Source organism: Seriola aureovittata, chromosome 14 (assembly GCF_021018895.1).
Source record: "Seriola aureovittata isolate HTS-2021-v1 ecotype China chromosome 14, ASM2101889v1, whole genome shotgun sequence".
Lineage (NCBI taxonomy): Eukaryota > Metazoa > Chordata > Actinopteri > Carangiformes > Carangidae > Seriola > Seriola aureovittata.
Window position 1 is genome coordinate 666,454 of NC_079377.1, and position 144,179 is coordinate 810,632.

The 144,179-nt window shown below is 41.4% G+C and overlaps 3 protein-coding genes and 1 long non-coding RNA gene across 14 annotated transcripts in view; 2 read left to right on the forward strand and 2 right to left on the reverse strand.

The window, feature by feature from the left end:
* Positions 1 to 4,417: 4,417 nt before the first annotated feature.
* Positions 4,418 to 55,756, reverse strand: hspa12a (heat shock protein 12A). Of its 3 annotated transcripts, none has more exons than XM_056395475.1 (12): positions 55,139 to 55,756; positions 41,913 to 41,989; positions 40,813 to 40,937; positions 36,030 to 36,216; positions 34,698 to 34,802; positions 34,274 to 34,390; positions 22,213 to 22,384; positions 12,171 to 12,257; positions 10,964 to 11,068; positions 10,627 to 10,885; positions 7,179 to 7,282; positions 4,418 to 6,779 (listed from the first exon to the last, which is right to left on the reverse strand). In XM_056395475.1, exons 1-12 carry the CDS (start codon positions 55,179 to 55,181, stop codon positions 6,148 to 6,150), a joined length of 2,013 nt encoding a protein of 670 aa, XP_056251450.1. In that variant the 5' UTR covers positions 55,182 to 55,756; the 3' UTR covers positions 4,418 to 6,147. The 3 variants fall into 3 exon arrangements, with proteins under 3 accessions (XP_056251450.1, XP_056251449.1, XP_056251451.1); XM_056395474.1 differs by having other exon boundaries at positions 40,813 to 40,940; positions 55,139 to 55,751; XM_056395476.1 differs by lacking the exon at positions 12,171 to 12,257 and having other exon boundaries at positions 40,813 to 40,940; positions 55,139 to 55,755.
* Positions 55,757 to 56,609: 853 nt separating this feature from the next.
* LOC130181624 (uncharacterized) lies at positions 56,610 to 64,009 on the forward strand. 3 transcript variants are annotated; one of them, XR_008829611.1, is made up of 4 exons: positions 56,610 to 56,814; positions 62,336 to 62,470; positions 63,174 to 63,296; positions 63,666 to 64,009. It is a non-coding gene; the product is annotated as an uncharacterized LOC130181624 (long non-coding RNA). The 3 variants fall into 3 exon arrangements; XR_008829612.1 differs by lacking the exon at positions 56,610 to 56,814 and adding an exon at positions 61,072 to 62,239; XR_008829610.1 differs by lacking the exon at positions 56,610 to 56,814 and having other exon boundaries at positions 62,215 to 62,470.
* A 21,100-nt stretch (positions 64,010 to 85,109) lies between these two features.
* On the forward strand, positions 85,110 to 122,054 carry eno4 (enolase 4). 6 transcript variants are annotated; one of them, XR_008829622.1, is made up of 13 exons: positions 85,112 to 85,402; positions 87,892 to 88,020; positions 90,411 to 90,595; positions 94,906 to 95,051; positions 103,866 to 104,035; positions 104,116 to 104,244; positions 104,489 to 104,557; positions 105,138 to 105,302; positions 105,471 to 105,596; positions 106,491 to 106,665; positions 110,343 to 110,404; positions 116,499 to 116,635; positions 117,145 to 117,284. XR_008829622.1 is itself a non-coding variant. In XM_056396091.1 (13 exons), the coding sequence occupies exons 1-13, from the start codon at positions 85,238 to 85,240 to the stop codon at positions 117,234 to 117,236; spliced, it is 1,722 nt and encodes a 573-aa protein (XP_056252066.1). In that variant the 5' UTR covers positions 85,119 to 85,237; the 3' UTR covers positions 117,237 to 122,054. The 6 variants fall into 6 exon arrangements, 4 of the variants coding, with proteins under 4 accessions (XP_056252068.1, XP_056252067.1, XP_056252066.1 ...); XM_056396091.1 differs by having other exon boundaries at positions 85,119 to 85,402; positions 105,147 to 105,302; positions 116,518 to 116,635; positions 117,145 to 122,054; XM_056396090.1 differs by having other exon boundaries at positions 85,121 to 85,402; positions 116,518 to 116,635; positions 117,145 to 122,054.
* A 139-nt stretch (positions 122,055 to 122,193) lies between these two features.
* The window catches only part of shtn1 (shootin 1), a 30,499-nt gene continuing 8,513 nt past the window's right edge, over positions 122,194 to 144,179 (reverse strand). The window contains exons 5-16 of one of the 2 annotated variants that reach the window (XM_056396095.1): positions 139,464 to 139,635; positions 134,996 to 135,093; positions 134,022 to 134,103; positions 133,778 to 133,872; positions 133,562 to 133,708; positions 130,247 to 130,400; positions 129,922 to 130,042; positions 129,351 to 129,433; positions 126,781 to 126,884; positions 125,040 to 125,090; positions 124,607 to 124,728; positions 122,194 to 122,912 (exon numbers count right to left, since the gene is read on the reverse strand). In XM_056396095.1, the coding sequence (XP_056252070.1) occupies positions 124,618 to 124,728; positions 125,040 to 125,090; positions 126,781 to 126,884; positions 129,351 to 129,433; positions 129,922 to 130,042; positions 130,247 to 130,400; positions 133,562 to 133,708; positions 133,778 to 133,872; positions 134,022 to 134,103; positions 134,996 to 135,093; positions 139,464 to 139,635 (1,218 nt within the window). In that variant the 3' untranslated portion in view covers positions 122,194 to 122,912; positions 124,607 to 124,617. Of the gene's footprint in view, positions 122,934 to 124,606; positions 124,729 to 125,039; positions 125,091 to 126,780; positions 126,885 to 129,350; positions 129,434 to 129,921; positions 130,043 to 130,246; positions 130,401 to 133,561; positions 133,709 to 133,777; positions 133,873 to 134,021; positions 134,104 to 134,995; positions 135,094 to 139,463; positions 139,636 to 144,179 lie in introns of both variants that reach the window. The other variant, XM_056396094.1, reaches the window with a different exon arrangement.

The following is a 144,179-nucleotide window of genomic DNA, read 5'->3' on the forward strand; positions in this document are numbered from 1 at the left end:
TTTGCCGGGGCTAGTACAGTCCAACAACAATACCATCCACAGCTCCACCAGTTATGCACCTGCCTTCCTGATGTTTGGCCGCCACCTTAGGACCCCCATGGACATTTTGAATGGAGTTTTACGGGCCTATAGAAGTTACCTCTACAACCACTGAGTGGGTTGGTAAACACCATAGGCAGCTAAGCTATTTTTACAGTAAGGCCACAGCTCACCTGAACAAAGCTGCAGAGAAAAACAAGAGAATATATGACAGGACAGCTCAGGATGTCCCACTTCTTCCAGGAGAGTGCTGGTTTTAGACCAGAGAAGGGCCTTATACAGACCGCCGCTCTGTGTATAAAATTAGACCTCAAGGTAAAGATGGCCCAGACCGTGTCCTGCACCGCAACAGTTTATGCCCCTGCCTCCCCTGTTTGGGCCCAAGAGCAGCTGAGACCACTGAACCTCAGGCCAGTGGGACCAATGAAGGTTTAACAGTGTGGAGTTTTGGGCTCCCTTTCCACCCAGGGGGAGCTGTTAAGCAAGCTCAGGCCCCTGAATTAAGACGTTTCCAAAGGGTAAACAGGTGTAGACCCCTGAGATATCAGGAGTAGCTCTAGGGACTAGAACATTTTGAGTTGGGGGGAGTGTCACAGGGTGACTGTGTGTGTGCTCATCTGATCCTGGCGGCGGTGCTGTTTTTTTGGTGGAGACTTCCTGTGCTTTTGCGGGGTTCATTTAACCCAAGATGACACCTGGGTGCGGGAAGCACTGATTGGTGCATTAGGCTCCACAGCGGTGCCTTCTACCTGCCTCCACAGCTAATGCAGCACAGGTGTGCAGGACGTGCGTGCTAAGAGTGGCAGAGGAACGGAGAAGACCTTGATGGCAGAGAAGAGACGAGAAACGGCACAGTTTGGAGACAGCCTGCAGGAGCCACGAGTGAGGGACAGAGAGGGACACGCTTCATGGGATAGGTCCTCCAGTTAATTCCCGATTCTTTCCCTTTTCACGAAATTGAATGTGCCCTGGCAGTAATTTGTGTTTTGCCTGTGTTTGCCTTGGAATATTGATCTAATTGCATGATTATTTGATTATTAAGGTCACAAGGTCCATGTGGGTGCTACAAAGAACACTGCTGAACACTGCTGGACCCTGGACTCTTTAACACGGGGACTCATGCTGGTGGTCGGGCATTTGGGACTCTTTTTTATTATCTTTAAAAAATGTTCTTAACTTACTTATTAATTAATTTAATTAATTAATTAACTTTTAATCTGTAATACATTTTTTTTTTTATAACCACACGCTTGCTGTTTTTTGGTCAATATGCTCCCCAGTAGATTTAAAAATGTTTTACCTCTAAGTCACACCCGTGACATTAACCTTATGTTTGATCATTTTATAAACATTTATCGAAGCCCATGGTTTTTGTTAGTTCCGCTGGTTTTATTGTGCAAGCCATGCTTTTATTTTGTAGTAGTGCTATAATGGTAGCGAGAAAAACGAAAGTAATGAAAGAATGTGACGAGGTAGACCTGGTAACATGGTGCTTCTTAAAAGCACTTTCGTTCGGTTAGCACCTGGTTGAGAGAAGCACAAGGTTGGTGTTTGTTTCATTTCATGTTTATATGACATTTCAGTGTGTTTTTATGGTTTTACAGTGACATTGTAAAGTAGGCTGTGTAAGCTAGCTAAATTGCTGTTGTTTGGCTGGATACACATGTATGCTTTATTTATATTGACGGCAGGGAACGGGAAAACGTTAACACAACGAACTGAGCAGAAAACACAGCACAAAGGAATGTTCTTTGAAATACACATACATTTTATTGGTGACAGTCTGACAGTGATATCATAGATAAAAAAAAAAATACACCCATTACTGTGTGAAAATTGCAAGAGGACAAGACATTTAATTAACTCAAAATAAAAAAAAAAACAAGAAAGACAAAACTTGTTTGAATCATCAGTTAAGGACTAAAAGAACAAAGTGTACATTGTGTTGCGTTCCAGAGTGGCTGAGAGGATCCTAACTATAAGCTCAGTCCTTTTAGCAGTAATTTTTTTCTATTGTCTATTATTTTTTCTAAATAGTGTTAAGCAGATAGTTGTACATAATGCAAGCTGGCTAGACTGCTACCTCAAATCACTTCCACTGAATGACTGGACCTCAGACTGATTGACCAGGAGTTTGACATCGCAGCCAAAATGTCAACGTGCCTCACGTGCTGAGAAGAGAAAGCTAATGTCAGGTAAACATATCTTCATGTAATTTTATCATCGCTTTAAGTATAAAGCTGCTACATAACATTGTCCTGTGCATCATATAATACTCAAGGTCATTATGTAATTATGTAACCAAGGAAAAAGACTGCGGTGTTATTAAATCATTCCTCTGGATATCCATCATTAGTGAGCACAGAGATATGTAGAAGGAATAAAAGGTTACTAGGTTATTTATCAGTAAAGTATGTAAGTGCTGCCTTGCTATGGTTATGAGCTGCCATCAGTTATGAGCATTAACATTAACTACATCAGCTCAGAAAGCAGCAGAGTATTAACACACACACAGCCAAACCAGTCTCCAACACTGTGAGGTTCCTCCAGAAAACACCATCATCATCATCATCATCATCGTGAGTCGTAAACCTTGTGAACTAGTAATAGCAGTCTCGTTCAGTCATTTCTATGTAACATGCAAAACGTGCATTGCAGAAAGAGTGCCGAAAACAGCAGAGGACACTGAAGCTTGTGCAACATTGTACATGGACGCTGAGTGAGACGAGCTTCAATTCACAGTTCAAAAAAAGAGTCTAAGGAAATGGATTTTAAAGTGGTTATAATTAAGATCTTACTAGTTACTTATATATCTGTGGGGGCTGTGTCAGTATCAATGGCTCAATGATGACTTGGCCTCTTTCTTCAGACAAACAAGCTAATGACAATAAAAAGGCTCATAGTTCTTCCAGGATTTATCATGGGGATATGTTGCCTCTTTATGTGATGTTTCATGGTCTGCTTTACTTAGCTAGCTTAGAGACCTGTGTAAAATGTAAACATCATATGTTTCCTTGAGTTGTGTTAGGATATGGTGACACATGTGGTCAGGATGTACAGTCTCCATCTGTAACTGCCAGACAGGAAGGAAGTGCATCGTTCCATATGACAGAAATGAAAGTTTCAGTGCAAGCTAACATGCTGAAGCAGGTGTAAGGGCCCTGGTCACACCAGCATTTATACATGACATTGATTTATTTCAAACAGTGGATTCACTTATGGAGGCAAAGGGCATTTGGGCAGTGCCCTAAGAGCAACTTTAGTTACTTTCCAAAACAGATAATCTGACAATCATGCTCTGGTGTGTATCATCTACTTTGGTGACACCATGAAGAACTTCAGGGACAGACCGTCAGCCAGGACTGTCTCTGGAAGTACACATTATTGCCTTGTATTGAGACTACAGACAGACAGAGTGTGTGGGATGCAATGACCTACTTAAGTTACTTTGAGGCAGACTCACAAACTTGTGACAACAGCAAATCATTTTGACAGTGTTGACCTTTGAAGGAAGCTGTCATATTATCACACCTTCTATAATGTTATGTAATCCTGCTCTGTTGAGTGAGAATCAACACAAACATTTTGCCATGGACCAAACTGCACAACGATAATCATATTCAGTGACCCAATGACAGAGCTTGAATGAGGATGTATTGTTGCTGCCAGCAGAGATTGATCAGGGTAAGAGATGACTCACAGTAAGGCCCCTGTAACTCAACCTGTTCACTTCACCATGATGTCAGATGAACATGCGTTGAGATGTGTGATTCTCAGTGATTATGTCTGAGGTCACACATGTATAAAGCTAAATACGTCATTAGGAGGGTGAAGGGATGCTCTGATGGGATGAGTGAATCTTGACATCACATTTTATTCGTACTAGGCACTCTGTTAATGAAGAACTAAAACTTAAATGTGGCTGTTTAGTTGTATGATTATTGCTGACTTTGCCTGGGTTTTAACACAGAAACAAGCATTTCTAATAAACTCAGTGGCTCAAGTTCTTTGCAGTGGGGTGGAAACGTCTTCATATTTCTTATTAAATATGTCATTAATCATTATAAACTTGTACTGCAGGGTGGATGGAGAAGGGGACTGGACACATTCAGACACTGCTGTCATTTCAAAACTAAGTAACAGCAGACTTATTGATTGAAATGCTTTTTAAAGGATGGAGGTATTCAAGTGTCTTTTGTGTTTGCAAAATAAACAAAACAAAACAAAAAAAACAGGCGACACAGCCAGTCTCTCATTTTGAATGAACAAGGCAATCAAAGCTGCCTTGGCCTCTCATGCTATGGCTAGTGAGAAAAAACAAATGTTGAAAGATGTTCATGCACACACACAAACACACTGCCCCCCCCCCCCCCCCCCCCCCCCCCCCCCAACACACACACACACACACACACTCATACTCTTGGCTCTAAAGCTGCGGAAACGATGCTAAAATCTGTACAAATCTGTAATCTGTACAAAATTTAAATACTGTATTTACAGAAATAAACATACTTCATTGTTTGTCTCACACCTAGCTTCAAAATATTCAAGTGATAATCAGAAGCATAAACAAATAAAGGCAACAATTAAGCACATTTGATGGCTGTACTCGTCAGATTGGACTCGCAGCACGTTCCACATTCTTGGAATGTGTGGATAATCTTAAAGGACCATACTGGCAGCTTTGCATGATTTGGCCCATTGATTAAAAAATAAGATACTTGAGATCATCAGGAGATATTCTCCAAGGCATGACATCAGGGTTTAGATTGCTTTCCTGTCCTCCAGGTATGGGTGGATTTAAAAATTCTGTACCTTTATGGTACCAACCGCTATGCTTAAGCATGTGTCAATATTTACGTAGGTTATCTTATCAGTGTCAAGTATGAAGGCCCATTATCGCCTGTTCTGAATGGAGACTGTCTCTAAATCAGGTCTGTTCTATTGTCTGCAGTGTTCATTGCCATGAGGGCAACAAAAAAACAGAACAAGGGCATTTATCTGTTGAACATGGATAATTTGTAGAAAAGCAGTGTCTTCAAATCCCAGGCCCATCTCTATCTCCAGCTGTTTAGGCAGCCATGATGGGGCTCAAACATCTGTATGTAACTGATTACTAATTATCAGGTACCTTAATACTCAATTTCATTTGTATTAAGAACACAGAGAGGTGTCACTCAAATCTACAGTGGACTTAAGCATCTGGCTCATAGTTTTACAGTCTGGTTCAGCCTCACTGTCCTCGTCAGCCTGCAGCCTCTGGTGAACCACTGTACACCTCCTGTCCAGGTGTAGGTGGGGACCACTTGGTAAAGGGCTGGTGGAGACCAAGAGTGAATCAAGAGGAAGATTCAAGACAACTTCAAATGAATACTGATTTTAACCATATCAAGGTGATAATATGTCAGTGTTGTTTACTACTTGTTTCACAGAGTACTAGGTTGCGATACCATAAGTTGTTCCCTGAAGAGGATCACTATTACTAAAGGCTTTGTGGAACCTGTGGATCAATCCTAAATAAACTGGCAGTGTGTTTTAATGTATTAACACTTTACACTGATTAAAGGGCTCAATCATGCAAAACCACTGGAATGGCCCTTAGAACTGTGGTGAGGTGGAGCTGAGCTTCCATCAGAACTGATGGCATGTTATTATTATGACCTTTATAGACTTTTGTCACACAACATGTATTATGGTGCACATTTACAATGTGGAGCAACCACAAGCATCATGATTGAAATACAATGATCTGCTGCAACATTAAAACAAACTGAAGCATGTAGAGATGTACTCTCAATGTGTATCCACTGTGGTTATGTAGGAACAATTTACTGTACGACTGGAGTGCACAGAGAAGGTTTGAAAAGCTGGCCTGTAATACATTATGGCTTGGAAGTGATCAAGCTCTTAAACCTGACTCAACAAAGCTACAGCCTCAGCGGGGGTGTCTGGGTTGGTTATGAGAGAGTGAACACTACGGAGCTTGTCAGTAAATAAACTACTGGGATGAGGTGAAGTGATGATCCTAACACACACCTTTTCTTTCCCTGGTCTTTCCATTTTGATTCCCTCCAACCTTTCTGTTACATTAGCTCTCTCATGGCCTACTTAATGGCTCAGGAAGTCAATGCTAGCTTTGACGGTGCGTCCAGTGGACACATCCACCGCCATGGCTCGAATCTCTGTGTCACCAAACTGCATGAGTGTCTGGATCTCGCGACGTGGAGCTGTGCTTTCTGTTCCGCTCACATCCAGACGAAGTGTCCCACACTTCCTGACACCAGACTCACTGATGAACCCCACGCTCTCTTTCTCGGAACAGTAGACGTGGATGACAATAACCTGCTGGGACGGCTTGGCCGGCGTGTAGCTCCGTTTTACCATCTCACCCAGCGCCACAGACTGGTCGGCAGTGATGAAGGTGTCGAAAACGTCAGTGCACCATCGAGTGCCGTCCTTCACCAGCAGCTTCTCCGGCGGGTGTTTGCCCTCCACGAAGCGATTGAGCACGCCTACGCCATATGTGAGGGGTGAGCGGCGGACTTTGATGACACTGGGGTCCAGGCCGAACAGCACGGCGCCTTTAAGGATGGTGAGGCCAACATCATGGGGGATGATGATGCGGCTGCGGCCCTGCAGCATATTCTGGACAGCGTGCTGCAGCAGGGGCGACTCAGCAAAACCTCCCACCAAGAACAGGAACTTAATGTCGCTCACCTCCGGCTTGTCAAAGAGCTCAGCTGGAGGAGAAAACAGAATCTCAGTGAATAAAACCAGTGACTGTAACTGTGTCACAGGAAGGGGAACATACACTGAGGATGAATTATCTACTTAGTGATGTGTTTAAGTTTCTATTGTTGTTCAGAGAAATTTTTACTTTTATTACTGTGAGTACCCACAGCCACTTGTCACAGTGGTGGAATTGTATCTTCCTAAAACCAGGTACATTGTATGGTACACAGTGTATGATGTGTAGTTTGCATTAGTTACTATCACAAGTTAAGTCTGCAGTTTTACCATTAGACATTTTGTTCACATCACTCTGCAGCTACACAAAGCTGAGAGATGTGTGTGAGTGTGTGTGTGTGCGTGTGTGTGTGTGTGTGTGTGGAGGTGCTGCAGTTATCAGTGTAGCTTACTGAGGTGTTGGATGATGTGATCTATGGTGGGCTTGAAGAGGGAGTTCATAGCATCTGGATTCATCCTCAGCATGCCCTGAGATGACCATTTAACAAAATCCACACTGGAGAGGAGAGAGGATCAGTTAGAGGTGATATGATCAAACTGACATCGCGACAGTAATGAGAACAAATACCCTGAGCCCGGTTCTGTTGAGGTTTGTTCACCTTAAGAGGGAGTTTTTCCTCCCCTCTGTCACCAAGTGCTTGCTCTTTGTGAGAACTGTTGGGTTTCTCTCTATAATAAAGTAAGGTATTAACCTGTAAACCTGTAAAGTGCCATGATATAATGCATATTATGATTTGGCACTGTACAAATAAAATGAATTGAACTGAACTGAAGATAGTCTTCTTATTTAATGTGCTGATGATGGCACAGCTGAAAGACATTTGTTCATCAGCCCACATTAAACTATTCCTCTGTGAGTGCCACCATTCTGTTTGAAGTAGTTGGAGTTGTGCAGGCTGCTGTTGTCTACTATATCAACATTAATGAGAACAAATTTCAAATATATGATACAATATCCAAGGCTTTGCCAAATTTCATGTAAAACAAAAACAGACATTGAGTGAAATGAACTGTTCGTGTGTTTCTACACTTGCATCAAACTCAACCCTTCACACATCAGTTACAAATGACTCACAATCTTTTACGTTAGTTTGTAAAATGATAACACAATATTCAGTGACCATGATACTGTTCCAGTGAAAAATATGAAAATTTAAAAATATTAGCAACTTATAGCTCTACAATTCAAGTTTCCCGCTTGGGATAATAAAATGAATCTGAATCATGCTTGAAACATTCTATTGGAATATTTTCTCATCAGCCACTGAACTGTTTGTCCCAGCTTGAATTGCAGAGGCAGTGAGCAGAGGCAGCCCAGGCTCTGGGTGGACAAGGTCATTAATCTTTTCCTGCTCTGTCTCAGTCCTGTCTTTGGAGGCCAACAAACACACCTCTCTCTGTCTGACGCTCTCTGCTAAATCATCCATAGAATCCATAGTCTCCATCTGTGGCCCCACCCAAGGCTCTCCAACACATGGAGACAGACTGAGTACTTCAGTCAGGCGTCAGAGCCACTGAGGCTCCAGTGTCAGCCATATAAATGTATTTAATGTCACTCACAGTGGGATTATGAACATCCGCACAGACAATGAGACAGGGCCATTAAAATCTAGACTGCATGCTGGTCCGAGACCTCAGTCCTTTTACTACCCTAATGGCTGAAAGTGAAAAGTGATGTCATCATTAATGTCTACTCTGTCTGTCACTGGAATCTAATGTTGTGTTTCATAGTTAGTGGTTCTGCTCTTCCCTCAGTTAAAGGTTCACCTTGTGAGCTATATGCTAAAATCAAGCTCACGTCATACAATGTGAAAGATGCATGGATGTAGAAATAAACTGTATATGTGTTATATGTCTGGTCTGAGGTGGATTATAGGATCCATGTCTCTCCAGTGGAAGAGCGCACCAACCTCATTCACTATATGAGATCCAGTAAAAATTGTTAGATCCCTGTGGAGGAAACGTTTTCATCAGGAAACAGTTCAATTCATGAAGAACAAGGTTGTATTGAAAAAAAAAGCTGTAATATGTCACATTACAATAATATGGAACCAGCTGGAGACTGTTGTGCACTGCAGCTACTGAGCTTAGATGGAGAAATATATTTGATTCAAAGTTTCTATTTATTCACCTCTGTGAGATTAAGAATTAAAAACTAGTGAGTTATATGAGTATAAAAGTACTAACAGTTCAACATGTTGGTAAACACGCTCAGTCTGTTAGTCTCATGTATGTGTGTTCAGTATGATGCTGGAGTCAGGACATGATTAACTTACTATAGTGAGTCATAGTGCCAATGCAGATGACTGTGCTACACACTGAACAAACAACACACAGAATGTTAATTAACGATCTTTAGATATGTTGAATGGTGTATTTTTGGACTTGGACAGACTGGACAGCTGTTTCCCCTTACTTCCAGTCTTTATGCTAAGCTAGGCTAACCAGGTCTGGACCCCACTTCTACTTCATGCACAGATGTGATACAGATTTACATTTTCTCATCTCACTCTCAGAAAAAAGGTTTTGTTTCCTAAACACCTATATCCATACTGATCATCTATGAGTGAGATCGGCAGATCCATGGCTGATACCGATCAATTTCAGCAGACATTGCAGCGCATCAAACTGTGACGCATATGCGACTATTTTTTGTGAGTTAAAATGACACACGGTCGTGTCATGATCATTATTCATTAGGCTGTTTTGGTAGTGCAGTCGGTCAGACCACCTGACCTTTCATCAGAATGTAGGTGCAGACAGGGATAGACAGGTACACCGAACTAACTCAGTACCCGTGGCTGCAGTATGATAGCCATGTTGTGTGCATAGTGTAAGCAATGTGGTATCGTTCATTTCAAACAACTCTAAACTTGTTATCAAGTCAACGCAGCTTAAGTTTAAACTCCTGCAATTTAAGCACAAAACCTGCCAGGACTGAGCCCCTCCCCTCTTCTTTTCAGGAGGAGAACGAAATGGTCATCTGATTAAACTACGACAGAGCCAGGGGTTAATTTAGGCTGGGGCCTGGCAGAGCTGAGCTTCATCCTCTTCAATATCATATTGTTATATCAAACTGGTATTTTTTAAATCTTCCAGTAAACCTAATTGCATGTGAGTAGCATACACAGTCTCTAACAGCATGAATAGCTCAATTAGACACTCGGGAAAATCATATTACTCTGTGGTAAGTTTAAGGTTGTTGCATGATAAGACGCTGGCGACAGGAATAGACAAGACATAGAAACAGAGTTCTTCGGATCATCAGGACGAAGAAATATCCATAAATCTGTTATTCTCATTTATTCGCTGTGCACACGCAGGCAGGTGTGTGGGTGAGTAACTATGGTTACTGCCACGCTCTGTGTCTCTGTTGCTCTGAAACTTTGTCATGATTCAGTAACAGGTTTGTAGGTAGTATGCCTTTACAAAAATCATGAATGTTATTGTACCTCATTACCAAAGTCGAGTGATATAATTTTACATTTTTGTTAAACATAATTAAAGAAGAGGAAGCCTCAGAGCCTCCTTCATGAAGAAATAGGCAGTGAACAAGGTGGGGCGGGTGACTACACTACACAGCACACTGTGCCTCTGTCAGCCACAGACACCGGAGTATTAACCTCAGGTGATCGGTTTGAAGGTGACTAGGAGCATTAATCCATATCTACCGGTCAGGTATTTTTAATGAAATTTGGCCGATCATGATTAATCTGGGCATCCCTAGTTCAGGGTGTGGTCCCTGGTTCAGGGTGTGGTCCCTGGTTCAGGGTGTGGTCCCTGCTTCAGGGTGTAGTCCCTGGTTCAGGGTGTGCTCCCTGGTTTTCTGAATGTACTCACTTGCTCTTGCGCAGGGCGTGTTCCACACTGTGGCCCCTGAACTTCTTGTAGTAGTCGATGAAGGAGAACGGCAGGTTGATGTTGAGGGGGTTGGTTCTATCTGGAGCTGCTGCTCTTTTCCGAGACTCAAATGCTATCATCAGATCCACCCAGGCGGCCGGCCTCTTGATCTTAAATTGGTCGATGAAATCCTGGCCAAAGATCTTACACAGCAGCTTCTCAAACTCATAGTCAATCCCGATAGAGCCATAGGGGCCACCTGGGTAAAAAAGGTACTGTGACTTAGACGATGAGTGGACAGCAGGATGAAAAAATATCATGTTTTGCCTATTTATACCTGAGGCTTTGTAGAGCTCCTTCAGATGTCCCTCTGGAAGCCGGATCTGGTGAACAGTCAGGTCTACTGTTCCTCCACCACAGTCAACCACCACATAACGGTCACCTGCACAGAGAACACACAGAGATGGAGCAGTGTGTGTGCAGTGAGTTATCTAACAGCTTCCTTCCTGACAGGACTCACTGCTCTGACCTGCATCCACTCTTATCTACCACAGCCCTGTTGTTTTACACTCCCACAGGAGGTCGGACGTGACTCTTCAGTGTACTGAACCACACAGAGAGATCAGCTGTCTGTGGCTGGAGAGTCAGAAGCTCATTGGTGTGATGACAGAGGAAAACTGGATGAGGTAAATGGTTGGATTCAGGGCAAAGACGGGCTTGTGGACAGATGATTCACACACTGAAACACATTCAAGATGACATCTGAAGACTTTCTACACAAATATAAAACAGTAATTTCTTCCTTTCTGGGGAAAATGAGATGAGCACTGGACCTATGATTTACAGAGCAGTTACTTTCAACTGGACTCCAAGACTGATTGGGCTCCAGCCATTACACATAATTCATACACATGATCCAACAGGTTACAAACCAAGTGGTTGAGACATCCTGGTTATTTGTACAATTCACTGGATGCTAATTTGAGGTCAAACTGAAAGTAAGAACAGCTGAAGTGTTACCTGTAATTCCTCACTGCACAGGAAAACTGTGTGTGCACCACTACAGTGAGTCAGGACATCAGTGTGTAAACTGTTCACCTTCATTTTCTGACTGAGCAGTTGGTCACCTGCCTGTTGCTACCTGACCCAGGTCCTACCAATTAGTGAAGTCAGTCATGTCATCAAAGCTGACAGAGGCAGTGACAAACCCAAACAAAACCCACATTGTTATAATATTTTTCCTCAAGGACCTTAGAAGTAAACCCCAGAGCAGGAGGTAAAACAGACACATGCAGGCATCTGTACATTGAATTAAGTGGAACTACTTTTGGTCACACAGTGAGATAAAATATGAAAAAATAAAAGATTATATGAAAATATACACATTATTTCTGTAAATGTTAGATTTTCTATTATCTCTGGGTTACAACATGCTCTGTGTTCTAATATCTAAAGATTTGCAGCACAGGAAAAGCAAGAGCAGTTACCCTCTGAAGAGGACAAGGAAATCATTAGAGATGAGTAAAAGAAGATAAAGACTCTACCTTCTTCCAGCTCCGACCAAAGCTCCCCTATGACATTTTCCACCAAAAAGGTGCGGCTCTGCCGGTTGCGCCGAACATGCTCCTTGGCTGGTTGTTAACAGAGAAAGAATGTTCTTGTGAGTGTGATGAAGGCGTGAAGCTCTGCTGTGTGAAGCTGTGTGCCATATGTACAGTGGTGTGCGAGGCAAGCAGCAGGCTGAGATGTATCACCACACTGAGAGCTAGTCTGATTCTGATCACAGTCAAGAAAAGCTACATTTAAATAATAAACATAATTTGTCCATCAACACATACACATATTCTGCAGAGTATTTACCACTATAAAAAGGCCTTGAGGAGAATATGTCACAGTGCAGTATATAACTGCAATAATCTTTCAAATGTGGATACAAGCATCCTAATTGGTATGTTTATCCCCCTGGGATCATTCAATTGAAAAATCCCATTAGCCACTTGAAATGTTCTAAATTTCAAGATATTCGTCATTTCTGTCATAGGAAACATACAGTATACTTTACCACAGAATTTTACAGGACAGATTTCAATGATTATGTAATGTAATCTTATGTTTTAGACTATGAGGATGTCAAATGATCTCTTACATTTCCTCAGAGCTTTATTTGTGAAATATCTAATATTTAATGTGAAAAACTCTGCATAAAACACAATCTATTTGCAAACCATTTATTATGAGTGATGAACCAAAAGTTCTGTAAGAGTTGACAGTCTGCTTGTTTACTTGTCTTAATATTAGCTCGCTAGGCTAACTCGCTAGCGCTAGGCTAGTGAGTAAGCTTTTTTGTGAGTAAGAGTTTTGCTGAAAACTTATACTATATTCATTTCATTTTTTACAGTGTACTAAGTTTCTCCTTCTATATTGTTAAAATGTTTGATCTGAAACCTGGATTATATCATATGAAAAAATAGTGGATGTACTTATTCCTTGCCAGAAATGTCAGCCATCTTGAATTTTCATTTATTATTCATTCATTCATATTATATTTAAATTATCAAAAGAGTAATACCCAAGGGAGATTTATTCCAGGTTTAGCATTTGTATCCACATTTGGAAGATTTTTAAAAAAGCTACCAACACCCTGGCAGGTTCAAGAATATCATTGTGTTTTATCAAACTTTTATTTAACCTTGTAAGACTCACTGAAATAAAACATCTGACTTTCTTAAGAGGCAGCATAACAAGAACCAAATCAAACACATTCAGTTAAAGATAAACAAATAACTACCCTGACTATAAGTGAAAGTCCAGACCAACTCATCCAACATCAACACAGGAGATTCATAATTCTTCATTTGCAGAAGAGTTAGTTAGTTTTCATCTTAAATGACACAAGAATAAACAAACAATCTATTTAACAGGTGAATATTTTCTGTTTTAATAAAAAGAAAAGTCTTAAACGTAAAATGTACCTCTATTTAACCTGTAGGATCGTAAGGTCATGAGACCCGAAGTTGACTGGATGATAACAGGAAGACCTGTCAGAGGGACATTTCCTCTGACACAAAGGAAACAATAAAGACGGAAATAAAACTCTCCAACTCGCATGCGGAGGGCATGAGAGAGGTCTCCAGTTAAGTTGACACCACACTGATCATCCAACAACATCACTTAAACTATCACCTCAAGAGATGAGTCTTAGTGGAGACGTTTTCTTCCAACATGTTGGGTTGAATCTGTTTTTGTAATATTGTAATAAAAACCTCAAACCACTGCAAATCTATCACAATGAAATGAATTAGAGTAACTAGAATCCAGTCCAGCTGCACTTCATCAGTGTGTACATTCTCGACATGTTTTGTGCAGTCACAGTGACCTTTGACCTTTGACCACCGAATTCTCATCAGTTCATCCTTGAGTTCAAGTGAACGTTTATACCAAATTCCCTGAAACCTGATCTCTGTCTTTTCATCAGTGAACACAGCAGAAAGATGCTGTAGATTTTACCCCAGCTCTGCTGTGTAGAAAGTGTTAGATCAGATGAACATATTGATGAAGTACAGTGAAGCTGCTGAGTGAGATACTGTGGACAACAGAAAACAAAACAACAGTTACACATCCACACTAAACCAACAGCAGATGAATCCAAGCAAAAAGATGTGAAGATGTTCGGTATAGAAGTGACGCCCTAAGCCCTGAGCCTTTGGTCTGATGATCTCAGAGACGAGGAGAAAATGTGGCGGTGCAGGAGGTCAGAGACGAAACAGACAGTAAAACCTACATGTCCGTTCTCTGACATGACTGGAACCAGTGGAGAGACAGTAGAGGGGAAAACACTCTGTATTAGCTCAGGGGCGCAGGAACTATGTTAGGAACCATAATAGATATTATATATTTATATATATAAAGTGTATATTTCATTTTTATAAATTGTCTATCTTGTTTTTATTTGCATACATGCACATGCATACACACAAACATACACATGTGCGTACTCATAAACACAAATAAAAAAGGAACAATTCAACAATCGCAAAGAATACATCTCACAGGGCACCAGAAAAAGGTCAGTCTAAATAAATGCATTTTTAATTGAGACTTAAAAGAAGAAACAGCTTTGCATTGGCATAGACTCTGGGAGTGAGCATTCCAAAGGTTAGGGCCAGCTATACTAAAGGCCCTGTTGCCCATGGTGCACAGTCTGGAGGGGGGAGTGTGGACTAATTGGGCATCAGAGGAACGTAGGGACCTTGAGGGTTTGTAGGGGTGGAGAAGATTGGTTAGGTATTGACGTGCCGGATCATGGAGAAACTTATAGACAAGTAGGAGTTTTTTTAAGTGAATGCGGTATTTAACTGGGAGCCAGTGTAGTTGCTGAAGTGTGGAGGTGATGTGCTCCCAGGACCGTGTGTGACTGAGTATTCTTGCAGCTGAATTATGAACAATCTGGAGTCTATTTAAAGCCTGTGAGGGTACACTGAGGAGAAGAGCGTTACAGTAGTTGAGTCAGGTTGTAATGAAAGCATGGATGGGGGTCTCTGCTACAGAATTGTAAAGAGAAGGGCGTAATTTGGAAAAGTTCTTGAGATGGAAAAAGGCTGTTTTGGTGATATTTTTAATATGTGGTTCAAAAAAGAGGGTGGAATCCAGAGGTAAACCAAGATTTATGACTTCAGCTACGGATGATGTAATGGACCTAGGGATGTTGAGATTTAACTTGGGAACTTTGCAAAGTGTGGCTGGTGAAGCATTGAGGATGGCTTCAGATTTATCTTGGTTGAGTTTGAGATAACTGCAGGTCATCCGATCACTGATATCATTTAAGCAGTCTGTCAGGTTAGATGGCGGCAAAGTGTCTGGGGTCTTGGTGTGGATGTAGATTTGTGTGTCGTCAGCATAGCAGTGTGGAAATTGAGGCCGTGTCGACAAATTATGTGTCCAAGAAGTAAAAGTAGAGGCCATAGAACTGAGCTCTGGGGAACACCATGGGAAAGGGGGGATGTGGGAGACCTGAGGTTGCTGATGGACACATTGTTTTCTTGCTGTGAGGTAGGGCCTGAACCAGGATAATGGGTGCCGGTGACACCAAGTAAATGTTCTAATCGATCCAGAAGAAGTTTGTGGCTGACTGTATCAAAAGCGGCAGACAGATCTAACAGAATGAGTATGTTGAGATAACCAGAATCCAAAGCTATGAGTAGGTCATTTGTCACTTTGGTGAGGACAGTTCCTGTACTATGTTTTGTCCTAAACCCAGATTGGAACTCTTCCCACAGGTTGTTGTCAGACATATGAGCCAGGGGCTGGCTGGCCAGAGTGCGCTCAAGGAGTTTTTCTAGCAATGGGAGGTTGGAGATGGGTCTGTAGTTGTTGAGGTCATCCAGGTCAGTTCCAGGTTTTTTTTTTAGGACTGCAGGTGATTTTTAGACATGGAGGAACAAAGCCAGACAGAAGAGATGTATTAATGATTTGTGTCAGCAGGGGGCAGAGGACAGGCAGGTATGATTTTATCAGAGGAGTGGGCATGGGGTCAAGAAGGCACGTGGTAGAAAAGGTTGGTTACATATTGCTCATCAACAGGGGAGAAAACCGAAAAACAGCTGACAGGGAGGGAGGGAGGGGGATGACAACACTTGATTTCATGGACATACTATGTAGCTGCTGATAGATGGAAATGATTTTGTTCTGGAAAAAGTCCATGAAATCACAGCAGTTTTGTAGAGGTGGCTAGAGGAAATTGTTTTGCTGATTGAAGTAGCTTGTTGACAGTGAGAAAATGAGCTCTGGGGTTGCCTTGTCCTTTTGAAATAATGGTTGACTAGTAAGTGTTTTTTGCCTTGCTTAGTGCCTCCTTATAATCTCTGACATGCTCTGTGTATGCTAGTGTATGTACATTTAAACCAATTTTCTTGCTGAGACGCTCTAGTTGGCAACCAGCTACCTTCAATTTTTGCAGCTCTGGTGTAAACCATGGGGCAGTATGATGGGAGGATACAGTGCGTGATTTTAGAGGAGCAAGATGACTTAAGGTATCTGAGAGGAGTTTGTGTAATTTTGGATGAGCTCAGCCTCTAACATGTCCATAAGAACAGGTGTGCTAATGCGTGTGATGTTCCTGTAATAGTGTGAGAGGAATGAAGTCGATGTGAGGGGACAGGGATACCAACATTGAAAAGGACAGCCATCCCAGAGGAACGACAAGGTCCAGTGTATGACTTTTAGTATGTGCGGGGAAGTTGACGTGTAAGAAAAATTCGAGGGAATGAAGTAGGATTATGAATTCTGCAGCAAATGAGAATTCTTTAGAGTCCTAGGTGAATGTTCAGGTCACCAACTAACAAAATGGAATGATACATAGAACAGACAGATGTGAGTAGCTCAGACAGTTCACTAATGAACACAGAGGATGTTCTGGGAGGATGGTAAACAAGCAAGAGTAACAGAGGCTGCAAGCCAGTATAGGGCAAGACATTCAAATGACGTAGTCTGCTGTACAGGCACAGTTGAAACCTTGTGTTGAGCGGTAGAGCACTGCAAGACACCACCTCGCCCAGATGTGCATGGTTTGTCGACGTACACAAACTCATGGGAGGTGGCTAGGTTTAGTGTTAAATAGTCATTAGGGTGCTGCTAGGTTTCAGACACATCACATCATTTATGAAAGTTGCTTTGATATATTTTATGCAGTATCAAACAATTTTGCCTCCACTCTTCGCTCTTCAGGTGCATTTGAAATGAGCACAGAAATAAATAAAAGGGAATTTTAGTTCCAGATTTGGTTCCTAGGTCGTCATGGTGACTGAGGTATTTGGTCAAAAATGGGGCAGCCTGCTGTTCCAGATACAAACATGAGGAGAGTGTGATACAGAATGTTGTTCAGTTCATAATAAAACACTAACGAATGGTGAGGTAATGAAGTAATGAGACAGGATGTGATGTCTCAGTGTTCAGTGATGCTGATTAGTTCCTGTTACGACTCATGTCTGTTCTCTAAACAAACTACATATGTCTTTTGTACCATGTAGTGAAACATTATCATACACTGTTTTATATATGAAGAAATTGTGAATCCAGTTCACTGCAAAACCACAACTGTTAGTTCTCTTCCCTCAAAGTTTCTCCATTTAATATACAAGACTGTTCCTCACACCTGCTCTTCATCAGACAATGTCAATGTTTCACACTCAGTGTAGCTTAGTCTTGTGTTTCTTCTTCTCTTTCTGATCTGTTTCCTTTAGATGATGAAGGACAACAGTCTTATGGGACACTGAGGCAGTTAAAGAGTTTTTAAACCTTGAAACAGCTAAAATAAAATGTGCAGCGTATTATAGGGAGAGAAAGAAGAAGATGTTAATGAATCAGATACAAGATGAATGCTTCTTACTAAACTCTAAAATGATTAGACACAGCTACAGAGTTTGTGAGGGCACATGATGTTCACAGGGAGATGATGTTCACTTGTCTTTACAGAGGAGAATCTTCATTTATTGACCCTACTGTTCAAATAGAGGTCTAAAAAAAAGGAGGGGGAGGTGGGGAGTTTACTGTTTCTGCTTGACATGCTGGTAAATAATAGCTGTCAGTTTGGTTTCAGCTTCTGTCTTTATCTACTGTATATCTGTGTATCGGTTTATCAGTAACCAGGTCATAAGCTGGACTTTGTTAAAGTAATGCATGTCAGTAACCTACAGTAACTTTCTCCAGATCCTGTATCCCGTATAATTATTGTATAATTAGGTTTCAGTGTGGGTAAGTTTTTGAAACAAAGCAAACAGTGAAATTGTTGATTTTCATTATGAAGGCGTGATCGTGGTCCAGGGAGGATGAGGAGCTGCATGTGGACATGATGGTGGCAACACAAAGAAAGCTCCTCTGTTATTTTCTATTTGGCTGAACAACATGAAAACAGTGTGTGAAACTCAAGGACGGAAATTACAGTAAAGATGAGCCTCCAGTTCACTTCAGTAGAGCATGTGCAGTTTGTGCATCTGCTGCGTGGACAGTCGAGGGTCATGTGCAGCAGAAATTACCCACACAGACCCACAGTTTAATTAAAGCTGCAAGCAGCGTTGATTGGGCCCTCGCACTCCTGCGCACCAAGGGGGGACTTGCAGCACGCCATTTGAAGCAGTTGTACATCATAACGACTGCTGGACACTGCGCTCACTGGTTAAGATTTATTGCACAGACCGTGTGGCAGCAAAAAAGATTTAAAGCATTTTTATATGCATTCTTAATTGTGACAACTAGGTGGAGCCACAGACCACACAATAGGCACGCATGAGGCTCTGTATCAGACCTTACAACGAAAATGTCATGTAAATTAAATAATTGTTGCACAGGAGATAATTCCTGTTTCCAGTAGGTAGCACTGTGAATATCAATATTACTATGCAGATGTTTACAGTGTGAGACTGTCATCAAACATGTGAAATTTGGGTAAGATTTGACAATATACAATAGAGTTAAAGCCACTGAAGATATTGAGTGTTTGCTGTCGTTCTTAATTGGGTCCACCAGGTGGAGCCGGAGACCATACAATAAGCACACATGTGTGTCAGATCAGATCCGGATCAGAGCACATCATACATCAAAATTGAATGTGCTCTACAAACTCACAATATTCACAGGGAAGCATCATCTAGGTGTAAAGCATGCTCTGACCACGTTTGGAAAAGATTGGACAAAGTATCTTACAGTTATAACCACTTCCTCTTTCATAATTCACCGCCACCACTAAAGCCACACCCTTAAGTGAAAACTCACCATGTTTACACTGTAGGATCACCAGGGTGAGAAGGATTGGTTGGACATGTTTGCCGCACAATAGAAAATGCATAATGGATTTAGAACCACTTCTTGTTGTGAATTTGCCGTTCTTTTTTGACCACCTTTGATGAGGGTGTGGTCCACCTCCTGGTACATGAAATTGTAAAATATTACATGTCATATTAGGTGGCGCTATGAGTATTGCTAAATATGAGCATGTAGATCTCTCCAGGGCGGGAATCTTATCAGAGCTATAAGGTTTGGGCTAGTTTGGAAAATGTTTGCTTGGGTTATAGCAAGTTGATGTTTTCACGGCAAAGTATCGAAATTCGCCATGGCACCATGGGCAGGTTGTTCCACGAAAGTTTTCACTACAAGACATCATCAAGTTCTTAAGCATTTCCTGACCAACTGTGAGGTGGGTGTGGTTAAACTTTTAGGAGCAGTATATCAGAGTGAAGAAAATTAAATTTCCTATTGCCACAAGGGGGCGCTATGGGTATCACTGAATATGAGCACATGAATGTATTCAGGGCGGGACTATTATCAGAACTACAAAGTTTGGGGCAGTTTGGACAATTTGTGTTGGAATAAGAGCAAGTTGAATTTTTATGGCAAATCATCAAAATTCACTGCGCTGCCACAGGCGGGTCCTCCAATGAAAACTCAAAAGCTTCACAATTTACGTTGCAAAGGTCTTAAGATAAGTGTGACAAAATATGGTATGTATCGGATAAATTCCCTAGGAGGAGTTTATTAAAGTACATGACCCTTAAATCGCAAAAAACGGCACCAAAATTGCAAATTCAAAATGGCGGACTTCCTGTTGGGTTGACTATGGATGCAAGAGGTTTTTTTGTGCATCATGGCATGATGCATGTGCCTACCGATTTTCGTACATGTAGGTTAAACCAAGGGTATAGGAAGGGCCTTGTTGAAATATTCTAGGTGGTGCTGTCGAGCCATTTTGTCAGACCCATATCAAATGTAAGTTTTCACGAGGCCTGACGCATGTGCATTGTTTCATGAGTTTTTGAGCATGGGAACGCCCTCAAAAAGGCAATTTTGCTTTTATGAATCAAGACAAATAATAAACAGCGAGGTTTCAATTTGGACAATATGTCATAGACATAAAGCCACTTCCTGGTTCATATTCACCTCACTGCCAGAGCCCCAACCTTTATTGTATTTTCTGACCCTGTTAAAGAGGGCCAGTTCAACCTGCTAGTAAATTAAACAGTAAAACATAATGTCACATGTTGCCATGGGGTGGCACTATGAGTATTACTAGATATGGGCATGTAGATGTCTTCAGGGCGGGACACTTATCAAACATATAAAGTTTGGGGCAGTTTGGACAATGCATGCTGGAGTTATAGTGAGTAATTTATTCAGGACACGCCGTTCATCAAAAACTCACAGTTTTCACAATGAAGCATCAGGAAGGTCTTAAGCATTTGGTCACCAAATTTGAGATGGTTATGATCAACCCTGTAGGAGACACAAATTAAATGGTAAAACATGGCATTTCCTGTTGCCTGTTGTCACAAGGAGGCCCTATGACTATCAATGAATATGGGCATATAGGTGTATTCAGGGCAGGACTCTTATCAAACACAGAAAGCTTGAGGCAGTTTGGACAATTTGTGTTGGAATGAGAACGAGTTGATTTTTCATGGTGAAGGATAAAACTTTGCTGCGCCACCATGGGTGGGTCCTCCAACGAAAAGTCAAAAGCTTCACAATTTAACATGGCAAAGGTCTTTAGATGAGACTGACCAAATATTATGTAGATCTCATCAAATCTGTAGGAGGAGTTTGTTAAAACCCTTAATTTGCAAAAATGTGCCAGGAAATTCAAAATGGCTGACTTCTTGTTGCATATAGAGTATAAGTGCCATGGACTTTTTTGTAGGTCCTGGCATGTTTTATATATCTACCGAATTTCATACTTGTAGGTGAAACAGGCGGTGCTAGTGAGCCATTTTGCCACGCCCATGTATAAAACCCATAAAATATTAAAATTCTCACCAGGCCTGATGAATGTGCAAAGTTTCATGAGTTTTTGGACATGGGAAGGCCCTCAAAAAGGTGATTTATCTTTTCCTTCTAACATTCCACCCTTTATTTCTGCTTTTATTCACTACAATATATCTCCTCTGTTTTATTTTATCTTTATCTTTGATTTCCAGTCTTCATGTTATTATTGTTTTATTTTTATTGTTTTTATTTATAACATTCTCAATTATTGCTCTGTGTGTAGGTGGGGGTATTTTATTCCTTTTATTATGTAAAGAACAATATTGTTTGTGTGAAAAGTTTGGTTGATTGATTGTGTTTTTTAGGATAGGTAGTTACTGCATTCATAGGTGTGATATAAAAGTCCCAGAGCTTTGCTCTGCTCTGATGTCATGAAACTCAACACAGTTGAAAACATTAGTGGTGAGCTGGGAGGAAGTCTCTAATAAAACCACTGATGTGAATAATGTTAATTGTTAATGTGCAGGACAGAATCTCAGAAACGAAGCAGGGGCAAAATAAACTGTGATGGTTGGAAAAAAATGAAAAGTCAATGAGTTTGACTTGAAAAAGAAAACATGTTTTCTACAACCTGAAGAAACAACATTCATAGTTTGTTACAGTGTGAGCACTGCTGTAGGAAATATTGGAAGACAAAGTTGAAACACTCAGAAACCTCTCCTCAGTGTAGTGGTGTGATGGTGTGCATAATTAGTAGTGGACACAGTGTGGGGTCAGAGGTGATAAATACTGTGAGAGCATCGTCATGATAAAAACAATCAGCACTACTTGACTTACCTTGGGTCATTCCACTCCCCACATTGTCAGTAGCATTGAAGCCATTCTGGGAGGTCTGGGTCCCCAGGTCCACCATCTGGTGGAGGCGGAGCTTGCGGCAGTAGATTGATGCTGCTTCGGGTTCTAAGGCGATGATCAGCTGCTCTGGGTTTTCCCGGGACACCAGGCCAGACTACACAGGGGCAGAAAAGTTGTTTTCAGCTTCTCTCAAACATAAGTGTCATAATGATGACATGCTCAAAATGTCCATAATGCTACAGCAGGCTGTGTCTGAAACTGTGTACGGCAACCACACGCTAGTTGTTCTTCGTGTCCAGGTCTAAACTTTAAACAGCCGTAGAAGAGCTCATGACTTCTGAACACAGTGATATTGTTTGGGTCACAACATGCTCAGAGTTGTGTATATGAAAAGTGATGCTGACTCTTGCTGTTGAGGTCCTGCAGTCACAGTCACTACACTAGCTGCTATAAATACAGTAATACTAACGTCTGAGATCACAAATTAATTATGACACACACAAAAACCTGCACAAACCAAAGAAGAAGAACCAAACCAATATTAATGTTTATCTGCAGTTAAAGTTATAATCTGTAATTTTTAAACTACATCTATGTTCTATATGTTGATGAGTTGTGTTTTTGCACTATCCCAAATGTTTCCATCAACTCTCAAACAAGAAAAATCTATGATTTTAATCATTGTAACTTTTGATTGGTCACCTGTCAGTGACATCATATCCTCTATGATCATGTGTCATTGTTGTGTTTGTCTGACTGAAGCTCAACATTGACATTTATCTACTTTTAAGCTACATACACTTTTTACACCTTGGTGGTTTTCAGCTCTACATTTGAACCAGATGAAGGATTTTAGTCATCAGTCGTCCCTGGAGAACGGACGGATGATGTGATCAGAGGAGTGGTAACAGTGCTGCACTGCTGGACGCTAAATCACTGTAGATACCCAGCTTCCACTCTGCTCCCCCTTTCTCTCTACCTCTGTGTTTTAATCACATCCCCTCCCTCTCTCTGTCAGCTCATCCCTCCATTCCTAGTTCCAGCCCCACTGCAAATAAACATCCCCACCCTCCCCCACACCATTCTTCCTCCTTTAGCATGCACACGAGGGATATGATCGGGACAAAAGAATGACATCATTGGAGAGGAGAGGAATCTGGATCAGTCTAGAACCACTGTTCAAAAGACTGAAAGTGTGAATTTGGTTTCAGGTTCAGGTGATTTTTACTGTTACTTTGACATCATTTCTACAACTGGAATCTTTGAGGGAAAAGATTTTCTTACTGTCCAGCTACATGAGAGGATAGGTATTCATTTAATGTCTATAGTCCATAGTTTTTACGAAATCAATAGATCATATATCTATGTGTAATGTGCAGGGTGTCACAGAGAACTAACAGTAACTCTGCAGCTCCACAACCTGCCCAGAACCGCTGTATTTATATACAGACAAGATAGTTTGACAGCTTCATGATATCTTGTCACAGGGAGGTTGCCAGGTTTGGTCCCATAGGCAAAAACAAAAACTTGCACCCACCGACAGCCAAAGACTTTGGCAGGTAAACTGTTTTTCAGCAAAATAGCCACATCATGACATGACACATCATGAATCACAATTTGTCATTTTTACATTTCTGTACAGTTGTTGGTATGTAGGTGTACTTTTTAACTTTGCAGAGAGAAGGCGGATTATCACAATTTAGTATCAAGGCAAAAGGAAATCATGACATTATTTGATAAGTGACAAGGGAAAACATGATGAGTCATTGTTTGTTGCCTGAATTTAAATGCACAGTCTGCACCTTCTGTCTCTAGGGCTCTCTCAATCAAAACAATAACAAAACACAGCATTGGTTGATGTCATGAAATAGCGTGGGATCATGGGAGTTGTTGTCTTCATCACCATTACAGTAAGCTCCTCCCGGTTTGGATTCCTTCAGTATCAGTGGTTCAGGAAATCAAACAGACCCGGTGATTTCAACCATTAAAAACACTGAATGAAGCAGTTTGACATTTACAGTCAGTGTTTGAGCGACGCTGTACGGAGGACAGAGACTCAGGGAAGAGTTGGAGCTGAGATTGATGCTAAACTTTATTGTGATTGTTTCTCTAATAACTTATGAACCAGACGTTCAGCAGGTTTTTACCAGCAGCTGAATTATCCACAGAGGTGTCCTCTCCATAACAAACACACCAGAGGATTAAAACCAGTAGAAACACCTATGAAGCAATTTACCTTTAAAACTCAGAGATTCATCGACGCTCTTGAGTGAGTTTTTTTTAGGTCTTTTAATTTTAATTTTTCAATGTTTTTCCAGATCAGCTGACATTTGCATTCCTGTCTTTTAGTCTCCTAGGCAGATGTGGATGATGTCTGGCAACAGTTTTAATTTTGCAGGACCATCTAAGTACATTTTAGTGTGCTAGGCTTTCCCTAAAGCTTTTTGTAGCGGAGTTAATAATTGATGCACTCACATCTCAGACCACACACAGGTCTGGTTGGTTAAATGAGGGAGACTCAAATCTACAGTGAGTGTGAGCTGTGGATGTGAATCACATTCTACCTGGAAAAACCAAAATGCTACAACAGAGCCAATGTAAAGCCATCTTGTTGCAGTTATATATGGTTCAGCTTTTGTTTATACAGTTTATCACTGATAGCACTGTTTCAATCTCCAGACTGGTAAAGTTCTGAAGTCTTTGTTCTGGATGATTTTCGTGACAGACATGAGGTACAATACATGTTGGGGCTTCAGAAATGATCATTGTCAGCACATCTGCTTGAACAGGGGGTATTCATAATGTCTGTGAAGAGGTTTGAGCAGTTTTCTTTTTTATTGGAATCTAATATTATTATCAATCTCAGTGTTCAAAAGAAAAATACAACTAGAGCAGCACACAGCAGCCAGATTTTTTACATCAAGATCCAAACATTATTTCCTGAGAAATTGACTAAATACATAAGTATAAATAAGTATGTATATATACAGTATATATATATATATATATATATAAATGCAGTGCCACCCTTGATGCTATAATTATGTTTGTGGCCACAATAAAAAATAAACAGTCAATAAACAGACTCTGTCACATCGTTCTTCACATAAACCATTTAAGAAAAGTGGCTCGTTGGTCTAGGGGTATGTCAGTTAGCATGCGAGAGGTCTTGGGTTCAAATCCCAGAGGAGCCAATTGTTTGGAAAGATACAGTCATTCGCAAACCCAAATGTTTCTCTGATTCGTCAAGTATGAGTCTCTGTCTAACTGCTCAGCGATTTGTTCACTGAGGCCTAATTGTGTGTCTCACATATTTAAAGGAAACAGTCTGAGGTATTTGGAGTGGAAATGTGAAACTGCTTACAACTGATGAGAAGGTTGGTTGTGTTATTTCAATGCTAGTATATACTATCATATACCAGCTTGTGATCAACAAGTATTGCAAGTATTGAAGACTGCACTATTATAATAGTGATCTGCCAAGGTACAAGCATACCTGGCCTTTTAAAGGGAAAGTTGGCACTCTGATTGGTTTATTGCATATTATGCCGAAAACACAAAAAGTGGATTTGGACACGCTCTAAATGCACTTGCACTGTGCACTTTAGTCCAAAAAGAGCCCACAATCACACACACATTCACATGCAGAGCCCTGGACCCCCTCACCCATCAAAGCTGTCCTCTGACTATATACACCGCATAAGTATAGTAGTATATATTAGATATATTTATAATGGTGAGAAAAAAGGCAATTAACAAAGGAAATCAGAATAGTTGGTCAGCGTCAAAGCAGACCTACCAGACAAGCTATTTGGTTGTGTTATTTTGATGCTATGACATCATAAACCAGTGGGTGACAATTAAAGGAAGAACCAACAGAAACCTTCTCAGTAAGGACCAGAACAGCTTCAATGTGCCGTGGTGTCTGGACTCTACAGGAAGGATGGAGCCATTCTTTATTATCTAATCTTTATTTTTTTATGTTTTTTTGTGAAGTACTGAAGAGTTTTATCTCTTTGGTAAAACTGTCATTTTCAAGTTAAGCAAGCAGAGCAGCTAGCAGGCGGGAGACAACCGTGGTCACGTGTTGTGATCATCATTTCCAGTGAGTGCAATACAGTGTTTGATATGGGACAACACTACACTGCGCCAGTGAGTATACAGTGCACTACATGTGAGTGTACTATGTACACAGTGTACTACATGAGTACCTGATTTGGTTTTTGTAAGCCATTTGTGTTGTATTTGAAAAGCTCAGCTGAGATTTCTCTTGAGATAAATCTAATGCAAGAGGCTCATTGGTCTACGGGTATGATTCTCGCTTAGGTCTGTAAAATCCCGGACAAGCCCTTTGTTACAAATTAGATGAAAAATGTTCTGTATGAGCTGTCTGGTCAGATATCCTAACACAACAGGATCTAATGCGGAGACACTAAAACACACTAGAGTGATGACACTCATACTACATATGCTCACTGCTTTGTTATTTTGGAGCAATGAAAGTAATATGTTTCATCAGCTGTATTTTTGTCAAACTATCCCAAGCTTTTGTTTGAATTCATCAAAACGTACTTAGTTTGAATCATGGATGATAGGGTGGGGATGGTTGCAAGACAACACAACAGTATTTCTCAACATATTTAGTTCAAAATAGGTTAGATTTCTCCATTTCATTCTCCACCAAAATAACTTATGTATTTTCTTATATGTTAAAATTTGTAATTATTGCTGCATCTGCTGTGCTATGGGAAAAAATTAGCTGCATATATTTTCCTATGAAAACAGGAGAAAAGTCTTTTTATTTGTTGACATACAGTGAATAAATCATCTAAAAGTAGAAAATGTATTCTGTTTGTTTTTACTATTTTGAAACGAGCTGCAGATATAATCAGGGATGAGAGCCACATATTCATGTACTGGAAAGACTGGCTCAAAACTCCCCCTCTCCAACTCATCTATCATGACTGTAGGCTTCTCTGAGAAAATTCAAGTGACACCCCTAACTCAGCCGGTCCCAATGTTAATAGCAGGAAAAACTATAGCTGCAGCTCTGCTATATTCAGACAATAACCTGTCAACTTCCTAGGGAGAGACATTTTGTGCCCTCTTAAAGCTAACATCATGTTCACACAAGATGGCCTCTATATAGATTTCCCTGAGGCTCCACCAGCTGGAATAATGCCATTACTGACACAACAGGAAGCCATCAACCTGGTCCAACCCACAATGTACTAGCCCAGACTGATGCCACAATCTCAACTGCTCCAGGAGTGGAAAACATGGAAACCATGGGCACAAGCTCAGTTAGGAAATGCTGATGAACCACAACTGCCACCTCATTGCACTCTTCTGTACGATGAAGCAAAAGCATAAAGATTATGAGGAATGCTGGGAAGAACTAAAAAATAAAAAAACATATTATGTGGTCAGCCAAGATGTGTATATAGGACATCTTGTACTGGTAGTCTTGAATTACAAGACCAGTTCCAGGATTGCAACTCCACCCCAAATGTCTCACTGCTAGTGACATAAGACATGAACCCCATGAATTGGCCCAATGGTGAACACAGCATTACGAATACAAGGGTGGAAACCTACAGAGAATAAGTACATTCACATCTCACCAGGACAACCATACATCAGAATATCATTAAGAGCATGTGATGAAGGGACAGCAGAAAAGGTCTTAGTAAACGAAAGAACACCTACACTTATGCCATTAACACCAGAACATAAAATCCTGTTAGAACAGTTGACACAAGAAGTGTGGTCAAAACACAAAACTGATGTAGGTAGGATTAAAGTAGCGCAACCTATACATATTAGCTTAAACCAGGAGCTAAGTTGCCATATAGAAAACAATATCCACTGAAGCAGCATGATACAGAAGGAATCAAGCCCAACTGAAGGCCTGACAGAGGCAGGGGTTTTGGTAAAAACAAAAAGCCCCTGCAATACTCCCATTTTCCCAATCAAGAAGCCACACTCTAATGATTATCGATCAGTGCATGACCTTAGAGCTATCAATTCCATTGTTGTTGTTGAGACACCTGTTGTTCCAGACCCCCATACGCTGCTCTCAAACATTTCAATTGATGCACACTGGTATAGTTATTGATTTACGTTCAGCCTTTTTCAGTGTGCCACTGCATCTAGATTCACAACACCTGTTTGCATTCACTTATCAAGGATAGCACCTAGCACAGGGCTATGTAGAAAGCCCATCAATTTTTAACAGAGTGCTGGCTCAAGATCTGCAACACTTAGACGTTCCAAGTGCTGTAATCCAGTATGTGGATGGTTTGTTAATTTGTAGTGAAAAAGACTTGATTGCAGTGCTAACAGCGCTGATGACATAAAGTCATCAAAGAGAAACTTCAATTTTGTCAAAAAGAAGTTGAATATTTGGACAGAACAATGTGTGGAGATAACGGGTTAATTGATCCCTCACAGTTAGAAGCTATTGCTAAAGCTCCAAAACCACAAAAAGTGGGACAAATGCTCTCTTTTCAGGGGATGGTGGGGTTCAGTCGTCCGTGGCTTTGTGACTATGCTATCAAAACAGCGCCACTGCGAGCCCTAATACGGGCAGCAGGACAAACAAACAACTCCTCCTCTGTCCACTCGACAGTGGAGGCAAAAGGTACCTTCCATGCACTAAAAGGAGACCTGCAATCTGCCCCAGTACTGGAAAACCCTGACTATTCCAAGCTGTTTCATTTGTATGTTGCAGAAATAAATTTGGATATGCAAGTGCAGTATTGTTGCAAGACACACCAACATGTAAACAGCCATTAGCCTACTACAGCACCAAATTGGATAACATTGAATCAGGCTGGCCACCCTGTTATCAGGGATTTGCAGCAGCAGCCAAGAGGCCTCAGCGTTAACCATGGGACACAAGGTTGTCTTATGCCCATCTCACCAATTACATGCCTTGATCACAGGCCTACGGTTCATTCTAACTCAAGCTAGAAAAACAGGTTATGAAGTTATACTTTCAGCACCTGAACTCACCATCCAAAGATGCAACACAGTGAATCTTGCAACCGGGATAGTGTTGCCTGAAGCTGGCACGCCGCACGACTGTGTCCAAACAACAGACACCTTCATACGAGCATTTGATGATCTGTATAAACAACCAATCACAGCGGATCTCACATTGTTTGTAGATGGCTCCTGTTTCAGGGATGCTACAGGAAACCATGCTGGTAATGCCATCGTACAATTAGATAAGGATAATATCTTTACAGAAATTCAAGCATCCAAGGCTGCACAACCATGTTCCGCACAACTTGCAGAGATCAAAGTTTAACAGCTGCATTTAAGTTAGCACAAAGAAAGCGTCTTAATGTATACACAGATTCAACTTATGCATATGGTGTGTGTCACATACATGGAAACATTCGGAAACAGAGAAATTTTCTTAGAGCTAATGACACCCCAGCAACACACGGGTAAGCTGTCTCTGCTCTGTTAGACGCAATGCACCTCCCTACAGCTGTCGCTATCATTAAGTGTCCAGCACATCAAAGGACAGACTCTTTAATTGCAGAGGGCAATAATTTAGCAGATGAAGCTGCAAAATGTGCAGCAGTTGGCACAACTACAGGCCCATTGTTGGTAGCTGAAGAAGTTGGTGTGGTTGAAAAAGGGGGCTATCAAGGTCACAAGAGATGGTCCTCAAAAGAGTTTGTGGAGAAGTTCTCATGGCCATTTTGCGTTGCCTGTTTCGTTGTTGTGTTTTGCGATAAGAAATGCGAATGGCACAGACCATTGCGCAAGGGTGAAGGTTATCAAACGCATCCAAGCAGTTTGGTGGTCACCATTTCTGGCAGCCACAGTTGATAGAATATTGCATGAATGTGAAGTGTGTAAATAATATAACACAAGGAAAGCTTTTTTGACGCCAATTGCACATATTCCTCCACCAGATGGTCCATTTAGGCACCTAATGATAGGTATGTGGACATGCTTACAAGAATAGGAAGAATGAGATACATTTTGGTTGTGGTTGATAGATTTTGTAGATGGATTGAAGCAATACCAACGATGCAACAGGACTATAACTCAGTTGCCAAGTTGTTGTGCAGAGAGTTTTTGCCAGATACTATCAGCTCAGACAACGGACCACATTTTGTAGCACAAGCAATTAAGATAACATTAAAATTGCTAGGGATAAAGCAGACATTTGGGTGTGTATACCATCCTCAGTAACTGGGAGCAGTAAAACGAGCTAATGGCACTTTAAAAGCAAAGTTGGTTAAAACAATGGCAGACAGCAATAGTAACTTAATTGGATGGAGGCTTTACCACTGGCACTAATGTGTATGAGATCACAGACTAACAGACTAACACACCTAACACCTCATGAAATCTACACAGGGCGACCAATGCCTGTGCCATATCTTAGAGGCCCGTATGAGAGTCCTCCGCTTGGACAGTTAGAAAAAGAGTTAACCAGTTATGTACAGCATCTAACATATACATAAAGTTATCTTCTAATAGATGAAAGGTGCCACAAAGGAGAGGGAAGCTGCCATTCCAGACCAATTGCAGAAGATACACCCAGGAGAGTGGATATACGTTAAGGTATTCAAAAGAAAGTGGGACCAACCCAGGTGTGAAAGACCCCTTTAAGGTCATCTTAGCAACACCAACATCCCTAAAGGATTAAGGTAAGAAGGTTTGGTTCCTTCTTAACCACTGCTGCAGACGACCCAGAAAGAACACTTGAAGCCGACAGAATGAGGGCATATCCTGGACTTGAAAGGGACGGTGACACCGCCCAGGAGGGAGCTAGACAGTCTCATGAAGGGGACTGTCGAACTGCCCCATAAACAACAAGATGATATCAGAGACTGGCTGCCAGACGGGCTGGTGACAAAACACCAAGGGGTGGATCATTAGCAGCGAGGCAGAGGAGTGGATCAGACACAGAGGATGAACTCACGAGCCCCGCAGAATCAGACTCTGCAGGACCAGCAGGAACAGAGACAGAGTAACAGGAGGAAATACATTATGGAGATTAGGAACACAGATTATAGTTTTGCTAATATACGGGGTCTTAATACAAAATTATGGAGACTTAAAATCAATCATAAAACAAGGACAGTTGAATAACTATGCATTAGCAGGGAAAGTCATGCAATTTCATATTACATGGACTATACTGAAGGTTGTTTAACAAAGTGTACTAATGACATGGTCAGAAGCCCCAGGACTCAGTACGGGAAGCAACCAACTGCCTCAGGATATGCAGTTCCAGTCCAAGGAGGACCCACTACACTCCCATTGACATCACCTCCACCAAAGCCTTCAGTACTGTACCAGTTGCTCCGAGGCAAGATGCCAGTCCAACAGCCAGAACCACCACTTCCAACAATAGATTAGTGAGCACATAAAGAGTGTTATGTTTGAAAATTACATAGAGTAGTATGTTTGAAAAGCACATAAAGAGCACAATGTTTAATGAACACTATGTTTGAACTGAGAGTATACACACTAAGTATTATGCATGTTTTTGAATTTGCACTGACTGTTAAATTTATATTCCTTCTGGATCTAAAATAACCATTTGCTGTGATGTGTACCGAATCAGATCCGGGAGTGTAGACAATTTAAATGACAATTTCAATTATCCAAGTTTGCCAAATGTGTTTGGCAAGCCTCCTGCATAACCCTTAACTATGTCACAATGTGTGAGGTTTTGTAACAAGTAAGAATGATAATACAGGACCCATTTGCAATCCTTTATATGTTTATGTTTGAACCTGTCATTATGTATGGACCATTGTCTTGATAATGTGTGAATGTGTGACTAGTTAGTCCCAAAGGGGGGAAATGTTGTAGTTAATGTTCAATAAAATATACTATGCATTATTAATATACTGAATGTTAAACTTATATAATCCAATGAAATAGCTATATTCACAACTGAGGTCAGATATGTAAGTGAACCAGCCTTTACTGAAGTAGGATTGTTATAGAATGGAACCTGGAGGAAATAAAGTAAAAAAAAAATGGTCTGAAGGCCCTGGGAGTAATGGTGTAGCAAGGCCCAGGTTGAGGATATCTATCCTCAGGTTCCCAGGTTGATAGGTTGGCTTTAGAAAATAGGTGGAGAATCCACATAGAAGGAACTACATATGATGTTGCACAGGCACTCTGTCTTCAGTTTGGATCTGGATCTCATCTCGCTTTTGTTCTTTTGAAAGAATCATTTCTATTGCATTGGATCTGACCATCTCCAGTGACTTATTTTTAGAATCTTTTTTGACTCCAGTAAAAGAGCATTTTTGGAGAAAGTTAAGTGTTGGTAAAGATTTCTAGACTCAGACTCTGGCCCGGACCTGGACCTTTTTTCCTCTAACAAGGGCAGGACAGTCAGGGCAGTGGCCATTTGTCACACCACCTGATTCTGATTCCTTAAAAAAAGAGAGACACCTGCAGATAAGGGATTGGAAGAGTTACTGCATGCAGGGTACTGGACCACCAGAAAACTGTTGCCACCAAGATAGGAGCCTCAGAGTATTTAAAAATGGCAGCTATTGAGTCCTAAACAGGTAATATAAGTATAAGAAGAATAAAACTAGAGAGAGAGAGAAACAGAGAGAGAGAGAGAGAGAGAGAGACCTCTTTGACAATGATGAGCACCTCACTCTGAGCAGTCACTGAGGCTATGTCCATGAGCTTCTAATCATAAACTCGGATGTAGAAAAGAGGCATGTTTTTCAAAATAGCCCTCAAAGTATCTCAGACAGGAGGACAGTGTGCTCTGTGCTCAGTTGGCCAAAGTACAAAAAAATGCTGAGAACAGAGAAAGATTCACCAGGCAAGTCCAACACCTGACACACCTGCTCTCCTAAGTCCCCACAATGAAAGTGTCCCAAACCCAACTCTCTCTGCTCTGCACACAGAATGACAAAATCCTGGCACCTCCTGATCCATTCATACAGCCAGCTGCCAACAGCTCTGCCCATCACAGCTTCCCTCCACACAGCCTGAAAGCAGGGCCCACGGGTGGTCCTGTTGACTGGCTGCAATTAGAGATTCTCAGACACAAACAAGCTTCTCTCCTTTGAAGAAACTCTCCATTCAGAAATCACCTGCTTCCAGGCCCAGGGAAATGTTCTTCTAACAGGAGAGCTGAATTGAAGAACAGGCACTCAACCTGATGTCATTGACCCACAAGGCAACAATCACGTGTTTGGTCAGTCCCCCCTGTTTACCACACCAACCATTACCATCACAGTTGCAGGGAGTTGGTGCGTCTCTGTGGTCTCTACCTTAGGCCTGTACATAGTTAATGGTAGGCTCAGAGAGGGCTCTTTATGAAGATTTACTCCTCAGCTCTTGCATATACTGTGGTAGACTATACATTCACTGACATGGACCCCTCCACAACCAATGTGTTCTTTACTGTAATCTGCAATGAGTGACATAGAGGAGCCCCAGTGGAGACAAATTCATCTTAGCCTTAAACTAGGGTGACAGATCTGTCATCAACGTCTGAGCGCTGAAGACGTTACAGCAGAAAAGGGGATGAGAATCAGCGAGTTCAACCGGTTGTTGAGTTTACATCAATGTCGATTGGAGCCAGAACCGATAAGTACCTGCTTGTACTGCCGAGTCATTTGACCCGGGTGTGAATGCTGATTGAACCCTTTTACACTGCAGATAAAAGCCTTATCAGTGAGTTTTTTGACCAGTGGAAAAGGGGCTAAAGAGCATGGGGCAAGGGTTTAAGTGAATTATTGCTTTGCTCACAGCTCTACAGTGAAATAAAAATTTATCCATTTGAAATAGTAAAATATTCTGTATGAACAGGTCTGAACAGTGTCTATATGTTGATCTCTGTCTGACTCCCTCAGTGTCCTCCTACACAGTCTGGAGGTCACTGACTTTATATGTGTGAGTGGCACTCACCATCCATCTCTCTCTCCTCCTTCAAGACTTAGAAATCAGCGGTTTGCAAACTACAGATGCTGGAAACAGGAAATGAGTGTGAGAGTGTAGATGTGACTGAAGCGTCTCAGCCTACCTTATAGGCAGCTTCCCTCATGAACTGCTTTGCAGGCATTTTCCAGATGGCAGGAACCGTGATCACCCATCTCACATCATTGTTGTCAAACTCCCCACCTGTCTGATCACTCAGCTCCTGTAGAGTGAACATTCAGACTGGTTTTTACACTCATTGGCAGGTAAGTGTCACACTTGGGGCTCAGACTATCATGGTAAAGTGGTTTTAGAGTCAGAACAAGTAATTACTGGGTCAGTGCTACCAGTCGCCTTTTTATGGATTAAATGTTTGTTGAGCAATTCATATGCTTTATTAAAATGATGTAAGTAGATAGACTGGCTTCAGATTGGGCCAAAAAAACACAGTTATAGAATATAAACCAAATATGAAAATATACTGCATATGTAATACAACAGAAAATGTAGCGCTGACACAGGTATGTTACCTTGAGAGCTTGCTCCTTAAAGAAGGCCAATGCATATGCAAAGATATCCAGAGCTTTCACTCGCTTCCCATTGGCTGCGTGGAGGTCAGTGTCAATGGACAAATTCTGATGGCACAGATAAAAGACACTGAGTTGAATAAAACCACTGGTGAAGAAGAAAAGTACACAAGATTCATTCATTACAGTGGGGGTATCTGACAAACTGTAGATATGTGATACTCTAAGTAAGTATAAGTATATTATTATTTGTATTTTTTAATGGCATGGTCATTCATGGTCAAAGCCATTCCTAATGGCTTTTGTGGCCCCCTGACCTTTGCTCTACCCCCATCACCCCGCTAAAGAGCGAACGAGTCAAAATAAACTACGGTGTGTGTTCATGTGACTCATTGCAGATGGCGTATGTTCTATTAGTCTCACACATTTCCACACTTTCCACACGGCCGACATGTGGTTTTGTTTTGGTCACCTGTCGCGAACAAGGTTGGAGGCGGGACTACACAACACAGCACACAGTGCTTCTCTCAGCCGCAGACACCGGAGTATTAACCACAGGTGATCGGTATTAAGATGATCAGTGACATTCACATTAATTCAGATCTATCTACAGATCACGCATTTTTAACGAAAATCATCCAATCATGATCGGCGGCCGATCAATCAGGGCATCCCTAATCTAAATATAAGATTTTTTAAATGTTTAGTATTTGATATTAATATAGAATATAAAATATAGATTGTTGTCAGCCTTAACCTTTCAGTGTCAACTTCGCTCACAAAACATTTCATAATGCAACTGTTATGAAATTAGTTCCCACATAGACAGTGACCAGATAAGCCCCTCACCTGCCCAACCCTCAAGAAAAACATACATTTTGTTCCTTTTTTCCAACATGTTCATATTATTGGTTGTAAAAACCATGGGGGAATCTAGGGGTCAACAAGAGGCTTCAGATTATTAATTTGGCAATTTTAAACTTAGGACACTCAGTGAGTCATGAAATGAACAGCATTTACAACATTATCTTCAGCTTTATGCAAAAATATGTTGCTATAATTACTACTACTATAACATGTTTATTGTGGTTGGATGAAAACTGGTAACTGGACGAGCTCTGAGTTTTCCAGGCTAACATAGTGTTATCATACTGAGGCCATGTGTCTAATTAAACACCAGAGCAGACACAGAAGAAGTGCTGATGGAGACAGTAAAGCCACAGCCACTGGCAGAGATGCCTCCACCAAGGCAAAGAATAGAGAGAGTCAGCATATGTGCAAGAGGAAGAAGAAGTGTTGTGCATGTATTCACTGTGTGTGTGTCTGTGTCCTTACTGCAGTGGTGTGGAGTTTCATTTTGAATTTTTCTAGGTAGAGCCAGTGTTTGGACTCGCTGGGGTCTAAGTCGTGGTAGAAGTCACGAGCTGCGTAGCCAAAACTGTGGAACTTCCTGTCTGGAGTCAGCAGAATTGTGGTTGGAGTCTTCTGATTGGACACACCAGGGTCTCCACCTTCCCAACGCCTAGGAGGAGGCAAGTCAGTCAATATCAATACATGAACAATGCTTTTGTGTTAATCAAGCTGGGGCAGTGGGTCCAGAGTGTGTCTAATACACAAACTAACTTTAAGACAACACAACAAAAGATCAGATACATAAAGTGACTGACAGTAAGTAACAGAATGACTGACACAACAACAACAACACAAATCCAGAGTTACAGGGGAAATATGCAACAGGTGAGTGAACCAAACTGATGCGACCAGCTGGTAACAGTGGTGGTCAATTTAGAATCAGGTTTCCACCTGGTTAGCAGAAAGGGAGGGACTTGTGTGACGGCTGATTCAGCATGGCAGAAGATGATGATGATGATGTAGATGAAGATTCTGTAACTAACTGTAACCGTATTTTGTTATTGATCAGTTGAAAGGAATAAAGATGTCGTGCTGATGATCAGGTGATTCCAAGGAGATCAAACATAACATATTCATCTCTAATGGTCATGGAAACATTAACACATGTTCAGACATTCAACTATAAATGATAGAAAATATCTAATACAAGTAAGAAAACAAGTGTACACATAAAAACAATAAGAACAATGATAAAGTCATGGCATTAGATCACACATGTTCTCTGTTTGGAGGAGGTGAGGAGGGGGAGTCACGGGGAGGGGGAGCTTCACTGTCAAGAGTGAACATATGTCCAGTCACAGACAGATCCTTCATTTTGTCCATCCAGCAGTGATATGGGACTGGTTTGCTGAAAACCTTTGCTAAAATACTCTTCTATAAAAGTCCATGTGAACTGAAGGGGGGTTCTGGTCAAGGCAGGGCAGCAGCCCCCTGCTGTTGGAGGGCCCTGTGGAATCTCCAGTGCGACCCTCCAGGGCCATTAGCAGTTATTTGTTAATTTGATCTTTTCTTCTGCCTTTTCCAAGAAGCTTTGATCTATCTTTAAATAAACAGGGGGCCAGGTCTGGTGTCCTGCTCAGAGCAACAAATGTCCTCACAGCTAACTTACAGCTGTGAGAGAGGAACTGGTCCTTCAGAGGGGGTGGGGGATGGTTGCCTGGAATTCCTCAGGCACATCTGTCTCCTGTGTGCTGCTCAGAGATATATGCAGAGTCAGAACTCATTTCAGTTCATTCTAATTCGTGATATTCTCATATAAGCTGACAACACATTTACATTGACTCATCTGTCAGATGCTTTTATCTAAAGTGACTGACAGTGAGGGACATCACTGCAGCTTCAGAGCAGTAGGAGACCTTGGTGTAAGCACTAAGTACTGCATCTGTTTAACACTTTGATTGGGTTCAACCGAGTCCCTCAGTTCTCTGAGGAGAGCCGTGTGAACTCAGCTTCTAGGCTAATTGTGCTACCACAGTATTTCTGGACAAATGGAGGTCAGCTATTCTTAGGGCTCTAAGCTCAAAGGGGGAGTAAATGTGTGACTCCTTCTTTAAAGAAAATTCAACCAGCTGCAGTGACTTTGCCTGAAACCCGCTTGTCGCTGCTGTTGAACGCAACAAGGTTAGAAACCCCTCGTTGCCACTTGCAGCTGTATTTGGTGTTATCTGTTCCTTGGGAGAAATGCATGATGGGATTATGGAGGTCATCTCACTGAGAGCACCTGATGTGTAAAGGACTAATTCTGGAGATCTGGTAGAAACTTGATGTGACAGCTTTTAGCTAATGAACATTATGGACTTCGTGGCTACATTTCCATCTAAAATCCTGTCCTGTGTACGATTTCACAACAAACTTTATGTCGTTGTTGTAGTGGTAAGGGTTAGACAATCCCGAAACTCCATGTTTTATTGATCTTGGCGCTGACGCTGCTAGATTCTTATAACTGTTCTGATTCTGCTATCGGTTTTCTCTCGGTTCAGTGTGTGTTTCTGTGTGATCCAGTGTTTTTAGTCTGTAGTAGCAGTACACTGTGCAGAACACCACTCTATGTAGTAGCTATAGATTCCTGAAGAGTTTTACGTGAGGTGAAGGTGTACGCCACAGTCTTGGCCCCCAGGATCTAGACGCATTAAAACCAGTTTTATAAAGTCCTGTTTGGCGAGGGAAAACACTGATTACAGATTACTTCCTGTGTTACACCCTGTGCTGTCACTGGATGCAGAATAATTACAGTGTTTATGGAAGGTGCTTGAGAAGTATGGCTTTGACCTGTCCTGTTAGTGACTATTTGTTTGGACTGTGTTTATTATTTCCTGTTTTATTTTGATATTGCTTACCTTGTGTGTCTGTTGAAGATTTACTTCCTGTCTTTGTTTAGCTTTCTCGCTTTGTGCTTCTCTGCCCGGCTCTGATGTGCTTCACCTGTGTCCTACTACGCCTGTCATGACTGCACTGACCTGCCTCTGTCATACTAAAGCCATAATACTAAGGCATATTGGGTCACTGCAGGGGTAGGGGTCATGTTCAAGGTGAAATAGAGAGTGACGTTGATCTTAAACACACTGATTGTAAAAAAAAACTAAAAAAAAAACTATGCATTTTGTTGCCCTGGTAATCTGGCGCAAAAGTGCCATACAGTATGTAGTGATGACCAGAGAGAGAAACCCTCACCTACCTGGTGGGTTGGAAGTAAAGTACAGGAGTTGTGTGCGTATGTTAAAGGTCTACTGGTGGTTTCACATCATCAGTGTGTGTTCACTGAATGTGTTTGACAATACAGCTTTGCTTTATTTGTGGGACATGCATGCTATAGGTTAGCCCCCAGAGGATTGAAATACAATCGAAATCGCAATATGGTCAAGTGCAATATCCAAATCACAGGAGCTGCAAAAACTCACAGGAGGGGCAATTTCTATCATAAAGGTAAAATGTGTCACATTGTTGTGCATTGTTAGCACCATCAGTGTTGTGGTGCTACAAAGACGCCTCAGCCTACATATCATATTCTCCAGACATAAAGGAACATGTTTGTTTGGTACAAGACCCAATAAAATTTACATCATCATTTTTTAAAAATGAAAATGAAATGAAAAAACAACCATTCTAACTGAAATCTGCCAAAATAATCCCAATATGATTTTTCTTTTTTGCATATCGTGCAGTTCTAGACAAATGGATTGTAACATGAAGTCATGATGGTAACATGATGGTGCAGCTTTAACAGCAATTCCAGGAATGTTAAGCATCACACACAAGCAGGTCAACTTAAACACCTGTCAGCCTGTGGTGGGATGGAAGTTGTGAACCCCTGTGGAGCCTGGTACTGAGGGCAACAGAGTCAACCTGAGGGGTTACACCACTCTCAGGCTTCTAGCCCTGAATTACAACAAACTCAGCAATATCAGCACCAGACAGACGAAAGCTCAATACTTTCAATTAATTATAATGTCATATATTAGCATATATTATTATTATGCCAAAGAGTAAAGACTAAAACACCCTCACCACATTTATCACTTCAGACACAATGTATCCATATCTTCCATACTAAATCAAAATGTAGTGTTTTTATATCGGCCTGTCTCACTACAGGGGTTTCTGTGCTCAATAGGACACCTGATACTAAAACAGTACCAAAACAATACTTTTTTCCATAACTTATTTCCAAGCAATATTAACATAATTTCCCACAAATCTTTTTTATTTAACACAAAAAGCCAACGTCTTCAAATGTTAGTTAAGTCTACACACAAGCAACTGTAGAACAACTTAGCTAGTCTGTGCTGACTGAGTATATCTGGAGACACTTCAGCCAGGGATGGTACAACAGAAAAAATAAGGGAACCCTCTGGAATTATCTGCATTTATGTATAAATTTCTCGAAACATGATCTGATCCTTGTCCAACTTAAAATAATGAACAAACACAATCTGTTCATTCACAATCAATTCAGATCATTGTGTTGTTCTTGTTCACACATTAACAGTGGAGCTGAAACAGTGTGTGAAGACTTCTTCTAATGACATGAACTAATATATACTGATCACAGTGTTAGAGCCTGTGGAGCCTCATTAAGACTCTTTAGTTCCAATAAATGAAGCAAACTCAGTCTAATACTTTTACTCAGAGTAAAACAGGACTTTACATTAGAGTGATTGTACTAAAGTAAACTGATGCAGGTTTTTACCCCAGTTTCACAATCAGTGAGATTGTTCTTCTTCCTCGTCGTTCTTCTCTGTGTCTGATCACCTTTGGTGGAGACAGTGTTTTTCCTACAAACTGATTGATTAAGGGAGAGTCTTCATCCAGTTATTGTGGGAGTGAAATGAGGCTGATGCACACCTGTCCAATTTCTCAATGAGTGAGATTTATAAAGTGGAACCAAGCGAATGTACATGTATATAAATTATGATTCTGAATTTACAAGGCCAAGTAATATTCACAAAAATGTCAACCAAGAATTTCAGAGGCTCAAGTGTGCTCTCAACACCTCAGCAGATGAATGTAGTAGTGTCAGTAGTGGTACATAAAATATATTAGTACAGCTGGTACCACGATGAGATCATAGAGTCAGACTGTGACCGACATGAAGAGGGAATAGTTTGACATACCAACAAATGTCTTAAGCAAAGCAAAACACCTTCCAGGTAGACCACCATCACCCCAACATCACCCCACACTTCTCCTCACTAAGTGTCTGGCTCACCTCATGGTGTGGATGCACTCTGGCTCCTTGGTGAAGGCGTAAGCATAACCACTGGACGTGGTGCCAAAGTCAATAGCAACCACCACCACAAAGGACAGCTGTGACTCCACCTGGTCAGTGTCAGTCTGCTGCAGAGAGAGCACACAGTGTGAGAGGGTCAGGACACGTGGTCACATATTATCTCTCTCACACACACACACAAATATCCTCATCTTACTATATGTGTGGGGACAGCTGAATGACTCACCCTGACCCTATGAAAATGGTAAACGAGCTCTCTCTCTCTCTCTCTCTCTCTTACACACACACATTCAATCTAAACTGGAACAATTTCATCCACATCAGCAACAGTTCCAAAGCGAACACAGAACAACAATCGAACAGATCGATAACATCAAACATTTCATACAGCTTAACACAAAGACAGACACACACGCAGCAACTGAGATAATACTGAGATAATATGAGATACACTGAGATAATATGTACAGCTGGTTCCTGCATGTCTGGCCCTGGTCAGCTGTACAGTATGAGAAACATAATCATGATCTAAACCATGTTGTAACATAGTGGCGGAGAAGTCACTGGTACAGACAGTAGGTTTCTTCTGTAGTTCTGCAGGTTTCTGCTGTGATCCTCTGAACACTGTTATGTAAGATAGAAGAGTAAGGAAGAGGAAACAATGAGAGGCATAAAAAAGCACTGAGCAGCCTCCTCTGTGCTCTCTCTTGCTCTCTCTCTCTCTCTCTCTCTCTCCTTGCCACTGTTGCCTAGTGCTTGCTCTTGGTGGGAATTGTTGAGTCTCTGTAAATAATATTATAAAGAGAAGGTCTAGACCTGCTCTATTTGGAAAGTGCCTTGAGATTGGCGCTATACAAATAAAAATTGACTTGACTTGACTCTGATTTTTCACACCATGGAGGGAAAATAACTCCTTCTGCAGCATAGATAAACTATAATATATGGACATAGTGACTGTCCTGTTATTGACCTCTCAGTCACTAACTAGAGATGGAACCTAATAAGGGTAAGGATCTACACCCACCCAGACTAACAATAGGTACAGAAATGAGTGTGTGTGTATGAAAGAGCTGAGTCACCTGAATGTGGGAAGGAGACAGTGGAGTGATTCCAGGGTCACCCATGCTCTTTGCTGGAGAAGGATTGGCCATCGCATCTGTAGAGAAAGACAAACAAACATATTCAAGTCAGCGTCACACACTCTGCCTTTAAAGGATTTTCAGCTTGAATAATGATAATAATAATAATTACAATAATCTTTATTTTACGCAGAATGAGACATGCAGGTCCAACAAGGCAACAGAGTTGAAACAGGCAGATCATTGAAACAGTTACAGTATTTTTACACTAAAGTACAAATACAACCAAATGCAGTGTCACCAGAGAGAGGGCAATCAAAAACAATCAATGAATCAATAACACTCTAAGAGTCAAGCAACCAGCACAGTCAATAAAGACAGAACTAATAACACTGTCACTAGTAAAAATCTATTAGAATCCAGTCATGAGGACAGTCAACAAAATAAACTCAAATCAGGAAAAGCTCTTTGAGAAAAGTCTGTTTTAGATTTTTAAAAGAAAGCTCTGACTCTGCTGAGCTCATTTCCTCAGGCAATTGTTCTAGAGTTGGGTTCTGACTGCGAACGCTCTGTCACCTCCAGCTCTCGGGAACAACCAGAAGACCTCTGCCAGAGGATCTCAGCCTGCCAACTGGTTCATATGCAATTAAGAGTTTAGATATATAACATGGAGAGAGGCCTCGAGAACTTTAAAACATTCTGGGAGCCAGTGCAAGGAGGCTACTTCATTTCTCTTGGATCTTGTTGAGTTCTGTACAGCTGGAGCTGATTCATAGTTCGTAGGTTGAGGCAGGTGAAGAGGCTGTTGCAGTAGTTGAGATGTGAGGAGATGAAAGCGGAGTAAAATATTCTGTCTTTAAAAAATAAAAATATACCCTCTTTACCCTCTAAATAGTATATTAATGCTGAAACCAGAGAATATGTGACATTTTTGGTTGAAAAATGGTTAAATGATAGAATCAGTTCTGAAATTAGATGCAAGCTGTGATGGAAGCTGATTGGTTGGGTGGCTAAACATGCTCTTGGTCCACAGTCTGATCCCTGAAGCTGACAGGTTTTTATAACGAGCCTTTTGGATGGAATGAATGGCAAGAGAGAAACAACACTGTGGAGCTATTATGAGGTGCTGGGAGGACAGTGGGTGCTGCTAGCACAGCCACATTGGCCCAGAACCAGAGGCTGGACACCACTTGATTCCAGAGGTTCTGTCCCTGAACTCTGAGAACTGGCAGCCTGTGAAGACACCGACTCTTCTGGTGAAGAGCTGCAGACTGACGACGTCCACTTTATTCAAACAGCAGAAACCGTCTGTCGCACCTGTCTTTAAAACACAATGACACTTCAATTGAATTGGAGATTATCTCTCCATTCGCTACCATCATTTTCATTAGTCAGGCTTAATAGCGTTCACAGAAAGTGTTCTTTGAATCCACACAATAATAATACTCCCTCGACGTATTGTAAGTGTCTGGCAGATTTGTCTCACGACAGGACATCATGTTATCCATCCTATTTTTCCGCTTCACTCATCCTTTTTTCTTGTCCACCCCTATGGAGTGGATGAGTGGTCTGAAGACCCATAATACACTTTGCCAGGCAATTACGGTGCAGAATTACAGACCACCTGTGGCTAGACTCCATCTAACCACCATGCAGCCTATCTTTCCATGGCCCCAGTAGCCCATTCCCAAAATCACCTTTACAACCTTGACTTTTTATTCCACACAATGGCCATAAAAATCTAATCACAATTAGAGAAGTAAAGTGATTGCTCTTGTAGTAAATAGTATCTTAAGTGCTGTATTACAGAGCTTTGGCTAAGCCATTCTCTTCCATTGTGCGAGCTGACTTTGTTTACCTCCATGTAATAAGAAATTTCATCACTTTCTGAACGCGCAGCAATGTGCTGTGAATGACAACTTTCAATCCCACTTCTAACCCAATACAAAAACTAAGTAGAGGGGAACTCACACAAATGAATACTGTGTATGGTGCTTAGGCTTCACGTCATTTTTGTGTGTGTGACTTGAACCATGATGTGGCATGAGTGTAAATTCGAGCGGCACAGAATCGTTTATCTGAGACTGATCACAGCTGATCATACTGAAAACCGATCAGTGCATCTCTACCACTAGTATTAAAATGTCTACTGCTGTGTTTTCTGCTGTAGCGTCTAGTCTGAGCTGTAACCCCACACTCTCTAGTTACTAACTAACTAAGTCATACAGAGTCTGAAGAGTCTGACCTCACTTACTATTTCTGTCACTGTGTTGTTGTAGTTGGTGTTTGTACAGTAATAAAATCATCTGTAACTGAACGGTGTAAAGAACATTTTAACTATAACATTACAAAACTAGGAGTATAATTCATGTTACTGTTTGATATAACGTGTGACAGGCTGAATGTGATGTTGTCTCCAGGTGGGTTTGGGGGGGGCCAGTCAGAGTCAAAGTCCTGGACCAATTTTTCATCCACACTACGCCCCTGTTTGTCAGAGGTGATTTTCCTACACAAAATACATATTAGGGCTGTCCCAAACGATTATTCTTTAAACGATTAATCTAGCGATTATTTTTTCGATTATTCGACTAATCTAACGATTTTTTTTTTATTAACCTAACAGTAATTTTATTGAAATTATTTTCCAGTTAGTCATTTAATATAACAATTTGCCCCGTCCAACATCTTGACTCGCTGCACCAGGGTGTTTCCTCTTTATGTGCTCGTGCATGACTGTCGTGCTAGAGTGATATGCCAGATGCACTTTGCAGAGTCTGCAGACTACCGCACTGTCGGTGTCAAGATTAAAGTATTCCCAAACTCTGGAGGACCGTGTACGAGCCTTTTTGCCGCGTGTTGCTCCACACGCTCCGTCGTACTGCTGGTAGACGCCGCCATGTTGTTCAAATAGATTACACAGACGCAAATCATTCACGTAGTCAATGACTTCAATTACGTCACCGCGTTGTCCCAGTCCGTGCGCTGCGCTTGTATCCGGGTAAACCAAAGACGCTGGATATAAACGGTCCCATTAGAAAGTTCCGGTTTTGTTCTATGAACATTTACCCTGTGTGGTTTTACACGACGCGTCGACACTAAAATTCCACGTCGAATAATTTTTATAATCGACAACGTCGATTACGTCGGATAATCGTCCCAGCCCTAATACATATGTAAAACTACTTTGAACAGCATGAATGGGAGAAGTGAGAGCAGGGATCCACACAGTGGAGGCTGATGGGTAAAATTAAACAGCAAACGTATTTCTTTGAGAAGTCTACTGAACTAATGATGTCATTACAATGTTTCCTCTGCAGCTGAGAGGGATGTGAAGACAGGAGCAGTGACTTCCTCTCGGCCTCACATTCCATCTATTCCCAAAACGACCGTTACCCAGAGGCCTGAGCCACATTCAGTGTGTGTCAGTCAGTGAAATGATCAAACACTTTGAGTTTAAAAGTGTTAAAAGCAACATGACAGGACTTAAGACATAGGTATGCTTGAATTTTACTGGTTCATACAAGATGTTCATTTATGAGCTGCTTTGGTGATAGAGATGGTGGTGATGTGAAACAAGGACCATATACACTTCAACACAGTGTATGTTTGGATTTTCTGATCATTTATCCTTTCTTGTTTGCAAACAGTATATCATGAATGTTTGTGTGGTTTTGTTGAGAACATTGTGTCCGTGGCCTGTTCATCATGCAAATACAACCTCATTCTACAAGTTGACCTCAGTGTAGCCCCAAAGCTACAAAGAGCAGCTTAACTATAATTAATCCACTAAACTGTATCTAGTTTAAATATTTAAAATGTAACATGCTCATAAACTTGTTAATGAACCTAGAGGATTGTGGGACGTCTTGACTGACAGTGGCGGTCTGTCTCTGAAAAGAGTGGTGTCTAAGACACAGAGACAGATACAAAGCCAGGCACAGACTGTTACCTACAATAGCAGAAGAGGAGCCTCATTAAATTCACTGCGGCAAACTCAGAGGCACAAACAAAAAAATCAACTATCAAAGAGCCACATTCATAAGGCAAAAGAGAATGTGCTGTTTCTTCTTCCCATCTGAGGTCCCATTCATTCAGGCCATGCAGAGAGAGAGAGAGAGAGAGAGACCCTCTCCCCAGCCAGCCACATCCACTTGGCTGTCAGCCCAGACACACAGAGAAACAACCTGACAATAGCTGCAGCCACCGCACACGCAAGCACGCACACACAAACACACACACACACACACACACACACACAAACACTGAGTCACACAGTCAGACACACACAGAGATCTGCAAAAACACACTAATATACAGTGATGTGGGTTTTTGAGGATGAATGCCAACATATTTTAGAATTAAGCTGCTGCTAGCTGTAGATACTCAGTAGCTTTATAATCATTTACACAGCAAACATTCCTCATCGTTGTCATGGTGGATAAATCCTCTGAGAAACCCTGGGACATTCAGACTCATACTGTGAATGACAGAGGCTGATTTTTCTAATCACAGGCCTGGTGATTCAATGACCAGACACCTGTTCTAAAATATTCAACCAGCCTCACACATCAGTCTCATCCTACAAGGGACATCATTTAACTACAGTTAGTGGAATGTATGTGATACTACACACACTATACTACATTGCAGTAACTCCAGGTATGTATTTCAGTCAGTGGTTTCATGATGCTGTAAACAGATCAGTGTGACTGTGGAAGTGAGGGGTAATAAAGTACAATGTCGCACTGCAGACCTCCTGAACCAAGGCCTGTGAGTCCATATGTTAAATGCATGTTTTTTTATAAGATAAGGTTAGAGACATTCTATTATCATACAAAATGTTCTCTCATCCTAACTATGGATGTCACGAGAACCGAAGCCAAAATTACGACGGTGCTTGTTTTTGTTTTGATGTCTTAGGTGCTGGAGATGTGATTCTGACAAGGGCACTGTAATCATTGTAACCTGTGCCATTTCTAAGTAGTTGGTCTGTCAATGTGGCCCAGGACACATTTGCATTCACACTACTAAACACACACTGAAATACTACTGTTCACACCTGAACTTAGAGCTGACCGTCTGTGACCAGATCACCTAAGACAGATGTTAATACCAGGTCTGAACAAAGCCAGAGAAACCAGGGCAGTGAATTCAGCCTCAGCAGCTTTCAAACATAGGGAGGGATTTCACAACAGAACCTGTAACAGAACTTGAACTTTTAACAACCTTGTGAGACTTTGGTCTGAGGTTATTCCTTGTGTTTCCACTGTAATTTACAAACCTGCTTCATTCAGAAGGCACCAACTGGAACAACATCATCTTTATGCGTGCTTGGGTGGTGAGTAAAGCAGCTGTGGGACAGACAACGTGGGTTGTTGATTTTTTTTAAAGCTTAAACGTGAGTCCAGGGTACTGCTAGGGTCAGTACCTGCTGGTCCCGGGTCCTTCTGAATGGTCTCCTCTCTAAATACTACTGAGGGTCATCTTGAAGCACTGGTTGTCCTGGTCAGTACAGATGAAATAGTAAAATGTTGGTCACTGTTGTGTTTGTCATGATGTAATGACACATCTGTTTGACTAATCAAAAATGCATCACTGTCGCTGACGAACAGTGTGATCAAAAGCAGACACTCAGTCATACATAGCTTTTTAAATCAGCTGTTTCCTCACTACCTTCATACTGGCTTCACATTTCTGCATCTCTGTTGCAAACAGACTGTGACGGACTGTAAGTGAAACAGATGTTTTAAAGAACCAAGTGTGACAGTTTTTGTTTCAACAAAGACACAAAAGTTTTATATGAAACAATGAATCTGCAGCACAAAGACAGAGTGAGACCGGTTCCTGCAGAGGGGTGAGCGTTTTAGTCCCACTGAGGAAATGCCTTGATGCTCTCTGCTACAATGGCTTTCCTTCCTGCCGTCTGTAATGGAAAAACTGATAACAAGCAAAGCTCAGCTGAAACAGGCCCTGATTACTAATACAATTCTGTTCCCCCAGACTAGACAAAAATAGATCACTATTGTGCTGACATCCACTTCAACACATTTTTGTTTGTAGTAATCTTTGACACAGCTGGATTACCAACTCCTTTCTGGCTACAAACATGAAAACAATTCTTCAGATATCTGAAGCAGCTGAGCTAACCTCCTGATAGCTGCAGGATGAACAGATCTTTTGGTATTTTATGTGCCCTGTGTTGCGTGTTTCAGATCTGATTCTGCAGACAGGCTTTTCTGCGGCTTTGTGCATATTTAAACAGCCTATGAATTATTCAACAGTGAGGGAGTGTTCACAGTTCAGCAGAGCAGCTTCACATTTCTATCCAAGAGAACATGCAGCTTTTAAAGCCTTTAATTTGGCTTCACATTCACTAATAACTGATCAGGCGGCTGCTGCTCTTTGCTGTCATCACTCCACCAACAGATTCACCTCAGACAGGCAGCCTCTCACTCAGACTGTTATATGACAGAGACAAGGTTGGATTGTCTCAGTATCATTGGTGGGTTTGCTAGTTGGAGATGCATTATGCATTTTTCCATTACAGACTGTAAGATGCAGACTAGTTGAATAATGCACATGGATGCTCTAGCTCTGCACAGAATGGGAGCACAGAGCCCTGCATGTGTTTACATTCACAGATGCAGTTTCCTCCCTCACTACAAAGACATGCAGGTCAGACGAACATGGTACATTAATGTGGGTGTTAGACAAACAAAAAATCATTGATGGAAATGGTTCAAATGCCTAAATAATAATTAATATTCAAACTGTAATGATCTGGGCCCATATTAACAAAGTATTTTCCAAATTTGCCAATTTAGGATTGTTGGGCATGTCAGTTCTAACTTTAGGACTCCCAATTGTTCTGACTAAGAGTAATTAACAAAGCCACTTAGCGCTAAAAGTAGCACCTTAGTCTGGGAGAAGTTAAAGTTAGTGGAGAGGACTCCTAACTCACTAAGACCAAATCACAAAGAATCTTAAAGGCCTGCTGTCATTCTACGTCACAGTGTTTTGGAAACCTTACATTGAATTACTTAAAAGATACGACTCAATCATGAGGGAATAATGATGGTTGTGGAGTTTGGGTGAAATTAAGTGTTTGGAAAAGCTGCGTTACTTGGCAACAGAGAAAAGCCAATCTATTCACCAAACAATAAATGCACTCTGACATCATAGGACAATTCAGACAATTTCTTTTAGATGTTCAACAACTTCAGAGAAGCAGCTTCATGGCAATTGCCAATCTACCCAGTGTGATCGGTGCAGGTGGAACACATCTAAAAAATGATTGCACCATCTCAAGACGAGGAGGTATTTTGTAAACAGGAAAAGAAAATCACACCATCAACACGCAGGTTGTATTGGATGCTGCCTGTATAGTTCTAGACATTGTTGTACAGTGTCCAGGATCTACACACAAGCTCAGGAGTTTTCACTTTTCACCACATAGAAATGGAACAAAATGTTAACAAGGTTAAACTCTTGATCTTTAAATCTATTTGCTACATGTGCGCAGATCAGAGCCTCTTGTGTTCAGTTCATTTAAGATCAAAACTTGAACACTTAGTAGTGAAAGAGTTTTCAAAAGATTTGATGGGTTAACAGAAGGAAAGATTTCTCCACAATATCTGCAGAGAGAATGATCATAGTTCATACAAATGTTTGTACTGCCCCCCCAAATCCCCCCTCCCCCTTCCCCCTCCCTCCTTCTCAGCTTATATGTGACTGTGAGCACCACCTCCCACATCCTGTAACTCCCACTCATCCACAGACCTCCACCTCCACATGGCACATGTCTGAGACATGGCCTCCTGCTCCCATTTTCCCTCCAACATTCCTTTGTAGTGACCAACTGTGTATAGTCTCCTCCTCTTCCTCTGAGGACAAGAAATATACAGCATAAACGAAGAAGGTAATACAACACAATCAAACTACTCACTCACCAATAACAATATGAATGAATAGTAAACAAAAATAAAGAAATACATAAGAAATTTAAACTTGGTGCCAATCTTTTGTACTAAATCATCCATAATGTCTGAGAACTGTGCACAGGCAGTGGCTTTTTTCTATCCACTGGTATCCACAGGTAAACTGCTAACAGTCTATCTGACTATTGTTGGAAACTGATGAGTCAATGAGTCACTTTGTTTGTCATTAAGAGACATTAAAGCATGTTAACATGTTGAAGACCTCCTCTGATGAAAATCAGGTATTTAACCTTGTTACATCCATATGATTTTTTTTATATAATAAAGACATATGATGAGTGAAATAATCATCAACACCATGACTGAGTGTTTCCACCTTTAACTGCAGTGAACCAATGACAGTCTCATAAACACAGATTCAGACAGCCAGAGTTTCATACGTCACAAACCTAAGGAACCAATCCTGTCAGCTTGTGCAGTAGGGGGCGGGGCTAAATAAACCTGAAACCTTTTCAGTACAGAGAGAGAGAGTTAGCATTAGCACAACCACTAACACTGTGTCAGCTAATGCCAGTTACAAGCTAACAAACAACATAAACAAATACAAGATTCTAAATACGCTAACCGTGGAAGTCCATTCCTCCAGTTGAACCTCCCACACAGGAAACACACCCCACACATTGTTTTACCATAGGGCAAATGTCTGTCTGAATACTTACTTATTGAAACTGTTGTGTAAATGAAGTAAATGTTTTCTATCAAACTCATTCAGACTGGAAGCTTCAAAACTGCATACCTGTCATAACATGAACCCAAGCTCAGCTCACAGACGTCAGACAGTGGTAATGTCTCAGAGCTCTGATCTGGGCCTGTCATCATAATTACATCATCAATGTATCATACAATATGTGGAAATAACTTTTTTTTTTTTTTTTTTTTTTTTTAAATTGCACTTGGCCGTATTCAACTTCGATTATATTTATATTAATTGTGCAGCCCTAGTCCAAATGTTTGGTTTCAAATGCTGAATGAGAGGAGAGCTCTGTTTCCCACACAGAGGCTCTAGTTGGCCCAACCCACCCACCTTCAACCTAACACCTTATTTCCGCTCCTCACCTGTCTGAGCTGCTGCAGTAACTGAGTGGAAACCAGAGGCGTCTCTGTGTGCAGACACCTGTGAGGTGTTTGGGGAATACTGGTAACTTGGGTTACACTCTCTCCCCATCAAAACTGCATGAGCATGAGTCTGCATGCACATCAGTCACAAACCATGTCACCAAAGTCAGCAGCCAGGCAGAATAGCAGGGACCACCCAAACACACACACACACACACACACACCCCACACACACACACTGACCTCAGCCCCAGACTTTATTAATTCCTAGAAACACCCCTGCAAGAGAGTCAATAAAAACAGATGATATGGTCAAAGTTGTCAAACTTCAAGATGTATTGATTGATTCCCATCATCAACTCGTGCATTGAGTAACACACAAGAAAACATTCCACCTTAAGGGTTTCCAGTAGCTGCAGACACGGTGCATTAAAGGATTTTTCTCCCCAGCTAGGCAGAAAACATTCTTTCATTCATCATCCACTCTCCTGACAGTAGTAACATCACCTTCCTGGTCTTTGATCTGCAGTCGGGGTCTAAAATTTACTTTATTTAACAATTTCAGCAATTTGGACTTTTAAATAATTTTTCTATATGATTCTGAAGTTATCAAAAATGGGAAATTAAACTGGGAAACTTTCCACTGTTACATGAACCACTTCCAGCAAGGATACCTAGAATTCTCCAGATCCTACCACCATCTACTGCTCTGTATTTCCCTCTCTGACAGCTCCTTTTAATCCTTGGTGAGGTGTTTGTTTGCTTTATTTGGATGTGCGCACATAGATTTTACTGATGATACATTTTACTTCTGCAATTGTATTAAAAAGGAAAAACTGCAATATCACATTGACATCAGTATTCAGACCCTTCCTCAGTTCTTAGTTGAAGTAGCTTTGTCAGTGAATACAGCCTCCAGTCTGAAGGGGCCAGGCACTAGAACTTTTCACACCTGGGTTAGGTTCATTTCTGCCATTCTTCTCTGCAGATCCTCTCAGGCTCTGCCAGGTTGATGGGGACATGTTCAGGTCTCTGCAGGTGTTGGACTGGGTTCAAGTCAGGACTCTGACTAGTCCACTCAAGGACATTCACAGTTGTCTCTAAAACACTCCTGTGTTGTCTTGGCTGTTAGCTTCAGATCAATGTCCTGTTGGAAGGTGAACCTTCAGCCCAGTCTGAGGTCCTGGGTTCTGGAGCAGGTTTTCATTAACCAGTCTGCCTGTCCCCCCACAAGCCTGATGCTGCCTCCACCATGCTTCAGTGTTGGGATGGTGTTCAGGTGATGAGCGGTGCCTGGTTTTCTCCAGACATGACCCTTAGAGCTAAGACCAAACACTTCAGTCATGGCAGTCATGGTCTCATCAGACCAGAGAATCTGGTTTCTCTCAGTCTCAGAATCCTTTAGCTGCTTCTTTACAAACAATCCTTCCTCTCCCCTCCTCGTGGTTCTGCTCTGATCTGCATCATCAGCTGTGACACCTGATATAGACAGGTGTGTGTCTTCAGCTGACTTAACCACAGGTGGACTCCAGACAAGGTGTAGAAACATCTCAGAGATGATCCAGAGAAATGGAGGAAACTGAGCTAAATTTAGAAAGTCAGAGTAAAGTGTCTGAATACTGAATACTGTCAATGTGACACTTCATTTTTTACCTTTGAATAAATTTGCAGCTGATGAGGGTTTTTTTATTTTAGCAAAAGGCTGCAACATAACAACATGTAAAAAGATCAAATGGGTCTTAGGACTTTGTGAATGCACTGTGCTTTTATATATATATATATATATATATATATAACAGTTATATTACAATAATATTAATGTGCTGTTTAATGGGCAGCTGGAGTAAGTGACAGAAAGCTATGAAGAAAGGATTATGTTGCAGGCATGAGTTGGTTGGTGGCTCAAAACAGTATCCAGCACTTTGAACCAACTCTTGTCAAGAAAGCACATAAAGGGGTTTCCAAAGTTATCCAACCATCCAACAAGCAGCTTGGAAGGATTAAAGCTCCCTTCACCATCATCTCCTGAACAAGAACCAAATTTAGTTCCAGGAACTCGCTGCCAAAGAGCATGGAGAAAAGCAAAACAAAACCTGTGACAACAAATACATGTAATGCTTCTTAACTTCCTGCAATGGAGAGGGACTGAGATGAAGTAATTTTGCACTTTAAAAAGAACTTGTCTATATTTGGCAGAAGCAAACTGGACACCATACAGCTACAGACTATAAGCATCGGGGTTCACTGTATGGACAATGAGATTAAAAGAGCCTTCCCTTCATACACAGCCAGCATATCAACTAGAACTAATCATGAACAAAGGCCTGTTTTATCCTCACCTCAAAGTGCTGCTGCAAAATACAAGATAAACACAAATTAAGCTCTTGAGTTCCAAAGTGAATAATATTAGCCATTGAAACTCAGCCATATTGGAACTAATGAGAAGTGGTTTTAAATAATCTGAAATGTCATGCAAATCCCCAGACAGAAAAATCACTTAGCCAGATGTCGTATGTTCTCAGGTTTTACACGGAGCTGAGTGTTGTCTTTTATCATGAGAGATGCCGGTTGTTTATCATGACAGCCTCCCGCAAGTTAATGGAGTTTCATTTGAGCATGATCAGCAGAGTGACGCTGCATTAATGTTGCTCAGCAAAAATCACAATCACTCAAAGCAACTGCATCAACAGTTTGAACTCTGGAAGCTGTGACCTAAGATTATCGTGCTCGGTTTTCCTGTTATACTTTAATAAAGGTATTTCAGCAAGAAACACACTGATGATGGGTGAAGGACAGACAGAATTACAGAGGCAGGAAAAAACCACAAAGAAACTGATGGAAAAAAAGCACCTCATCCGCAACTATTTGACTTGGTTTTAAAAACACAGTCAGAGGTTCAGCTTTCAACAACACAAGCAGGCATTTTAGCTTCAGGAGTGACACAAAGTCTGGTATTTAGCTCCCTTCCCTGCAGGACATCATCAGGTCTCTATGGCAGACCATCACTTTCATTACATAACGCTGGAGTGTTGCCAAGATTCATCCTAGTACCTCTTGTGAGGCAAGAACTTCAAACCAACCAGACAGTTTATTTTTTGGTTAATTAAAACCCTATTCAAGAAAGAAATATGAAGCAATACAAATCAGTATAACAATTGAAACAAAGCATAGGTACAACTGAACCACTTGGCAGCATTTTTTTAATTCATATCTTCTAGGAATGGCACACATAGCTCACTATCGCCCTCAGCAGAGGGTTATGGCGTGAAATGATGGAGAAGCATAAATGTTATATATGCTTAAAAATCAATGCTTCTCCGTGTAATGAGTCTATGCCGAATTGTACAGTGGAAGTGCTTGTAAAAGATTTTACATCATGATTCGGAATTACTAAATGTTTGTGCTCTGAAACAAGTGAGCAACAATAAAATTAGAGAAATTCCAAAGGAGTTCGGCTGACTGTCCTTACAGCACCGCATGTCCTCAAGACAGGAGAAAGTGATATCAGGGGAAACTTCTCATCTAAAGACACATGCTCCTTACAGAAAGGCCGGACATTAATGCCAGGGATGTGAGATGCAGATGAGTGTTCGGTGCTGACCGGGGTCTGGGCGGCTGACGAACACTGCGTTACCTGAGGACATGGTGCAGACTTTTTTGCTGCATTGAGTCACAACTCCTGTGGGACGGGCCATGTGACCCAACTATGCACCGATTTAGGGGAACGATCTCAGCTGTATGTACCGCAGCTTACAATGACAAAGCCGACACACCGTCAGCGATCATCTGGAACAAGCGGGCCGAACTAACAGAGTGGTGATATGACGGCGTTGGTGTGAGGAGCGTGGTTCTGAGCAGGCCGGTAGGCGAGGTCCTGTGCACTGCGGCTGTCCTTTCAAAGCTGCTTCATGGCTTGCACAGCCTCCCTGCACTGCAGCAGAGGTGTCGGAGAGACGGGTTTAGATTCAATCATATCGTAATGAAACAACAGCTTGTGTGCCTTTACTTTAACCGCTAACCTCACAAATCCCCCCACAGTGACCGTGAACGCGTCCCACGGACAGCCACACCAAAGCACGATCTGCGCACTGCAATTGCATTAATTCAGAAATCACAGATAATCGTCGCTATAAACTACGAAGCCGCAGTTTAGAGGTCACGGACTGATTGTACCTGTTATTATCTTCTCTGCCGCCGTTTGTTTCTCAGTCATCATGTCCCGCAGTTTCACCTCCTCCCGAGCCTTCTCTCCGATACAGCTACACCAAGCAATTTTCCTGCTTTACCGGGGTCTCCGGGCCAAAGAGGAAAAACATCAACAAAAACACCTTCCAGCCGCTGAGTCGGTCACTCCGTCAACTTCACTTCGCTCTGCCGCTTTCTGCTTCACGGAACAGCGTTAAAAAGCACATGAACATTTGGGGGCCGGAGGTTTTAGAAGTGGGGGGTCAGTGAGTCAACGAGGAGTAGGCTAGATGTTGGACCCCAGACTGCGGCTGCTGCTGCTGCTGTTGCTGCTGCGGCGGTTGCTCTGCCCGCCCCTCCCATCACGGCCGTCCTGGCTGGGAGTCCTGCTGCTGCCCAGTCTGCAGCTCTGCGCGGGACATCTGTGGCTGCTGGGCCCTCCACATAAACATGAAGCCACACCTCTGTGTGAGAGGACGAACTCAAGACAATAACCTTAACCCATGTCAATAAAGTCATATGCAGGACAGGGTGTTGAAATATTATATTTCACATTTTTGGGAAAGATGACATGTAAATTAGGGATCCTGCAGGAACCCTCTAGTCCAGTCTTTGAACATGGGTTTCCACTGGGTTTCCCAAGTGAGATATATGCTGGGTCATTTTTATTCACATTTACAGTATACCTTTCTGTTAATCGTCTGTTTAAACGTTTTATTTACTATTATATTTTATTATTTATTATTTGTCAGTAACTGTATATGTAATTCCTATGTTGGCTGGGTGGGTTAAATTTTGGTCAACCAATCAAACAGAAAATTACTTTCTCTTAATTAATAGAAAATCTATTTGGGAATATGCACCACTAAAGCACAATATCACCAGATATGATAACAGTCTTACTTTAATACCCAGTCCTGTGGCCCTGTGTTGAGGAGGGTGGCTCTTGGTCACTGGAGAACCAGATGAAATACATCAATTTATGACACATCTCTAAAAGAATCTATGCTGAATGGCTCTAATTCAAATCCCAGCTGCACCATAGCAACATGTAGTTGCTGAAATATGTAGCTGCCCCTTAACAAGAAAGTGAACACACAATTGTAAGTGCATGTTGACAATTCGAGCAATCTTACTGAAAACACACTGAAAATGAATGTGCCTGTGGCAGCCTCAGTTTTAGTAGTGACTCAGCAACAAATCCCACCTCACAGCAGCCTGTGTGGGACAAACAGAAGAAACAGCCAATAACCTCTAAAGACTCACATGGGGACAAAGATGTGTCTGTACTTCCTCTTTGCAAAATGAACAGAAATCCACCTTGAAACCAAATTTAAATATGTAAGTATCTCGTAAGTAACTAACTAAAATTGTAACAAATTCCAGTAAAAATTTTGTGGAAATTTAGATCACGGGGCAAGGAACTAGTGATAGTTTTTTGTTGTGGATCTGGATCAGATTTAAAGACAGATCAGAGGATTTTTCTACCTTTCTACCTTGCTCTCTAAAAATAACATAGTTTGATATGTTTATAATAACTCTTTTTATTCTGTCTGCTTTTGTTTTTTTGCCAGGAGTAATCCTGGACGAGGATCCAGTTTCCTGTCAGGGCCCCAGTCTCTGAAGTTCAGCCATGAGCCCGTCATGTTCCAGAACACAGTCAGGTGAGGTTTGGGTCAGGCAGGAACTAAGATACTTTGTAGTTTTATAGTGTGTATTGACATCAGTCTTATCGTGTTTGTCATTGTAGGTGTGAACTATTGTAATGAGCTAGGTTGTTGCGTTAGGCTAAGTAGCCATAGTCTCAGCCCTTGCTTCAGCTGTAAAGTTAGCTAAGTTAGCTTAGCCAGACTATGTTTCGCTGCTGTCCTGTGTGTCACTTAGTGAACATGACCACAGCGTGTTGGGTGAGCCTGCGGTGTAGAAAAGCTAATTTTGGTGAAATAACTCAATGTTATGGTTTTCCAGTCTTTAGCACTTTTATTAAAGGGAATTGAAAGTGGCTCTTCTGGAGGTTTTAGTTACTAAAGAGGTTTTCAACATACCAGCATCTCCTGGCTGGGGGTATGGCCATTGGGTCCTCAGGTGAGGGGCACGCTCTTATTCCTGGTTTAAAAAGTAGCAGATTGAAAGTGTGGCAGAGCAAGAGTGAGAGAGAAACTGGAGGCAGAGGCAGAGACAGATATGTTAAAGCTGCAGTCAGGTTTGGTTCCTATTTCTACTGCAGTGTTTGATGTGAGGGAAAGTGTTTCCTTGGTCGTTGTTTTCCACGAGTCTGAGGTTTAGTCCTACATTGGTGTGTTTGAACGTATTGCTAACGCATTTTGTGCCTGTACTACTCCCCCAAGCTCATGTTCAGTCTCAGTTTCTTTGCCCTTGTTGTCCTATTGATGGTGTGGATTTCATCATGGGAAATGACCACACAGGTGATGTACCCTGCTCCTGAGGCAGTTGATGTTCCCATTGCTTGAGTTGAATGTGATGACCTTGCACAACGTCATCCTGATGTGTTCACTGTTAATGTGCTGACTAGAGCTCAGAGCTGTAAGAAAAGTCAGGGTATTGATTTGTCTGACTCTTCAGTATAGTCTGTACAAAATAGAGACAGAATTTAGGTCTGAAAAGTCAATGACCAGCAGGGGGCAACTCCACTGGTTGCAAAAAGAAGTCAGTTTGTACAGAAGTCTATGGGAAAATGACCCTACTTCTCACTTGATTTATTACCTCAGTAAACATTTTCCTAATGAGTTATTGGTCTCAGCTAGTTTCAAATGTTCATTTTGTAAATTAGAGTAAATTAGACGATAAAGCAGGTTCTGCATTAGGGCGTGGTGACCATGTGATTGACAGACACGCACAGCGACCTGCCTCTCAATGAGGATACAGCGTCAGAGCTTTGACCTTACTTTGTGTTTTCAGTTCATCAAACATTTTTTGGTAAATACATTTTGTTTGAAGCCTGTTTTTCGCCAGTGAAAATTAGCATCCAAATAAATATTACAGTCACAGTAAAGTACAGATGCACCTACAGCACCTAACCAAGCTAGCTAGCTAGTCCTGGCGATAGCTGATAACTTTTGCATTTGCTATGAGACCTGGCCCTGCTGGGCTCATTTACAGGTACCAGGACTGATTTACTGTTCTGTAGACTGGAAGATTAAACATCCAGAATAAGGTCAAAGTAGTGACACTACAGCTGACTGCAACTCTTTTTTTTAAAGTACATGGAAAATGTTATTTTGAAACGAACCACAGTTGTTGATGCTGTTCTTCGGTGTGTCTGCTGTTCAGTCTGAAGACCTTATGTTTCAAGATAATTCATACATGTCAGAATCTCTATTTAGAAATTCAAATTATTTCACACAAAAGTTACAAGTGTGTTCTTATGTACAATATACAATGGAGAGTTTGTTCATTTAGTTTTCACAACAGTCCTCAACTACAGCAGACATTCCTGCGCCTATCTTGACAGCTTTATGTATGTGATTAACTGTGATCCACCATGTTTCAACTCAGGGGTTTGTCTTTTACTGTTATTTTAAAAGGTGAGAGCTGAATGAAGTCATGTATGGAGCAGCATAGACTGTCATTCATCTGGTTATGGAAAGGGGAAACTGCATGGACAACATCCTAAAATCTCAAATGGTCTGTGATGATGATGATGATGCCAGAAAGCCACTTCCAGTTCAGCTTCCTCTAATGAAATGACGGACTAACTCTTCTAAAGTTTGTGTATTACTCTCTGTCTTTAGTATTGTAACGGACTGGGTGACATGTTAACGTAACTGTTCTGTTATAGGGTCACTGTGTTAAGGATGTTAAGTGCAGTTAAGGTAGAAATGGCCCATAATTGCAGATACTGAGTTTTACAGGTTGTCAGTGAATGTGTGTTATGCTTAGAGGCTGTGAAGCCTGTCAGTTATCTCAACAACCTATGACAGTGATTGATGTGAGACAATGTACCTGTGTGGGGACTGGTTGTTGTTTTGCCTGTTAGTTGGGAAGCGCGAGCTAGTCTACGGCAGGAGTTGTTGAAGTTGTGAATAGCGCTGAGAGCGGTCAGAGCAGTTAAGGTTTGTTGTTTTGGCGTTGGCTACGGCCCACAGTAGCCCATGTTAAGTGAACGACTAAAGTACCGGCGAAACAAGCTCAAGACCCGTAGCTTCATTATTGAAGGACGCTACATTTGGTGTCAGAAGTGAAGAGAAATGTTGCCTACGGAGCTTCCTACACTGCTCGCTAACTTCCATCGACGGCTAGCAACTACTGTTACTGTTCCTGCGACCCCGACATCTTCCACTGGCCAGGCAGATGGCGGCAGACTAAGCCCTGCGAGAGATGCAACAGGCTGGACTCATAGAACCCTCCACCAGCTCCACGGCCTCACCAGTTGTCATGGTCCCCAAAAAAGGTGAAGGACGATTGGAGGTTCTGTGTGGATTTCAGACCCCTCAACAAAGTGACCAAAAAGGATCCCTACCCCCTCCTGCACATTGATAGGCACTGAACACAGTGGCGGGGTCTTCCTGGTTCTCCTCTCTGGACCTGCGCAGTGTCTACTGGCAGGTCCCCCTCGCTCCCAATGCTAGGCCCAAGACTGCCTTCATCACCAGCAAGGGCTTGTGGCAGTTTAAGTGTGTCAGCACCATGGATGAGAAGGAGCAAACCAAACAGTGAGGGACTGGTCAACCCCCTGAAAAGTTTTCTGGGCCTAGACTTCTACTACAGGAAGTTTGTAAGGGGGTTCTCCTGCATCGCTGCACCTCTTTTCCGCCTGCTGCAGAAGGGGGAGACATTCTCGTGGACTGAAGAGTGCCAGGCAGGACTCACCTCACTGGAGAAAGTCCTTGAGGAGGCTCCAGTTCTTTTCCCACCTGATCCCACTCTGCCTTTTGTTCTTGACACAGATGCCAGCAGTGGTGGCTCAGGTGCTGTACTGGCCCAGGTGATGCCTGGCAGAGAGAGAGTGGTGGCATACCACAGCAGGACATTCAGTAAGGCCGAACGTCACTATTGTGTCACCCGGCGGGAGCTGCTCGCTGTGGTCAGTGCCACCCTCATTTTGTGGGGGGCCTCCACTTCACAGTGAGGACCAGACCACTCTGCCTTACAGTGGCTCATGTAGTTCAGAGAGCCAGAAGGTCAGCTGGCACACTGGATCGAAGAGCTACAGGTATATGACTTCACTGTGGTCCACAGACCAGGAGCTCAACATTGAAATGCTGACCCACTCACCCCTGCAAAGCTGATGGCTGCCACTACTGCGAAAGGAAAGAGGCACAGGACAAAGAGCAAGTGCAACCACATGTGAAATGTGGAGTTGTGGGGCTGATGTGATGACAACGTACCTGTTATTGGCTGATAGTGTGGGGACAGGCTGTTGTTGTGCCTGTTAGTTGGGAAGCAGGACCTAGTCTACGGTGGAAGTTGTTAAAGTTGTGAAAAGCGCTGAGATGACACGGTGAGAGCAGTTAAGGTTTGTTGTTTTGGCATTGGCGACGACCCTGTGTAGGTAGCCTGTGTTAAGTGAACGAGTAAAGTACCGGCAAAACAAGACCCGTAGCTTCATTATTGAGGGACGCTACAGTATTCACGGGTTCAGTTTCTCACCTGTGACTCAATTTCAGCTATTGTTGATCGGTGATGGTTGGACATTTTTAAGAACAGAATTTATAAATATTAAACTGTGATAAAGTGATGGATCAACTTTAGCTCAGTTACCACCTCCACAGGTGAACGTATTTACCAATTAACATCAAAACAGTGTTCAGCAGGAAACAGCTGGAACTTACCAACCAGAACACCCAGGAGCAAAATGGGACTCCTGTAACAGATGTGTGCTGATGTTACCTCTTTAGATGGATGTATTAGCTATACAGACTGTTTAGTGTCTGCTGAAGGTTTGACAGTTACATTTCAGAGTAGTTGGCAGTGTAGTAAAGCTCATGTACATTAGTTTTAAACCTCCTGTGTAAATTGCACTGAGAACATTTTCCATAGACTACAGAATATTTTCCCGGTCTTTACAAATTTAACATTTGCCTCATAATGGATCTAACAGGACACTGGTGAATTAGTGTTTTCACCATCAACAAACTTAAACCTTTACTTAGTGCGTACAATAAGTAATGTAGTATTAATTTAAAAATTACAAATAAAAAATACAGCTGTGGATAGAGGTAAAGGTGAACTTCACTGTCACGAGACATGTTTGCATAATAGAGATAAGTGACATAATTTTTAGTAACAAGTATAAATAACAATATAAATGTTAGCCATGAGAAACCACAATATAAAAATAATACTCCATATATACACTGCTCAAAAAAATGAAGGGAACACTTAAATCACACATCAGATTTTGATGAACGAATTATTCAAGTTGAAATCTTTACTGATGTACATTGTTTAATTGTCGAGAACAAAATGACATAACAATGGTCAATGGAAACCAAAATCATCAACCCTTTGAGAGCTGGATTCACAGTCACACCGAAAATCTAAGTAAAAATTGAAATCACAGGCTGATCCCACTTGCGTGAATTTCATCACGGCAACTGATAATGTGTCATAATGAGTCAGTAGTGTGTTTGGCCCCCACATGGCTGTATACACTCCTGACAATGTCTGGGCATGGTCCTGATGAGTCGGTGGAAGGTGTCCTGCAGAGATCTCCTTCCAGACATGGATCAGGGCATCAGTGAGCTCCTGGACAGTTCTCAATTGGATTTAGGTCAGGGGAACATGAGGGCCAGTCAGTGGCATCAATGCCTTTGTTAAATCACAACTCTTCACTTCCTGTATCAACACCCTACCAATCCTTAGTTGGCCACTCCCCCCAAGGCTATTTAGGTCAGCCCTTTAGGCCTGCAACTTCCTCTCTATTTCCCTCCAAACACCAGCCAGAACAAAGAGAGGATGGATGTGAGTTATGAGTTAGACTTTTTACCCTAAAATAATTGATTTGTTTGATTGATATGGCATGTCTTGTCTTGTCTGAGAGTAATTGTTTTATTTCATTATACTAGATACCTGAGTTAATCCTTGTGTTGTTTGAGTAGAAAGCCAGATTAAGGATGCATTGATGAAGTAAGTTAAAGTGATCTAATCTATCATCATTATTTTTGTCATTTGTTTGATATTATTTAGATCAGTAATATTCTCTTTCCATATCTCTTTGTATAGAAAAAATCTGCTGCTGGATTGATGCCCTTCTACGGCCCTGTCCAGCTCTCCTCGTGTAACGGCCGGTCTCCTGGTATCTCCTCCATGCTCTTGAGACTGTGCTGGGAGACACAGCAAACCTTCTTGACACCGCAGGTATGGATGTGCCATCCTGGAGGAGCTGGAATACCTGTGCAACCTGATTGGGCTGCAGGTACCGCCTCATGCTACCAGAAGTGACAAGGACACTAGCAAAACACAAACCTAGAGAGTCAGTCATGAAGGATCAGGAGAGAGCAACTGTCTGTGGCCACCACATGTAAAACAATTTCCTTTTTGGGGGTTGTCTTGCTTTTGCCTCCATTGCACCTGTTGTCACTTGCATTTGCACCAAAGCAGGTGAAATTGATTCACAATCGCTTGTTCTTCCTAAATGGACAGATTGATATCCCTGAAGTTTAAAGGTGCAATGTGTAAGATCTGGACAGAATTTTAGTTTAAAATGTTCAAACAATGACAAACTAACACAATCAATAGTATGTGAAGGAGCCACAGTGATGATGTCATGACCAAGACCACCATCTATTGTATTTAAGATATATTTACTGAAATGAGCATGCTTACCAACTAGCCGCATCCCGGACAGTATTGTAATACCACCTAGACACACTAGATGCTGTGTGAGTCAGTGTAGCGTCTAGTCTGCCCTCAGTCCCACGGAGAAGAAGAGCTTCCTACTGAGCTTAAAGTTCCTCCACAGCTCCTGACAAAAAAAAAAAAGAAAAGTTGCCAACGACCATCACAGAAACGCAGAGATGTCTGAATTGCCTAGTAAGCAATCTTTATCTCTATCCCGAAGAACTGCTCCGACAAGAAACCATGTTCAACGGCAAAGAAGCAAAACATGGGTGAATGCTGGTGTGTTTTTCCACCACAGAAGACAGCTCAGACAGAGTAAAGAGATGAGACTTCTTTTAGACTGGTGAGTAACATCTAATGTTGGTTTGTAGCAAAAAGTATCAGTAGTGCAAATGACAAACTGTAGTGACAAACACTTCAAGTGGCATAAATGTATAATGTTGACGTTTTAGTGATGTAGTAGAATTTAGTCTGTTCCTGCGGTTGCTGTCCAGATAGATGTGTCAGTAACTTCTGTTTTACAAGACAAAGAGACTGTTTGATCCAGAACCAGCAGGTTCAGGATCCACTGCCTAGTACTGTATATATTTTAGCATATTCATATCTATCCTTACTATTTATTATACACACACACAACAGACCTAGCATGTTTGAATATAAAGAACTTGTATGATCTAAACTAATTGTCCTTTCACATGTTTGTCTGTATCAGGACCAGAATTCCAGTCCAGTCTTCCCCAGTGATGGACCAGCACCTGCCTTTTCTTCTGTGTCTGGCATCATCAACCATCAACAACCACATTACAGTAACACCTTGGAGTATTATTCCTCCACAGAACACATATTGTCTATACTGTGATCTTTTGCACATCCTGCTCAGCAGGAGTTTGTCGGCACTTTTGTACATAGTTTTTTTTCATAGTTTTATTTTTTAAATATGTGTATCTATGTTTATTTATCTTTTTGACTGTTTCAGTATTTACCTTTGTGTTGTTATTTCCTGTTAATATGTTATGCACCAAACACCAAGCCAAATATCTTGTAAGTAAAAACCTACCTGGCAATAAACTTTATTTTCTGATTCTGCCTTTGTGATGATGTCATCATTCCTTCCTCATGCTGCTGTAGACTGACACCCATGTGTCATGCAGTATCCCCTTGCCTTCATATTTTTAAAGGGTAGATAAAAACATACTGTTTGTATTACAAGTACTCATAATTTGTTTCAGTACTATTAACAATTTTAACTATTAACAATTAATGCACATATAAATAATAAATTATAAGGAACATGGGGAAAACAACAACATGATTACCTGGACAGGGGTGAAGAGGTGAAATGCTGCCCCCTATGGAAGTGGAGCAAGTAGCCTCCTTAAAAGACCTTTAACTTAACTTGACTTGTTATACTGTGCAACAGTCTGTAGGTTGGCTGTGATGAATGATGTTGCAGTTGTTCATAAGTGATGGAGGTAAGGTGCAAAAAGTCCAGGAAGGATGAGAGATTGCATTGACAGCATTGGTCCTGTTGTGTTTATCACCAAATTAGACTGAAAGGTCGCCATGTGACGCCTGGGTTCCCTGAACTCCAGGCGTCACACATCTTGGTTTTTGTAACACCTGACCATTTAATGCAACAATGCAATGCAACAACAAACAACTGCAGTTGATCTTGATTGTAAAACAGTTCATGCTAACCCCACAGTCTGGTAACAGCTAGCAGCAACAGTTAACTTCAGCCTCCTTTGTGTCATTTCGCTTGGCTTAACAGTTTCTAGTTAATTTAATTAGCTGCTTTGTGGCAGGAGTCAGTCACAGAAATGTGTTACTTTGCACATCCTGCTGGTTTGACACCTTCTTCTACTACAGTCACTGTAGGAACTGTAGTTTGTGAATCCAGCTCATGATGAATGAATCTTTTCTTCATATTCACACTCAAGACTCACCATCATTTGTTTTATAGAAAATATTGGCAATAAATGGAAATATTACAGATTTCATCATTTCACACACATTTCTCCACACTTCATCCTGTCGTATTCAGGATCTCCACTATGACTTAAAATACATGTTTGTCAGTATTAGGGGTGTTTTTGAGAAAACTAATCAAACATTTTGTGAGTAAATGGTTAAAAAGTATGATTAGTTTGAGAAAGAAATCATCATATGAGAATATTATTGTTAACGTTGAGAGTTGAGGAGGAGACGAGGAAGTACGCAAGCCAAGAGATAAAAAGAGATTTCAGGAAGGATAAAGAGAGTGAGAGAAGATTGTACACAATTTTACAACATATTACTTTTAATTTACTGTATAGTCTTTCTTTCTATTCTTTAGTCTTTTCTGTGTATTGTATCTGCATATAGCTTAAAAATGTCTTTATTAGTTGAGTGTGATTTGTGCTTGTTTTCTTGCTTTACACGTTATACTCTTTTTTTATGATAGCAAGGTCACATACAGAAACCTGCATCTAAATGTCAATAAAGGGGGACAGGGGGAGAGAGGAGAAAGAGAGGGACAGGGGGAGAGAGAAGAAAGAGAGGGACAGGGGGGGAGAGGAGAAAGAGAGGGACAGGGGGAGAGAGAGGAGAAAGAGGGGGACAGGGGGAGAGAGGAGAAAGAGAGGGACAGGGGGAGAGAGAAGAAAGAGAGGGACAGGGGGAGAGAGGAGAAAGAGGGGGACAGGGGGAGAGAGAAGAAAGAGAGGGACAGGGGGAGAGAGAGGAGAAAGAGGGGGACAGGGGGAGAGAGAGAAGAAAGAGAGGGACAGGGGGAGAGAGGAGAAAGAGGGGGACAGGGGGAGAGAGAAGAAAGAGGGGGACAGGGGGAGAGAGGAGAAAGAGGGGGACAGGGGGAGAGAGGAGAAAGAGGGGGACAGGGGGAGAGAGGAGAAAGAGAGGTACAGGGGGAGAGAGAAGAAAGAGGGGGACAGGGGGAGAGAGGAGAGAGAGCTGTCCTTTCTTCTATGATTCTATTGTCTTATCTATATGGAGTGACATAAACATATAAGTATATATATATATATATATATATATATATATATATATATGTATTTATTTATTTACATAGGAGTGCTATCCGTCCCATTCATTCTGTCATGAACAGACAAAGAAACCTGGTTGGATTTTTTCTCCCTGCTGTTATATGTCATATTTTGTGTAAAGCTTCAAAAGATTTTCATACAGTTTTAATGATCTCTCATATCAAGTGAGCCACACTGAGAAATACAGAACTTCTAATACATTTTGATAAAAAACATAGAATATGATAATTTCATGATTGCAGTAGGTGTGTGATAATAATGAGTCAGTGACGTGTTTCCAGTGCCATTACTGGAGTCAGAGTAGAGATCCTCCTGCTCAGATATTACTCCAATATAAGTGAGAGTTGTTCAGTCAGATTTTTACTTGAGTAAAAGTACTGGAGTACTTGATTTTAAAATACTTAAGTATTCAAAAGTACATTTTGTATGTCAACTCATATTGTTCCACATTTACAGAACCTAATGACTGAAACAACCTACTGACTGACTGACTGACTGACTGACTGACTGACTGACTGACTGTAGAATCTGTAGAATATAAAGACTGTAGAATATGAATACAAAGACTCGAGACATGGACATAAAAACAACTGAATCAACAAAAGGGCAGCCAACTACTACAAGTTTTCTTTTTAAAAGTTTATCTGCAATTAAACAAAGTTACAGACCTCAACAGGTTTTCTCAAGATTTTTTGTAATTTTGTCTGATCGTGGTGAACACAGCAAACATTTCAAACTAAATGAATCTTTCTTTATTTCTAAACCTTCAAACATGGACTTCAGTTCAGACCATTTTCTGTGGTCCATATGCCACAAAATCTCTGGTGAAGAATCTTCTGCTTCATCTTTATCTAATGGAGCCATTGTTAGGACACTGTGGAGTCAAAGTCCGAAGTTATTTAGAGATGACATGTTACATTCCATCGTCATGTTTTCTGTCAGAAACTGATTTTACTGTGAGAAACCTCTTAATTTCAAAGAAGTTTTAATCACAAAGAAACAGCACAGGATTCCTTTTCTGGTCTAGGCCCTGCTCAGGGCCGTCTTATATATATATATGTTCTTGTGGTATTAATATGATATGTTAAAATATGATAAGTCATATGCTGTAGTATAGTATCATCTTGAATGTGCTGTCACAAGTGATGTTTACAAATGTGTTTATTAAAAATGTTTTGCTGCAACATGATAAGAGTGGAAAGACTTGAAGAGAACAAGACAAAAACCTTTAAACTGAACCATCAGTAACATTATCAGCATTATAGCTAACCATCAACTTAGTGCATAGCTACATAAAACTTGCAATTGCAAATAAAGTTATCTTCAACAGAGAAACTTTTCAGTCAAGTCAGCAAAGTCTCGAAGTGTTACTGAAAGAGCAAGATTACAAAAAGGCATTCTGCAACTGGAGTCTGCGCAGTAGATTTGGAGGGCTGCATGTCTTTGTTAATTATGTTGTTATGCCTGATTATATACACTATGTTGTTTGTGTTAATATAAGGCTATATGGGTCTGATCCGTATTGTTGTTTGTTTATTTGTTTGTTTGCTTTTGTTTATGTTTTCTTTTGTTAATACAAAAATGTTAAATCAAACCTGGAGCTTAGAAAGACTGTTCACATTACGCACAGAGCAAGACAAATGGGGTATCTGCTATTTTTTTCCTAGGGGCGACAGGTTTACCTGGCCTTGTTAGAATATTGAAAGAGGACAGAATAAAGTAGAAACCTGTGAAATGTAACTCAAAAACTTTCTCAAATACTTTGCATGACTGCATTTTCAGGTATTTGTAGTGTACCTGAATGTTTCCATTTTCATTTTATGATACTTTTTCTTTCTACTCAACAACATTTCAGAAGTAAATATGGTTCTTTGATTACATGCATTTGACAGCTACAATTAGATGGTACCTTGCACATAAAGATTTTACATGCAAAATATTCACATAGGTGAGAAATTAAAATTAAAACTATGGTATTAAGTGTGTTTGTAAGGTGTTCTACTACAAGCATCAGGAACAGCTTCAGTGTTTCTTGTCATAGATTCTCCATGTCAGCAAAAAATACTACTCAGTTGAGTTTATTGTAAAAAGTGCCATTTTGTTCACAGGTCATAACATAAACCAAAAAAGTAAAATACTGTTGATGGGAAAGTGCTGAATGTCAGCTTTGGTTTTGTAGACGATGACTACCATGGTCAAGTACGGTCATGATGATTCTCTCTCAGCCTGAGATTTAGGAGATTTATTCATGATGATGATGTGTGGCTTTTGCACATGAGCTACAAAAAGATCAAGTGTGTGGTGGTGACTGCCTGACAAATGTATTGCCTGCATGACTTCACAACAGTGGGGGCTGGTCAAAGGGGTTTGATTATAGTGGAGAAAATAATAATACAATTTCATGGACCATAATTGTTTGTAGTTTTAGTACTTAACTACAGAAGTAATTGAAATACTTGAATCACTATGTACATTTGAATGTAGCTGAACAACCAGCATGTTACTGTTGAATGTAGTTAAACTACTAGGTCAATTACATATAGGTCACTACTCCCTATCATTACAGTTCAGTGACCCAAAGCAGACAGAAAAGACGATGCTGGACAAGCTCAGCCAAAGCCCAGACCTAAACCAGAGACTTTTCCCATCCAATCTGACAGACCTGAGGCGATCTGCAAGGAGGAAGAGGTAAATCGCTCAAATCCAGGTGAGAAAAGCTTGTGGAGACTTACCCAAGAAGACTGGGAGCTGTAACTACTGCTAATGGGGCTTCTACAAAGAACGGAAGTAATGGTCTGATAACTGCTGTAAATGAGACTTCAGTTTTTGAATTTTAATAAATTTGCAGAACAATTCTGAAAACCAGTTTTCACTTTGTCAATATGGGTCAATGATTGTGGATTGATGGGCAAGATCAGCAATCTTATCAATTTAAAATGAAATCTACAACACAATGTGAGTGCTCTGAATAGTTTGTGAAACCACTGTAACTATATGCTAAAGGAGAATTGCTTGAATTACTCAGCTTGTATTAGTTTATTTCCGGGCATATTCAGAGGTGATTGATACTAGATCCTCAGAATTCATCATCATGAGAAAATCTGCACACAGTTGCACAAACCTATACACTCACCAAGCACTTTATTAGGATGACCTGTACACCTGCTTATCCATGCAGGCAGCCAATTACAGGTGAGGAGCTTCAGTTAATGTTCAAATGAGGAAAAATGTGACTCAGTGACTTTGACTGTGACATGATTCTTGGTTTGAGTGTTGACTGCGGATCTCCTGGATTTTCACACACAACAGTCTGTAGAGTTTTTTTTCTTTTGCAATATATTTTTATTGAGCATCAATGATACAAGGTATGTACACAAGAATAAAACATAGGAAAAATCCTTGGAACAATGCTCACACATTATTCTCATTATTATTTTCTACCCTTGTTTCCTTTGTTGTATATACACAAGTAACAACTCAGCTGCCCACCCGTCCCACCCATCCGGAACATGTAGGACACCCACCCAGATGAGAAGACAAAACATATACATAGTTTTATCATTATTGAAGCTGTACACTGTGTACTATGGTTTGCATGAACAAATGATCATAAATGGAAAAGGGTTGCTATGTGGTACTAAGTGGGCATGGTTTTAAGACCACTTAAGTTTGTCAACACAGGATCCCAGATAGAGAAGAATTTGTCCCTGCCCTGAGTATTTTACCTTCTCTAACTGTATGAACTGCAACAAGTCACTCAGCCACAAAGACACATTAGGAGGATTTTTAGATTTCCAATGTAGTAATATTCTTCTGCGTGCAAGCAGTGTTGTGAAAGCGATGATGCTTTTATGTCTTTTCCTTATTGCAGGATGTCTTCTATCTGTGATGCAAAATATGGCCAATGCAGCATTGGGTTGGAGATCAATATTAAGTACCTCTGATAGTGTTTTAAAGATCACAGACCAGTAAGTTGTCAGGGCTGGGCATGACCAAAACATATAGGTTAAGTTGGCAGGAATGTTTCGACACTTGTCGCAGCTTGCATCTGTGTTAGGGTATATTTTAGCCAGTCTTGCTTTGGAATAGTGAGTGCGATGTAAAACCTTGAATTGTATTATATTTAGTTTCGCACAGGAAGTACTGTCATTCACTCTTTGTAGAGGGCTGTTCCAAGTGTCCTCTTCCAAGTCCTCCCCCAGCTCATCCACCCAGTCCGCCCTGATCTTTGCAAGGGTTTTGGTTTTAAAAGAAGTTATACAGTCACTGATTCTTGAAATTAGTCTTTTTGAGTTGAAAGGAATTTCTAACAGATCATCTAAACCAGAGAGTGAAGATATGTGCCATTTCTAGACATTTGGAACGGTAAGGCATTGTCCTGTATTTGAAGAGCCAAGTCATTAACAGGGTAACATTCACTTTTACTAAAGTTTAGCTTGTACCCAGAAAATGTGCCAAATCTCCTCAGAGCATGGACAATATGAGATGCACTTAAAACAGGGTCCGATACAAACATTAATAAATCGTCTGCATATAGAGATACTCTATGCTCCTTTCCCCCTCTATGAATTCCATTTATTGATGGCAATGATTTGAGTGTAATGGATAAGGGCTCCATGGCTAAGGCAAATAGCAGTGGACTGATAGGGCATCCCTGACGGATCCCCCTTGACAGCTGAAAGTAGTGTAATTGCAGAGGCTTTGGGTGAGACATACAAGAGTTTAATCCATGAAATAAAATTAGGACCATATCCAAATATCTTTAAACATGCAAATAAATATCCCCATTCAATCCTATCGAAAGCTTTCTCTGCATCCAGCGTAATAACCACCTTGGGTACCACACCAGATGCAGGAGAGTGAATAACATTCAAAAGTTGGCGGATATTTGTAAAGGAATGACGCCCTAAAATAAAACCAGTTTGGTCTGCTGAGATCACGTCGTGTATTGTGGTTTCTAGGCGTAAGGCAAGAGCTTTGGCTAAGATCTTCACATTACTGTTTAGGAGAGAGATGGTTCGTATGAGCCACATTCAGTGTTAACTTTACCTGGCTTAAGCAGGAGGATAATTGATGCTTCAGTCAGTGTATGTGGAAGTGAGCCATGGGACAAAGAGTGATTGAACATGTCAAGCAAATTGTGGATAATTTATTGGAGAACTTTTTAAAGAACTCTATAGGGTACCCATCAGGGCAAGGCGTCTTGCCATTTTGCATTGCCATCGCATTAATGATTTCTATATGTTTTAATGGAAGTTCAGTCTCAGTCCTATGTGTTGTGTTTATAGCCTGTTTAGAGCCTGGAGATTACTGAAGAAATGTTACATGTCTGTATTGTCATTTGTCATCTCTGACATATATAGATTGGAGTAAAATGAGGTAAATGTTTCATTCATTTCTTCTGGGTCAAGAGTTAGTTCACCATTCTCCTTGCTTATTTGTGGGATTTGTTGCGAGACTGAGCGGCATTTAAGTCGGTGTGCTAGCAGACGGCCAGGTTTATCGCCATGTTCATAGATGTACCCCCGTGATTTTAACAGGAGACGTTCCGTCTTTTCAGTTGATAACAAATTATACTGAGTTTGAAGGTCCAGCTTCTTTTTATAGAGTTCAGGGGAGGGGGAGACAGAGCACTGAGCATCCACTATAGTTATTGATTTAATGGGTTCCTCTTGTTTAATTCTCTTCTTATTTATTTTAGCAGAATACAATATAATCTCACCCCTAATTACAGCTTTTAGTGTTTCCCAAAGAAGAGAAGGGGAAATGTTATCTTTTTTGTTGGATTCTATAAAGTCATCAATTTTTTGGGATATCAGTTCACAACAGGCATTATCAGCCACTAAATTCCTGTCTAATTTCCAAGCGGGGCGTTCCAATTTGTAAAGAGGAAATGCAAGATCTAATAATACAGGGGCGTGATCTGATTCAGTTATAGTTGAGTATTCAGCTTTTGTGACAAAGGGAAGAAGGGTCCTGTCAATAAAAAAGTAGTCTATTCTACTATATGAGTGATGTACAGGGGAAAAGAAAGAAAATTACTTACTTTGTGGAAATAAAGAACGCCAAGGGTCAACACTTCCTATCTGATCCATAAAAACTGATAGTACCTTGGCCTTTTTTGAAAGGTTTGCAGATCTAGTGCTGGATTAATTACACAGTTTACATTTACTCCAAAAATCAATTGTTGTGAGTTCAAATCTGGAATTAATGAGATTATTTTTCCTATGAATTTATCATCATCCAAATTTGGGGCATAAATATTAACCAGAACCACAGGCCTGTGGCAGAGGAGCCCTGAAACCATCACAAATCGTCCTTGTGGATGAAAAACTGTTTTTTTTTATGTATCAATATGGCTGTTCCACATGTTCTGGAATTCAGATCGGAATTGGAATACATTACCCACCCACCCTTTTTTTTAGTCTGACTTGATCTTTAACCAGTAGGTGGGTTTCCTGGAGAAATGCAATATCGCATTTTAAGTACTTAAGATGATTGAATATTCTAGCTCTTTTTACAGGCCCATTTAAACCTTTAACATTCCAACTAATGAATCTTACAGCAGCCTTATTTGCGTTAACGCTATTGTTCATGTTTAACTAGAAAATATATATATTTTTTTTAAACAAAATAAAAGACACCAAAAAAAACCAAAAACAAACAAAAAAACCCAGTAGTAGTACAGAAGTGATTGTGATAAAGTGCACAGCTTCATTAGTTTTCTACAGAAGCCGAGAACGGCCATGCCCCTTTTTTATTTTCGCACTGTTTTTTTCCTTTTTTTGCACTGTTTTCTCGTTATAACGACTTATTATTTCGTTATCTCGATATAACAAAGATCGTTATCTCATGATAACGAATTAATTATTTCATTATCTCGCTATAACGAAGGTCAGGTGTGATGATTGTGTGCTGGATCGGACCATCCTCAAAAGGGGCATAGCCGTTCTCGGCTTCCGTAGCATACACATAACATCCGGTTAAATAAATGTTGTTAGCGTTAACGTTACCTTAGCTGAAGCAGCCGGTGGCAGCTCGTGGGCTGAAATGAGGATTCTCCGGTCCAGTCCAGCACACAATCATCACACCTGACCTTCGTTATATCGAGATAACGAAATAATTTATTCGTTATCTCGATAAAACAATCTTTGTTATATCGTGATAACGAAATAATTAATTCGTTATCACGAGAAAACGATCTTTGTTATATCGACATAACGAAATAATAAGTCGTTATAACGAGAAAACAGTGCCAAAAAAAAGAAAAAAACTGTGCAAAAATAAAAAAGGGGCATGGCCGTTCTCGGCTTCCGTCTAGAGTTAAAGAAGAACATAAGTTGCAAGTGTTTGGGGGTGTCCCTTTCCCTGACCCTGTCCCACGTCCAAAACAGAAACAAAACTCAAACTAAGGCTATACTTGTTCCTCTCCCTGAGGCAGGCTGCAGGCTAAACACTATTTCCAAAAACTTCTGGCAATACAGTCTCTCGATATTTCTGCCCAGGAAGGCTCCCAGTGATTAATGATATATTAAAACCTTTTAGCACTAAGGTGAAAACAAAAGTGTAGCTGCTAGTTGACATAATAAGTTCAAAAAGTGAACGTACACGTCTTCCAGATGAGTTGATTAACCGTCTCCAGGCTGTACAGTCCAAAGCGTAACACACATATTTCTACTCCTTACCGAACCTCTGATCGAAAAACTTCTGAGCTTCATCAGGTGAGTCGAAGGTGAGCACGTCGTCTCCGCATGTCACGCGCAGCCGGTGTATAGCAGGTGAAATCTGATGTTCTTCTGGTACAGGGCTTGTTTTATGCCATTAAATGCAGCCCTCTGCTGTACTGACATCCTGATAGACCCTTACAGTGGTACCTTGGTACCTAAGCTCGTGATTCCTGGCCCCTCTGCTGGAATCTGGAGAAACAGACCAGGAACGTGCGGGGAGATGATCTTTGACCGGATCTGGAGGTCGGGGTCCGGTGGGCTCTCTCCAGTTCAGGTGGTGCAGGGAACACATCGGGGCCCATCGCTTGCATCAATACCTCCGACATGAACTTGAGTGGATCTTTACCGTTCTCACTGCCTTCAGGAATGTTCAATATACAGAGATTAGCTCTCCGTGATCGGTTCTCGAGTTCGTCAATTCGGTCCAAAAGCAACCGGCTTTGGTTTTGGAGCATACTGATGGTGGACTCCGCTGCTGTTAACCGTTCAAAGTTATCACCGGCTACAGACTCCACACAGTAGAGATGGGATTTATGGCTCTTTGGAGGAGCCGGATCTTTGGGATCCGTTCATTTCAAAGAGCCATTCAAAAGACTGGCTCATTTGGCTCATTTTTATATTTATTCACTTTTAAGAAGCCAGCCTGGGGTTAATTCATTTTATCCTGTAAATAATCACAGGGAGGAATGATGGGCTGAGATTTAGATCAGAATAATTTCGAACTCAGATTTCCCACCAATATTTGAGTTTTAATTATTCTGAAATATTGATTATAGCTTCATTTGACATGCGTGGACAAGATTTTAAAGTCTGATATGGATTCATTGTAAATATTCCACTGCCATATCCCTCTGAGTTGACAGTGAGATCACTATTTACCCTTTGTATAAAGTGTGTGTGTGTAAAACTACTCTGACTTATGTTATTCATGCAACACCTAAACACTTATAAATACACAATAAAAACAAAGCAGGCTACAATGAAGTTCCATGCAAAAGCTTTTAGTGCAAAATTTCCACACAAGAACATTTTTAAACAATACAGAAAAACTCAAAACAATATTTTAAAATTACATAATAAAGGCTTATAATAAAGATTAAAGGTGCTGTAAAAAATGCTAAGTTGTTGGTCAGTAACACCATGTCTTATTTTAGTGCAAATTTGAGAGAAAAACGTTTCTCACAAGAATATTTTGATAGAAAACTCAAAAACAATACTTCAAGTATTAGAAAAATAGACAAAACTACAATAAATTAGAGAAAAAAATGTGCATACAGCCCACTAGTACTACTAATACAAACTGTACAATGGACTAGTGAACTGTCCTGAGGTGCATATAGTTGCTTTGTAAAATAAATAAATAAATAAATAAATAAAAATAGAGCTAAACCCTGAGGAGGACTCCTGAACTGTCCTTGGGTGAATAGTAGCATATACCTGACCTACAAAAACAGGAGATCAGTCCCTTTACTCTGAACCATAACCCCAATAACAAAATAAAGTGTAAACAATATAAATGACATTCCCAAAATAATAAAGCAGTTCCATGCTTTATGGCCTCTCCTTCTTGTCCTTTGGCAAATTTGCATTGAGGAAGACAAGTGATCTCACTTTTGCAGGCTTGAGGCGACTTCTCCTCTCTGTGATTATTTGTCTAGTTTTAGAGAAAATTCTCTCAGATGGAACTGATATGGCCCCAACGCAAAGCTTCTTAGCCATGAGTTTGCTCAGCCTGGGGTACACAGCCACCCGACTTTTCCACCACTTGAGAGGATCTTCAAGGAGGAGCTTGTGTGAGCATCTGTGTGAACCACAGGTGTGAACTCAGGGAGAGAGAAAAAAAAGAACGGCTCCCAACCAAACGCGACTCGGTTCCCATCGTTCATGTTAATGAGCCGGTCAAAAGATTTGGTTCGTTCGTGAATGTCACAACTCTACCACAGAGGTAAGACGGCTCTGGAAAGAGTTCACTGTAGTCTGCAGAGAGTCCAGTGAAGCTTATAGTGGTTAAGTTGCTTCTTGGATCAGGAAAGAGACATCATCCCTGAGTGAGGTCCTCTGCTTTGCAAATTCTGCAGACAGTTGGTCCATAGCAATGACCACGGCAGCGGCGGGTTCTTCGGGTGTTGCAGATGTTTTTGTCATTGTCGGAGGGTTGTTAGCTGCAAAGGATGCTAACCTCCCTGCAGCGCTGGTGGCAGCATGTGTAGCCGGAGTTTGTGAGCTGTTAGCCGGTTTAGTGTTCTTAGAATTGCTCATTTTGCAATGAATAGTCTTAGCTAAATCAACCAATGATGATTATGTCAAAATACTTAGGATAAGGTTGTTAAAACAATAAGGTAACAAAATGTGGACCAGGAGCCTTCAAGTGTGCGTCCTCTCCCTACATGTCACAACCAGAAGTCACTGTAGCGTTTTAACAGCACACATCACATTAAGTTGCACTTCCTGTCACCAAGACCACAAACATGGCGCTGAAGTGGACACAGACTCACCAACTCTGGACAGTTGCGGACCTGGTATGATGGATCAGGATTTGTGCTGAGGCAGCAGATGGTAGAGTCAGAGTCTGAATCCACGGAACAACCTGACTTGTGTCAACAGTCCAGGCTGGTGGTGGTGGTGTGATGGTGTGGGGAAAGTGTTCTTCTTAATACCAATCAATCATGGTCTGAATGTCACAGTCTATCTGATTATTGTTGCTGACCATGTTCATCCTTCATGGCCAAAGTTCACCTTCTTCTAATGGCTCCTTCCAGCAGGATAATGCTCCATGTCACAAACTGGTTTCATCAACATGACAATAAGTTCAGTGAATTTCAGTGACCCCCCCAAGTCTCCAGACCTGGATCCAGTAGAACACCTCTGGGATGTGGTAGAACAGGAGATTGACAGCATGGATGTGATGCAGTCATGTCAACATGGAGCAGAGTCTCAACATCTGCTGAATCCATGACATGAAGAACTGAGGAACTACCCAGTCTGTCCCCTGAAGTGCAGCACTAAATCATTGAGGTGTGTCTGTGTAAGTATATTAACATAGATGTGAAGCTGTAGTACTCAGTGTGCAACACTAGAGGGTAGTACAAGTGTAAAAGTAAAAACTGGAGGCAGACTGATGGCCTCAGGTCAGGAACAGTCAAATCAGGAACAGTCAAATCATGTGTCAGTATATATATATATATATATATATATATATATGTGCGTGCGTGCATGTTTAATTATTATTGTTATACTACTACAAATAATAATAATAATAATGATAATAATATGGAGAAGAAGAGGAAGCCATTAGCTGGTAATGTCTGAAGTGAAATACATACATTATATGTGTATATGTATATTTTTGCAGCACAATAGAACAAAAGATAAACATTTAAGTTTCTTCAGCAAAATTAGTTATAACAAACATTTTATATGAACTTACGTTCTTCCCCTCTTTAGTTCCACCCAGATGCAACAGCATATTTTTTTTATAAAAACAATACAATTATATTTCCAAACAAAGTGATAATAAATAGACTGTGGAATATTTAATCCAATACAATAAGTGTATTTAATAGTTTAACTGTTTGCTGCAGAAAAGGAATTTAAATGTGGTGCTGAATGTAAAAATAAAATGATCGTAGGCCTACTGACGTCTATGGTGACAGGTGTCTACAGGTGTTTGAACCCCACTTATTCTCCTAAACATCCTGGGGAGGGCTTCACCGACAGGTTCTCCACTTCTTAGGCCTAAACAAAGAGCTGTATCTCACTCAAAACATCAGAGCTGATGATCTGATCTGCCCTCAGCTCCGTCTGCACCTGGGAACAACAGCACCAGCCTTTTCCTCCAGACAGGGAGCGCTGATCACTGAGGAATCCACTTATCATCTCAGCTTTTATCTAAAACTGTGTGACTACAGTTTATCACTAAGCAGTGTCATGTTATAAATTTGTGTGTTATAGCTTTAGACTGACAATTACATTGAAAAAAGTAAATTATTTTAATTATAATTATTAAATATCCAGAATTAGGCTGATTTTGTGACAGCTCAAGCAAATGAACCCAAAAGAGAGGTGCATTTATCTGCTAAGACAAAACATACAAAACAAAGTTAAACATTTATACAAAGACCTGTGAGACTTTTGAGAAATACACAACAAACTGATCGTTCATTTTCCTCTTTTTATTTTTCAGTTTTAGGCTGTTTTTATTTTATAATTACATACGATAGCACTCTGATATTTTTGAAACATTTCTCTGGACACTACGTGATTTGTTGTGCTGTGGTATCGTTAGAATATTTATCACTCATTTATCACTGATTAATGAGGGTTGAGACATTGAGACTATACAGCCAAATATCAGTCATGAAGAGAGAGCCACAGAATATCACAAATACCACACAATTCACCACTGTTCATTCAAAACCATGAATTCTGCTTCCTAAACCAAATAACTGTTTAAAAACCCATTTGATTATCTGACAAATTCACTGTAAAGAGTTGATTTTCACTAAAAGTTTGCGTGTTGGATGTACGTGTTTTCCAAGTGCACACATCAGTTAGTAGCATCTTTTTGAAGTCATTAAAATCCTAAACAAAAATTGGAGTAAAATAACAACTTACTGTTGTTTTAGTGGCTGATTTATTCTCACTGGTGATGTTGTGGTGACTGGATCAGAGCTACAGTTTTTCTCAGTATAGTCCACAAACCAGGCCACACACACACACACACACACACACACAAGTCAGCAAATGCTCACAAGTTTCCAGCAGCACCTCAGCGCTCTGTATCACCATCACAAGCGATTCTTCTCCCAGTACCAGTCTGAAAGCCAGACTTTTAAAGCCCATTCAAACCACACCTGGTCAAGTTTGAAAACATTATTAGGGGATTCTAATTAGATGCAATTAGAGTTGGAGAAAAAAAGATGCGCTAATTAGGCCAGAGGCTACTTTTATTCATCTGACCTGTGAAGACCCTGCACAAGCTGTTTAATGTCACTGCTCTGACAATTACAACAGGAATTCATTTGAATGAGCTGTGCACGTTGACATAAACCCACAGCATCACATTCACTGCAGTGGGAAGAGTTGTCTCTGAGCTTTGAATGGTGTGTGTGTGTGAATGAACAAACAGTGACAGGTGACCAGCAGGAAGAGGTTGGCAGAGCCATTGTGTAGCCATGTTGCATTACTTATAGTCCTTCTATAGATGCATATTAAAGCCATTGAGCTACAATGATGAGATTTTTGTGGCAGGATTTTTGTGAGTGAGTGTGTTAGTATTTTACATAACTTTGACCTTCTCATCTTTAAAAACACAAACATTTGCCTCTGTCTTTCTGAGAAACCTCTGGTTAAAACTTCCATCCTGTGTCCAAATGTCTTGGGCACAATATTGCAGTGAAATATAACCATTCCCTGTTTTTCCAGGGGACCTAATGAAGCCTTTCTGAGGACCATGGGAACCCCCTTAAGGACACCTAGTGGACCCCATCAACAGTGCTTTAAAAAAGACATTCAGAGTTCTTCTTCCTGTGACAAATTAGCTGCAGACACTTTTCATGCAGCCCAATTTCATATGCCATTTGTGTCATTTAGAACCAAACTGGTCATTTTCTTGGCAGCTGCAGTTTTTTTAAAGCCTGTTGGCACCCTGCTGTTGTAGCCTACCATCCTCTGGAGGAATAAAAAAGAAAGGAATGATGGCCCCATTATATCCTCACATGTGAGAGGAGAGTGTCCAGGAAGAGGCTGGGGCTTCGGCTTCATTGGCTGAAAGCTGTGCATTTTTAGGATTTGGCGTCTTAAAATGTGCCCCTCTTTGACAGGCCTGAATGGGTTTTACTCTCTTTTAATATGTTGCATAAGGCTTTGGCTCAAACTGTTGCTCCAGGCCTGCCAGTCCTGCTCTGGTAGGTAAGACCATTACCATCAAGGATTCATGGGAATATAGTTGTTCTCATTGTTTGAGTTTCTGAGTTTCTGAGATTCTGAACATGCAGTGGATTAAACCAACACTCAGGACATCAGATAACAAAGGCACAGTTCTTCTGTTCGCATCCAGGTGGTGACGGCACTAACTCTCAGGGTGTGACCTGACCTAACCTACAGTAATGGTAATGTGGATGTAAATACAAGATTACATGTTCAAGCATAAATATTTCAAAGAAATGATAATGTGCTTAAATGGAAAAAACAAAGAGCTCGTTTTCTTCTGGCATCATTAATGTCATCTTCTCTCTTCTGTGTTTAATCCCGACAAGCCTTAATATTTGTTTATCAAGCAAAATTAAGTTATTTATTAGATATGATCATGTAGCTCGCTCTAATTATATTCAGTCATTTTGTCATGAAATGTGGTTTGGGAGGGAATCTGTCAGTAGGGTTTTAATTTCAAATCTAAATATCAGCATTTTGTTTGGTGAAACAGCAGCTGATCTAAATGATGTGGAGTCCATCCTCAGGTTGGCTGTTTGCTGGATCATGGTGAAACGAACAGAGTTTTAATTTTTGTAGGTTTTGATGAGGAGTAATAATGTGTGGTGACATCAAACATGTCTGTGAGAATGAAGAATTTTCTCTGATGCTCATTTCCACTGTGACAGATTGTGTTTGAGTTTGAGTTTGAGCCATGTAGATGCGTCAGTCTCTGCTGTCTTCCTGCTTAACTTTCTGTCCGGGAGCAATGCGACCCTCTGGGTGACCCCGCAATGACCCCGCAGTGACTCCTGGACGTGCTGGAGGAGCCTCCTGAGCCGGGGCTTCCGATCCTGCACGGCCTTGAATCAGGCCATGTGATGGGGAAAAAGTAAAATTAATTATTTTGTACAGTCACCCGCACGGCCACGTGAAAAACGACATTATTATTATTATTATTATTATTATTATTATTATTATTATTATTATTATTATTATCGTTATTATTGTTATTATTATTATTATTATTATTGTTATTATTAGTGTTGTTATTGTTATTATTAAATTTGATTCTCTTTTGATACTGAAAATATAAAACGTCGCGGGTTTTGTTTTATGCGCACGCTCTATTTACTGTTTCCTGAATGAGCTGTGTGCGCTGTGAATATAGAAAATAAAGTTTCATCATAATTAATAAATAATAATAATTGGGATTTAGGCAAAACACGTGCGCCTAAAATGTCAGAAATTCAAATGAGTTATATTATCTGGCGGACAATATAATACAATATAGCCTATGGTGTGATAATTGAAACAACTTTCAAAAATAATATTTAAAACATTTTTTTATTAAACTAAGACTATTTCAATAAATATTAATTTACTTTTTAAAGTAAATTATCGGGCTTAAATGTGGATTTAGATTTAATCACACAGGAAATAAAAATAAATCAATAAACAGTGATGATGTGACGGACTGGCTGCTGAAGGAAAGGAGGAATTTGAAGGACAAGATTTTTAATTCCTAAAGTCACGCTGTGACTAACGGAACTGTGAGAGGCAGCGACAGGTGTGTGTTTATATTTACAACCATAAACCGTATTATGTCTTCATGAAGGAGAAGGACTGACTCAGATCCTCGGCTGTGTGGCGGCTGATCCGCACTGCCCTGCTCCAAGGCTGCTGCACATCTCGGTGTGTGTGTGCGTGTGTGTGTGTGTGTGTGTGTGTGTGTGTGTGTGTGTGTGTGCCCGCTGCTGCTGCAGAAACGTTTCCTCAAACACCCGCATCAACAGCCGCTTCCACAGGGAAATATCCTCCATGTAAAGTGTACGCAGGTTGTATAAAAGTGTTGATCTACTCTGGGACGAATTAAAAGCCTAAATAAAAATAAAAAAAACAACAACATAAACAGTCCAGTTTCAGTCTCAAAATCAAAAGTGGCTATTAAACTTAAATCAAACACGGTACTTTTCACAATAAAAGCTCACTGCATATGAGTAAGATGCCATGTTTGTCCAAATAAAAACCATCGGAAACAGGTGTGTGTGTGTGTGTGTGTGTGTGTGTGTGTGTGTGTGTGTGTGTGTGTGTGTGTGTGTGTGTGTGTGTGTGTGTGTGTCTTTTTACTCTCACTCCACACTGGTGTTTGTGACTTCAAAAGGTGTTAGTGTGTGAGAGACAGAATTGTACATTAGCTCTTCAACAGGATATGAACGTCAAGAGTTCATTGTGGGTGTAGAACAGCCCCCGTTGGTAGATTAAGGTCATAAACACTTTAAAGGTTCAGCTCGTGAATTTTCACAGCAAGTAGGAAGCCTAAATCAGGCGAAGGACGGAGGAAATGACTCAAATTTATATTCTCTATGTATGAACTTCCATGGTCTCACAATTGTTTTTATGGTTTGAAAATCTGGGGTCAAAAGTGTTATTATTATTACTATGATTATTATTATTATTATTATTATTATTATTATTAATAAAACATTTTTAGGCCTGTTATTTTTGTTGTCATCATCATTGTTGTTGTTGTTGTTGTTGTTGTTGTTTTCATTGTAGTGATAGTGCTTGCTCTTTCAAAATAAAATTTGAGCTCCTGCAGTAGGCTAACAAAGGGAAGAATTACAAAGTGAAGAAAACGGGGAAGATTTTCAGAATATAACTTTCTAGTATCATTGTGCATAAGTTCTTTCATTCTTGTGTATGTTTGTTGACAAATACTAATAAAGTTAGGAATTCAGTCGGCCCCATGTGACCTTGTGGGTATCAGTGGTGAGATTGAATGTTTGTGCGTCCATTTCACAGCCTGGTAATAATTTGACACTCAGGTAATGAAACGCGCCGGGGTTAAGGCCTTCCTTTAACACACCCACCTAGGGCGAGAGCTCGGTGAGTGGGTGTGCTGATTGTTTAGTGGAGGCTTGTTGGTGAACAATCAGTGCGTTTTGATTGGCAATATATCTATTGATATTTTCCTGAAGCTGCTTACAGCTGAGGTCCAGTGTGTTAAACCTGACCATTTCCATCACAGAGTAAAGAGTAGATACTTGTTTAAGGTGAATAGACTGTTGTCACTGAATATTTCATCACAGGACAGTAAAGAGGTTCATTAAAATGAGACATTTAAGTTGTTAAGTTTTAACTGTCTTGAAAGAAGTGAATCACCAGTGTCAGGAGAATTGTACATGAGGCATTCTGTTAAATAAGAAATAGGTTATTTAATCGTGTTATATTTTAGTCAAGCAGAACAAAGCAAAAGCAAAAAAAGAGGACAGATTCAGATACTGCATCAGGCTCAAAAGGTAAAAACAACAAGGAAGAAACAGGCCTGGACAAAAAAAAAGACTATCCCATCCTTCATGTTCATTGAATCTCAAAGTTATTTCATCCTACATGGCTCAGGTCTTATTTCAAGGGTGAAGTAATGTGTAAGGAAAACATGGATATATCATAGAAACACATGTATTCATAATTATACAAATAATACATGTACTGTATATTTTTAGAAACTTATTACACTCTACCCAATAGTTAATGTTAATTCCTTGTTTCCTTTCACCTTGCATACGAGAGCTCAGCATGCCCAGAGCCATGTTTCTATACTAACTGTGCTGGTCTGCAGCTGCAGACCACCGTCCTACTGGCTGCAGTGAGACCTGCTGGAAGAAGATGTTTGCAGGCTATGTTCAGCTCCAAACCAAACCATGTGAATGAAAGTGCAGATAATATTGTCTGTACAAAAAAAGCAATAGGGGCCGGTTCTAAATTTAATTTGGCAAAGTTTTTGTGGGGAAATACAATATGAATAACTTTGTCAGGTTTCATTTGGTAGTTTGGTTAAATTCTTGAAATCCTCTCCATCTCAAAACAAATCAGTCAGTGTGTGTGTGTGTGTGTGTGTTTCTTTATTTCCCACTGTATACTGTTTCTGCTTTTTGAATATGTTCCCTCCCTCCAGCTGCTATTATTTCAGTTCACTATGAAAAGCAGTTTGAATTAGGTGTGACAGTGAACATCAGACTTAAATCATTATGTCATGCAGTAAACACTTACCAAATCAATTTTAAATTTAAGCCAAAAAACCATAATGTAACTGACAAAACGTAAAGCATACCTTGTGTATACTTGTGCATAATGTAATAGACTTGACTGACTCAGTGGCTGTCTGGAAGGCAGCAAAAAGACACATGCCCTGGAAAGTGATTATCAGTCAGGCATACATGATTTATAGAAACTGGCTAATGAGGTTTTTGGTGACATGTAAACATATGGCAACTGAATGTGACTAAATAGAAAACCACAAAGCTATGGTGTGGGTGGTGTGAAACAGTGAATAGTGAAGGTAAGTCTATGACCAAAAAAGGTTACTGTGACACAGTAAACTGACCCTGGCCTGTAGCTGCTCCACACACTCTGAGCCTGAGAAGATTCAGTTCAATTAACCTTTTTACCGACTAGTCACAGAACTTATGCCCCCACTTCAGGGGCCGGTCTGAACAAAGATATTTTAGACAGGTCTCTACTGTTGGTCCAGTCTTCATGTTACTCATAGATCAGTCTAATGCTGTTTCACAAAAATAAAGACTCACTAATTTTTAGCCAAAAACATTAGACAACTTACCCCCAGGCTAACTCAGGCCTAAGACCAATGTTACCATGGTAACAATCAATGACACCGCAAAAAAACAGGAAAACATGGCTCTTAATTTGTGCTTTGCTAACATTCTTATGGAGAGAGCAAAGAGAAGGGAAACAGTTTTTAGAGACTGCAGCGATATATATATTTTTTCAAATTAGATTTTTCTTTTTCTTTTTATTGCTTCACCCTTCGCTGTATTTCCCAATTGAATTCTTCCAAAAAAAAAATGTTCAGCTGGGGTAAATGGAGTACTGGATTGATCAGATGTGGCAAAAAAGGCGCAAATTGTTTCTCAAAGGATGCAGAGAGGTAAGTCTAGATAGGGATGGATTTAAGTATAAGCACGGTCACATTTCATGCAGTTGCCTCGGCTTGAGGGAGGGGTTGGGAGACAACGCCCACTTAGGGGACGAAACTGTGTCCCATTTCATTGCATTGGTGCTGCCTGTAATGCAGTATCTTCTGTATAGAGGATCCTTGGCTAAAGATAGTCAAGAACTAAATGCTTTGTGCAACAGATGCATTTAGACTCAGTCTATCTGAAAGTCTGACTATTTGTTATATCTGTCTAGAAAGTGTCCATGTTGTCAGATTTGCAGCTATTGTAGTTTCAGGAGAATAAAATATACATTTTGATGAATACAGGGCTGATGTAGCTCTCATTCATAAGATATTGTTACATATTATAACATTAACAAGGGGTTGTTCTCATTATAACCCCATATTTCGTTTTCATTTTGCATTGCTTTACAAAGCAGTGGGTTACAGAGACTACCGGACCTGACAGGGACATTCCCCAATTCCTCTGTAATCACTGAACACTGACCGGACAAACACGTTATCCACTGTTTTATTTATGACGTGAAAAGGAAGGGATGTCGCTCTGATCTCCGCTGTCACTTGAACGACTCGTTTCCAGGGTAACAGACAACACAAAGCCAACGGAGACGGTGACAACACGTGAACAATGTCTTATCAAGCGGTTACCAGCCGTGTTTCTGAAGAGGAACAGGATTTCTATGAAATTAAAAACGCGGCCGAGTTTTATCGGGTCAACCGAGTCCCGGAGCAGATAGAGGGAGCTCTCAACGAACTCTTCCTCCACAAGCCCAGAGACGTTCACGGCTACCTGGTATGACTGTTTCTCTCTCTGCTGTTAATAAGATAGCTAGGCAGTCCGGATGTTATGCTAATCCTAGCTTTGTTTATTTGCTAAAATGCAACGGTTTACACCCAACAAAGCTAGTTAGCTTAGCTAGCAACTTTCTAACCAGCTACTGCACCATGGTGATGGCAGGCCAAAATTGTAATGTCCTCTCCTGAGCACTTTTCCTTGATAAAGGATGTGCAGGAGAATTCATAAGGCCTTAATGAAAACACAGCTGCTAAGAGAACTGCCCTTTTTTTTAAACCAACTTTATTTATAATGGCGGTAACAATATTCAGGACTGTAAGCCTACATTTCAAGTCAGGTTTCCTGTCATTAACAGAATCACGCCTCCTCAGAGAGGATGTTTTCTTCCATTTCATACATTTAACCATCAACCATTCACAGGAATTAACAACAAAATACATATTGTTCAAAACAAAACAAAACAACAGGATTGAAATGTCGAAATAATATAATATCATGAAAGGAAAGGAATATACAAGTAGAGAAAGTTGAGTCATTAAAATAATAATTAAATAAAAATGAAGAATTATTTTATATAATTAATATAGATATTATTAGAATTTGTCATAACTATATTCAGACATAAGTAGGGCTGATATTGGTACTGATACTGATATCTTGACTATACTGATTCTTGACGATACATTTTTCAATACCAATTTTTTCAAATTCATTGTGTGAATAAATAGCCAGTCATCAACATTATAAGATCTTGGTCCAAGCATCCTGCATACTTAATGGCTCTCTGACTCTGATGAAATTTACTAATTTACTCCTTTAATCTTCAACAGTATCAAACCAATTTGGTTTGTCTGTAAAAGTATCCAAGTTCAATACCCAGCCCTAGATGTAAGTATATAGAGTTGCCTGACAGGCGTTTTTGACCTTTGATTTAGTGAAACAACATTTATGTATATACTATTTTGTTATGATGATGATATTGTTAACTAGAAGTTCAATAATCTTGTTCTTTATGATGAGTCCTAACTGGATCTGATAGAGAATAAATCTACATTTATGGATTTTGAGTTCAGCAAATCAGACAAGGAAGGATAGAACAAGGACAAAGAAGTTTTGGATTGTGTCACAAACATAAAACAAGAGGTCTGTTGTTTCTACATTTATGTGGTTCTGCTGTTGTGAAATTACAATAGTGCGTTGTTTTAAATGTGCTGCTGCAAGGAATTATGGGATGACATTATCTCCTTTCCTTTTGTAAAAGAAGGTCCAGTGTATATGCTAAAGGACATAAGAAAGGAAGCACTGAAGCTCCATTCCTCAGTATTTAGATAATTTGACCAGCTCTTATCATAGCTCCCACTTAGATACTTCTGGGTCATTTCAAGCAAAAAAGAGTATTCATTGACAACCTTGGTCTGACTGCACCATCTGGAGCTAGTGCTGCCTTCAAGTGTTGCATGAACTTTGCAGAATGTTTGAAATGCACATGAACTGTAGAATAAAGTGGGCTTACAGTGAAACAAAATGGGACAGCGGAACTGGTAAACCTAAATGGAATGCAGCCTTTATTGATATTTGCAATGCACCTTAATGTTAGGTACATTGCAATGTTAACTCAAATTCTCTACTAACAGAGCATTAAGGCACAAGAAATGCAGGAAATAAGAATTACCAAGGATAAGGCCACATTAAGGCTGTGAAATTAGGGCCATAAATTTATTCTTTGAAAGTGAGACAGTTTTAAGAATAAGCTATTTCTTCCACGTGTTAGCCATGGCTTGTTGTGCAGGTATTCACCTTCATAGAATGCCACCTGAGCATTAATGGATATGACATTAATAATAACATTTGAAGAAAGGCATTCACATTGTCAAACTCTTTGGGTTATTAGCTTCAAACGCAACACAGATCACACCAGTGGTAGCTCACATATGGGATATTGTACTGGTTGTCATGGAAACCTCAGTACTCACTGGTGAAAAAGCTTTTTTTTTCTTGTGATAAATTTAAAAACTCATAATCATCTGTGAAAACTCCCAGTTCAATTCTTTAACTTCCTTGATGTTGTCACCATTAGAGTTACATTTGGCACATGGGACAAAACTCTTGTTACTCTCCATTGACTGTGAAAGTTATGCATGCAATATTTTTTTCCAGTAAAATTTGTAGTGAACATGAGCACTATTTTACTATTATTTTCATATTGTAACATTTAGGTGAGGTAGGTTTTTATATGCATTCACTTGCTTCTAGGTCTTGAACTCTGTTTATTAAAACAAAAAACATTCACCACATTTTTGATCTTTCTTGCTTCATTTGCAATTAAATTGCAACCAATACGAATTTCGCCACAATCTGTAATTTGTGTGCAGAGGTTGGTTTTAATGGCTAAGAACAATTTAAATGCACCATAATGGCAGAATAGTGGGGCCTTTGAGTGTAGTCACAACTCACTGAGGTTAAAAATGTCTTTTTCTTCACTTTAGGCAAATTACTTTGCAAACCTCTCTGCACCACCAAGGATAAACAGACTGAGGGGAAAGGAGGTTTATGACACAAGAGGACAACTATCCATTGAGGTGGAGGTCTTCTGCATCGTCAGCAACAAGGAAAAGGTAAAACTCATAAACCATATTTTGCCTTTTGGCTATAGACTAGTGCTGCACCGGATGAATTGTTGAAATACTTTGTGGTGGCTCACCTGGTGGAGCGCATACCACTTAGGCTCAGTCCTTTCTGTAGCGGCCATGGATTCAAGTCCGACCCATGGACTGTGGCTGACAATCGCTCATGTGCCAGATTGTGGATATTCAGCTCAGTGTATGCTTTCAGTGTAAAGATTGAATATACACACTTTTCAAATGGACTTTCAAACACAAGTCATACTGTTATCTGTGACACAGTCGTATTCAACAGGCATGCTTTCGGCACCACCATGATATCAGCTGTGCTGCTTGCTTGTGTGATGTTGCCGACGGTATAGCTAAAAAATTGGAAGACAGATTTCATATCCACCCAAAATAAAAGGCTTCTGTATGAAATAAATGGCAGAGATGAAAACTGAGAACATTTTCTCTTCGGTTTTAGTTTGTCTTATTTTTGTAAAAACACAGTACAGTTTCAGTTAGTTATCTTTTTTTTTTTTCTTTTTTATAAAGCCTCATATTTATTTTTATTTCAGTTAACAAATGTGTTTTTTCACATCTAGTTTTTGTTATTTTTTTCATTTTCATTACAATAATCTTGGTACGAACCTATGATAATAACCATAATAATAAAATTTTTGTGGAAGGGCATTCACATTGTTGAACTCTTTGGGTTATTAGCTTCAAACGCGACACAGATCACACGAGTGAAAGCACACATATGGGATAGTGTAGTGGTTGTCATGGAAACCTCAGTACTCAATGGTGAAAAAGCTTTTTTTTTCTTGTGATAAATTTAAAGACTCATAATTATCTATGACAACTCCCAGTTAAACTCCCTAACTGCCCTGATATTGGATATTGTCACCATTAGAACTACAAAACAACATTTGAGTTTTGTCACATTTTTGTTATTTCGTTAGTTTTCATTAACGATAATAACCTTGGTCTATGATAATAACTCTGATGTTGAGGTTGGGATGACTGCTGTTTGCTCAGTTGCATGATGATAGAATCAAAGCAGAGCTGAAGTAAAATAGATATGGGAATCATCTGCATAAAATGGAGACTGATAAAGCAGCATATCAATGCTGGTGCTTTTGAAGCTAGATAGAGTTTTATGTAAAATTTGTATGATCAGTCACCTTAGCGGCCTAATTATTAAATCACACTGAATGTAACTGAGGTCATAGGTCCTTTGTGGAATGTCACCTCCCAGAAGGAGAAAAGAATAACATACAATTATCTTAAAAGTCTGCAGGACAGGGATTGCCCTTTTGCCCTTTTGAGTAAATTATTTAAAAAATGAATAGACTCTTTCTGTTGCATGTTATTGCATATTGGATTGTTACTCACAGAAGTTACAAGCAGAATACAGAGACAGCCGATCCATTACAACACATTAGAGATGTTTTGTGTTTTTTATGAAGTAAATTGGGCATACAGTAGCTGTGCTCCGGGATCAGGGAGGGCCCAATGTTAGTCTGTCTTCAGCATTAACAGTAATGTATAATCAGAGAAAAATGTGCAAGTGGTCTGTGAGAAGGAGGGTGGACAGATAAGGGTGTTGTGGGTGAGGAGAGATAAGGCAGATATTAACGCATGTCCTCCTCTCTCCAACCATCTGCTGGCTACAGCTCAGGTGGAGGTGAATGTGTCAGTAGTCATTCAGATTTTATTTATATAATGTAATATCACAAATCCAAATTTTGCTGTAACTGTGCAGCATGATGAAGTCCGCTGTCCTTAGACCTTCGAATGAGATAAAGACTCAACCCAACTCCCCTGAAAAATCCTCTAACTTTCAGGATGGACATGAAATAGATATCATGTGGACAAAATAGTAGATTTACAGTATGGACAATCAGGATGACAAAATTATGAATTGTAAATATTAATGAATAATATAATCTGGGAGGATGTTGGGCAGCTTCCAGTCACACAACCTCCCGTCCACCATGAAAACCTGGGCAGAGGTCGGACTATGCAAACACACGAGGCAACAGCAAGCAGATCAGACCAAGCATACATACAGTAGATGTGTGAACATCTAAGAGAAGGAAACAAACACAGAGAGACAAGGAATAGGCTGAGACTCCTGGAAGACATAGATCCTCCAAGACAGCCTGTACGGAGAGTCTGAATGAAAAGAGAGGAGCCTGGATGCTCATGTGCTTAAGGGAATAACAAACAGAGAGTTAGAGAGATGCAGTGGTGGGGATCTCTTCGGCAGGTCCACATGGACTCTACTGTACTATAGAAGTCTATTTTGCTATTTTGCACTTGCAGCTGTAGTGTTTTTGTGGTAAATAGCTTGTTGTTGACCTTTTGAACAAGTTCTTCTCTTTCTCTGTGTTCAGAGCATTTCCTCAGGTGCTATCTCCAGCCTCTTTGGGTCTAAAGAGTCTTCACTGGACTGGAGAGCTGAGAGTCAGGAGAGGGCTGACCATGTGATGACTGCTGTCCAGTGGATCAATGAACCTCTAAACAACATGTTGAAGGGCCAAAACCCCTGTGACCAATCAGAAGTTGACCATGCTCTCAGGTAGTGTTAAGATGTTTTTCAAGTTAATCTGAAAGGTTACATCTCTGGCTGGGAGACTTTCGATTGTTTATCTGTCTCTAGAATGTCCACAGATCAGACTGTGCTGTTTTTACTAATCACTTTTACTCTCTTCCACATTTTTCATCAGTGTAAGTTTAATTATATTCAGCTGCTGTGCTTAAAAGAGTTACTAACCCTGACTAGTTCAGTTTCAGTGGAAGGTTTTGGTGTATTATGTTGTAAATGTTGTAAATGCTGTAAATGCCTTTACTTCCTGACAAGAATAACAACAATTCTAGAAGAAACTAAATACTTATTTTTTTGTTTGATCTATGATCTGTTTGTGGTGCTACTTATTGATTATAATCATTGGGGTATATAAAAAATATATTGTGGGAGAGCACATCCCGGGTTACAGGAATCTTCTACGATGATCATTAAAAACTTTACCAATGGTTTATAAATGTACGTTAGAAACGTTGAAATTTAGATTCTTCAACTGATTTTAATCCTCTACATTATAATTTTATACAAGGTAAACAAACAGACATAAACAGATAAGTAGTGCCGTTTTTATGCATTAAGATCCAATGGGGTCAGAAGTAGTCTTGTGTGTGTTGATGTCCTAGAATGGGGTCATGCAGAGGTTAATGCTTTTCGCTTGTTTCATCACATTATCATTATGTACTGAGACCCAATAGTAAAGCTTGATGAGTTGCCATGCGTAGGGGTTGAGGATGACAATGCCATAATCGTATTGCACTGTGTGTCTCAGATTCAAATTAGGAATTACAAACACATTTCAGGTAGAACAAGTAAATTACATCTTACATTACTTGTAGTCTAATAGTGTAGATCAGTGATTCCCAAACTGGGGTACGCGTACCCCCAGGGGTACGCAATGTGACGTAGGGGGTACTTGAAAAAAAAACATGATTTGCAAACTGATTATAGTTTGAAACTGGCGTATAAATAGACTAACTCTAAGCTTTCCGCAGACTGCTTATTGGATGAACCGCTAGAATGAAAACTAATGTGTCCGAAATCACTCACTCACTATTGGCCTGGGTCAAAATGGGTGGGCCCACACGGGCCCAATAGTAGCGCCGCAGATGCTCGAGTCTAGTGTTCAGTGAATTAATTGCACTGCCAAAGTCGGCCACCCGACCCCCGGCTAACCGCCGAAAATGGATAAATGGCTAAAAAGGATAAATTGCCCTTCCAGAGGGACATCAGCTGCTATCACCAGTCAGCTCACAGTCGAACAACAACCCACGTTATTCTTCACCTTCAAGGTCTACCTTTGAGCGGGATGCTAGTAGCGATGCACCTGTGGCTAGCCAAGCTGCTAGCATAGCCACGGACAGTGACGAGGAGTCGGATGCAGAGCCTCCTGGTGCGGGAAAGCATGCAGCGACGGACAGAGAAACAACCTCATCAAAAAGGCGCAAATATGATGAAAACTACATTGCTTTGGGATTCACTTGTATCAGTACTGGTGGATTTACTCGGCCACAGTGTGTTATATGTGCAAAAGTACTGTCTCACAACTCAATGAAACCTTCACTGTTGCGCAGACATTTAGAAACAAAACATGCTCATTTGAAAAATAAGCCACGGGAGTTTTTTGAACGAGAATTGAGAAGACTTTCTATCAGTAAGACTTGCATACGGGAGACAGATAACGTTAATAGGAGCGGGCTACAAGCATCTTACATGGTGAGTTACCGAGTGGCTAAAACTGGCAAGCCACACGCTATTGTGGAGGACTTAATTGTCCCTGCTGCCACGGATATGGTTGGGACAATGCTGGGGGAAAAGGCCAAAAAAACTATACAGACCATGCCTTCATCAAACAACACTGTTTCTCGGCGCATCAGTGACATGGCAGAGGACGTTTTAAAACAGCTACTACATCGCGTACGAGCCAGTGAATTTTACGCACTACAGCTGGATGAGTCGACAGATGTAGCGGGCCTGGCACATATTCTGGTATATGTGCGGTACATTCATGAAGGGACAATTAAGGAGGACATGCTCTTCTGTAAATCTCTGGAAACAAGGGCAACTGGAGAGGACATTTTCAAAATGCTGGACACCTTTGTGACATCAAACGGACTTATGTGGACACAATGTGTTGGCATCTGTACAGATGGTGCAAAGGCCATGACCGGGAGACACAGCGGAGTAGTAACGCGCGTGCAAGCGGTTGCGCCTGATGCCACTTGGGTTCACTGCAGCATCCACCGAGAGGCTCTTGCTGCCAAGGGAATGTCTGCCAGCCTGAAGAATGTTTTGGACACAACAGTGAAAATGGTGAACTTTGTGAAAGCCAGGCCCCCGAACTCTCGCATATTTACTGCATTATGCAGTGAAATGGGCAGCGATCATGAGACGTTACTACTTCACACAGAGGTACGCTGGTTATCAAGAGGCAAAGTATTGACACGTTTCTTTCAACTCAAAGATGAACTTAAGATTTTCTTCAGTGACCATAACTTTCATTTGTCTGAATATTTGCACAATGAAGAGTTCCTTACACGCCTGGGTTATCTGGCCGATATTTTTTCTCGCCTGAACGAACTTAATCTTGGATTACAGGGGGTTTCCGCAACCATATTTAACGTGCAAGATAAAGTTGAGGCCATGATAAAGAAGTTGAACCTCTGGTTAAACTGCACGGAGAACAACAAAACAGAGGTCTTTCCGTCAATGGATGATTTTTTGTGCGCAAATGAACTGTGTTTGACGGACAGTGTGAAACATGACATAACCGCGCACCTCAGTGAGCTGGCTGCACAGCTGCGCAGGTATTTCCCCGAAACTGACAGGTCAGATAGTTGGATACGTCATCCATTTACAGCTGTGCCTGCTTCTTTATCAGTATCTGAACAGGAGAGTCTCATTGAGATTTCAACCAATGGATCCCTGAAAATTGAATTTAATGAGAAGCCACTGCCAGATTTCTGGATCGGACTGCGCACAGAACAGCCTGCGCTGGCCAAACGCGCTGTCAAGACCTTGATGCCCTTTGCCACCACGTACTTGTGTGAGAGTGGATTCTCAGCTCTGACAGCTATGAAAACAAGATACAGAGCGAGACTTTGTGTGGAGAACGATTTAAGACTCAGACTTTCTCAGATTCAGCCAAATATTGCAGAGTTATGTGCGTCCTTTCAAGCACATCCTTCTCATTAAAGCTGTGGGGAGTTTGTACTTCAGTTTGACTGTTCTAGAAATGTTTGTTACATTTATTTTTTCAAAAGTGAACTGGTGTTGCTCACTGAAAATGCTGTAAAAATGAATCTATTTGGTGAAAGATAAAATAATATAGAAATAATTTAAGGGATTTTATTTGATGTGTTATATGTATATGTGTGTGGGGGGGGGTTTACAGACAGGTTTTTGTGTGTGCGGGAGTAGGGGGTACATGGCTGGAGGTCAGATGTCTGAAGGGGTACGTGGCTGTGAAAAGTTTGGGAACCACTGGTGTAGATAGTTAGAGTTACCTTATTAATCTCAATAGGAAACTGCAATTTTAGTATATACTGTGTATGCCCTGTTATATACAACCTGCATCCTTAAGTAGAAGTATTATATTATATTAGTATATTTTTTGACATTAGGAATAGGACAGTAATGGATAAAAAGAAGTATTAAAATTGTGTTTTATTTTTGGTAGGTGGTAGGTCTGCATTATATGTAGGCAGACGGATGTAAAATAGAATGATTTTTGAAAGTAAAGAGCCATGTGCATACAAGCAAGTGTCATCTGCATAAAAATTGATAATTTGTCTGTATATTGTTAATCTACATTGTAAGCAATAATAGACCAGAACCTTGTGGTACCTCCTCAGTAATTGTTAAGTGAGGTTGACCTGAGACCATCAGATCATCTGTGTTCTAGTGGGTCCGGGGAGTCCGGGGAGTTCCTGGTGGTCCCCAGCAAAAAGGGGAATAATTTATTTTCACAATAATTCCATCCATAAGTAACACAATGACGGAATGTTTGACTATGTTGGTCATGGTCATGTTTCAAACACTTTCTGTAATAAAAGATCTAAAAGCAAAAATCTCATCAAATTGGGGGTCCGTGTCCATGATCTAATTTGTGTCAGTTCAGGGGTCCTTGATGTGGAAAAGTTTGAGAACCACTGTTCTAGTTGACATGTATTAGGTGCCACAAATATTCTGAAATCCAGTACCTACTGTACATGCTTATTTTATTCTGCCCCAAGGACATATAGTCTTCTTTTAGTACTTGTTTTTGTGACCTAAAATCTAATTTTGTCCTCTGTAATTTTACACAGTAATTTCTTCATGGCCCGGTACCTGGAGGAGAAAGACATCCGCAACAGGGAGGAGGGGAAGGAGAGTCATTCACCAAACGAGTCTGAGGCGGTTCTTCCTTCTGCACCGTCAGCACAGGCTAAAGACAAAAGGACTGTTGATAAAGGTAGGGTGGTGACCGGTTGTGAATAGTACTTCCAAATATTTGGTATCAATATCATAATTTCTACAGTTGTAAAATCTTGCAGTTGAAGCTCGTTATTAAACCAAAACAACACTTTTCCACTATTAATACAGCATAATAAAATGTAGAATGTGTATTGTCTGTCTATCTGTTGTAATACATCATATTGCAGTTTATATTCCCTTGCTTCCTCAAATGACTCAACGGGGCAGCTGTGGCTCAGGAAGTAGAGCGGGTCGTCCACTAATTAGAAGGTTGGTGGTTCGATTCCTGGCTCCTCCAGTCTGTGTGTTGAAGTATGCTTGGGCAAGATACTGAACCCCACATTGCCCCTCAGTGTGTGATTGTGATGAATGAATGTGTGAGTGAATGGCGGAATGTGAGAAGTATTTTAAAGCACTTTGATAGGTCAGTAAGACTACAGAAGCGCTATATAAGTGCAAGTCCATTTACCATTGTGCTGGGTGACATATTGCTTCACTTTGATAAAACTGGCTGCTGTAGTTCTTTTCAGCTCATTAAAGTAGCAAAACATTATAAACACTGAGCATGTGCAGTGAAGTTGACATTGAGTTGCTCTCCAAAGACTGACCACAAATTTAGGAATTTTAAGTAATTTTAAGTAATTATATTGTTATTCAAATCTTTATTATTATTAGTGTGAATGCTGCAGCACGGTCTCTAACTACTCCTTCATACTTTGTCCTACAGAAACCGTTCAACTATCAAAACGTTCGGCTTTTTCTGTAGATTATTGGATGTATTCAATTTCTTGATATTTGATATTTTTGATATATTTATATATATTTTTTGAAATATTAAGCTTTTTATGACATTTTTTTGCCATTCAAATGAATGGAGACCATATTCAAATCCTTGAAAAGTTCAGCCTCTTTAAACTTTAACTACTTCAGCATACTTTCAGCTAAAGACATCATTCAACGTTTAAAATGTTCTGAAGAAATTCAGCTATTAAACTTGTATTCAAATTCATTATATCTTCAACAGTTTTTGAATTACTACAGTTTTAGTTTAATGATTTCTGAGTTTATAATGGGTGTGTATTGCATGGAACGTTCAGGGCTAGAGTGGATGACATCATCGCTAAAGTGGGAGAAGCTCTAAAATTTGTCTGAAAAAAATCTGTGTACCTCGTCTTTATGGCCACATATTTCGATCTTGACACATCATTTCTTCCTCATTAGTAGACAAATTTGTCCTGTTTCATATAAAGTGACTACCTTAGCAGAGAGACTAACAGAATTTAAACTGTCAGCCTCAAACTGATGGGAGTACCCTCCAACTGTCTTATAAACTGCGATACAAATTCAGGAGCTGATTTCAGGAGAAAACCAGGACAGACCCTATATTGTAACTCGCTCCTATTTCCACATTTTTGGCTCTAGAAACACCAAAACCACAAAGAGGTGTTCAGGAGAGTCTTGTGGCGCTGCCCATGTGATAATTTTGCTGATATTATGTACTGTTTTGTATTTAATGGCAGGAGGTTGAGAAGTTTGCTGACCCCTTTCTCCCATAGATTTTTATGAGCGCTGTCTTCAACAGCCAGACTCTCTCTCTTACATACACACACACACACACACACACACACACACACCGGAGACACACACACCGGAGACACACACATATATACACACATGTGCACACGCACACACAAACAGACACATAGAAATGTAGACAGGTAGACAGACGGGCAGATAGACAGATAGATAGACACAGTTTAATTCAGGAAACATTTGGCTGTTAACTTCAGTTTGAATTTCATTCTGATTGGTGGATTACCTTTAACCAGTGTTTTCCAGGTGCTGCCTCTTTCGAAGACAGGTGGTCACCTAGTGAGACAGCATTGTCACCATGGCAACCTTTAAGATGAGGGAGCACACATCTGGGTCAATTAACCTGATTTGAGAGTCCTCTGATATCTTTGGTGTTTATCAACCACTTAACTGACATTTGTGCAGTGATTTACACACATCTCAACTGGTTTCACTGGAAATATGTTTCAGTCCACTTTTACACTTTAACACACATGAATACAGACAAGCAGAGAGCTACACAGACAGACAGATAGATAGACACACACATGCACACACACACGCACATACGGAGGCACGCGGAGGCACACGCACGCACACACACACACACACACACACATGCACACACACACGCACGTACACACACGCATGTATGGAGGCATGCGGAGGCACGCACACACACACACACACACACACACACACACAAACATACACACACGAACTGGAGACACATTTCTAAGGCATTTTATTCCTACTTCCACCTTTGGCAGTAAATAATTTGGCTTTCAGCTGTTGAAAACAACATGTTTCAGTTCTCAGCTTTTGCAGCTAATGGACTTCAGCTCATCCAGTTTAACATTTTGGCATCAAATTTTCCAACAACTCAGGCCTCAATACATTCAATCTCCAGGGTACAAGTTCTGCTTTTAATCTTCAGCTATTGCTTAAGCTACTTCAGCATTGCTCCAGCAGTTGCTAAAATGTCTAAAAATGACACACAACGTAAACTGCGATTTTGTGTAAACCGTAATAGTTGTCAAAATACCAATTTAACCCAAAAGAGTCTCAAGTCTTGTGACCCGTTTAATGTTTCAACCATGGTACTACGTTGAAGTATGACGCAGCAATAGAGCTCCAAAGTTGGTTGTTTTAAAGATGTCTCCCCATTCATTCTCTATGGGACTTTTTTGCCTTTCATCACCATTTACGTTGCCATGGTTACTCAAATTGCTTAGAAAAGTCATAGCACACCATTCCAGATTGAGCCGCATGCATTGATATATATATTGTCTGGGTTTTCTCAAAGCTGCGAGACTAGTGACGTGCTCAAATTTTGATACGTAAGAGAAATAAGACGAATAAGTATGCAGAATAATAATATATGCCTTCAATGCTATTGCATTGCAGGCACATAATTATTTCTACAACTACTAAAAATGATAACCAGATCTATAACATCCATGAAATAACAATTTAATGAAGGTTGTTGGAGTTGGTTCGACAATATACAAAAGTTTGTATGAGTGTCTGTGTGTAAGACAGAGACGGAATGAGAGTGTGTGTGGGAGAGTGAGTAGAAAAAGGATTATGAAGCTTCAGCTTCCAACGTGGCCTCTAAACAAATCTTAACAAATTTAAGGAGTGTTAATGAGCCCAATGTTAAAGTGTGGTTATATGCGGCATTTAAGCAGAGAGAGAGAGAGAAAGAGAGATAGACAGAGAGAGAGAGAAAGCGAGAGAGAGAGAGAGCATAGAAGCTCTATCTGTATTGAAACAAAACTTAACTATTACTAATGTTCAGCCCAGGACGTGACTGAAGGTTCAATCCTGTGTCTCCTGGCTCGTCAGCTCGGTCGGGTTGTGTGTCTCTGGCTGGGTGTTAAAAATTTGAGGGGTTCCAGAGAGTTCTTGACATTTGATAATAAAAGGGAATCCATTGTCTTTTACTTCTCTTTGTCACAGCCTGCTATGCCGATTTCTCACTCTCCACTCTGCCACACCTCCTAATCAGCTTCACTGTCTTCACCTGTTGACCCCAGCTGCACTCGATCCCCAATCAGACCAATATATATACATCCCCGGTTCACTCGCTCCTTGCCAGATTGTTCTCAGCGTCATGCTTGACTTTCCAGCGATTATCTCTGGACTGGCTTCTTGTTTTCGACTCTGCTCACCCCTGACCATCCTGCCTCGTCTCTGCCCTGGTAAATACCTTAGCCTTCTGTCCCCGACCACGAGTTCTGCCTGTGCTATTCCTGGTCCCCGTCTGCCCGTCCCTGTGGCTGTTTGGCGTTCTCCAGCTCCCTCGACAACATCTCCAGCCTGCTCCCTAACGCTCAGCACCGCTAGCCCCAGCCTTCGGGTCCAAGAACTTTCCCCTTTGTGTGTGAGCTCAGTCACCTCGCTCCACTCACTGGACCCCCAGCTCTCCAGCCCCGGACCCCATCCTCGACTCCTCATACCCACCTGTGTGTGGGTCATCACCGACTCGCTTCGAGAGGATTGAGAGCGCCCTCCAGCAGCATGAAGCCATGATTGTCACCTCACAAGCTGAAGAAAGACGTTCTGCAGCAGTCCATGAGCAGGCGCTAACAGCTTTAGCCGCAGCAGCTAACGACTGCCTTGAACCGGGCACCTGTTCCGGATCCTTCCCCAGCTCCAACGACTCACTGCCCAGAGACGGCCCTGAGCCCCAGGTGGGAACCCCAGAAAGGTATGCGGGGGACCCTGAGACCTGTGGTCCATTCCTGACAAACTGTTCCCTGTTGTTCTCTCTGCAACCCCTCACGTCCACCACCATTAAAGATGGTGGTGGACGCCTCCGACGTGGGAGTGGGGGCTGTCCTATCCCAGTGTGCAACCTCGGACCAGAAAATTCACCCCTGCGCCTTTTTCTCTCGGCATCTGTCCCCTGCCGAGAGAAGTTATGACATCGCAACCGGGAGCTCCTGGCTGTCAAGTTGGCATTAGAGGAGTGGCGGCACTGGCTTGAGGGGACCAAGCAACCTTTTCTGGTATGGACTGACCATGAGAACCTTGAGTACATCCGTACGGCCAAGACTCTTAACTCCCGTCAGGCCCTGTGGTCCCTTTTCTTCACCCGCTTCAATTTCTCCCTCTCCTACTGTCCTGGGTCCCACAACGTCAAGCCTGATGCCTTGTCACGCCAGTTCCAGGGAGAAACAGACTCTGCTTTGGGGCCCAACCCGATCCTCCCTGCGTTGTTGCCACCCCGACCTGGGAAATCAAGGAGAGGGTGAGGTCCGCCACAGAGGGTCAGCCTGGACCCAGCGCTTGCCCCCCGGACTGCCTGTTTGTTTCTCCAGCCCTGTGGTCCGAGGTGCTTCAGTGGGTCGCCTCCAAGCTCACCTGTGATCCTGGGATCCAGAGAACATGGGACGTCCTCCGCCAACGGTTCTGGTGGGCCACCCTGGAGGACACACGGGAATTTGTGAATGCTTTCCCTGTCTGCAATCAGCACAAGCCCTCCTATCAGGCTCCATCTGGTCTTCTGCAACCCCTGCCGGTGCCTCATCGTCCATGGTCCCACATCTCTCCAGACTTCGTCACTGATGTGCCCCCATCAGATGGCAACACAGTTATCCTCACGGTGGTGGACAGGTTCAGCAAGATGGCCCACTTTGTGCCCCTGGCCAAACTGCCATTGGCCAAGGAAACTGCCCAGCTGGTCCTGCTCCACGTCTTCCGCCTGCATGGTCTCCCTGTCAATGTGGTGTCCGACCGGGGGCCCCAGTTCTCCTCGGTTTTTTGGAGGGAGTTTTGCTGTTTGATGGGAGCCACTGCCAGTCTCTTCGCTGGGTTCCATCCCCAGTCCAATGGGCAGACTGAGCGGAAGAACCAGGAGATGGAGACGGCCCTTCGCTGCATGGTCTCCCGGAATCCTTCCTCCTGTTCGCAGCAGCTCCTGTGGGTGGAGTACGCCCATAACTCCCTCACCAGCTCTGCCATGGGCCTCTCGCTATTCCAAGGTGCCTACGGCCACCGCTCTTCCCAGCCTTGGACAAGAAGGTTTCCTGTCCCACGGTCCAAGCCTTCGTCCGCTGCTGTTGCCGAACCTGGGTCCAGGCACGCATTGCCCTTCCAGCGCTCCGTGAGTCGCTACACTGCTTCGGACAACCGGCAACGCTCTCCTGCTCCGGTCTACCAGGTTGGCCAGAAGGTGTGGCTCTCCATCTGGGACCAACCCCTCCGGGTGGAATCCAAGAAGCTGGCTCCCAGGTTCATCGGCCCATTCCCCATCCTGAGGGTCATCAGTCCAACGGCGGTGAGACTGAGGCTCCCGCACACCATGCGCGTCAATCCCACCTTCCATGTTTCCAGAGTGAAGCCGGTCAGAGGGAGTCCGTTGGTGCCCAATATTCCGCCTCCACCTCCCTCTTGGTTCATCGATGGTGGTCCATCCTTCTCGGTCCAACGTTTGGTGCGCTCTCGTCGCCGTGGCCGTGGGATCCAGTATCTGGTCGATTGGGATGGTTATGGTCCTGAAGAAAGGTCCTGGATCCCAGCTCGTCACATCCTTGATCCTCGCATCATCGCTGATTTCCACCAGTGTCACCCCGACCAGCCCAGTAGGACATCAGCTCCCCCCAGGAACCTTCGCCGGAGAGTCCTCCATGCTCTTCCACCCATCACTCCCAATGAGGAGGAGCCTTCCGTCACCAGAGAGGGGCTGTCATCAGACAGGGGGGCTCCCTCCACCAGACCCCCTCCACCCACCCAGCTGAGGAGATGGACTGGACCAGCTCCCAGGAGTTTTAGGTAGTGCCAGCCCCAGCCTTCACGTCCAAGAACTTTCCCCTGTGTGTGTGAGCTCAGTCACCTTGCTCCACTCACCGGACCCCCGGCTCTCCAGCCCCGGACCCCATCCTTGGCTCCTCATACCCACCTGTGTGTGTTCTCTCTGCTGGTATATCAATAAAGGTCATTTCCAACTATCCATCTGTTTGGTTGTGCTGCAAGTCTTTGGAAAGTCGCTTGCTGTGAAAATTAACGGGGGTGTCTAATGAGCAAGTGAACAATTATCAATTATCTTACAGTAAAACTGTGGCCAGTGGCAATGTAAGAAGTCGGGCTCCTTTGTGTCCCTGTCACTTTACTGAATATGTACCTGGGGAAGTTAATGGGAGTTCTCACACTGCATCTTGGTTTTTGTTTACATTCTTCCCTCCGCTAACCCAGCAACCCATCAAGATTGTGAGGTGATGGTCTGATAATACATGTGCTACACTGCAAAACTTCTTTCAATGCACAGACTGGGATGTTTGCCAAATGGTGAGGATGTAGATGGACTGACAGACTGTTTGTCCGAGTATGTCAACTTCTTTGTGGACTCTGATTGACTGTCAGTGAATATTGGAAGGAGGAAGGAAGCCCATAGTAGGAAGCTGGAGCAGAGGCTGCAGCAGAATCACACCAGGGAGGTCTGGACACGTATGAGGTACATAGGCACACCTGACAAACACGGAGACTCAGTTTCAGTACAGAAGAAGGCCTGTTCCAGTGGTGCCAGCGACTACAGACCCATAACATTGACCTCACACATGAAAGACTGGTCCTTGAGTCTCTCCAGCTATTGATGAACCCTTCTGTGGACCCCGTCAAGCTCATGTACCAACTGGATGTCATTGTGGATGATGCCATCATGTACCTGTTCCCCCGTGCCAATGCCCACCTGGACAGGCAAGCAGGCTTAACCACCTTTGGCTCAACATCAGCAAAAAACAGAAGTTCCCACCCTCTACATAGTGTTGTGGTTGGCCAGAGACTTAGACTGATGAGTGCTCCACTGAACGCCACAGGAGCTCCTTATTCCCTAAGGCCATCCAGATATATGACTCCTCCCCTTTCATCTCCTTCAGTACACTGCTGTTAAATTTTAAATGTTGAAATTACTGTTAATCGGATGTATCCATGTTTGAAATTTGGCCTAACTGTGATTCTACCTCACACATTAGTTTTTACTTTTTGTGTGTTTGCATTTGTACATTTTTCAATTCACTGACTGTAACATCAATAAAGTCCTTTCTGATTCTTATATTATTTTTATTCTTGAAGCCAATTTCTAAACCAATTTATTTTAAAAGTATTGTTAAGTGCCTCATAATCTAAGACTTCAAGGCCTCCACTATCTTTGGTATTACATAAAATCTCTTTCTTTAGATAGTGACGTTTATTCCTCCAGATAAAATTCACTGTGAATTAAAGAGAAAGAGAGAAGCATATACAGAGAGAGATCCCTTCATGTCCCTTCCTGTTTTGGTTTCACTAATAACTGGGTCAACTGGGTTTGTACATATACTTTCATCTTTACAATAAACCTACTGTAATCCCCAAAATCCCCAAGAAACTATCTTACCTTGATATAATGTATATAAGACAAATTACAAGATTTGATTTTTTGACATTAATGTCAAGGTTTGTGGTAAGTAGGACCCAAAATGCAGCCAACACAGAGGAGAAGGTGCAGAATGTTTAATAAACAAAAGAACTTACAAAACAAGCACAGGGAACCACAGGGGATGACAACAGGCAACATGAACAGACTAACGACAAACCCAGAGATCAACAGACGAACCGACACAGACAAAGGGAAGCACAAAGACATATAGACGAGGGAGGCAAGGGTGATTGAACACAGGTGAAACACATTAGGGCGGGGCAGACAATCACCACACAGAAACAGGACCAAAACAGGAAGCAAAAACACTGAGACACACAAGGAAACCAATTATAAAATAAAACACAAGGGTGAGAAAGTCCAAACAAAACTAACAAAACCTGGTCTGATGGATCTGGATTTGTGCTGAGGCAGCAGATGGTAGAGTCAGAGTCTGAATCCATGGACCAACCTGCCTTGTGTCAACAGTCCAGGCTGGTGGTGGGGAATGTGATGGTGTGGGGAATGTGTTCTTCCTAATACCAATGCTGGATGTCACAGTCTATCTGAGTATTGTTGCTGACCATGTTCATCCTTCATGGCCCCAGTTCACCATCTTCTAATGGCTCCTTCCAGCAGGATAATGCTCCATGTCACAAACTGGTTTCATCAACATGACAATGAGTTCAGTGTAGATGTATTACTTATCTAAACCACACCAAGCAACACAGGCAGTGTGTTCCCAAGGGTGGCACAGTGATGGAGTGGTGATTCACTTTGCATGGTCTCCCATATCTGTGTGCAGGTGTTGTCTATTCCCATGTGTCATGTGTCTATTTACAGGTAAAAAAAGCAATACTTCAGAGAAACCGTTTCCTCCAGCAGAGCCACCAGAGCCAGTTCTACCTGGGAGCTTAGCCATCGGCTCAGTGTCTGTGGCTGTTGCCAGAACTGGGGCACAGTTACAGGGCCTCCCTCTCTATGGATACATAGCAGCGCTAAAGAACGGAGAGGTTAGATCACACAACCACAAACACAAATACTACACACACTGGGAGCAACATGTAATGATGTCTTCAACACTTTTATGCAGACTCCAACACAGTTTTACATCCCTGTCTCCTTGGTGACTTTGCTGAGCTGTGGGAAGAAATCTGCTGGAAAACTGAGTTTGCTGGAAGAAATCATTCTGATCCCCAAAGCAGGACAACGAGTCAAACAAGTACTCACCACTCCCACTCACATCTCTGTTGTTACATGTTCTGTCTTTGGTCCATGTCTCAGTGTGGTGGCAGTTGGTACAGACTTGTTCACTGTATAAAGTTTGTGTTTTTTTGTGCAAGGTCGTAGCTTCCTTTGTTGTTGCTGTGATGTGCTATATTATTGGTGAAGCACCTCAGCTCTTCAGTGCTCAGTTTTATCTATAGCATTTATAAAATGCACTGAACTGTGAACTTCTTCAACAGATCATCACAATGACCCTTGAATTACAGAAGGAGATGATGAGAATAATGAACACTTCAACAAAAGCCGGGGTGAGGGACGTTGCTATTAATTCACTTTAAGAATGGGAACTGTGTTTACACAGGCTTTATGATAGCACAGAATGTAAAAGGTGGAGGCAATATTCAAAGCTTTTTCTGTTTTTTCTGTGTTTCCTAAAAGATACACACAAAAAATTATATTTCTATGTGATTTTCATGGCTAATGTCCAAATTAACTCAGGTATGCAGGCCTGGAAATGCTTATTAAAACATTCAATACTTCTATCTGCCTTTTCCTTCAGGCAGCGTTTGTGCTGTATACGCAGTTATCTCTTGCATTGTTCAGTGACCCCTAGCACTTACATTCATAACGCAAACAGTACAGAGGGTGAGTGGAACACACTCATCTTCTAATAACCTTGAAATGACAACCGTTTCATTCAGACCTATGAATGAATAGTCATCTATTGTCATTCATAAGCAGCTTCAGCTAAGCTACTTTTCAAAAGACGTTACCCAACAGGAGAGATGTAAAGAACACTGTAGGTTAATGTATTTATTACCGTTGGACGTAGAAAAGTACAATACACAGATGTTGTTGACAAGGTGAACCATGTGTATTTGCTCCGAGGCCACTCAGGCAACTCTGCATGACAGTGGTGCGCCAGCTGTGAGCTATGAGAGACCCGAGCAGCCTCTGGATCTCATCGCTGAAGCCTGCATCAACCTTGGACTGGCACTGGGAACAGAGATCCATTTAGCATTAAACTGTGACGCCCGTGAGCTTATGGACTTTGTAAGTTGACGAAAGGTAGTCTCTGGCTTTATGTGTGCCAAGCTGTTGGGAGTCTACGTATAGGAGTTCTTGTGTAAATTAGTTCTATATGCATACAGCTGAAGAGGTCAATTCACAAGACAACAAGCAGTGAAGCGAACTGAATTAGTTTTCTTCTCCTCCTCTCAGTCTAAAGGAAAGTATGAAGTTTCAACAGGAGTTTTGAAGTCTCCGGATGAATTAGTGGACATGTACCAAACACTTGTCAGCAAATACCCAGCAGTGGTGGCTTTAATCAATCCATTCAGGAGAGAGGTGAGTTCAAAACATCATCGTTCTTTCCTCAACATTTCCAATATTGTTTATGTATTGTACATGTGTCTGTGTAGTTTCTGCTCCTGACACTTCACATTGTTCAGTAGAAAAGTAAAAGCAATTCTGGTAAATTCCTAACAGGTCAATTTAAATACAGAGACAATTTTAAAGTTAAAGCAGGTGTTAATAACAGTAACTCAAACAGGAGTAAACAGTTCAGTTGTTGGGGACTATTTTCAGTGGCAGATTAATGCACATTTGGTATCAATATCGTGTGTATTTCCAGCAGCAGGACAGTGTGTGTGCTCTTGGTATTTGAAATATATTATTTAAAGATTTTAGACTGATTAAAGCCATTGCTCAACATCTAAGTTATCACTCCTAACTGTGGTTAGGTATTGTATTGTTTGATATTGTATTGTTGTATTAAATTATTACAAACTCATGAGAAATATTCTGCCACCTCTGGTTAGAATGGTCAGGGTCTTTAGGGACCCGGTTGTAGTACAAGCTGAAACCAGGAGTTAACGTCATAGTAGACTGTTGACAGGTTGACCGGTTGACATGGACAGGTTAGTTTTAGTTTTAGTGCATTGGTTGCCATAGTTACAGATTCAAAACTGACTGAACGTCTAATTAGTGTTACCAACAGATCTTGTTCTACTGGACATGTGCAGCCTATATCAAACTTGAATGAATTTCTCATTGCTGAAAAAGGTCCATGTAGAACCATGGAAATCCCAGTGGTGTTTTTCGGTGGTAGTATTTTTTTGTAGTAGTATTTTTCCTGTTTATATGTGTTTGTGAGGTTGACTGCGTGTTAGATATGTGTGTTGTGTGCATATGTATGATATGCCAAATGTGTATCCTTGTTCTTTTGTGTTTCTCATTAAGGACATAGTCCAGTGGGAGAAGCTGAGCAATGTTATTGGAGACTCATGTTCACTGCTCTTTGACGTCACTTACAAGGCAAAGGCCCTGCCCCATCTGGGCGTCAGAGGTCACATCTTAAAACACACTGATGAGATGACAATCAGTGATTTGGTCCGCATCACTTCAGAGCACCAAGGTAACAGATCCACTGAGATAGTACTAGGAAATAGTAAAATACTGTTCAATTCAACTTCCACAAAGTGGAATTCTACTTAGAAACAGAAGTCTTTGACTTTTCTATTTATACCATAAAAAAATAGAGTAACCTGAAAAAAGACTTGTTGATGTACAGTGGCTTGCAAAAGTATTCATACCCTGTTGAACTTTTCCACATTTTGTATTGATTTTGTAATGTATTTTATTGGGATTTTATGTGATAAGCCAACACAAAGTGGCACATAATTGTTGAAGTGGAAGGAAAATGATACATAATTTTCAATTTTTTTTACAAATAAAAAACTGAAAAGTGTGGCGTGCAAAAGTATTCAGCCCCCTTTACTCTGATACCCCTAAATAAAATCCAGTGCAACCAATTGCCTTCAGAAGTCACCTAATTAGTAAATCGAGTCCACCCGTGTGTAATCTAATCTCAGTATAAATACAGCTGTTCTGTGAAGGCCTTGAAGGTTTGTTAGAGAACATTAGTGAAAAAACAGCATCATGAAGCCCAAGGAACACAACACAACACAACACAACACACCACAACACAACACAACACACCACACAACACAACACCAGACAGGTCAAGATAAAGTTGTGGAGAAGTTTGAGCAGGGTTAGGTTATGAAAAAATATCCCAGAGTTTGAACATCCCACAGAGCACTGTTCAATCCATCATCCGAAAATGGAAAGAGTATGGCACAACTGCAAACCTACCAAGACATGGCCGTCCACCTAAACTGACAGGCCGGTCAAGGAGAGCAATGATCAGAGAAGCAGCCAAGAGGCCCACCGTAACTCTGGAGGAACTGCAGAGATCCACAGCTCAGGTGGGAGAATCTGTCCACAGGACAACTATTAGTCATGCGCTCCACAAATCAGGTCTTTATGGAAGAGTGGCAAGAAGAAAGCCATTGTTGAAACAAAGCCATAAGAAGTCCCGTTTGCAGTTTGCCACAAGCCATGTGGGGGGGACAGCAAACATGTGGAGCAAGGTGCTCTGGTCAGATGAGACCAAAATTGAAGTTTTTGGCCTAAATGCAAAACGCTATGTGTGGCGAAAAACTAACACTGCACATCACCCTGAACACACCATCCCCACCGTGAAACGTGGTGTTAGCATCATGCTGTGGGGATGCTTTTCTTCAGCAGGGACAGGGAAGCTGGTCAGAGTTGATGGGAAGATGGATGGAGCCAAATACAGGGCAATCTAGGAAGAAAACCTTTTAGAGTCTGCAAAAGACTTGAGACTGGGGCGGAGGTTCACCTTCCAGCAGGACAACGACCCTAAACATACAGCCAGAGCTACAATGGAATGGTTCAGATCAAAGCATATTCATGTGTTAGAATGGCCCAGTCAAAGTCCAGACCTTAATCCAATTGAGAATCTCTGGCAAGACTTGAAAATTGCTGTTCACAGACGCTCTCCATCCAATCTGACTGAGCTTGAGCTATTTTGCAAAGAAGAATGGGCAAAAATTTCAGTCTCTAGATGTGCAAAGCTGGTAGAGACATACCCCATAAAACTTGCAGCTGTAATTTCAGCAAAAGGTGGTTCTACAAAGTATTGACTCAGGGGGGCCACACTTTTCAGTTTTTTATTTCTAAAAACATTTGAAAACCATGTATCATTTTCCTTCCACTTCACAATTATGCGCCACTTTGTGTTGGCCTATCACATAAAATCCCAATAAAATACATTTACGTTTGTGGTTGTAACGTGACAAAATGTGGAAAAGTTCAATGGGTATGAATACTTTTGCAAGCCACTGTAAACTAGAATATAATTATATACTGCATGTAAATCACATTATTGCGATGCTTCTTCTGTGATACGTGTTGGAAAGGAGCCAATGACAGATGGAGCCTTGCAGGTGTTTGTTGTTTCCTATAGTATATAACCAACCAGGCAGTCAGTTCTCCATACCACTGCACTGGACCCGTCTGTTTCCCTCCACACTCCCAAACCCGTTGTGCATTCACAATAATAGCACATATTTCAATTCATTACGCGTTCATGAGTATTTGTTGTTTGTCTTGAGCTCAGGGGCTGGTTTCAGACAGACTTTGACTGTGGCTTAGATATAAGAAACAGTCAGACTTCAGATAGACTGAGTCTAAATTCATCTGTAGGACAAAGCCGTTTAGTTCTCGACTATCTTGGCTGACCAATGAACCACATCAAACCTGAAAATATGTTCAGTTACAAGGACGTTTTACTTTGGAAATTCAGCGAAGAGAGTAACAATAAAAAGAAAACATCTAAAAACTCTTTCCGTTCTCTTTGCTCTGTCCATTACAATGTTAGCAAACCACACATATGAGCCATGTTTTCCTGTTTTTTGTTGTTTGGTGCTACTGATCAGCGCAGGTGTCTCATTTTAAGACAAAAACCTTAGACACCTTACCTACAGGCTAACTCAGGCCTAAGACCAATGTTACCATGGTAACAATCAATAACATCAGACTGATCTATGATCAACATGAAGCCTGGAACAGCACAACCGACCAGTCTGACATATCTTTGTGAAACCGGCTGTTATGTCTTTGCCAAAACTGATGTGGGGCCCCAGAGCAGAGACAGAACACAAAACACACCAGCAATAACCGTGCAAGGGAGTTTATTGAAGCGAAGGAAATGGTGATGGTGAATGTGCAGGGGGAGCTGGTCAGAGGAATCGAGGTGGCTGGTGAAGACATGAGGCAGGAGTATGGGGAACACTGGAAGCCAGAGGCAGGGGAGTAACACACTCTGGAAAAATGAGGGACAGCTGAGACCAAAAGCAAGTGCGTTGTGTGGCCTGGTGACAGCAGAGTGTGGCAGGATTAGCAGCCCACAAATCAGGAATTCTTCTGGAGCACAGGAGAATGAAAATTACCACAGACAAAATCACTGCGGATATCACAATATAACTCCATAGTTACAAAAAGTAATCAGAGCAGCTGAGAGAGTTCTACCGCTGTGAAGAGCGGAACAATCTGGTGATGAATGGATGGATGACCAGGGTAGATGTACTGCAGGTGATGAGTGAGTGTGGTGGTGAGCTGCTGTCCAGACCACGCCTCCGCTGAGTCACCTGATGTCAGGGGAAGCACACAGACACACACGGGGGAAGGGAAGACAAACAGGAAGAGGAAAAAACACTGGGAGACACAGCGGCCTCAAGTCTGTGTTAAACTGGACCTGGGAGCAGACACTCAACCAAACTCAATGCATGGTATTGTTGCAGAAAGTATTTTCACTCCTTGATAAGAATTTCATGACTGAAACACAGCTGTTGAAGTCATGGTTACCTGAGGTGCATTTAGGTATAATCAGCTGAAGGGGGAGGCCTTCAGAAAAGCATGTGTGGATGTTAGACAATCATGGGTCAGAGACACCTGGGTTAAAGAACTATAGACTATAAGAATATTTAGAGCAAATTGAATCTATAGTTAGATTTGTTAGAAAAGGCTCTTTGAGGGGGATCTCATTTTGGGTTTGGGTTGGTGAAAGGAGGCTTGTAGCCAAAAAGCTGATAGTGCTGAAACATGACTCAGTAAAGCTGCCTTCCATTGGTTATGAATATCAAAATCCTACATGTTTTTCATCTGTGAATTGTTTCAATGGTGGATTATTATCAATACTAATTGTGTAATTGTGTATGTCTGCAGGTTCAGTGTTGCTGGGTACAACATACAGTGAGCCCTGCAGTAGTGACTCTTTTTCAGATATAGTAAGTCATATTCCCTCTCTTATGTTCTGTGTGTCCAGCTTAATGTCATTTGTCTGACCAAAAAGCAGTTTTTATCTCCTCACCTCTCCGTGTTTAAGATTCAGTCGGAGTAGAAAACCTTATTCCAATGTTTTGCAATAATGACGTTTTGTGTGCTCTAAGGGTCACAAACCATCCACCCACTGTTCTCTTTGCAGGTCCAGGAACAAGTACTGAAGTGATATCATGAAAACTTTAACAATGAGTGTGAGCTTTCACCACATCAAAGCCGAGTGGCATTAAGAGTTTAATTGAATGAGCTTAAGAAGGATAAAATTGTTCAGTAGATAGTGTAATAGCAATTTTCATTTGTTCATCCAATTTCCAATCTTGCCATTACTTGCATAGGAGGAGCAGCAGTTGTCTTTACGCAGACCCAAAAGACAGAATCAATGTCCAGTCAATCCTTGCAGGTTTAATTGTCGTTTATTGACATAATGCCGAAGGTTTCAAACATACCACTTTTTTCTCTACGGGTGTTGTTCCTTTGTCCTTTCTGCCTCAGGTCTGGTGAAAACTTGTGTACTCTCCCACTTCCTGTGCCTACCTACTTCCTCCCACCTATACCCAAGATATATCCTGTGTGTCTCCCATTACTGCCACCGTGTGTCCAAATCAAAATAAAAAATAATAAAAACAATATCTGCCAACACTAACTAAAACTGCTCCTATAGATAGATAGATAGATAGATAGATAGATAGATACTTTATTTATCCCCTAGGGGGAATTTATGTGTCCATTAGCTGATTGTTGATAACAATAATAATGATAATAATAACAGTTAATAATAAATAAACAATAATAATTGGATTAGTCCACTTCCTTTGGCTGAGGTGTTGTACAGCCTGATGGCAGTGGGAACAAGGGATCTTCTGAACCTCTCTGTTCTGTGAGATGAGACGTTTGCTACAGCTGTAGCTGCTTCTCTGTCATGCAAGAATGTTGTGGAGATGACGGTTGGTACTGTCTAAGATGGCCTCCATCTTGCGTCTCACCACAACAGTCCTGAGTAAGTAGCAACCAAGCACAGACCCAGCCTTTTTGATCAGCTTTTGCAGTTTTTTTATGTTCATGTTGGACATGCTGCCGCCCCAGCAGACTGCAACATAAAAAAGTACACTGGCCACCACTGACTGATAAAACATAAGCAGCATTTCACTACAGATGTCAAAGGACCTGAGCTTCCTGAGGAAAAAGCTGGCTCTGCCCCGTCCAGTAGATGGCATCCGTTCTCAGGGACCAGTCCAGTTTACTGTCCAGGTGCACACCTAGGTATTTATAAGTGTGCACCATCTCAATGTCCTTCCCTTTAATATTGACTGGCTCAAGGGTGGGCCTAGACCTCCGAAAGTCCATGACCATTTCCTTTGTCTTGAAGGAGTTTAGAAGGAGGCAGTTCTTGTCGCTCCATTCACTGAAGGCCTTTGTCAGATCCCTGTACTCCTCTTCCTGCCCGTTCCTGATATGCGCTACATTAGCTGTGTCAACTGAGTATTTCTGGATGTGGCAGGAATCAGAGTTGTATTTTAAGTCAGCCGTATACAGGGCAAATAGGAATGAAGCCAGAGCAGTTCCCTGTGGACCCCCAGTGTGACAAGTCATTTGTAGTGATGAACCTATAGTCAATTATCAACTGCAGCTCCTCTTGGCAGTGAGTTTTAGCTCATTGTTTTGCTAACTTTACTATTTTTACTCTCACTGCTGTTTTTCGGCTACACCAGATGGCACTATTTAGAGAAATTGCTCTAAAAACACACTGTACACTACACCACCAGCTGATGAGCATGCGTAGTGGAGCATTTAGCAGGAGTAGCTAAAGAGACAGATATTTACCTCAGGAGCCTGGTATGGACCAAAAACAGAAAGTAAATAATGGAATTAGATTTGCCAGGATCCAGAAACACAACTCCAAATTAATGATAATGTTGCTCTGCATCTGCTTTATGTGGAAATAAACAACTGTCTTCTATCAACTTTTTTAGTGTTTAGTTCACGTTTCTGCTGCTCTCAACTGACCAAAAATCAGTTATTGCAAATTCAAAGTAATACAACCAAGAGAGAGCAACAATATGTACATGTGCAATATGCACAAACATATAAATATGTACAGTAGAGAGCACTTTATTAGGAACAGCACACTAACACTGGGTAGTTCCTCAGTTCTGCATGTCATGGATCCACCAGATATGTTGAAACTTTCCTCTCAGACTCTGCTCCATGATGACATGATGCATCACATCATTTCTGCAGATTTGTCAGCTGCACATTCATGCTGCCAGTCTCCTGCTCTACCACATCTCAAAGATGTTCTAATGGATCCTGGTCTGGAGACTGGGGGGTGGGGGGCCGGCACTGAAGTTCATGGGACTCACTGTCATGTTGATGAAAACAGTTTGTCACATGGAGCATTATCCTGCTGGAAGGAGCCATTAGAAGATGTTGAACTATGGCCATGACGGAAAGAACATGGTCAGCAACAATAATCAGACTGTGAAATTCAGACCATGATTGATTGAAAACATTCTCCCTACCATCACACCATCACTACCAGCCTGGACTGTTGACACAAGGCAGGTTGGTCCATGGATTCAGACTCTGACTCTACCATCTGCTGCCTCAGCACAAATCGAGATCCATCAGACCAGGTCTTAATCTGTCCAGTGTTGGTGAGTCTGTGTCCACTTCAGCCTCAAGTTTCTGGTCTTGGTGACAGGAAGTGGAACCTGATGTGGTTTTCTGCTGTTGTAGTCCATCCACCTCAAGGTTGGATGTGGACGTGTTGCTCACTGTGAAGCTTTTCTGCTCATCAAAGCTGTAAAGAGTGGTTATCTGAGTGACCGTAGCCTTTCTCACTATGGTGAAAATAACTTTTACCTTGCAAAGGAGGTAGGCCCGTAACTAAGTTGAGTGTGGGAAAAGGGACGACTGGGGATGGGCAACAGACACAGCAGTCCAGTTGGACGATGATGTGAGGTATTCCCCTGTGTGCAGATGGAGCAAGGAGAGACATAGTCATGGGTGTCGATCTTCATTGTTGGCCACCAAAAGTGTCTCTTGAACATACTCAGGGTGCAGTTGATTCCAGGGTGGTAGTGAGAGCCCATTACAGAACCTCTGATTGTCAGGCACAAAGAGGCAGTTATGAGGGCAGTTACCTGGGTTACCTACCTGTTGAGACTGTTGGGCCTCTTACCACCGACTCAAACTCCCAGCTCACTGCCGCCACCACACAGGATGAGGGAAAGATAGTGTCGAGACAGGAAGGGGATTTTTCAGAGGTGTGATGCTGGCAGATAGCATCTGGTTTGATGTTATGGGAACCTGGGCGAAAAGTTAAGAAAAAAGCTTAAGTGGCTGAAAAACAGGGACCAGCAGACTTGGTTGGAGTTTAGCGGTATAGCAGACTGGATCTGGACTAGGTTCTTATGATCAGGCTGCTCAGTACCCTCTAACCAGTGCTTCCATTCCTCTAACACTAGTTTTACCTCCAACAATTCTCAGTTCACGCATCACATTTTTACTCTGCTAGTGGCAGCTTTCGGTAGAAAAAGGCACAGTGATAGAGTTTTTGGTCTGGACCTGAGTGCTGAGAGTACAGCCCCCACTCTACAGTAAGATACATCTACTTCTACGATGAGTTGGCGAGGGGGGTCTGGATGGACCAGGATAGAGGCAGAAGTGAAGAGGCTCTTAAGCTGTGAGAAAGCGAGGTCCACCTCGATCCAAGAGAATGGGATGGAGGAAGAGACTAATCTCATAAAAGGGAAAGCCACGCAGCAGAAGTCTTTGATGAACTGATGGTAAAAGTTGGCAAAGCCCAGAAGCAGGAGCTGCCTGCAGTTTGGGGGTTTAGGCCTCTCTGCCACTGCCCTGATTTTCTCTGGATTGGTCTTCACCTGCCTGCCCTCAGTGATAAACATATTCATTGTCTTGGTGTGGAACATGCCCTTCTTGGCCTTCACTAGAAGTTTGTATTCTCTGGGGGGTTTTGCCGAACCTGGTTGACATGGGAAATATGTTCATTCATGTTTTTTGAAAAAATTAGGATATCACATACACATCTCAAAAGCAGAGGTGATAAGCAACAGTGTGTGTTTGTTATTGACTGTAGTATTATTGGCTACCAAAAAAAACCCCAGCATTAAGAGGAGGAGGAGTCGCAAATTATACCTGCTGCCAAAAACTCCTTGATGTATTTGTCCATGGCATCTTTCTGGGTGAGACAGGTTGTAGAGTTAGCTTGATGGTAAGGGGTTCCTAGGCAGCAGGTTGATGTTGCAATTGTACATGCAATTTGGGGGCAAGGATTGGCCAATGGCCAAATCTTTGCTGAACGCCTCCCTAGATCATGATACACCCCTGGTAAGGTTGACAAGTCTACAAGAGACAAAGCAGACTGCAAAAAATGTGAGTGACAAAATAGAGAGAGAGACTCTCCCAGAAGACCAGGGATGGCCAAGTACCAGAGGTGTTTTGGGAGCTTAAATTATGCTCTGTTGTTTATTGTCCTTGATTACCAGACAGCAGTAAAGTGACAGGAGCTTTGCTGTGAGTTACTTCGACCAAAAACCTCCCGCCTAGAGCATTAGCAGTGAGGGGGAACGCTAGTGGTTCCAGGGGCACACCAGAATGAATGACCAAATCATGGTCCACGAAATTATCTTCAGCCCTTGAATCAGTCAAACCTTGGAGAGCAAAGGTGAGTGCCTTATAAGCAAAGGTCGCATGAATTTGAAGCCAGAACTTTGGTGGGAGTGAGGACACAGATTGACTCACCAATACCCCCACAGTGAGCCCTGCCTTTTGGCTGAACTGGACTGGAGGCAATAAAATGACCTCTGGATGGATGGATGGATGGATGGATGGATGGATAGATAGATGATGGAGACCAGTGTTCTTCTCAGGAACCTTCAATCCAGCAGAAATGTTTTTGAGCCTCAACACAACCCTGTCTCTGAGCTCTGCAGCTGTTCCTTCCCCTCCCCTCCTCATGGTTTCTGCTCTGATCTGCATCGTCAGACTTGATATAGACAGGTGTGTGTCTTCAGCTGACTTTACCACAGGTGGACTCCAGTAAAGGTGAAGAGAGATGATCCAAAGAAATGGAGGAACATGAGCTAAAATAAATTTCAGTTTTTCCTTTTTGGGCTTTTTATGCCTTTATTGATAGCACAGTAGAAAGAGACAGGAAATGAGAAGGCAGAGAGAGGGGGAATAACATGCAGTAAAGGGTCGTCCGATGCGGGATTCGAACCGGGGCCGACTGCAGCGAGGACTGTAGCCTCTACATATGGGGCGCCTGCTCAACTCACTGCGCCACTCGATGCCCCTCAGTTTTTCCTCCTTTAATAAATTTGTAAAACTTTCTAAAATTCTGATTTCACTTTGTCATGATGGGGGATTGAGTGTAGATTGATGAGGGACTTATTTAACCATAAAACTGCAAAATAACAAAAGTCAAAAAATTGAAGGGGTCTGAAGACTTAAATGAACTGTAGATCTATTTAGATGCCAGTGTAGGTCTTGAGGCCACACCGAAGTAGTTGATGTATTAATGGAAGAAATCTTCTGCCTCTCCTTGTCTTCCTTCTAATTGGACATTGCTGTATTCACTTGGTAATAATCATTTGTGATGGTTTTGAGTCATGAATTAGTATTAGGAGAATCCCTTTGACAAAAATGTCCTGAGGCAGGATTTAAACACAGGGACAGAGTCAGTGACTGAGTGTGTGGAAGAGATCTTGGCCTCCAGGCACAGCAGCACTTTGACCCCTGACCCTCATTATTCTGAGTGCATTCCTAGAGGGTTGAAAGCATATGCACACCCCAGTGTTACACAGAGTAAAGACAAAAGCACTGTCAAGAAAAAAAAAGCCCCCACAATTAAAAGATGCTAAATTATGTTTTGACTTTACATCTCCTTTTTACCTGATAAAGATTTGATGACTATGAAATTTCACCATAATGTTGTGTCCTTTTTCTTGTTGTGATGTTATGTTGCAGTTGGGGAGCATTTATACAGATGTTTCCTCACCATCAGTTTCTGTCTCACAGTCTGCCTCTCCTCCCTCAGGCTGTGGGTCTGGGGCTGGACTATGTCAAACTGGGAGGTCTGAGTGGTGCTGAGAGGATGACTAAATACAACCGGCTGATTTCTATAGAGGAAGAACTGGCCCAACAAGGAATCCTGGGTGGGTTTTTTATGCTCCTCCCTCATCTTTTTTTTAGCTAGACTGAGAAAAAGGAGGCCAGACAAAGCGATAGAGAGAGAGAGGCAGTAATGCCTGAGCTTGAGAACACACATCTCTCTCTCTGTGCTGGATGTAAAAAGAAACTATGTGTGAGGAATCATACAAATGTGTATTTGTGTGTGTGAGTGGAAGAATGAAAGCCCCTACCTTGGATCTGTTAATTGGCTGCCTAATTGCACACAGGAACAAATACTTTCCCATCCATCGTTTCCAAAAAAGCAGGCAGAGAAAGTGGAGAGTTAACAAGATGAGTACATGTCTGTTTGTAATCCACTCCTGTCATAAAAAGTTTATTTCACATGTTTATTGTTTGTGTTGCTGTGACTGAGTGAAAGACTCAGTGTGCTTCAGCTGCAGAAGCAGAAACGTGATTGCTGTCCTGTTATCTGAGGCGTTTGTGTTCCAGCTTTTGTCCATTCACTTTATTTCATTATTTTGTCTTGTCACAGTCTCCAAGGAGAAGCACCCCCCTCCACTGTTCACTGAAAACCTACAAAAGCAGTCCGCTACTGCAGAGAGACATCTGTCAGACAAGGCCTGAAGGAATACAGCTCTCAGCTTCTGTCAGGAAAATATGACTGATTTAAATACTATGTATATATTTTATTTTCATACTTCAATTCTGCTGTTGTCACTTACTTGCAGGTCAGGATTTTACTTATAAAACCTACTGAGTTGATTATAAACATTATAAAATGCAATAAGCTAGTGTTGTTGTGGTAAAAAAAAAAAAAAAATCAATATGAAGCTATTGAGAGACAGGCTGAGTGGCTAAACACGACCTTCAATAAAGCAGTTTTTAAAAGCCAAACATCTCGTCGCCCCTTCAGGTGTATACAAGCCATACCAGGCACTGTACACAAACACAGGTCTGCTTTCAAATCACAGTCAACCATCTCCATAAACATATCCAAATATAGCAGCACTCATGAGCCATAACACAACACATGAGCCCTCAGCCTTCACTACAGTGGAGACAGTACAGATCCACTGGTGGAGATCTTCATTTTATGTGATTAATGTATGTACCTTTTTTTTTTCTAAACAGACATTTTTGAACACATTATTGCCAAAACACAGAATAAATTCACCCACTTGTATATTTTAAACATTTAATTAGCTTCATTTGTGTCACTTACAAAAATCCTCTCAAACAAAATCTGCATCAGGTTCCCAATATCTTTTACTCATGACTCTATGTAGTAATCAGTTCTGTTTTATTTGAATAATAGCCGAGGTTTTTAAAAACATGCTGTGTTTACCTTTGGGGGGTCCACACCCCACTAATCTAGATAAACCACGATACATGAAAACACTCCACTGAATTTCAGATGAGTGACATTAATTTTATATTCACAACTCTAAGATCAGGGCCACGCAGCATACTCATACTGTCAAACCAATAAATGAATAAATGAAATAAAATTCTTAAACCACTTTATGTACATATACAAAATATATATACTATATGTATGTATGTGTATATATATATATATATATATATATATATATATATATATACATACACACATACATACACATATACACATATATATATATATATATATGTATAAGTTGTTGATTCACTGTGTCCATTTGTTCGTTTTTGCAGCAACAGCTTTGCTTTAATAGAAATGGATAAAAAAAGGCTGTAAAAAGCGGTGGGAGGACAAAAGCCAGAGAACACGCACACACACTTGCACACACACTTGCACACACACGGCTGTGTTAGTGTTGTCCAACAACGCTGGCCTCTTGTCTTCATACCTGGTCAGCACCCTGGCTGACCCCTCTCATGGCTCCTCAGTTTCTGGAGGAAAGGATTGTGTCAGTGTGTAAAAACAGGAGCGGAGAGGAGCTGCGCCTGGCCTGCAGCACAGAGAAAAGACTGCTTGTATAAAGTGATAAGTGGAAGAGCTTCTCAAGTGCTTTGTGTACCAGCCACATACAGCTGCATCAATGTGCCTGTCAAGTGAGTTATCCCATATTCACAGCTCTTTTCTGTTAAACAGACAACAGACAGGATCCGGCTGACATGGCCCTGCTGACACCACAATGGTCCCGCTCAAGTTTAAAGGATGGAAATAAAAATTTCGACTGAAGATGTTGACACACGGTTCGTTCGAAACAACACTGAATGTAAACATGTCTCTTATTTCTTTCTTTACTCCACAGTTCACATGTTCCTTCTATTTTTAGATTATTTCTAGGTAAAACAGCTGCTTCATGTTCTACAAATTTCATATGTACTTTAATGTCAGACAAATAAATTAAATTACAATTGTTCTCCAATTGTTTTTGATAGTATTTGGTTTCTTGATTTGCTGGCAGTTGCACTCAGTGCTGCTGTAAATGTCGGTGAGCGAAGACAACCTCTAATCAATGAAAACATGCAGACACAGACTGAGGCCGGGCGCACAGCCGCAGCTCAACGGAGGCTCCCTGGCAGGCAATTACTGTGTTTGGGAAAATAAATGAAATGACTAACAAAATAGGTCAAATTAAGTGTTTCCCAGACACACTAAAAGGACCTCCCTAATTGCTGGTCCCCAAAGGGACAAAAATACAAAAACAAAACATTATATTGTATCGGCTGATGACGAGAGAAAAGACAGAGTGTCGACAATAGGCTGTGGCAGTGAAGAAGAAACGGAGTAAAGAAAAGGACACAGCATGCTCTGTGTAATGACATGTTTTGCCTCGATCGGCGGTGTGTGTACCGGCTGTCATTCAACGTCAACGAGTCTGCAGCTGGAGCAGATGGTGGAGGAAGGCTGACCTGGTCATTGACTTTGTTTCTCCTGAGGGAAGAGACACGCTCATCACTCTACTGAATCAAACACTATATTGTATGTGGACACACAATTGATTCATGCCAGGATGGCCTCGATGAGAAGAACCTCATTTGATATGGAGGATATGAGGAGACAAAGATCAATACAAAGGCCTTCTCCTCTTTTCTCACTCTACTCCTACTCAAGCAGGTCGGCTTGACTCTAACCTCCAACATACAGTATTATCCAAGATAATTCTCACATCTTCACGCTGCTGTTGTCAGGACAAAAAGCCAAATATGCTCTGTGCACATCTGATTAGTTCATATAATCTCCTCTGAGACCACTTCCTTTTTCTACGAGATCCACAGTTGTCACAAAATCTGTGGTTAAATCAATTTAGAATGTGACTTCCTGTGTGTGTGGATGGATCTCTGAAGAGCACTGCTGATGAATCCTGTTAGAGAAGAGACAACTACATTTCCACCATTTTCTGATGGGGGGGAACTGGGAGCTGGAAATTGCACCTCAGTGCTAAACGAAGCCTAAAGCTTTAATTAACAGCAGCACACAATAAGTGAAGGACACTGCCCACAGTTCACGGCTCTCATGTTTCAATCCCTCACTCAAGGAAGTGTCTGGGAAATCTAGGCAGGTGTTGAGGTAAAACAAAACGAGACGAGAGCAGCCCACCATTGTAGTTAAATTACCAGCATTCACTGTGGTTTTCAAAGGGCACAGGCTGATCCCCGGCTCCACACCTGACTTACACCACCACTGACTGAGGCTTAAAGAGACAATCCACCGTAAGTCACTGTAACATGGTTAGTGCTCAAGTGTTGTTGTAATATATTTAGTGATGCCACTTTACTCATTGTATCTCATTGTATTTACATACATGAATACAACAGAATCTGACGACTGAACATGTTACTGTAAACATCAAGGTTCGTTTCATTTACTCACAATTTGACACAAAAACATGGAGAGATCCATCTCAGAGACCAGAGTCTGGTGTAGAAGTGGCGTTACCCAGATCTTTGAGTTTCCTGAACAGAACATCAGTCATGATTCAGGAATAACACATGGATGTTGTAGGAGAACATAATAAATATCTTGTCAGTGAAAAATTTATTGATTCATTCGGCATCAACATTTTGTGACTTGACAAATACGTTCAGTAGAAGTGTTGATTAAATTATAATCTGGGCTAAAATATGTTTCTCTTAAAATCTATTTATTGTTGCAAATTAGTAATTAATATGAAAATACTTTGTAGGATTCAGGTTTGTTGATTCATGAGTCCCACAGGAAAATCCCACAATAACAACAACAACAACAACAATAACAACAACAACAACAACAACAACCCAGTAATGCTCCGACTGCCCCACCAAATCAAAAAAGAAAAAGGAAAAGTATTTTATTTTGATTTGACCAATCAGTTTATTTATATCTGATTAGTCGGTCTGCATGTCTTATGTACTATTAGATGCTATGGCTTTAGTTTTAGAGAACATATGTTATAGCTTACAGTCCTAATAGAACATTCATAGAGGACCTCAGTCAAGTCCTGCACTTAGTGACCAGTCAACATCTCTTAATGCCCCCCCCCAAGTAAAGGCAGTGTAGAACCGGGCCTGCACCAACACAGTCCAGCAGCAGCAGCAGCTCTGTTTGCATCTGAACTCCTGCTAACAGTCAGAAGCATCTGAAAATGTTTGTCCAAAAGGCTGACCTCTGTTCTGCAGCCAAACAGGTAGTAACACTGCAGGGTGGAGGCAACAGAGAGGAGGCGGTGCCCCACATACAATGGGGGGGCCTAAGAAGGTTGGGGGGTATAAGAGTGAGTGAGGGGAGCAGTGAAAACGGAATCAGCCTCAGTGCTCTGTAATTGCTCACTGGATGGCTACAAGGTTAAAACTAGTCTAGACATAAGCATTCAGAGACTTCGCTTTAGCAAAACCTCAAGGCTGCAGAACTGTTCCTGCTCCGAAACAATACACTGGGCTCCCCTGTCACCATTAGAGAAAGAGCTGAATCAACCCTGAAAAGGTGGTGTGTGATACACACAGTTCATTTCAATGAAATGAAACTCAGTGTAAATCAATGACACGCTTGTGCTCTTGGTCCACATGCTATGTAACCTCACAACCAGGATGTCTGCTCTCATTTCTTTTCACTCTGGACCCTTTACACTGTATCACTGACTCAGAATACAATCACATGATTTTAAAGTGCCAATAGACAACTTCTAATCAATGAACATTGAGAAATTGGGCGCATGAGTGCAAGTCTCATTTCCACTCCCACAATAACTGGATGAAGACTCTCCCTTAATCAATTAGTTTGTATAAAAAAACACTGTCTCCACCAAAAGTGATCAGACACAGAGAAGAACGATGAGAGAGAAGAAGAATTGTGAAACTGAGGTAAAAACCTGCATCAGTTTACTTTAGTACAGTCACTCTAATGTAAAGTCCTGTTTAACTTCGAACTTCATTTATTGGGACCAGAGAGTCTTAACGAGGCTCCACAGGCTCCAACACTGTGATCAGAAAATATTCAAATAGTATCAAACAGTTACAGAATGACTCACAATGAATAATCAGGATATTAAATGATGCTGAAGGAAACACAAACACTATTATTTCTGTTTATGAATTGTAAAATTGTTATTGCTGTAAAGTCAAACTTATAATGATGATAATAAATGACGCTCCGTGAAGTTGGTTATTTTATTTTATGTTAAATTATTAATATTTTTATTATTTTGTATTTTCACTTCACTGTAACTTGGATCACTTTGGAAAACTGTGTGTTCACATGGTCAAAGGAATGAGTGAGGTGACACATTCTGTTTTTATAAAGACCAGTTTATGTGTGGGAAATGACGTACGCATGATTTCTGCGTGTACGCATCATTTCTACATCTGGCCTCTGGTTGTATTAATAAGCAGCTTTTGTTACTGACTGATCCAGTAGAAATAAGGCCGACTGAATGTGGGTTTGAGCTCTCCTCACAGTCACAACACTAATCTCAGTGGGCTGTAAATTAGTGCATAAAGGTTTTACTGGCCCTCTCTCTGGTCCCAGTGAATTCACACTCCCTCATTTGTGTGAATGCCCGTCTGAGGTTCACTCATAGAATCATATAGTGAAAGTGAGGTTTACAGGTAATACATCTAAACGCTGATGGTGTCACTACTCTACAGACATTACAACATCCAATGAACATATACTTCATAATCATAAGTTAAAACAAAAAAGTTGTCTGTTGCCACTTTAAATATAAACACACAGCACAGTGAAGTTCTTGACTTTACATCCTGTTGTCTTCTATCAGCCTCATCCTTTCTGTTGTCATGGAGTCTGATGTCAGAGCCTGGTCACACCCCTCACACACACCTGGGTTGGGAGGGGGGGCGCGTGGGGGGTGGAACCTGCACAGAGAGACAAACACACTATAGAATGTTTAACAGAAACCAAGAGCTGAGCTGAAAAACTGACAAAATCACACAGGTGAGGAAGATGATGATGAGACTTCAGAAGCCAATGCAGCTTCAGAGGTGGGCGTGGCTTGACATTTCAGAGACATTTGGTGCAAAAGTCAGAGCGTGCAGAACTTGCCATTTGAGTTTCGTAACGGAAGATTCAAGCAGTTGTAGTTATTGACTTGTGTTTGTGCAATAAAAAATATTCAAGAAGACTTTTGTGTGTGTGGAAGAGGAAAAAATTGGCAAGTGTGCAACTCCGAGAGCATCTTTTCTCTGTGACCTCAAATTTACTGATACACATGTGTGACTGCTCAGTTGTTTTGCACCAAAAATACCTTCATACTATACTGATTAGATTTTGTTAGTCAAAGGTCAAAGGTCAAAGGTCAAGGTCATGGTGACCTCACAAAGCGTGATTTTGACCTTGTGAACATGATATCTCAGTAACACCTTAAGGGAACTTCTTCAAATTTGGCACATACATTCACTTGGACTCAAAGATGAACTGATAGATTTCGGGGGTCAAAGGTCAAGGTCAGTGTGACCAGACAAAACACTTTTTAGCCATAACTCAGGACTTCACAGTAATAATGACAAAGTTTCAGACATGGCTCATATTTTATTTGATAAACGGGGAACTAGTCTGAGTGGAGGAAGCAGACAACCACGAGGAGGTGATTGGAGGCTTGTAAAAAGTTATGTTTGTAAAAAGATACAGAGCTGGTAGATCTGCTGTGTTGCTGTACCATCTAGGATTAGCTCCTGAGGTCACAGCTGTTTGGCTTCAGTGTGAGCTATGCAACAAGGACCATTCATCTGAGAGAATCCACAACACCTTTCGTCATGTTTTAAAGTTAGTGAAAAACAAAAGATCAGCTCTTTGCTCTGCTGCCATAATGAAATAAGGATGGCGGATGATTGATTGATGAGCAACAATGCTTATGTCTCTCACCAGAAAAACCAGGGCCCAGTTTCACAAAGATATTTCAGACTGGTCTCTGGTGTTGGTCCAGTCTTCATTCTGCTCAAAGATCAGTCTAATGCTGTTTCACTAATAAAGACTCACTCATTTTAAGACAAAAACCTTAGACACTTTACCCCCATGGAAACTCATGCCTAAGACCAATGCTAACATGGTAACAATCAATGACACCTGCGCTGATCAGTAGCACCCAACAACAAAAAACAGGAAAACATGGTTCATAATTTGTGGTTTGCTGACATTGTTACAGAGAGAGCAAAGAGAAGGGAAAGAGTTTTTACAGACCAAAAAAATCAGATTTTTCTTTTTATTGTTTCACTCTTCACTGAAGTAAAACGTCCTTGTAACTGTTGAATTCTTCCAAAACACAAACATGTTCTGCTGGGGTGAACAGAACTGAGTGGTTGGATGTGGTTCCTCTGTCGGCCATTTTTTTATATTGAAAAAGGTCTTAATTTACACAGATTCATTGTACCACAGTCCGACTTAAGATAGTCAAGAACTAAACTGCTTTGTGCAGCAGATGAATTCAGACTCAGTCTATGTGAGGTCTGACTGTTTGTTTGTATGTAAACTTATTGTCTGTATTTGTGAAACTGGCCTTGGTGGATGCATCACAGCCCACAGAGAGTTTTTTTGTGATGGAGATGAAACTTACTGGTGTGTGTGTTAGGACTCCAGTGCCCCCCGCCGTCGCAGGAGGATCCTCTGAAGCTCCTCATCACGGTTTGTTGATGGAGATGCTGCCTTTGGTTGGGGGGGGGTTCTATTGAAATTCTCCTGGACAGACAGACAGAGGCCTGGTCAGCTGACACATGATCAGATGTGAAGAAGCTGCAGTAATTTCAACTCTGGATAATTAGCAGTATGACAGTAACAGAATATGTGCTGTTTACGCTGTAGTAACTTTCTTTAGGTAAAATATAGACGACTTCTCCACCTTTGTTTTATGATATTTTATTTGAACATTAAACTCTGTTGTGAGCTCGTCCTCGTACAGTGGATACAACAAAGTCTCCTCCTGTGTAAATACAGTGAAAGTTCAACTAGTAAAATATGGCTTGTGAGGATATTTGATTGTTGATCATTACCATGATTCCTTTAAGTTCCTGAATGGCAGAATTAGAGGGCAGCCGCTGCATCTGACAAAAGGAAAATTGGAGGAAAAAGATGGGTTTGGTAAATAAACAGCAGTCTGACCCATTATACTTATTTTTCCTCAATCAGCACTTAGAGGCTAAACTGCACCTCTTACCACCGAGACGAGACACTGCAGCACGAGGACGTATGCTTTCTACAAGAAGCAAATGTGTCAACACACAATCATTCTGAGTCACGTCAATTTTCCCATCCTCATTATTTATAATTACCTTGCGGAGCAGGTCCTACCTAATGCTATCTAATTTGGCAGAGTTGTTGTAGTGGAGGAACACGCAGACTAAAAGATGTCTTGGCCATATGTCATGTTTTATGGAAACAAGTAGCTCTTGGATAATCCCACACACTGATGGATTTAAGAGCACTGAACAATATGCTCAACAATGTACCAAACTAATTCAGGCCTCAGAGCCTGGACGTCTGCAGCCGAGGCTTCAGCTGGGTTATTTCAGGGAAAATGAAAACACACTTCCTCTAATGTAACATATATCCAGTCTCATGTCTTCAGTGTTAGTCTATAGGACAGGTCTGCAGTTTGTGTAGGACTTTTAGCTGGGTTCTGCTCTCTGTCTGTCTCACTACAAAACTCTTCCTCTGTTCAGTCCAATGTAAACCACAATTCTTCCTGTGTTCCAGATAAGACACAGAGGGTTCACAGCTGCCAACACACAGGCCTGGAGGGCTCAGAATATTTCATGAATGCAGCAGGGTGTTTCTGTATGTCACATTATTTGGCATGAAAAATGAAGCAGTGTTGAAGAACAAAAACATTAGAGCACCAGCTACTCACTTTAGAGTCTGAGGCTCGGTAACATGTCTATAATATCCCTGTAGTAAATTATAACATATTAATCATCTTTATTGAATTTGTGACTAACATCACAATAATAAAATGTGTCAGTTGTGTTTCTCTGTCATCGACCTTATGACTTTATTAGGCTTGTGATGTGTGACAGAATATTACTGAGTCCAACAGGAGGTTTTCCTAAACTTCACCTTCACTCTGACTCACTGTTGGCCTCAGGGGACAAGACTGTTGTTCTGTTTGTTAATACAACATGGAGACAATCAGCTGTGTGACCTGAGTGACTGAAGATCATGACATGTCATGAAGTAATGTGAGGAGGCGTTTTAGATTTGAATAAAGGTAAAGCTGTTTGCTAACTGTGGATTAGCCTCACAGTGACGTTAGCAGGTCAGCACAAAACACATTACATCATTAAATAACCAAACATTACATCATTGAATAAATAAACAGTACATCAGTAAATAAACATTAAATCTACAGTGTGGTTTCAGACTCAACAGGAGTCACATATTCATTCAGAGAATGAGTTTAAAATGGTTCAAAACCAGTTTTTGAAAATGTGAAGAACAGGTGTCCAATATTCAATAATCATATTCAACACACCCAGATCATGACCTCCACACACACAGCCAGATGTCCACACACCCAGATCAAGATGTCCACACACACACACACACACACACACCTAGACGTCCACACACGAAGATCAAGACGTCCCCACATCCAGCCTGCACGGGTGTGTGCCGGCACACATGGGAGAACACGCAGCTTCTTGAATCATTACTGACAGTTCACTGACATGAAACCAGAGCAGGTCTCAGACCACGTCGGGGGAATACACCATGTTAGGAGATGTTTGATGTTACCTGTCTCCTGGCTCTGTTGGGTGATTGGTTGAGGGGTCGAAGCTGAATGCCTTTCTTGATCCTCTGCATCATTTCGTCCACCGCCTGCTGCCTGACGTCCATCTCTGAGCACAACACACACACACAGCGAGCAAGACACACAGGCGTGTTGTGTTTAGTGGCTTCCGTGTCTGCCTCAGTGGGAAACTGTGCCAAGAGCCAGAATGAGTTGAAATGGCTTTGAGAGGCTGTGTAATTCACATGCGTCATTAGCACTGCAATTGAAATAAAACTCACTTTGATGTAAAAGCTTAAAAATGACACAAACCCACAGGAACAATCAGTGGGGCTATTGTTGGAGAAACTCCAGGTTTTCCTCTTAATTATAAACTGAGCCATATCATCGTCAGCTCTGACGGCTGTGGCTGCAGTCTGGGAACACTCATTATTGCTGTTGTTAATTCTGTGGTATTCAGAGCACACCTTTACAGTGTGTGAGGCTACCAAAATCATCTGGAATGAATGTCGACTTTGTAAAAACACAAACACTATTCATCAGTTTTTCATCCAAAAGTTGTGTGAGGAAAAGAGAGTTTCTCAAGCTCACAAAAGACGGGAACAAAAAATCAAATTCTGCAATAATGCAGCCTATTGGCAAAGAAATGTGAATATTTAATTTGCTAACACAGAACATTCAACAGCTTCCACAATGGAGCTGTTGTTGCTAAGATGTCTTTAAAATGTCACACAAAAATGATTTTGTGTTAAAGTAATGTTAAAATATTTTCCTCCAAAATGCTCAGAAAGAGACTATTATTCTGGTGTCAGAGTAGAAGATACCCTGAGCGTAGTGCCCAATTCAGGCCTCACATATTCAAAAACTACTTAACAAAATGAGGAGCCAGCGCAGCCTGTTCAGTTAACATGGATGTTCTACCTGTTCCAACAAGTCAAGGTTTCTCCTTTGTTTGCACAAATTGAAGAATTTAACATGTTGACCTATTAGGCCAGTGATGAGGATTTGAGTTTGCATTTCTCATGCACCACTTGCTACAGCATTTGTCCTTCTACACATAAGTGACATTGATTTGCAAAGGAAAAGGTGAAAAGAATACAGGAAGGAAAAAACAGGATTCAAGACCAGTTCTCCATCACTGAAATATATGAGCCGCAGCAGAGGAGAGGAGAATAAAATACTAAATGATCATACATCACATAGAGAAAGGACAGATATGCTGAATGTCTAGACTCTCAGAGAGTGTGAGCGACAGGGTCTGGACATTAATACAGCGTTTCCCTCACTGCCATCACTCACAGCACAAAAAATCTTTTATGCAGCACAATCAAAATTAATATTTGCATATTAAAGCAAGAAATTTCAATAATGTCCACCAAAGATCTTCCCTCATAATATTCAATATAGACGTAAAGTCCACTGTGGCCTGAGTCTGAAACACTGAAACATAAAGGAACCCTGGCTGAGCAAACATCAAACATCAGGGCTGTGGTCAAAAAGTCTCTTATGAAGGTTCAAACTAAGTGAAAGGAGCTGAAGTCTCTGAGCAGCAGCCATGATTACAGCTGGTCCACTTCTCTAAAGTATGAGGAAAAGAGCTTCAGTGCTTCCTATCTTATCTCCTTTAGCAGAGGAAACACTGGAACTTCCTTTATGAAAGGAAAGGAGAGATTTCTTGCTGCAGCAGCATTTAAAGTGACACACCATTGTAGTATCACCGCAGCAGACCCACATAAATGTAGAAACAACAGATAAAACTGTTTTTCGATTGTGACATGATCAAGAACTGATGGAAATCCCTGTCTGATCGACTGAAGTCCAAATCCATAAATATAGATTTACTCTCTTTAAATCAGTCAGGAGTCGCCATGAAGAACAAGCAGATTGAATTTATAGTTAACAATATCATCATTATAACTGAATACTATAGTCTATACATAAATGTTGTTTCACTAAATCCCCTCCCATTGTGTAAAGACCTAAAAATAAGTTTTCTCTAGTTAAAAAATTTATAGAAATGTCAAAACCATCTACAACAGAAAACTATAAACTTCTGTCTGAATCTAATTCATTCTGATCTGTTGCTCAGTTCCTTCTATTCCTTCAATTATTTTAATGGTTAAGCTTCCTGTATTTGTATATTTTAGGTTGTATGTTAGGAAAGGAGTATTTATCGCCCAAGTGTTATAAATAAAGTTAGTTTAAAAAAAAAACTTAATAATAATATATAATAAAACTCCTAAACTCCTAAACTGGTTCTAAAACCTTCACTGTGTGTTCTGTATTAATACTACATCGAGTTACACTGTATGTTACAAAAGATAATGGACACCTGCCAAATGGAATGTATGCATCCAGAGTTTTACTCTATCAGACACAGTGATGATGCATTTTTTGGGGTTCAGTATCTTGGAGACTAGAGGACCTGGGGATCAAACCAGTGACCTTGTGCTTGGTGGACAAGCCGCTCACAACCGTCTGGTCCAACTTGTCCTTTACAGTGAACACACCACGCGTTGAATGTTGCAGCAACAAACAGTATATCATCCATATTCTGTGGGTGTTGGATGTGTACCTGTTGTCTTGGCAGAGTCCTGGACCACCAGTGGGATGTCAGCACTGATGCCCCTTCTCTTTCGGATCAGTGACAATAGTGAGCTGCAGGGGAGGACACATGGAAACCTGCTTTGACAGGAACCAACCCACGTTCTCATAGGATTTCAGGATTTCACATGAATGTGTTGATCCTGATCATATACAGTATTAGATTTCAGTTTTTGCCTGCACAGCTGAATGAATAAAAAAATGATGTAAAAACCAGACAGTTACACACAGAGCTCTCTCTCACTGACTACCTGCAGTGCCAGTTCAGCATCAACTGACTCAACACATATGATGAGGGCCAACTAAAGGCTAACCATGGCAGTGAGGGTGCCACCAGGCTGTGTGAGGATTCAGTCGCCAGAAGGCTGAAAAAATATTCCGATTATTTTAAAAGGATAAAATGAATTCTTCAGATATAGATCTAGATTTGAGGTAAAACCCTTTCACCATCAGTTGTTGGCATTTCATTGTATGAAAGGTGCATCATAGTGAAAATGATCCCCTAACTGATGAAGTACAGAGCAAACCGTGTGTGATCAAACCTGAGGGGGTTGGAGGCCAGAGCTGGGGCTGGAGGGGGAGGAGGTGGGGGAGGGGGAGGTGGAGGTGCTAGAGTTGGGGGTGGGTTGATAGCTGCCTGTAGCTTCTTCTGGAGCTCCTCAACTGGCCAGTCAATGACGTCACACACACACACAGCAGCAGAGAGAACATTAGAGAACAGTTTTATCGTGAAGACTGAAGAGCAGCTGATGAATCTCATGGTCATACTGTAAATGAAATGTTTCCTCCATAGTGCTGATACTCTATAGTGTACAGTGTAATGCCCCACAGCTCATCTTGTCCTTACAGTTCAAAATACACCCTCACTTGTAAACCGCAGATCCTTGACCTCCACTTCAACCTTGGTGCATTTGTCAGTGTACTCCTTCTTCTCCTCCTCCATAAGCTGCAGTTTGCACCTCAGAGCTGTCAGCTCCCTTTGAGCCTCGCAGCTCCTCAGCCTGTCCTCCATCTGCTTCATCTGAGGACCGAGCACAGGACAGTCACTGTTACATTGTTACATTTACACACTTCCACTCAGCATGAATAGGGAGCCACTACACATCTATTCTGTCTGCTGCAGCCCTGTGGCTCCTGCAGCCCTGTGACTCCTGCAGCTCTGTGGCTCCTGCAGCTCTGTGGCTCCTGCAGCTCTGCAGCCCTGTGGCACCTGCAGCTCTGTGGCTGCTGCAGCTCTGTGGCTGCTGCAGCTCTGCAGCCCTGTGGCACCTGCAGCTCTGTGGCTGCTGCAGCTCTGTGGCTGCTGCAGCTCTGTGGCTGTTGCAGCTCTGTGGCTGCTGCAGCTCTGCAGCCCTGTGGCACCTGCAGCTCTGTGGCTGCTGCAGCTCTGTGGCTGCTGCAGCTCTGTGGCTCCTGCAGCTCTGTGGCTGCTGCAGCTCTGTGGCTGCTGCAGCTCTGTGGCTGCTGCAGCTCTGCAGCCCTGTGGCACCTGCAGCTCTGTGGCTGCTGCAGCTCTGTGGCTGTTGCAGCTCTGTGGCTCCTGCAGCCCTGTGGCTGCTGCAGCTCTGTGGCTGTTGCAGCTCTGCAGCCCTGTGGCACCTGCAGCTCTGTGGCTGCTGCAGCTCTGTGGCTGCTGCAGCTCTGTGGCTCCTGCAGCTCTGCAGCCCTGTGGCTGTTGCAGCTCTGTGGCTGTTGCAGCTCCGTGGCTGTTGCAGCTCTGTGGCTGTTGCAGCTCCGTGGCTGTTGCAGCTCTGTGGCTCCTGCAGCTCCGTGGCTGTTGCAGCTCTGTACTAATGAAGTGTGATGAGTAGCACTGAGCAGCTGCCAGCTGACATTCAGTCATCCACTCCCAACCCCAGTTCCTTAACCAGTGTTTTAATTGTTTCTCAAATGAAGGGTATGGCAACCTCTATCCCTGCACCAGGAGAGATCACTGATCCCACTCAGCTAAAATTGTTTTCCATCAGTTCCAGGGGAGGGGGAGGGAGCCGGGGGCTTCACTGCTGCTTTTAATTATTAATCTGGCAGGTTGTGGCCTCTGGTTTTACTAATTCACCAGGCATTTCCCCTGATGTAATTAACAGATAAATAATTCTGTTTTGATGCAGTTTTGATGCAAATGATTTGGAGGCTTTACAGGTGTAAAACACAGATGCAACACTCTGTACTGTACTAATACTGTCACCATATTCTAATCTTTAAGTCTGCCATGTCACATCCTGGATTCTGTGTCTCTTCAGGCACCAGTAAAGCCTCAGTCATACTCCAGTACTGGCAGGCGGACGCACCTCTGTACATACAACACATGAGGGTCTGTGAAAGCTCGTTCCACACTGAAAACATGATGGAGACCTCCTGATAGGAAGGACAGCTCCTCTTTTGTTGTATTTACTGGACAAAGTGAAAATGTCAAAAAAAAAGCAAACAACTGTACAGTGAGCATCCAGTTTACTCTTCTAGCTTGTATTGCAGACTGTCTGTTGGACTCTCACAAACATGTGCTGCTAATGAATTTTATGTCCGGTGGCCAAACCATGAATCAGCTTTTCAATTTGTAACTTCTATTATTATCATTTTTCCACAACAGTGGCGATTGCTCTAAGACTGCAAGGGAAGCTCAGCTTCCCCTAAAATGTCAACAAAATAAGAGATCAAATATGTTCTGTTGTATGAACATTTCATTGACTAAATATGCGCTAGAACACGTTTATCTGTTGTTCAGAATCAGCTCCTTATCACAGGTAACCGACACGACTTCTTCTCATTCATCCCCGCAGCGCCACAGCGCTTTACACAGTGTAGACGCCGAGCGTCTCCTGACGTCACTGGGGAAGCAGAGAGTGGGTTGTTCCACTGCAGCGACACTAAATGGTCATTGGATAAATGCTGGGCTTTGTCCCGCCCATCGGACGCTCAGCGTCTCTGGGGGTCTATGGGGCAGTGGGCTGGCCCGGACGCTCGGCTTCTGCATGATGATTGGATGATCTGTCTGAGGCTGAGTCCCTTTTTGATTGACAGCGAAATGAGCGAATCAGCGATCTTGAAGTATAAGCATCCACCGAAGCAGTTTTCAAGTTTTTCATTCCGTTGTTCGGAGTTGATCTGGAGACGTTACTGATCCTCAGTGACTTTGTCTTTGTTAAAAACGACTAGCTTTGTGTTTGGCGACTCTCTTCTGTCACTCTGCGAATTTACATATAAATAAACGGACACATTTTATGATGTAGGCCGAAAATGAGCTTCCCCTCCTTATAAGACCAGCAGACGCCACTGTTCCACAAGTGTGTTATTTCCAGTTCAAATAATCAAAAAGATTCTTCTTCTGTCATGAGACATTTGAACTGAGAAATGGACCAAGAGTCAAACAAGTTGTATGATCAACAGTCTACACATTTCCATTTCATTAGTTCAGGATCAAGACATCAAACTTCAGCAGCGTAACAATACTACAAATAAAAATCTTAACACAGTACAGATGTGTAGCAGAGCTGAGCTGCTACACATCGCTCTTCGCGTGGCAGACATCAGTTCTTATGATACCTCATCAGTCTGACCAAGTCCTCACTGTTAGTGAAACACTGTTAGTTTGAGCTTTGACATTTCTGCTCAGCAGCTGTCCACTGACTGGAACCATTGAAATGAAGAGTTAGCCTCAAGGTACAACAGCTAGAGAAGATGAGGAGGAGGAAGAAGAGGAGGAGGAGGAGGAGGAGGAAGAAAAAGAGGAGGAGGAATAAGAAGAGCAGGATGAAAAAAAGAGGAGGAGCAAGAAGACTTTTGACTTTTACACAGCTTTATTTAGGCCAAAAAACTTAAATGGTCCATTTAAAAACGTCTAATAACTTACCAGTGAACAGTTAAAACCCCACAATCAAAAGGGAAAACAACAAGAACAACATACTCCTGGCTACAAATTAAAAAAAACTAAAAGAGGCGGAGCATGAAGAAGAGGAGGAGGAAGAAGAAGAAGAGGAGGAGGAAGAAAAGGAGGAGGAGGAAGAAGAAGAGGACAAAGAAGAACAGGAGGAGGAAGAAGAAGAAGAAGGGGAGGAAGGTGGTTGGTTCTTTATGAGGAGACGAATGTGGATCTGACAGTGAGGCTGAACTTCATCACATGCACACACCCCTTTGTGGATGATGTTATATTTCAGTCTAGTTTGTGACTGAGTTGTGTAATGACACCTGGTTCTGGTGCTCCAGCCTCTGCGTCTCCAGATCCTGGGTCAGTCTGGTGACCTGGCTCAGGGCGTCCAGTAGAGCCTGACTGGGCGAGGAGCTTTGCATCAGGATCTGACTCTGTCTCTTCAGCTTCTTCTGCTCAACCACCATCTGAGGAGAAGGAGAGTCAGGACGCAGCGGAGAGAAGGTCGTCACACAGAGGCTGGTGTAAAAACTCACCTCTCTGCCAAAGGTCTCGGCCTCAGTCCTCAGATGTCTCTCCAGGTCCAGTGTGTCCTGTAGGGCCTTGTACTCCTCCACAGCAAACTGAGACACTGGACAAATATGGTACTGGTGAAATGCAACATGTGGTGTAACTATATCAGTAATCAACTCATTGTGATACTCTGGTGTGTTTACTGTAGGGAAATAAGACCATGCTCAAAATGAGTCGTCTCTGATGAAGCCCCCCCCCCCCACTAACCTCTGTTATATTTCCCCAGGAGCTTCTTCTGCCACACCGTCTCAGCTATTAACACAGTGTTATCATGTTTCTCCTTCAGCAGCTGCAGATGTGAGGAGGCACAGAGCAGAGACACAGTCAGTGGTCACAGTCACTGTCGAGGTGACACTCAAACTGTAACTGATGACAGACTAAAGACTTTTCTCATCAGATTCCTGAGACAACTAAAAATAAAAGTCCCTCTGAAGTTTTCCTGTAAGGGAACCAAAGTTATGTTTACATCAGTGTTACTCCTTGGCCGGTTCCCACTACTGCTGATCAGACTGAGTCGGACTCTGAACCACATTACCCATGTGCACAAATGTGTGCATGAGCAACCTCGTGCTCGTGCATGAGTGCTACTAAATCTCCACAAAACACCTTCAATACCTGAATGTGCTTCTCCACACATCCAGACAGACTTTAATTTTGGTTTTACTTTTACTTTGTAATTAAATTATTAATTAAATTGCAATTAGCTCGAAACCTACTTGATACGGAGTGTGCACTGCAAACGTCTCATCTCACTGCACTGCAGAACAGAGAGGTTCAGGAGATCCTTTGTTCCCACTGCCATCAGGCTATACAACACCTCAGCCAAAGGAAGTGGATTTTTTGAATTATTATCTATCTATCAATCTATCAATCTATCAATCTATCTATCTATCTATCTATCAGTCAAAGACAAATGTAGCTATGATGCTCACTGTGATGGATCACACACAGCCAGTCTTAAACACTCTAAAACACCTGCACCCTTTCATGTGAAGTAACTCATGTCAGGTCTGAACAGATTTCATCTGGTTCTTCTTCTCTTAGAAACACATTTTTAAGAATGTGGTCACCTTGCTGTTGACACAGATTTATTATGAGCACATGTGTTTTATATGGAATATATGAAATGTACATGGAGTGTTAGCAACAATGAAAACCAACAGAACGGTGTTTAAACTTACTTCCTCCCTAGTTTCCCTCAGTTGGTCTCTCACTGACTCGAGATTAGTCACTGCTCGAGTTTTCTCCCTCAGGGATGACTCCAGCTGATTCTGCAGCTCTGAAACACAGACAATCAACTCAAAGCAGTGTTACACAGTGCTCTTACACACCTCACCACAGGACACTGGCACTGAGAATATGAAGCATGAAGGACAACAGAAGTCAGAGGCTGCTCAGGTAGAAGACTTCATGTTCAGGTGTCTACTCCATTTTGCCACATCAAACTGGATGACATCACTCTCCCCTGACATGATCCACCAAACTTCATACACAAGTATGAAAACATTATTTCTGTTAAAAGGAGAAACTGGGAACAACATAGTGCTGACAACAACATGTTGTTTTACTGATGAAATCATAGACATTATAGTAAATTTACCATGTGAGCTGCAGGTAACGCTCAACCTACTTTGAGATCATATTTATATTTTACTTTGAGACACATATTTATTATTATAGTAGTAGTAGTAGTAGAATTATTATTAGTATTATTATTGTTATATTATTATTATGAGGGTTGTCATTATTATTCTTTCTTCTTCTCATTATATTTCTCTACTAAAAGTGTTTGTGCAGCAAAAACCACAAGAACAAAACTCACCAAAATCAGCAGGTGGGTTTCACAGTCTACCCTCTACTCAGGCACTGTCCTTAACATTAACTGTCCTCAAGGTGGCGCTGTAATATACAGGTTTCCATTTTCACAATCATTTTGAAAATGGCTTAGCACAGGGTCAAAATGATTTCCTCATTTTAATCTCTAACTTCATGTTGCCATCTACAGACAACGCTGTAAAAATTAATCCATTTTTAAACCTTCGTCATTAAGATCTATTTTACATAAACACTCAAACTGTTGGTTATTACACATCATTCTACTGGTTTCAGGAGGATCATCAAATATTTGGTGACTAGGGGCGTCGAGTAGCTCAGTTGGATGAGCATCGGCCCCGGTTCGAGTCCCGCATCGGACGGCCCTTAGCTGCATGTCATTCTCTCTCTCTCCTGTTATCTACTGCACTATCAATAAAGGCACAAAAATACCGAAAAAAAACCCCAAAAAACTAACAAAATGAATAAAAAATAAATAAATAAATATTTGGTGACTTTGAATCCAACACGGAGCGAAAAAGGTTTGGTCACAATAACTTCAGCCAATGTAGATTTTTGACTTTTAAGTGTTTTAAGGTGAAACAGAAGCAGTTTTGCACGTGACAGTGTGTGCAGACTGAAGGTGTTGTTTTTGGAGAAATTATTATTATTATTGTTCTGCTGGAAAAATGCATTATTGAGGGTCTTATGATGCTTAAACACATGAAAATCAGTACACATGTCAGAACACGTCATTTTTCATTTCATGAACACATTCTTTGTCTTTAGGATGCACAAAAGCTCATGGAACTTTGCACCAATGTTCAAACTAGTGAGTTTTTTGATTTGATATCTCAGTCGGAGATAGATGTTATAAACACGGTAAAGACATCTTTGCCAGTAATTCCCACATTATACGTTGAACATTTTAAAACTTTACATGCATGCATTACCTAAAATTAACTGAATCTTGTGATATAGACCACGCCCATTTCTTTCAATCATTTGTTTTTGCAAAATTGCTAAAATATGTGAAACCTGCTTTTTTGAACTGAGTGTGATCTAAACTCTTCTTATCTAAAGTTAATAAAACATTTTGATAAGCACAAAATACATTATAATGAACAACTACTTATAGGTTGCAGTCAAAACAATCACTCCTATTACTACTTGGTTCAATAGTTTCTCATGTCCAAACGATGCTCTGTACAAAATGTGACATCAACTGGCCATTAGGAGGCGCTTCTGTTGCAATATCATGAAATATGCTAAAATTATTTTTCCACTTCTGTTAGGCTCTTCCTGCAATCTGCATGAAACTTTGCACATATCATCTATGTGCTCTCATGGTTTCTCATGGTGGTTTTGTTACTGCAAAAAAATGTAAAGGTTATAAAGGAATAGCTTTATATTCTACTCATACAAAGGAAGTGATGTTTTATCTTTACATAAGTCTGTATGATTAATATGAAACTTGTTGTGCCACACTGAGGTTCTGCACAACATCTGGTGAATATTGGCGTCTAGGTGCACAAAGTTGATCCACGTAAGTGATGTTTAACTCATTGGTTGTGTGTCCAGCGGTCATGCAAATGGCCATGGTCATGTCATACGATGTGCATCAACGTGATGTGGAGTTGCCGTTTGCAGCTGTATATAAACATGTTTCCACCAGAGCAGCAGTGAAAAGCTGATAACCCAGAGGAATGTGCTGCATTAGCCAGTCATTTGTTTCTTTGTGATGTGTTTGCAAAACTACATGTACTGTGTATGAATATACTGTGGAATAAAAAAACTGGTTTGTATTTCTATACATGTAACTGCATGGTAATGTCAGTCATCTGCATGAAACAGATGACTGGCATTAGGCGCATAAAATTCAGGAATTTCTGAGCCTCGGAGAAGCAGCTCACAGCAGGACCAGGCTGAGACATTTAGGAGTGTACTTAAGCAGAAAGGGTCAGTGACACCTCAAATTGTTTTGAGCAGGGGATGGGATGCCCTTTGTTAAATAGGACAAGTATTCTGTTGAATAAAATTCTCAAATTAAAAGAAAATGCTAAAAAGTGTGTGAACAGATGAAAAGATGACAGTGCAGGACCTTCTTCAGGCTCAGCTGAGATGTGCTTAGCTCAGAATCTACCACTCATGTTCTTTGATCACATCTAGTTTAAACCTGTTTATAATAAAATAGTAAAATAATGTGGAGTGAAAGTATCCTGTGTGTTTGTGACAGGAAGTGCTTTCACTAGCCGCAGTCTTGGAGAAGGTTAACTTCTACCATTTTCTGCATCAGAATGAATCCATTATCACCTATGGTATAATTACTACAGGACCTGACTGTGACATCTCCCACAGACAGCTGCAAAAGTAGTTCACTGGTATTTTAGACAGTTTAAGACTCACTCAACATCTGTAGTTACCACTCACTCATTCATGCATATGAAACACACAGCTTCACAGTTTACACAGGAGTACTTACATTATTTTGGGTCACCATGTTGTGCATATTTGTACTTTGGTACATTTAGCATATATATGTTATATACACACTGTATCAAATGTGGCTGCAGTGATACAGAAAATGCGGACGGTTGAAAGCTTGGGGCTTGTAAGTTACACTCAACACCCCACAACCATCACAGAACTGTGATGAATGTTTGCTGTTATGAAATCATTTTAGTTTCCTAATACAGTGGCCGACGAAGGCGAACACGCCGCCAAGGCCCAAAACACTTCCATTATGAGAGATGAGCTTCAAATTGAGAAACGATGCAGATCCAAAAACACATACGAAAATACAAGCAACTACATGAACAACAAACACGCTGCAAATACAGAAACAATTCATCAGCAAAAACACACAAACAGAAAAAACACTGCATATCCACCAGGAACAGAAGAAGAGCTCCAGGCCTCTAGGGGGAGCTCTAAGTGGAACACCTTGAGCATGAGCTTGCGCTTTGAGAAAAGAAGTATAAGGAAAGAATGAAGAGGGAACATAAAAAGGTTTGTGTTCTTTTTTACATTTGGCTGTAGTTTTTACAATAAAACTAAATATAAAAGAGCAAAAGGTAACGTAGCAAGTGTTAGCATTAACTTATATGTTCCACTTATAGCTCCCACTAGAGGCCAGGAGCATTTCCGTTGTTTTGGAAGTTCATGTGTTTGTGTTGTTGCATTGTTTGTGTATTTACAGCGTGTTTGCTATTCATGTTTTTGTTTTGTCTTCCTGCAGCCTGTTTTTTCATTTGCAGCACGTTTCCGTTCTTCTATTTGTTTTGTATTTTTCTATGTGTTTTTGAATCTGCATTGTTTCTGAATTTGCAGCTTGTTTCTCCTGATGGAAGTGTTTCGGGCCTTGGCGACGTGTTTGCCCTTGTGGGCCACTGCAGCTTAATCTTAACAATGCTGTCACACAAATACTGTCCTGGACCTGGACACCATGGTCTGTCTCTATGCAGCCATGTTGTAGTCCAGGGTTTCTGTTACAAATCTAAAGTTTCCAAGATAAATCTGATTGAACTCAGCAACTTAATTCATCCCAGACAATGAAGCAGGAAACATAGATTCATACAACTGTTCTCATTGGCTGACCGTCTCTCCTTATGACCAGGAAATTCATTTTGACATGTAAAGTCTGTGCATGGTAACATGTTGTTGGTGTGGCAACAGGTAAAAGGTTGTGATAAAAGGTGTGAACTGTACTACAAACCTTCATCATTAAGGTCGTTAGCAGAACACAGGGGAAGTGTCAACACAACACAGTGTGTGGTGACTTCCTGGTAAATATGTGACACACGTTACAACTGGAGCAGTTGGAGACTTATCTGGTACCTGAGATGGTGGTCTGGCACTGTGGGGAGAGGCAGACCTTGCTGGTTGCATCCAGATCCTCACCATCCTCCTCCTCTTCATCGTCAAGACTGATGTCTGTGATGGTGTCTGGGCTGAGGTGGGACAGCAGCATCATGCTCTTCCTCTTCAGAGAGCGGTTCTGACAGTTAAGCTGCAGAGGAGGCGCAGAGGAAGATAAAGTGTCACTGCAGAATACAGTCCAGGATATCACAAAGGAAAGACTATTTAATATTTAACAACTGTCATGTGTTAATCACATCACCTGTGAAATAAAATAAAGATTTTTTTGTGCCATACAGTACACACAGCAGTCTCACAGTATATTACATCCTGTGGTTTGTTCAGAAGCTGAATGAGACACTTTCTCTTTGAATTCAGTCTAAATCCTTTTATTAAACGCTCCAAACGTGCTGAACTCATGTCTATACTGTGGCCACCATCAGCAGGCGTCCTGAGCTTACAATTACAAGTATTGTAACTCATTACTTTCTAACACATGCAGGTACACAGGGTTGTGTTGTGTTGTTCCCTGCTCAGACGTCGCAGGCACAACATGAAGTCTAATTCAGCTGCTGGATCAGATCCTGATTTGTGTTGGGTTTGGTTCTAGTAGCTGATTCCTCTGGTCTCCAGAACCTGAGGTGAGCTCAACACAGAGAGAACACAAATCCCATTCACTGTTTACAATCGACAAATAGATCCAGAAATCTCTGTCTGTCCTTCCATTTCCTCATCTGATCTACTTCAGACTTGGTGGCTGTGTTGCTGAGGACAGAGGAAGTGCAGAGCGACTGAACAGTATTTACTATATATATCAAATATAATGTTTAATTCACTGTATTTTCTATTGAATCTTAAAAATTACATGGAAGCAATATGAAACTAGAATCACCTCCTGGTGGTTGTCTGCTTCCTCCACTCAGACTAGTTTCAGGTTACATCCCTGTTTATCCAGAGTCATATAAGATATTAACCATTTGTGTGAATTGTGTCATAATTAAGTCTTTAATTATGCCTAAAAAGTGTTTTGTGAGGTCACACTGAAATTGACCTTTAATCACCATAATCTAATCAGTTTGTTCTTAATGCCAAGTGAATGTTTGTGCCAAATTTGAAGGGATTCCTTTGAGGAGTTCTCAAGATATTGCATTTACAAGGCACAAATCGTGTTTTATGAGGTCACAGTGACCTTGACCTTTGAATTTTAGCCACCAAAATCTAATCAGTTCATCCTTGAGTCCTAATGAATGTTTGTAGCAAATGTGAAGAAGTTCTACCAAAGTGTCACTGAGATATTGTGTCCATGAGATTGGGAAAAACGGAAAGATGAATGGATGGACAGACGGACACACGGAGGGACAGACGGACGGACAGACGGACGGACACACGGAGGGACAGACGGACACACGGAGGGACAGACGGACGGACAGACGGACGGACACATGGACGGACACACGGAGGGACAGACGGACGGACACACGGAGGGACAGACGGACGGACACACGGAGGGACAGACGGACGGACAGACGGACGGACACCCTGAAAACAATATGGCTCTGACTGTCACCGACACGGAGGGATAAAAATGAAGGTTGGACTAATTTACACAGTTAATCAGTGAAAGGTTTTGTAATAACAACACCTTACCTCTGTGTAAAGACATAATTCAAACCAGCAGTGACACAAAACTTTGTTTTCTTTGAATGATTGGAATAATTTCACAGATGATTTGCTCAACAGTAGCTACAGTCATCCGACAACACAGCCACGACAATAACACTTGAGTTTGCTGTAAATAGAGAGATTACACGGTGCAGCCACAGAAACAACTTATGGCATGTTCAGCACATATTCCTTAAAAGATAACATGAATCCAACAAAAACCCAGAGAAGCTGCATTTCCCCTGCCTTCACTTCTCAAATCTGCATAGACTGACGAGCGTGTGCTTTGTAGTAAGCTGGAGGAAAACAGGTAGACAAATGAGGCAGCGCAGAGACAGACAGGGCAGATGAGATGTTGCTCTGATTTCCTCTTTTCTTTGGCCCTGCAATCAGTAATAATGGCAGGACGCATGCAAACGCAATGATAAGGTGTGAAAAAACAGACATCATTAGAGGAGCACAAGCAGATGAAGGAAGCAGGGAAAGGCAGTGAATATCTCTCCTTTTAGACGTAATCACAGTTTTTTTGACGTGACATGTATTTGCATCTTGCATTTCTGTGCATCCTGTTTTTCTGTGTGATTATAACTTCTAACACGTATTCTTCCTCTGCCGCCTTTTTCCTTGAAATTCTTTGCAAATTGATCAGTTGACTTGAAGCATACATACTGAACTGCCACAATGGCCATTCCATTTCTAAAAGTTCAATCATCAGGACAGCCATATGTATCAATTAAGGAGACCATCACAAGGCAAAACATGAATGAAGCCTATGGGAAGGAGATAGATGCCAATTATGCCTCTTTCTCGGTGTCATCTGAAGGAAGAAAAGTGCCTGCAGAGGAGAAAAAAAGAGGGGGAATAGAAAAGGTGCGCCATAAAAGAAACATTTATTAATGGCATCCTGCTGGGAGCGGATTGCAGCAATTCCATCTTTTGATGATGCCCTTCAGGCTGCATCTTTTTTTCTGAAATGCAATCAACAATACATAACATGGAATCACATTATTTTGATAATAATCTACAATTGGCGAGAAATGTATGTATCAAATTATATACAAAGATAAATTAGGGCTGACATAGCACCGGGCCGGCACTCTGTAGAGGTCACAGCCTTCATCTTACCTTCGATCACTCGTCAACACAAAACCATGAAGCATCAAAAGCACATTCTGATTTAACTGGGTGTAAACACCCTCTGGCTGCTTCTTAATTCAAAATATTGAGGACTTAAGGAATTGTTGTGAACTTTAGCCTCTTTCAGACTGGGATTATTTGGTAGATGAAATTACCATCATTGGGTAAAAAGAAATTAATTCTTGAGTTTGAAGAACGACTCCTCATGTAATCTTGTTTTGATTTAAATGTAAATCAGTAATAAACTGATGTTACACCTTGAGACTGTAGAAACTGCTGAAATCCTACCGTTCAAACCGTGATATCCTCCAACCTTACTGTATTCTGATGGTATATGTTCTCAGATATGGCTGATCAAGGATTGTTACTCTGTCTGCTCCGCCCTCTATAAGTGGCTGCTTATGGTCAAATAAAGCCTGATGGAGAGTCGTCACTGACATGAGGCAGTTTTTACTCAGTGTTTTCTTGGGAACAAACAGATGAATTCCTGTTGTCAGAGCAGAAGACGGTTGGTTTCCTGCTGCCTCTTCAGCCTCGTACACTACGTCTTCTCTGAACTGAAGCCAGTTATTGCACCGGCTCAGCACGAAAAGAAATAATCTCTCCTTTCATTAAAGGCGATGACAGTTCTTCTTTAATTCTGTGTCATCAGCTGATAAATATTTACTTTTTCATACACATACAAATCATTCATAAATAAAGTTTCATGTGATTATAGCAGGAAAGTCAGGAACTCTGTGGGTGATGCTGACAGTATTTGTTGTCCACAGCTGCTTTATACTGTACGAACAGTTTCTTCTTCATTTCATTAAATCTCTGCAGCATCTGAATGTGCTCAGCGCTCCGTCGTTCACTGTGTTTGCTTTCATTAAATCGCCTGAACACAACACAAGCCTCTACACACATGAGCCATGGTAACTGGTCGCTCCGTCTTAAAAAAAAAGCACCGGACTAAATTGACAAAGCAATAATTTAATCTTGCAGAACATGGTAGTTGCTGCTCCGCCGCTGCCTCGATCGGTTAGTTTGTTTGTTCTATTGTATGACCTTAAGTAATGGCAAAAGTATTCAGACCCTGAACTTGAGTAAAAACACCACACAATAACAATAACACCACAAGACTGATGCCATGGTAAACCAGCAAATCCTTTGTTCTGTGAAGTAAAATCAATGTTTTTGTCAGTGGAATCTGGTGGCGTTTCATTTCTGGTTAAGCAAAAAGGATCTGACCTCTTCAACAGAAATATTTCTATAGGACTCGTTTCCATAATGTTGCCAGACTGCAAAAAAACAAGTCGGAGTGCTGGGAGTCACATACACATGCATGTGTGTGAGTTGTACTTATCACACATACAGTACATACACACAGTAGTAATGATCAAACAAGTGTATGTACATGCATCTCATCCCCCACCCCGTCTCTTCCCCTCTCTCTCTCTCTGTGTGTGTGTGTGTGTGTGTGTGTGTGTTTGTGTCTAATGATCAATAAAAAAGAATCTTGCACTGGAGCCCATCATTGTCATCATACGTTGTTGTTACCTCTGAATGGGAGTAATGTATTCGTTCAGCGTAGATCACAGACGACATTTAGAATAAATGTAATATATCTTCATGCTGAATACTGGATTAAAAACAGTTGTACTGTCATTTGTCACGTGTTAATTTAAAGGTTAAGCTTTTTAACCTTCACAAAATGTAACGTGAATGGCAACACTGAGCGGTCGACAGCGTCCATAGATGAGCAGATGAGTGTCTAAGGTCAGGTTTTGTAAAAGAATAAATTCTCAGCAGCTGGTGAGGATTTATCAACAACTGAGTCAAACTACCCAGATATCTTATGGTACCTTATGGTACTTGGGCCAGTACAAATCTTACTTGTCACTCCCATAAGATGGG

Excerpts from the sequence above, each read along its gene's own strand:
- hspa12a (XM_056395474.1), bottom strand. The coding sequence starts at position 55,181 with ATGATGACTGAGAAACAAACGGCGGCAGAGAAGATAATAACAG. Across the intron at positions 41,990-55,138 it reads GGCAGAGAAGATAATAACAG|ATGCGATGGCCAATCCTTCT; the intron begins GTACAATCAGTC and ends CTTTCTCTACAG. Across the intron at positions 10,886-10,963 it reads GGAGCTCTACAAAGCCTCAG|GTGGCCCCTATGGCTCTATC; the intron begins GTATAAATAGGC and ends TTTTTTACCCAG.
- eno4 (XM_056396090.1), top strand. The coding sequence starts at position 85,238 with ATGTCTTATCAAGCGGTTACCAGCCGTGTTTCTGAAGAGGAACAGGAT. Across the intron at positions 104,036-104,115 it reads CAGCGCTAAAGAACGGAGAG|ACTCCAACACAGTTTTACAT; the intron begins GTTAGATCACAC and ends ACTTTTATGCAG. Across the intron at positions 106,666-110,342 it reads CATCACTTCAGAGCACCAAG|GTTCAGTGTTGCTGGGTACA; the intron begins GTAACAGATCCA and ends GTATGTCTGCAG.